This window comes from Momordica charantia (genome assembly GCF_013281855.1).
Source record: "Momordica charantia cultivar OHB3-1 chromosome 1 unlocalized genomic scaffold, Mcharantia_2.0 BLBB01000001.1, whole genome shotgun sequence".
NCBI classification, from domain to species: Eukaryota; Viridiplantae; Streptophyta; class Magnoliopsida; order Cucurbitales; family Cucurbitaceae; genus Momordica; species Momordica charantia.
Genome location: NW_028275157.1, coordinates 5362851 through 5507029, shown reverse-complemented (window position 1 = coordinate 5507029; position 144179 = coordinate 5362851). Strand labels below are relative to the sequence as shown.

At 37.9% G+C, this 144179-nt stretch overlaps 2 protein-coding genes, 4 long non-coding RNA genes, 1 other non-coding gene and 1 pseudogene across 8 annotated transcripts; 4 read left to right on the top strand and 4 right to left on the bottom strand.

Annotated features, from left to right (window-relative positions):
* Positions 1 to 7648: 7648 nt before the first annotated feature.
* LOC111020101 (nucleolar protein) lies at positions 7649 to 18187 on the bottom strand. Its single transcript, XM_022296666.2, is given in 27 exon segments — positions 7649 to 8005; positions 8090 to 8176; positions 8253 to 8395; positions 8512 to 8617; positions 8709 to 8801; positions 9422 to 9474; positions 9477 to 9546; positions 9630 to 9726; positions 11027 to 11164; positions 11239 to 11359; positions 11466 to 11590; positions 11669 to 11751; positions 11826 to 11950; positions 12651 to 12764; positions 13195 to 13341; positions 13457 to 13535; positions 13610 to 13720; positions 13804 to 13978; positions 14149 to 14264; positions 14930 to 15028; positions 15449 to 15516; positions 15884 to 16034; positions 16113 to 16246; positions 16364 to 16486; positions 16652 to 16817; positions 17501 to 17662; positions 17900 to 18187. Coding segments are annotated over 27 exon segments (3168 nt in total). The 5' UTR covers positions 18056 to 18187; the 3' UTR covers positions 7649 to 7879.
* Positions 18188 to 34032: 15845 nt separating this feature from the next.
* LOC111020100 (F-box protein At5g39450) lies at positions 34033 to 37717 on the top strand. Its single transcript, XM_022296664.2, is given in 4 exon segments — positions 34033 to 34941; positions 34943 to 35822; positions 35825 to 36416; positions 37350 to 37717. Coding segments are annotated over 4 exon segments (1878 nt in total). The 5' UTR covers positions 34033 to 34551; the 3' UTR covers positions 37366 to 37717.
* A 6808-nt stretch (positions 37718 to 44525) lies between these two features.
* Positions 44526 to 56293, bottom strand: LOC111020120 (uncharacterized). Of its 2 annotated transcripts, XR_015789350.1 has the most exons (5): positions 55960 to 56293; positions 55826 to 55884; positions 55627 to 55737; positions 45924 to 46100; positions 44526 to 45126 (listed from the first exon to the last, which is right to left on the bottom strand). It is a non-coding gene; the product is annotated as an uncharacterized LOC111020120 (long non-coding RNA). The 2 variants fall into 2 exon arrangements; XR_015789349.1 differs by lacking the exon at positions 45924 to 46100 and having other exon boundaries at positions 55960 to 56287.
* A 23812-nt stretch (positions 56294 to 80105) lies between these two features.
* LOC148213161 (small nucleolar RNA R71) lies at positions 80106 to 80212 on the bottom strand. Its single transcript, XR_015793070.1, has one exon. It is a non-coding gene; the product is annotated as a small nucleolar RNA R71 (small nucleolar RNA).
* Positions 80213 to 94800: 14588 nt separating this feature from the next.
* On the bottom strand, positions 94801 to 97744 carry LOC148213160 (uncharacterized). Its single transcript, XR_015791531.1, has 3 exons — positions 97389 to 97744; positions 95848 to 96781; positions 94801 to 95292 (listed from the first exon to the last, which is right to left on the bottom strand). It is a non-coding gene; the product is annotated as an uncharacterized LOC148213160 (long non-coding RNA).
* Positions 97745 to 102426: 4682 nt separating this feature from the next.
* LOC148213159 (uncharacterized) lies at positions 102427 to 105637 on the top strand. The gene is made up of 3 exons (XR_015791589.1): positions 102427 to 102638; positions 104479 to 105321; positions 105416 to 105637. It is a non-coding gene; the product is annotated as an uncharacterized LOC148213159 (long non-coding RNA).
* A 2122-nt stretch (positions 105638 to 107759) lies between these two features.
* On the top strand, positions 107760 to 108323 carry LOC148213158 (secreted RxLR effector protein 161 pseudogene; annotated as a pseudogene).
* Positions 108324 to 111259: 2936 nt separating this feature from the next.
* On the top strand, positions 111260 to 124096 carry LOC111020117 (uncharacterized). Its single transcript, XR_002602620.2, has 4 exons — positions 111260 to 112133; positions 118239 to 118300; positions 118995 to 119564; positions 119796 to 124096. It is a non-coding gene; the product is annotated as an uncharacterized LOC111020117 (long non-coding RNA).
* Positions 124097 to 144179: the final 20083 nt, after the last annotated feature.

Sequence of the window (144179 nt, the reverse complement as noted above, 5' to 3'; positions counted from 1 at the left end):
TCCTTGATCTGGTTCACAACCAGCTGGGAGTCACTGAAGACCTTAACACAAGAGGCCCCCAATGCTCGAGCGATTCGCAGGCCGGCAATAAATGCTTCATACTCAGCCTCGTTGTTAGAAGTCCGGAAGCTGAACCGCAAGGCATACTCAAATCGCTCGCCCCCTGGTCTGAGCAAGAGGACCCCGGCTCCGCACCCCTTCTCATTGGAGGATCTGTCGACATAGACTGTCCAAGGTAGGTCGGACTCGCTCAGCTCGGAAGGTGGTGTGAGCTCGGCTATGAAATCTGCCGCTGCTTGTCCTTTCAACGCAGTTCTGGGTTCGAACTGGATGTCGTACTCACTTAGCTCTATTGCCCACTTCATTAGGCGTCCAGAAGCTTCCGGCTTATGGAAGATGCTTTTTTAGGGGCAAGTTAGTGAGCACCACCACCGTATGGGCTTGGAAAGTATGGTCTGAGCCGTCGGGCCGAGGTGACCAAAGCGAGAGCCAACTTCTCCATCTGAGGGTACCTAGTCTCGGCTTCGGTCATAGCCTTGCTTGTGTAGTAGACCGAGTTTTGCCGCGCTTCCTCTTGCCTGATCAGGACCGAGCTGACGGCACTGTCAGACACTGCTAAGTACAATTGGAGTTTGTCCCCCGGCATGGGCTTGGCGAGCAAAGGTGCCGAACAGAGGTAGCTCTTCAATTGCTGAAACGCTTGCTCGCACTCCGCTGTCCATTCAAACGGCCCTTTCTTTCGTAGGATTTTGAAGAAAGGAAGGCACTTATCTGTCGCTCTTGAAACAAACCGGCTCAGAGCCGCAACTGCCATTGAGACACTGAAGCTGCCTCAGCGTCTTCGGTGCCTCCATCTCGGTCACGGCTTTAATCTTTTCGGGGTGGCCTCGATCCCCGGTTATTCACCATGAAGCCGAGGAATTTTCCCGAGGAGACTCCAAAGGCACACTTAGCAGGGTTGAGCTTCATTTGATATGCCCTCAGAACCTCGAAGGCTTCGGCCAGGTCGGAGAGATGCGACTTAGACTGTTTGCTCTTGACAAGCATGTCGTCCACATACACTTCAATATTCCGGCCGATCTGCTTGGCGAACATTTTGTTCACCATTCTCTGGTAGGTCGCTCCTGCGTTCTTTAACCCGAAGGGCATGACCTTGTAGCAGTACAGACCTTGGTCTGTTATGAAAGCGGTATGACCTTCATCTGGGACATGCATCTTGATTTGGTTGTACCCATAGTAGGCGTCCATGAAGGTGAGCAGTTCGTGCCCGGCTGTGGCGTCCACGAGCTGATCAATCCTCGGCAGTGGGAAGCAATCTTTCGGGCATGCCTTATTTAAGTTCGTAAAATCTACGCACATTCTCCCTTGCCGTTAGATTTTTTAACTAATACAACATGGGAGAGCCACTCGGGATACGAAATTTCTCTTATGTATTCAGCTTCAAAAGTTTGTTAACTTCCTCAACAATACATCACTCCCTCCTTGTTTATAGGTCTTCTCTTGTTTCACAGGTCGGAATGATGGATCTATGCTGAGGCATGCGTCATAATTCGGGGTCAATGCCAGGATGTCCTCATGGCGGCAAGTCCAAAAATGGACAAGTCCGATCGTCCTAATCTGAGGCAAGTGCGACTTGCTCCTCCTCACGGTGATAGTCCGAGTTGGATATGAAGTGGATTAGCTCTCTCTGTCGGTCAGCTTGGTTCCTATGGCTTACTGCTCTCGGGACTAAGCAGAGGAACAAGCTCGAGCTCTTAGTGGGTGCGGCAAACTCCTTACTCGGCAGGTCGGCCTCGAACTCGAGCGGCCCATCCCTACAGGCGAGAGTTCGAGGGCGCAGACCGAGAGCCTTTGAGTGCGGAGGCATAACACTCCCTCGAAGCGGCCTGTTCTCCTCGGACCGTGCCCACGCCATTGGGGGGGGGGATACTTCAAAAACTTGATGAAGTGTTGAGGGAATGGCCCGAAATGAGTGGATGATGGGTCCCCAAAGATGGCGTTATAGGCCGATCTACCGTCAATTACCACGAATCGACCATTTGAGTGACCCGAGTTTGGTCCTGCCCCAGCGTGACCGGCAAGTCGATGCAACCCTCTGGGATGACCGATTCTCCAGAGAACCCAACCAGGGGTGTCGGGCTCCTCTTCAATTGCGACCTCGTCCATCCCAAGGCGAGGTAGGTCGATAAAGGACAGGATGTTAGCAGATGCCCCGCCCCCTCTCTACCACCACATGATCTCACTAGACAATCAAGGGGAGCAATCACAAGTGCATCATTGTGGGGCAGGTGGACCTCCTCCAAGTCTGCACGTCGAAGGTGATTGGGCAGGTCGGCCCCTGCCCCCTGATGATGCACACCTCGCGCCTGGCTGCACGGGCTAACTTCTTTCTTTTATGTCCGGACTGACCCCGCTTGGCCCTCCAAAAATGGTATTGATGACCGCAGGTCGGTCGGTGCGTCGTGTGTGGGGGTGGCGTCCTTGAACGCTTTCGCTCTTCCTTTTTCTCTGCTGAGCTGGTCCTGGGCTTTCCCACAAACTTCTTGAATTAGCCGTCTTGAATTAGATCCTCAATTTGCGCTTCAACTCCCAGCAGTCCGACGTGTTGTGGCCGTGCTCCCGATGGAAGCGGCAATACTTGTCCTTGCTGCGCCTCTCCGGGGCTCCCCGAAGTTCTCAGGACGCTTGAGTAGTTTTTCCATTCCAGACTCCTCGATGTTCGTTAGGATCTCGGAAATTGGAATCGTGGTCGGGGGTGAAACGCTCGTAAGGTCGGCTCCTGGTAGGTCCGCTCTCCGCCCTTCGATACTCAGCTCGGCCGCTGGAAAAGGATCCCTTGTCCTTGGACTTGGGATCTGCCCTTTCTACATCTTTTCCACTTCTGCCCCGGCCGATCTTTCGCTCGGTCGGCCGGTTTTTGGTTCGGAGGAGCTCCTGTCCATCGATGACTTTCTTCGCTTCTGAAGCACCTCGGCGAAGATGGCCGGGGCCTTCTCTCCAAGTTTCACCGTGAGGGCTTCGTCGGCTAGACCGGTGAGGAAATAGCACATGGCCGAGTCATCGGAGCAGTGTGCAACCTTCAACTGCTCCTCCTGGAATCTGGTGACATACTCCCGCAGCGTCTCACCCTCCTTCTGCTGATGGTGCGAGATGGGTCGCTGTCTTTTTGTCATAGTGCCGAGAAGAGAACTGGGCGAGGAACTCCCTTCTCAGCTGAGAGTAGGTCGAGATCGACCTGGCTGGCAGTCTCCGATACCACAATCGCGCGCTGCCAGTAAGCGCGATCTGAAAGGCGCGGCATTTGATTGCGTCTGATGCCGCTTGGAAGTCCATGAGGCCTTCAAAGACCTCAACATAGTCCTTGGGGTCCTTCGTCCCATCATAAGGCTTCACGGTAGGAGCTTTGAACTTCGGAGGGATTGGTGCTTCCAAAACGTCCGAGGTGAAAGGCGATTCTCCCAAGTCGCCATCGTTCAGTGAATCGTCTTTCTGCTCACATTTGGCCTTTAAGGCCTCCACCTGAGCATCGAGCTCCCCTTCAGCTGGTCGAACTCCTCCCTTGTGATTATCCCTGCGGGATTGTGAAAGGATTCAGCCTGCTGGTTGGAGCTCCTGTGTGAGCGGGATGGTGACTGCCCTTTTCGGAGAGACGAGCCTCTCTTTCTGTTGAGATGCTCACGGAGGTCTCCCCCCTGGCGAGTGTACCCCTCGCTCTCGTTGTCTTCGGGACGTTCCTCCTCGGCTGGGCCGAGGTGGGAACCCCTTTGCTCGCGTACGTCCACGCGCGTCACTCGATTTTCAGATCGGGACCCTGCGCCTGCAGCTAGCATCATTTCGTTATACATTTCCTCCATGGAGCGCATTTGTGTGCGCATTGCCTCCATCTCTCTCTTGAGCGCATCAAAGTTCTCGCTTGTTGGAGCCGGGGCTGGATCCCGGGCGCCCTTCTTAGAGGTCCCACCTCGGCCACGGGTGGCCTTGGACGTCCTCGGGTGCGCAGGCGGTAGGGCAGGCGCGGTGATCCGTGCCGACCTGCGGAGGGGTTCCGTTGCTAGGCCGTCGTGACCTTGCCCCTCTACCGCTGCTGCTCCGACCTCCCTCTGGTGGGCATCGCTGGCAGCTAGAGTCCTTCGATCTGTCGTATTGGTCGAGTTCGCTGGTTGAACCATGTTCGCTCGCGTGTTGGTTTAAAAGAATTGGGATGACTTAGATTGTCGTCCCCACAGACGGCGCCAAATGTTTATGCAAAGATATGCACAACAGTGTGTTCCAGATTGCAGCTCGAACTTGGCCTCCGGACCAACCTGAACGCTTGGGCGGACCTGCACAAAAAGGTGAGCACTCCGACGATCAAGTCAGTATAGGTCGGATTCCCAGTTTAGTTCGAGGCCAGAAATCATCGTACCTGATCGGGGAGTGAGGTCCTCTACTTATGGGTGGTAGTCCCGCTAATCTCGCGACGGTTACATTCGGTAATCTCGGGACCGTCGGTTACACCCGGTAATCTCGGGATCGACGGTTACGCTCGATAATCACGCCGCAGACAGTTGCTCACATCGGCCCCTACCGAGCTCCCCGGTAGGTCAGACCTGGGCCAGGTTCACCTCGGCCCTCATACTTAGCATTTGTCGACGTTAGTGGCGGCCATCTCGGCTATCCGAGCTGGGCATGACTCATGAGCCATCTTGGAGCACCAATAGGGGTCCTCCACGTGTCCAGGGTATTCCCTTCCCCAAACACTTGGCAAGAACAAGATTGAAAATTTGCTTCAAATGAAGGCACCGCGATAAAGCGTGGACCACTAATTCTTCCTTCTTCAGGCAAATTGGGCAGAAATGTAATGTTGGATCAATATGATAACATTAGAGGAGGGTGCATAAGGTTTAATCACAATTTATAAATTTTTTAATACAGTGGACCCAATTTAAACAAATAAGTAAACTTTTTATGAACAAATAATGTTAACGTAAATTATACAATAAATTAGACATACATTTCAAGCACTCTAATTAGTTCTAAGGTAAAGATTCACAATAAACATAAAGAAAAAATTATAGCAATCAATTCATGCAACAAATAAAAATATAAAATTATTTGCATAACTTAAATAAGAGAGGGTTAGAGAAAATGACACCAAAAATTTATAGTGGTTTGACAACAACGAACTACTCCACTTTTCAAGTTCCACTTGAGTGCTCAATTGAAGAACTTGACTTTTTCCACGGCTTAAAGTCCAATCAATACAATATTCTTTTTCCGAGAGCAAGAACAAACCAGTTCGTTTCCACAGTTCAGGATCAAACATTACACTGCTCTTTTTCTAGCTAAAGAGCAGCCCTTACAATATTTGAAAATTTCTCACAAATTTGTAAAAAAAAATTGTTAGAGATAAAAGCCTTCAATTGGATAAGAGAAATAAAATTGTAAGGCACAAAAATCTATCAAAGTAAAATCTCTACAAAAAAAATTAAAACGAACAATTGAAAAATTGGGAGAGAGAATATTGTTTAATTTTTAGAGAAGAAAGGGTTTAGATAGAGGAAGAAATGTTGGAATGAAATTTAAATTCCAACTTGAATTTGGGCTTTTCTCTCTTTTCTTTTTTTTTTTTTTCAGACAACCTTATTTGACTTTTCCTTTTTCTTTTCTCTTTTCTTTCAAGTAACTTTTCTTTTTTCTTTTTCCTTTTTTCTTTTTTTATCTTTTTTCCCTCTTCTTCTTTTCTCTTTCCTTTTTCTTTCATTTCATTTCTTTCTTTCTATTTTTTTTATCGATACAAATTACACCTGTCACTTTCCCAATGACCCACTGCAATAACTCAGCTACCACGTCATTCACATTTTTTCTTCTAACTTGTTTTGTCCATAATTTCTTCGTTTGAACTCTGATTTGGGTAATTTGAAATTCGTTGGAATCGTCGTATTGAGCTTTACGTTGTAGTCACTTCAAACACTAAAATTATTTGTTAAACAAAATATCATCAATAAATCATATAATATGATTGAAACTCATAATAAATTTATGTTTTATAACAATAATTCTAACACACAAAAAATAATTAATACTAAATATGTTTGTTATCATCAAAACATTAATTAATTAATTAATTATCTGTCGATGATTGAGAGAGTAATTTATGTCCCATTGCCAGCTTATAACCGCTATTAGCTGAGTAAAAGTCGTTCTTATTATAATGTCAAACCCATTTATCAGTAGCACCATCCATGTCTGCTAATAGGAATTCTTTTAATGATCTCCACATCCGCGTCAACTATAACCTCCCTCAATTTCGGGACATCCCAAGAAAACCAAGGAGTTATAAAATCATTTACACCAGCTTCCAACAAAGAATAATCAGAATGATAAATACTTTTAATAACCCTGGTAACCCGCAAATGTAGGTTCGGAATGAAACGCCACATTGGTTTAGCTAGGAGAGCTTTGTTAAAGAGTTCCAAGCCTCGAAAATTAAAGCCCCTAAACTCTTTCAGCCAGCACATTGTTTCCAAACTTAGCCAATGGATGCGATTCTTCATTTCCATCGTCCCCCACCAAAACCTTGCCATTGCCCAGGATAAAATTAGCACAGAACGAGTGTGGGAGTCTGAAACAGATCATAACATAGTAGGGGTGCACATCGGTCGGTCACGTCGGTTTTTAGGCCAAAATCGACGCCAGTTGACACTTCGTCTGTTTTAAGAAATAGAAACTGACCGATCGAAATATGTGATTTTCCATCAACCGACGAAACAGGCGGATCGGTTGGTCGATTTTCGACAAACCAACATTTTTTTTTTGAAGAAGATGATGTAAAAGAGGCGGAAAAGATTAGAGTTTGAAGAAACAGAGCACAAACACGAACTCGAAGGCACGAACAATGAAAGAATCATAAAGAACACGAACACGATGGAGCTCGAAGCGACTATGAAAAACCAAGAGAACTGCCAAAAGAGAGAGAAAATAGGAGGGGAAGAGGATGAAATTTTATGGGAAAATGGGAGAAGCACCTCCAGAAAGGGGAGAGGTGCGAGAATAGGATTAAAAAATACTTTAAAAGAAAAAAAGAATTTTGAGTGGTTTTGAGAAAACCACAGGCACCTCTGGTTTTCTCAAAATCGCCTCAATTAATGAGGGGATGAATAGTTACGCCAATCAATATTCTATAGTTTTTCTTTTAAATTATCAAAATTCGGTCGGTTTTCCCTATTTTAAACGTCACGAAATGTTTGAAAACTACATCTATTTTGAAAGGCAAGGAAAAGATAGCTTGCAAGATTTTTTTGGCTTTTTATGATGTTTTTAAACATGAAAGAGTGGGGCGTGTTTTGTGGGAAGAAAATATTAGGACTTTGCAGTAATTTGGAACGTTTTGTAAAATGTCATGAAATTGCGAGTCATGTTTTTTTCAAGAAAATTCTCTCTATTTTTACTCATGTTTTTTTTTTTGGTCAATTTATAATATTTTTCAAATTCATTCTATTTAAAAAGTTATGTAAAATGGCCACCTCATATTTTTAGTGAAACAACATAGATCTGCCAATCGGGAATCTTGGCCTGGCCAAACAAATTTTAATTTTGCTATGGAAATATGTTGAGCACCAAAATTCTAACAATTCTACAGCTTTAAATAAGAATTATACACCCAAAATCTTCAATAATATCAATACAACAATAATAAAATATACATTTGAATAAGTATTCAGTTAGTAAGCACCCTTTGTACCATAGCTCATTTAACTACCCTACAAAATTTCCAACCTTAGGATGAGGGAAAACATCATCAGATGAATAATAAGACCTAAAACACTAAGCTCCCATCTAATCTATTACAACAATTGAAGACAACAGCACTGTAATTCCTTGCCATTAAAGCTTTAGATCATATGAGCTTTGGAGCCTTGAGTAGGTAGATGCTCCTCATTAAGCCCTTGCCAGTTTCACCAACAGCTTTTAGCACCTCAGCCGGTTCTTTTTCTGCCTCGACAGCTTCATCACGTCCACGCTTCTGCAAGAGAAAAGGATTTGGTTTGGTTGGGGTCAGTGATAGAATTTGCTCGCTTCGAATGACAAGGAACTATACTATATATACCTTCGAATTATGTTGCCCCCATGTTAGACCAATTGCGTCACCTCCCAAAGAGTCATACCATATGTTGAAAGTGCTGGAGAATTCTTTCTGCATTTTCATAAAGACGGGTAAGCAATACAACCAACGATAGGAACACAACATCAAAGAATACCGAGTCACTTGCCTGCAAATCTGCAATGTAACACCTTAATGGATCAAAATTTACCAAAAGCTTATTCTTTATGTCTTCAGAATTTGGTTTCAAGTTTCTAGGCAACAAGAATGGAGAGAATATCTTGCTAGGATCCCCTTTTGCGACATGAATTCCTGCAAAAATATGCATATGATCGACATTCAGAAATCAAAAACTTTGGCAATCAACAAAAGGGGAACACTACAATAAATGCAAGAAAGACTATCCTTGGACAATTCCGGAAGATTACCTTGGTTCAGTTCAGACGGGAAGAGAAGACGTTGTGGGTAAGGTAATTTGTCTCGGTGGAGAAGAATAACGGCATCGTAGTTGGTCAATGGAGTTCGGAAAATGCACTGGAAATCCGAATTACAATGTTTACGTTTCTCGGTAACAGTCGCATCAATTTGAAGGAAAACAATCAAATAATGGTTAAAGCATACTCACCTCCCACTGGTAAGAATCGACCTGTTGCTGCACTATTAGTCTTGTCAACAAATCTGCGCTGCTTCTAGCATAAGCAACCAGCCTTTTTAGCTCCTTTCAACAACAATAAAGCATAACGTCAGTAACAGAAGAATTACAAATCTCGAAAAATGTTGCTACACTAACTAAATGCAGATTACAAAGCTCTATATTTTCATGAGATGCCAAATGTATAGTTAAGGTCTCGGTTGACAGTAACTACCTTTTTTTTTCCGTCTAAATAAACAATTTCATTGATGTATGAAATTACAAAAGCCTCAAAAGAGGATTACATGAAGCACTTCCAATTAGTAAGACGGGAAGTGTAGCTATAGTGATGAAATATGGGGGAAGATTTACACCAAGTAATGACAGTAAAGACTATAGCATCAAAAAAATTATCAAAAGGGAGAGTTTTGTCGTTAAAGATGCGACGGTAACTACTTTTTCAGTTTTTAGAAACTAAGGAGCTATTTGGGTATAGTTTCTACAAATTATTTATTAATTGATCTTCGTTGATGGTAAATGAAATTATACAAAAGGATTAACCCTATTCAATGAAGTTACAAAAAATTCTCCAATTTGAAATAAGATAATTCTAGCTAATAAACGGGAGACATTTTACACTATGATAGTGCCAAAAAAAACATCGCAGGACTTGTACTTTGCGGATTTAAAAAAAAAAAATTACATACCAGTGGTTTTGGAAAGAACGTGGTCCAAGCCTCAGATGCCTTGTCATAAGCTGTGCTAAGAACATGGCAGGACTTGCAGTTTGTGGATTTTCTTGAAAGTCTTTTCGAGTCAGGTTAAATTTATCCTATAAAAATCCAATGAGAATAAATAGCTATTTAGAGATGCCCATAATTATCAAAGGAACTGTTTGCATATGTTAGAACTTACAGCTATTTCTTTCTCCTCGTTTGCACCCAAATCATTGTTTATGTCAATAACCAGTGGAGAAAAAGTCCAATCATACTCTGACAGTAATCTTAGGAACCTATAAAGAGGTCACCATGGAGAAACAGATGATTTGAGCTGCGATGTGAACAAACTAAGCAGTATAGGATGTCAAATGAAGAAGATGGAGAATTTAATGCTAAAACTTCAATTCTCGTGGTAAAGCAGCTATGGCAATCCTCATAAAGTATGATCTGATACTTTGTGAACGTGAGATTATATCAGAGTAAATATGAGCAACATGCTTCCGGATGAGATATGACTAAAGTAAATAAACACACTTTCAGGAACTTGCAGAAGGGTATTTCGATGGGCCTTCCTTGCATTTCAAAATTTTAATATTTTCCATTAGGGATGGATCCAAAGCGCGTTCTTCAAAGAACCAATGATTGGGTGACGTCCCGTTTATTTACTTTTCTCCCATCTCAATAATATCTCTTCCAAGATAGTTGAGTAAAATTGTTTGTCTCTCTTTGCTTGAAGGTTTTACTTCTTGTAACTTTCACTTCAAGGGGCCCAGTCTAATAGGGAGGCCTCTCAATATCTCCTCGCTACTATCTCTTCTACAAGGGTTTCAATTTCAGTGGGGTACAAGGATTGTCGTGCTTAGGCCCTCAAGTATTTGGAAGAATAATCTTCTAAATCTTCCCTCTCATTTGATTCTCTTTCTTTTCATCAAGCTTCCTTCTGCTTTCACACTTTTGAAGGTTAAAATTTTCAAAAAGATCAATTTATTTTCTTTTGCATGGTTGGTTGCTCACGTGAGGGTTGACACCATTGATTCATCCAAGACGTCCTCGTCTATGGTTTGAGGTCTTAGCAGAGTGCTCTTTGTAAGCGTCTGTAAGAGGATTTAAACCATATGTTATAGAGATGTCAGCATCCCACAGTTGTCTAGAATTGATCCTTGAATACCTTCGTTGTATGGTTGACCCAAAGTAGGAACTATCACTCTAATGCTAGAGGTGGTGCTCTTACATTCTCATTAATGGGATAAAGGGCTGTTTTGCAAGCCACTTTTTTTTGCTATTGAGTTAAGTATATGGCTAGAGAGAGAAGAGAACTTTCAAGGGTGTAAGGAAGAAGAGTGTGAGTTGGCTCATTCCAATGCCTCCCTTTTGGCCTCTACGTCCAAGCTTTCTTGCCTTTGTCGTTTACTTAGACTTATATCAACCGGATCAACTTTTTGTAAATGTTATTTTGTTTTATTTTTCACAGTCACTTTTGTTTTTTAATCTAACTCATCAGTTTCACTTTCCTTCTTCTATGGTAATTACTGAAAAATAAAAGGGTCCCTACAAAAGTGGTGATGTGCAAAGAAATATTAGATAAATATACACCTTAGAAAACCTGTGATTCGAGAAAGTGGTGCATGGAAGGGTAGAGGCTTCAGGAAAATTGATGCTACCAACAGTTCGACTGCTTCCTCTACCAAGCAAGCTGAAAAGAAATGTGAGGCTATCCATCTTTTTGCCAACCTTAAAATGCCAACAACAAAGTTAGGAGGAGTGTATTGTAGAAATCCCTAAGATACATAGCAACCAGTACATACCTAACAACCGGTCCATATATTGAGTGACGAGCCTGTAATCCACTAATCATGCTAGAATGCTGACTTTGAACAAAAAGTTTCTTATCTGTTGAGGAGATCCAATTTGATAAATCACTTCCAACTGCAAATTTAGTTGACTTGTAATTATTAAAATGGTTCGAAACCCACACCACACCACCACCAGACCCATGATTGCATAAACCTATGTCAGAGAGATGACACCTTACATTCCTTATTCAACAAACTCAGGCCTCTTTCGTGCCAAATTTTTAGATGAAAAGCATAACCAGAGACAAGTACGTTAACAGCATCTTCAGAAGCAATACACCTCATCCCCCAGACGTTCTGCAGACTGCCATATTGAGACCATCAGATAGACATCCAAAAGAGACTGGTTAATATTGTCATTACAAAATCAAATTCAGCTCACCTCTCTCCAATTTTAAGAAGGAAGGCCGTTTTGGTTTTTTCAATTGCAACCTCATCAGTTGGCCAGTTCCCAGAGCCTTCCAGCTGAAAATAAGAAAAATAATTGGGTCACAGGGAATTTCAAAATTCAAATAAATAGACATTAGATCACATCATACCTGAATCATAACGTCTAGTGGCCGGATGCAGGATGAGGCAACCTTCCGTTGTATTCGTGGATCACTTGCCTTCTCTTCTGCTAGTGGGTGAGGTTCAGAAGGATAGACAGATGTATACCTGAAAGCTGTAAATATGGATAAGCATACAGTCTGTTATGCCTATTGCTAACCCAAGTCTAGGAAAAACTTTACTCCTGTACTAAGCCATTAGTGGGATTCACAAGTAATCCCACTTATTATGATGTGAAATTCCGCACCCGTTTGATAACGTTCATGTTTCTTGTTTCTGTTTCTTTATTTTTAATGAAGAAAAATGTATTGCATGGTTCCAACATCCAAGAATTCAAGTATGATAAACAATTTTTTTATTTATGTTTTGAAACAAATTGAAAATGGAAACAAGAAAGGAGAAACTTGTTTTGATTGTTCCAAAATTTCGATACAATTGTGAGCATGTTCCCAAAAAAGTAAAAACAAGAAACAAAGTTGGTTGTAAAATGCTTAGATTTCTTAAGAAAGATGGAAACAAGAAACAAGTAACAAGAACGTTACAAACGGGTCCTTCATGAACAAGATAAATGTGAATGAAAGATGTGAAGAAGAGATATAGATGCCTAAATCATTGACATAAAAGAGGAAGATGCCCAATTTCCTGCGATCTAAATCTGGATAAAGCACTTATAATTAACGGGAACAATTAATTAATAGGCTTCAATGATTAGGAGTTGCTCTACTAGCCATAGAAAACAGCAGAAGAAAATAATCAGAAAATCACAAACAGAATAACACAACACAAAGGGAAGTATGTCCTCTTAAGTTTAATACCTGGGTCTAAAGGCTGTACAGCAGACACCTTCAAAGGAATGTCTTCAATTGAACGCAAGCGCTTTGATAAAACTTCAAAAGCCGCGAGCAAATTTCCAGAAAATGTTATAGGATCTGAAATAATTAAGAAACCCTTTATTTAAGAATTTTATTTTCTTAGCATTTCTGTTCCATACAACAGAAGTTATAAAACATTCCTTTTATACATACTAAGATAAATAAGCTTAGTTTATGTAATAAAAAGGTAAATGGACAAGTCATATTCCACTTTAAATTTAGAATAGCATTTTAGTTTGATTTAATACCAACTGTTAGGGGCTTGAAGCTGGAAGCATCATGTAAACACAGTTGCATGAAAAAGAAATTCATTTTAATAAATTCATTAAAATTGGATGGAAACCATCATACGTGATATGTGAAAGGAATTTAAGTAAAGGACGCATAAAGTAAGGAGAAAATTAAATACAAAAATAGCATTTTTGGGAATGAAGAAATCATTCTTGCTCATTTCAACCATGAGCTATAGATACAGGTCATAGAATACCTCCAGAACCATGGAGCAGGGAGAAATCAATCTGATCCACAGCATGCATAATATGGTCTTTTGATATTGGTGAAAGATGTCGAACAAGAACATATTCCGCAATTCTCTTTAAAACGAGATGCCTTGTCCATTGATCAGTTTCCCAAACTAAGAAATTCAGAAACAAGCATGTCAACATTCTGTGAGTGGTCTTAGATCAAGGCCACAATATTCGTATCGATTGACCAAGACAATCCACCAGAAGCACAAAATATTATATAACCTGTGCTTTCGGCAATTCTGCCATCTTTAAATCTCCTGAGCTCAGCCTTTTCACCCCAAAATCTACGAAATTTTAGGGCCTATCAAGAAATAAAAGCTTGATGAGTAAGTGTATTTGAAGAGGAAAAAAATAGTTCTAACTTGCACTATGTACCTCTTCTTTGTTTTCAGCATCAGGACCAATATCAACCACACGAAAAGCTTTTTCCACGGAGCTGATTGAAATTCCAACAAGCAATGGTTGCGTACCATATACTGATAAACCCTGACATCACAAGGCAAAATATAGTACTTAATTAAGAAATAATATATACCCAAAAACACTAGATTTTAATAACTGGCCCATACATTTTCAATATTACGTCCAGCTTCAGTGTTGCTCCAGGAAACACGAATGAATTTTGCTCTATCAGCCAGACCTTGACTTAAAAGTCCATGCACTTTCTGTTCATACAGTCTCCAACACTCATCATCCAAACAAAAGCCTGATGCGTATAACTTGTCTTGTCCCCTCAAATTCAATCTATAAAAATAAACATAGATAGCATGATGTTGCACAAAATGGAATCTTACTTTCAGTTATTGATTGAGACAAACTTAAATAGGAACAACGAGAATCCATAACCAAGTCCATCCATAATGTAACAGAAATACTCAAAAACATTAAGCAAATATAGAGGAGTTGAAACATACCTAATGCAATGGTCATATTTAACAGCAAAGTCAATTTTGGTCATAAAAATCTCCTCAAATCCACCATTTCTGCACTTCTCCAAACATGCAAGTGCCAGAGCAGCCTCATCTTGAAGCTACAAATTGGGAAAAGGAAAAAGGAAGGAGCTACTTATCAATATCCGCTGAGAGCATGGTATGCAAAAATGAATTACAAGTAAACAAAAAAATCAAACCTCCTCTGTTCGAAGGCAATGAATAGTAAATTCAAAGGAAATTATTCCAGAATGATGTCCAATTAGGGCTTTTTATAAACAATTGGTGTATGTTATGTAGAAATTAGAATGTAGAGGGAATATCAGGTGCGCCTCTTCTTTCAGCACTACATCAGTCTAACTTACGGGAAAACTCTTCTACTTTCAACTTAAGCTGGATTTTTCATAGAAGAATATGGAATAACTCCTTTCCAAAAACAGATTCAAAAAATTCAAAGTTACTCCAGTAAAAATTTAAATTCAGTAAAATCCATCTTATGGGAGATATGGCTAGAGAGAAACCAAAGAATATTTAGCAGGAAGAGCGATTGGGATGAGGTATTGGTGCTCTATAAATCTTTTTTGTAATTATACTACTGTTTGTAATTAACTCAAACTGGGGCTAATCTTTTGTAAGCTGCTAGGGGTTGGATTCTCTAAACTTCCTGTAATACTTTTCATCGTATCAATGAAATGGGATTGGTTATATTTCAAAATTATAAACGTTATTATAATTTGATGAGCACCGAAATTTGGCAATACAATACCTCAGCAAAACCTGATTGTGATATTCGAAATGCAATGTTAAAGTTGGCTGACGGATTGCATATAACCACAGGAAATAGATCTTTATATTGCTTCTTTTCCTGCAACCAAAGTCCATCCTAAATCGACTGAGTATATGGAGTTTTCAAGAAAAAAATAGAAATATATTGATTGCATGAGGAACCTCATCGATATCAGAACATCAGAAAGGACAGTAAATAATTATCTCATGGATCAGTGAGGAAAAAATGTGATTACTTCAAAGAATAGTCACTAAAATAGACCCAACATAAAAATTTTAAAAAAAATACTTAGATGATCATCTGGAAGACAAGTTCACGAAATAAATAACAAACTGTTCGGGCCCTCATTAGTAAGGGTATGCAACCCAAACTATCAAAATTTATTCTATCTTGACATTGAACCTTGTTCACACCTAAGAAGGATACATACCCGGCACATAAAGAAATACTCAAGCAAATAAATACATTTTAAAAGGAATTAAGAAACAATATTCAAACCTCCTTTGAAATAGTGCTCTGAGGTCCAAGCTTAAAATAGAGTCCACGATTCCATAAATTCGAAGTGGCTGCAAAAGGAGGAGAAATTTTTCAAATATTGAAATTTCTCTTTCTTAAACAGCAGAAAGATCACAACTTCCATATAACTCGAGTAAAACATCAATTGCAATATCAGTTTTCAGGCGATCGAACCACAATATGATCTAAAATTAGAATTTATCATAGCCTGTAAGCACGGAAGTCCCATCTCTAACTTATTACTTGTTACTAACAACTCTCGAGCATATAATATTTTACATAAAAATAAATCTTTAAAACTGGAAAAGGAATAATGATTAAAAAAAATTGTAATCCTATCTTCTGGATCATGTACATCATTGAATGCAATTTTGACTTGCAAGAGAGAAGATAGAGAGAAACATAAGAAAGACGTACCCATAAATTTTACTGCAACACGAAACATCTGGATCACAGTCATTGAATGAGTTATTATATTTTGGTTAACGAGGTATGATAATATTACAGCTATTAAGAATCCACTCAAGCAATCATGAACATATATTGGAGCCCTGTGCCGAGCCCAAACCTACGAGAATAAACCAAATGTTAAAATAACAAACATCGAAAACAATCAGGTCAACGTAAGTAAATTTCAGTATTATACCTTCAGTAGAATTAACGTCTCTACCAAATCTTTTGATTCAAGAAAAGGCGTCTTAACCATTTCTGCAGTATCCTCGAAGAACATATCTTCCAAAATGCTAGTGTTATACTTAGGTGTAGCTTGAAGTAAGCTCCCTTGAAACAAATAATAAAATCGAAAGGGAAAAACGTCGGTTGATATAGCAGCTTCATTAATAGATGATCAAAGTGCAGTGACCATAACATACTTAAAATGAAATATGAAGAGAGTACCTTGATTCAAGGCACGGATATTGTTTCGTTTGATATTCAACTTTGAAATGCTGAAAAAGGATCCTGCTATTGTTGGAATTATTCTGACAAAAAATCCAGGAGCTACCTTGAGTCCTTCCAAAGCTACAGATCAAAATTTTATTTCTCAAAGTTAACTCTTTCGTTGTAATTAATCTTATCAAAAATAAAATAAAATAAACTTTTCAGTGTAATTAAGTCCAATTATGCAATCCCTAACATTTATTTTCTCGGAAGAAGTGATTAATGTAAACTTCCCACATATCCAACCTGGATAGACAATTAAGATGGGTTTTCGAGCCTCATTCTGAAGTGTAGACCATTCAACCTTAGAAAGCACTAAAGATGAGTTCAAATATTTCTTGATTGTGCAAAGGTAAAGGAACCTTTTGGCATAGTACCGGTAATTCAGGTAGTCTTTCTCATGGAAACACTCCTGCCACAAAGAAAGAAGTTTAGCCTAAGAAATATCCAAGAACACTACCACATCATAATATATCAAAAAGTTTTCTCCTAACATACATCAAGTAGGTTAAATATTCAATTCCATATATTATATCTAAACATTAGTTTCTTTACGATAATCATAAGTCCTCAAACCTTTCTCAAGTCACTAGGTTAAAGCTAGGAATTTCAGATTCTAAAACATTTGATGGTTGGAAATAATAGTTGGGCAACATACCAGCCCCGAGGGGTTTTGAAACCATAAATAGATTTAGTACAAAGAATTACATTCAAACTCAGCAATTATATCTTAACTTTAGGTTACTCCTTGAATAAAGTAATTCAAACTAATACTATACAACACCTAGAAATACTCAACTACATTAAACAACTAACGACTGAGGGGAGAATTAACTAACCTGGATTGTATTGATTGTATAATTTTCGAAATAGTATTTTTTGCTTTGTGTGTGGGTGTGAGGGTGGGCGGGTGGAGGGGGTTGCAAAGCTAAGTTGAGATTCTGTGTATGTTACTTACTACCGAACTCAATTCCCACATACCCATCATTTATCCAATTCAATCAACATTCGCTCCCCAGTTATACAAGAAAAAGAGTACAATAGCAGCATTGCAGTGGTAAAAACGACAGTACCCAGAAAGTAGTCATGTAATACCTTTGGCAAGCCAACTAAAAGATCTACATTTACATCAGGTTTTGCAATGCCTCGAAAGGCATAGCTACCACCAATTTTAATTGAATTTGGCTTCCTAAATTTGAATTCCACTTTGTCCGCGCCAATATCGCTGATAAAACCCGGAGCTTCATCCGCAGTAACCTGCAAAGTTTCCAGCTTAGAAATTTAAACGCCTAATTCAATCCAGAAGCTAAAAATGCAAGAAAAATAAATGTGACATTCCAGCTTGGTTAAACACGAGAATAAGTCTCTGGAGTTTCAGTAATTTAGGAATACCATACGAGATTAACTAATGGCACAAAGTGAAGCAGTTTATCAAAAGAAAAACACAGAGGCCATTCGTTAAATGTTTTGGTAGAGAAGGGAGGGAAAAGCAACCTTCGAGTCATCGGGGATGAGCTTAATTGCGTTTTTGATAGCAGAAACTGTGTCCTCGACGCGCTTAACCAAAGCAGGGGAGTAGTCAAGCTGAAACTCCTTTAGAAGTTCTCTGACCTTCAATTCCATGGGACCCATAAGAGTGTTGGAATCCATGTTCTGCGTCGGGTTCACTGAGAAACCAGTGGCTTTCTGTACAAATGCCCCTACTGGTGATTAGGGTTTTTCAGGGTTTAACCAAAGAAGGTGGCGGGAATGTTAACTACAACGGAGAGGGGAGACGACGAGCAGAACTTACAAAAATTATTTTTAATTATAAACTTTTTTTATTTTTAATTATGATTTAAATAAAAAAATCATTTATTCATCAAATAAATTTTTAATATTATTTAAAACGTCAAAACGACATCGTTTTATTAAATTTAATATTGACGGTCTAAATGTGTCAACTATATCCATCAAATTTAACAGTTTTAGTCGACAGTTTATATGAATCTAGCTGACGATTATTGGATGTCGATTAAAATGTAGTATAATTGATAGATATTGACCGTCAATATTTCTCATTTTATTGACGCTTTTAAACCATCAACACAAAAAAAAACTATTGACAGTTATTAGATGTCTACAATGCGTCAATGTGTATTTTCATTAACGGCTACAATGCGTCAATATTTGTTGTTTCATTGACGGTTTTTAGCCGTCAATATAAAGGAAATATTGACATCTAAAGACCGTCAACTATGTGAAAAACATGGGAACTACGAAAATTTATGGAGAAGTACGTAATTGACGTCAACAAAAGTCTAAGAGCTGACACTCCATTGCGTCAACTTTAATATAGACGTAAGTTCACGTTTTATAACCATGAATATATGTATTTTTAAAAATAATTTATTTGAATGTCAAAATTGTTGGCTTTTTTGCCCTTAATCTCGGTTAATTAATTTGATTAATTAATGTTTTGATGATAACAAACACACTCACACGACTCGTCCTAAAACACCTACTAATCCTAGAACGAGTCGCGCTAACCACAGACTCCAACTAACTGTGGAGTCCATGATCAACTTCTTATTCTTATTTCAACTTTTGACTAACAAGCTCAGAATAGATGCACAATAAAACAATAATCTTAACAGAACAACCATTCTTACATCAATTCTAAACATTCTTTTCTATCAACATGGTGCAGATAAAAGATAAAGTTTCTTACAAACCAACTAAATTTACTCATAAAATGATATGAAACTCTTGAACTACTTTATGTGGTAGAAGTTGAACTACTATCTCCTCAAAACTCAAAAACTCAGGTACAGCCTCGAGAAAAATATAAACAATTGGAATCCAAGCTCTTAAAAACATTATAAAACTGAAGTGACACTATAAACTCCATAAAACCTTAGTGAACTTTCTCATAACAAACTTGTAACAACAATTCTTTTAGAACAACCAATAAGCAACGCTTTCAAGTCCAGGATCCAGACCAGGATTTGGAATCCGGATTTTGCCCTAATCGTCCCGACATTCCCCTGCGTCCCTTGCGACCTAGTTACACCAACTTTTCGATTTGCTCTAAAAGCACATTCTATAAAAAAATATAAAATATTCTTCTTCAAACATAAAACATGTTAGTGAAAACACAACACCGCACGTGTACCCATATTCTATTCTAGTCTAATGGCGTAGAACAATCTCAATACACACAGCAGAATAATTCTCTCAACGCGCAGAGTCAGATGGTCCCAAAGACGTTCTATTTCTAGGTATACTATAGAAACACATTCAGATGATGTACGAGTAATTACCTGGATATAATAATATGGTGGTTTGAAAATTTATTTCTGCATAAAATTCTCAATCTCATGAATAGTTCTAAAATTATTCTTTTCTTATTTCTAAGAATTTTTCTGACTTTCTCAGATCATTTCTATAATCTTACTTTCTAAAAACATTTCTTAAAATTCTAAAATCAATTTCTGAAATCTCTTTCTAAATATAATTTCATAGCTTTCTCAAACATTTCTCTAAATCATAACACATTTCTAAAATTCTCAAAGGAACACAATTACTTTCGTTCTAAATCATACATAATATATAATTTCTTAAAATTTTATAATAATAGATATCTTAAAAACATTTCATAAAATAACCACACAAAAATCCTTCAAATTGGGTCGTTCGCAGCTCTAATTTCTGTCTTACCTGAAATATCAATTCAATCCAAATTAATTCATACTTAATCTATTATAAACTCAACATATTCTTATTTCCAAACATAAACCATATTAGCCTCAAATTATCCCATATTTCAAATTCCATAATTTCATTCTCTCTCTTCATTAAAAATCACTTTCTGATGTGATCATATTTGACCCAACACTCTAAAATGTCACCTACACCAACAATGAAGAACCTACTAGGGTCAAAAGGAAGCATGGAGAGGAAGAGAAGCCAAGTGAGTGGCCCCACTTCAAGGACAAGCCTATCGAGAGGCCACCCGCACGTACACACAGCCAAACGCACGTCACCGCGCGCGTCATCACGCCGTGAGAACCTCACAGCTAGCCCCGTGTCGCGCGCGCCTTAGCCCTGCTAACCTCACAACGCACGGTCCTTGCGAGAGCTGCCGGCCCAAACGCCTATCACATGCTGCCCACGCTTGCACGTCCGCGTCTGCCCAACACCCATGTGCACCCCTGCTTGCCGCACATGCCCGTCCGTCCACGCCTACCCCAAGCGCCCACGCGCCTACGTCTTCCCCAACGCCCGCGAGTCCCCTGTCTGCCCAGCACTCATGCGTTCAGCCCTGTCTGTCCGCGCGCCCTATGCCCAAGCGTCTGCATGCCCTGCACGCCATCCGCGCCCACACTAACGCGCCACGCACGCCCTTCAGCGCCAGCGACCAACGCCCCACACGCCCCTCAGCGCACACGCCAACGCCCAACGCCCCTGTCCGCCGCCCATACACGCACTCTTCAGCGCCAGCCATGCCCCCGTGCACTCCAACAGCCCGCCCAGCCTTGCCTTGCCGCCACTCCATCCCACTTAATGAAAATATTTCCTTGATATTATGGTTTATTTGGTGGAATTTGATTTGATTTTGATTTTTGTTTTATTTCTTTCTGATTTTTACAATTTTAATTTCAACTTTACATAAGTTTAGCAACTTTTAGGAATTTATCAAATTATTGTAATATTTTTATTTTTGTTATTTTCCTTAAAAGGCCAAGGGCCTTAGCCTATATATAAGTGTGAACCCTCTCCATGTTGGAGCACCTTAGAACATTTGAATTTGAATAGAAATTGAGTGTTATTTCAACCCCTTTGTCGTGTGCAAAACCCCTCCCAAATATCGAATTCCTTTGTGTGGTTGAACTTAGGTTTTCAATATTTATCCCTAAGAGCATGCTTGTTTGATTGATCATCAAAATCATGGAGTGTTTCCGGCCTCGAGCATAGTGATTATTCTGTCTGCTCAAGGTAACGATTGTAAAGGCAATCCCTCTAACTCTTAGCCTTTCGGGTTGAACCAATTATATGATTGGATTCAAGTGGCTTGTGGCTCGAGTAGCTCAATACGCTTTGGTTGTCGCATATCACTTTCATTCTCTCTCATAATACTTACAGGTGGGTCCACAAAAAACCCATTCAATTTCTCTCTTATTTTCAACTTCTCACTTAACTACACATTTTATTTTTCCTTTTACACAATTTATTTTTCTTTTCTTACTTAATTTTAATCCAATAATTCTCTCTCTCTCTTTCCTTCAACACGCATCAAAAACTCTATTCTCTCTCCTCCTTTCTTCTTCACTTTCCTCTTCTTCTTCAAACCCACGAATTTTCTCCTTCCTCCCTCACATACCTTATTCTTTTCTGAAATTTCCTTCAGCCCACATGGTTTTTCTTAATCTGTACCAAGGAAACACAAATTAACTTCTTTTCACATTTTGCTTACAATTTACAGCCATTACAAAACCAACAGTTTCTTCATAAAATTTCTACCATAAAACCCAACGAAACTGTATGTTGGTGGTCAAAAATCAGGCCGACAAGTGTTAGTATAATCTCAGTTCGAGACAACCCTTTCACCGCAAATAAACCAACGGAGCTCAACGATCTGCTTTGGACCGAGCTGAGATGACATTTCATCCTAGTCGACCTGAGGAATCTGACCTTAGGTCAGACCACCGACCTGAGAGCCCAACAGCCATAACTGCATGTCGTACCAACTAAACGACCTTGTCCCCCTCCGCCTGCCTATAAAAGGAACACTCCCCTCACTCACCAGGTATGCAATTCTCTCTGAAAACAACCTAAGGCTTTTGAGCTCGCATTGACTTCGACATCGGAGTGTTTGTTCCTTGTGCAGGTTCACTTGGAGCACCTCGGCTAGTCGTCCATGTCAGCTCGTCATCGACGTGTGAGCTCAGTTGCAAAACAACATCAATATTTGGCGCCGTCTGTGGGAACCGACATAGTAAGCTCTTTTTACTCTAACAATGGTTGAAGGCAATGGTTTCCATTCAGGAAGCAATGAGAATGAAAATGGAGATCGTGACTTGCCCAACGACAGGCTAGGAAGGGAGTTGGAGTGCCCACCACTCTAGAGGAAGCCGAAGACCCGAGCAGGTGCTCGCAAGACCAAGTCTACACCAGTAGAAGTGCCGTCGTCCGAGCAGATGCAAGCAACTGAGGCATTGCTAAATGAGGTCCCGCTGCCCGAGATCCAGCACGACCCGAGGAAAGGGAAGGAGAAGGTGAGCGAGAACCCTCAGAAGAAACGAGCTGAAGTGCCAATTTTGAAGTTGGTCCTGAGAGGCAATGACCTACCAATACCAGATGATCTCCGACCTGAACTCTCCTTGCAACCCCCTAAGGTTGTCGGTCAAAGCAAAACCCGAGGTCCAAAACTTGGGGGCCTTGAGAAGAAGCATTTAGAGGAGTCTGTAGGTAACATAAGCTTAAAAGTGCAGTTTGACCAGCTGAAGAGAGAGCTGGAAAGCGAGTTAAAGGGACCTGAAGAAAGCTGGGAAATTCACAGAAGATGATGAGTCGGATGAGCCGCCCTTTGTTCAGGACATCCTGGATGCCCTTATTTTGCAGAAGAGCAGGCTACCGACCTTTGACAAGTACGATGGGATGAAAGATCCGGTCGACCATGTCGAAACATACGAGTCCATCATGGACTTCCGTACGTACTAAAACGCAATGAAGTGCAAAGCTTTCTCTATAACTCTGCAGGGACCAGCAAGGAAGTGGTTCAGACTGCTGGCCTCTACTCAATCTCGAATTGGAAGAAGCTGAGAAAGGCATTCATAGCTCAGTTCACAGCCCACAAGAACGCGAAGCATTTCGATACATACATCTTCTCAATCAGGCAGAAGTTAAAGGAACCGATTAGGGACTACATCAAATTAAGGTCGAGAACTGTACCGACCTGCTAGCTCGGTCTGCCTTTTGCAACGACGTAACTCATAAAAAGTTGAGCTGGTCGCTAGGAAAGTAGCCCGAGCTGACCTTGAAAGGTTGCTTGGATAAAGCAACAAAATTCATTGAAGCCGAAGATATTATGATGTCCAAGGAGGATAAATATTCAAGGAAGGGTTCACCTTCCAAGTCCGAGAAGAAGAAGGATGAGAAGAAGAATGGCAATGGAAGAAATAGCGGTGGAAACACTTTTCGTCGACCTGACTATGGTCGCCGAGATGATCAGAAGAGCAACAAGCCTCAAAGGTTTAGTACCTTCACGCAACTTTGGGTTTCTTTGTCTGAAATCTTGGCCAATATCCAGGATTCAAACCTGTATTTGCTAGGAGAGCCGAGGAAAATGCAAAAGGATCTCGAGCAACCCGACAAGTCGAAGTATTGCAAATTCCACCGAGATTATGGCCACTACAACTCAAATTGTTATGACCTGAGGTAACAAATTCAAGGGCCGATACAACAGGCTACTTCAAGAAGTATATCGGTAAACGAGACCGAGAAGAAAGTTATAATCCCTCCAATAGTAGGAAAGAGCAGATAAGGGAAAGGTCGAAAACCCCTCCCAAACGTGAAGGCCGACCTTCTGTGATCAACACGATTCACGGGGGGCCAAGCGGTGGCCAGTCAGGTCACAAACGCAAGGAGCTTGCCAGGGAGGCAGGGCATGAGGTTTGCATGCTGCAACCAAAGCAACATGCCTGCTCGATCACCTTCTCGGATGCCGACTTGTAGAATGTGCATCTCCTTCATAATGACGTGTTGGTCATTCCCCTTTGATTGATCACATCACTGTGCACAGTGTCCTCATAGATGGTGGTGCTTCAGCAAACATACTGACACTGTCCACCTACAAGGCGCTCGGATAGGGCCAAGCTCAACTGAAGAAGAGTCCAATATCGCTGGTCAGGTTCTCTAGAGAAAGTGTAACTCTAGAAGGTTGCATCGAACTCCCCATCTCGCTTGGGGATGGAGAAACTCAGGTTAGCCTGGTAGCTGAATTCGTTAAAATCGACGGCAAGTCGGCTTACAACACCATCTTTGGCCGCCCCATTCTACATGCCCTGAAGCTGTGCCATTGACGTATGATCAAATGATGAAGTATTCCACTCCCAAGGGAGTTGGGATTGTCCGAGGTGAGCAGAAGACCTCAGAGAATGCTACATTGCTGCCCTAAAAGGGTCAAACACTTGCGCTGCCATCATGAATCAGGAAGAGCTGGCACCAGGAAAACCCGGTCTGAGCAGAGGAACGCCTGCGGAAGAATTAGAGTTGGTTCCATTACTCAATTCCGACAAGCAAGTGAGCATCAGAACCATGCTAGGGGCCAAGGATCGAGCCGAGCTGATCGACTTTTTGAGGACCAATGCAGACGTGTTCGTCTGGTCACATGAAGATATGCCTGGTATCGACCCGAAGATCATGGTTCACCGACTTAACATTGACCCCTCCCATCGACCTGTAAAGCAAAAATGTAGCCCTGTAAATAGTGAGAGAAGTGTTGTAATTGTAGAAGAGGTGAGCAAATTATTACGAGCTGAATATATAAGAGAAATTATGTATCTCGACTGGCTTTCTAATATTGTCTTAGTTAAAAAATCAAACGGTAAATGGAGCATTTGTGTAGATTTCACTAACTTAAATAAGGTATGTCCTAAAGATAGCTTCCCATTATCGAGAATAGATCAATTGGTCGACGCAATAGCCAGGCATGAGCTGCCGACTTTCATGGATGTGTATTTAGGCTACAATCAGATTAAGATGTATGAACCTGACCAGCGACATACTGCGTTCATTACCGACTAGGGTCTTTATTGCTACAAGGTCATGCCATTCAGCCTCAAGAACGCGGGTGTGACATATCATCACATGCTCAACAAGATGTTCGCCAAGCAAGTTGGTCGCAATATCGAAGTCTACGTTGATGACATGATAGTTAAAAGCAAGAAGGCCAGCTCGCACCTTACCGACCTGAAAGAAGCTTTTGAAGTTCTACGACAATATCGCATGAAGCTAAATCCAGCTAAGTGCACCTTTGGAGTCTTTTTAGGTAAATTCCTTGGCTTCATGGTGAACCAAAGAGGAATTGAGGCGAATCCAGAGAAAATCCGAGCTGTGCTGGACATCCCTAGGCAACCACCTAAGCTGCTAACGCCGATCACAAGCCCTTAGCCTTTCGCTTAGTGGGGAATCGACCTAGTAGGTCCCTTGCCCACAGCTCGAGGTTAGGCCAAGTATGCGGTGGTGCCAGTAGACTGCTTCACTAAGTGGGTAGAAGCAGGTCTCTATCGACCATCTCAGCGGCGAAACTTACCAGTTTTGTATGGACCAACATCGTGTGCCGATTTGGCATACCTTATGCCATTGTCACGGACAATAGCAAATAGTTCAACAATGCTAAGTTCAAAAATTTTTATCCCCAGCTCGGTATCAAGTATCTCAGTTCCTCGCCAGCTCATGCACAAGTGAATGGTCAGGTCGAAGCTATAAACAAGATCATCAAGCGAGGACTTAAGCTCAAATTGGAAGAGCGCAAGGGTAGGTGGGCTGATGACCTGCCCGAGGTGTTGTGGTCGTATCGCACCACACCTTAGGGCTCTACAAATGAAATGCCTTTTTCATTAGCTTTCGGTTCAGAGGCAGTTGTTCCAGTTGAGGTCGATATGTCGTCAGCAAGAGTACAAGACTTCAAAGAAACAGCAAATGACGAAGCAATTCAACTCAGTTTAGACCTCGTGGAAGAAAGGCGCATCACTGCATAATTGCAGCTCGCTGAGTACCAGAACAGAGTAGCTCGGTATTACAACTTACGAGTAAAGCCATGACGGTTCAAAGAAGACGACTTGGTGTTGCACAAAGTGTAGAAAGCAGTAGAAGCTTTCGAGCAAACCTGGGAAGGACCATATCAAGTAAAGGGGGTGGTGCGACTTGGAACCTACATGCTCGCCGACCTGAATGGGAAACTCATGCCCCATCCTTGGAACGTCGAGCACTTGAAGATGTATTATTAGTAGCCCCCCTCCGAGATAAGAGCTACTTGTAATGACAAATTCCTACATTAATAAAGAACACCACTTATTTGAGTACCAGCACTGGGCATCTATTGTCAGACTAAACTTAAATGGAGCCAGGGTGCATTTCTACTACTTTCTACAATTTGAACAACATTCTACTTAGTCATAGGCTCTTGATGTGATCATAATTGGCCTCAAGACCATGGAACCACATCATGAGAAGAGGAGGGCACCACCGCACATGCACGCTACCAAGTGCGTGCCAATCTCGAATGGACACACCCCATGCGCGCACGAAAGCGCCCTCCGCGCGCGCGCCTATGCCACCAACGGCGGGTTAACCAAACAAGACGTTGCCTCGCATGCGCCCCCCAGCGTCTAGCTCGTGCACGTCTATGCCCGCGCCCCCACCTGCCGACAGCGCCCACGCGCACTTTAGCCATGCCAGCGCCTGCGCGCCCCTGTCGTGCTAACCTCATAAGACGCAAGCACCCCCGCCAGCACGCGCGTTCGCCTGATGACAATGCTGCCTGCCGCCCAAGCCGAATGTGCTTCCGTGTGCCCACGCTCACTATCGCACAAGCCCCGCGCGCGCCATTCGTCGCACAAGCCACCAGAACCCATACCTGCGCACGCCGCACGCTCACCAGCGCCCCTACCGCTCATGCCACCCGCCAAGCATCCATGCCACCCACCAAGCGCCAGCGCACCCTTGCCCAGCGCCCACGTGTGCGCCCTCGTGCCAGCGCTTGTCCCAGCGCCCCTGTTACCCGCCAGCACACCCTGCCCAGCGCCCATATGCGCGCCCCCCGTGCCAGCGCCTGCCCTAGTGCCCAGCCATCCGCCAGCGCGCCCCCGCCCCAGTGCCCAAACGCACGCGCCCGTCATGTCAGCCTTGCCCTCCAGCGCGCGCCCAGCCAGTTGTGCCGCCCACTCTTCCCACAATAAGGAAAAGATCTCCTTATTATTTTTTATTATTTGATGATATTTGATCTTTGTTTTATTTCTTTTTATTTAACAAATTTAAATTTCATCTTAGGCATGTTTTATATATTCAGGGAATTTATCATTTTTAATTTTGTTATTTTCTTTAAAAGGTTAAGGGTCTTGGCCTATAAATAGGCATGTACCCCTCTCTTGTTAGGCAACTTAGAATTTTCAAATTGAATCAAATTGAGTGAGTGTTTCTCTCATTGCCTTGTACAAACCTCTCACCCTCAAATTTCGAATCCCTTTGTGCGGTTGAACTTAGGCCTTCGTATTTGAACCCCTCGGAATATGCTTATTTGATTGGGTCATCAAACTTGTTGAGTGTTTTCGGCCTCGAGCATAATAAGTAATATGTCTGCTCAAGGTAACGACTGCAAAGGTAATCCCTCTAACCTTGGCCTTTCGGGTTGAACCATCTATACGATTGGATTCAAGTGGCTTGTGGCTCGAGTAGCTTAATAAGCTTGGGTTGTCGCGTATTAACTCTCCATCCTAACTAATCGAGGGACGACCTCATTAGGCTTAGTTAGTTGTTTTATCTTACACAGTTCAACGAGGTGATCTGAAATAAGATGTAAAAATAAAACGAAGGCACGTAAAACTCCCACTAGGGTAAGTGTTCAACGCCCGACCTTATTTAACTGATAAGGGCAAGGAAAATATGCGAATAACTACTATGATCGAGCTGGAATCAAAAGCAAAATTTCATTCATAAATGGTTAAGTATAAAAGGACCAAGGTCCAATTTGACAAAAAAAAAATAGAACTACAAAAAAAAAAAGACAAAAGCGAAAGCGAGAAGGAGCTGGAGCCTAGGCTTGAGGTGGGTCTTCTTGATTCTCCTGCGAGCTCGTTCCAATGATGTCTACATCCTCTTCATCTGGGAAGAGCTCTTTCATGTATTTAGCGATGACATCCTCTAGGGTCTTGGACTTGTCAGGCAGTGTAGTCCATTCTCCCACATAAGTCCACTTCAGCTCAGAGAAGTCCAGCTCAGATGCGAACTCGCCAGCCCGCTCAGAGCAAATTTCAGCCTACTATCCATGAAATCATTGGCAAAATTTGTGTAGGTCGAAGTCGTTTTGAATATGTTCTCGACGAACTTGCCATCCTTCAGATTGGTCTTCAGTGTGATGAGGTCCTTTTGCAAGGCTTCCTTCTCAGCTCGCACAGCGTCCAGGTCCTGCTAAAGGGTAAGAGTCTTGGCTTCCAAATCCTCATAATTGTGGAGCCGTTCGATGACCTCCTTCATTGTGACCTCGCACTTGGCCACCTGTTCACTCATCTCAGTCATGTGTCGTGCCAGCTTTAAGATCGGTCTTGAGTTTTAGGTTCTCATCCCTCCTCGCCTTCGCGTCTAGGAGGGCCATTTTGCAAGACAATTTCTCTCCCCGTAGCAACTCGTCGCGTCAGTCTAGCTCGAGCTTAGTCTGAGTGGTAGTTTGGCCCTCATCATGAGGGCCTGCGAGGTAGAAATTGTCAGATCAAGTCACGAAGCTACAATGTATATAGGGAAAGTCAAGAGCTCACATCAGCTGCGGTGCCATAGCCTACTGAATGTTCCCTGCTACAGGCATCATGGCGAGGTGTTGTCTTTGGGCCGCCTTGGGTAGGCACCCCTCCGCGACCTCCTGGACGACCAACTTGATTCCATCGCTCATGGTGTTGGCACAGAAATGGAGCCTGAAGTCTTCGTGAGCCTCGAGCTTAGCACTTCTGATATGAGGCTCACCCTTGTCCGCTGAGACGACCTCACGACCCCTCTTCTCGGATTTTTCCTTCTTCTCTTTCTTGTCCTTCTTGTCCTTCTTTTGGAGATGGTTGGACCTTTAGAGCAGCATGAGTAGTGTCATTACCGTCCAACATTATGGTCTCTAGAGTCGCCTTCTCGACTGGCTCATGAGCTGAAGCAGCCTTTGAAGACCCAGCTCGAGTTGAGCTGGAACCCTTTTCCCCAGTTCTCTTCACACGGTTAAAGATCTGAGGAAGCATCTCGGACATTGCAACAAAGTGTTAGTAAAAAAAAACAAAGAAAAAAGGGATTGTGCCAAAGGGCTTGAGGAGAAGGTTAACAGTGAGAGTTGATTGGGCTTTATAGTTTGAGAGCTCGTCAAAGAAGTCGTACAAACCGCACTCGATAAGAGTTGCATCAGTGAGCAGGGGCTTGGTCGTACGCTTATTCACGTCAATTTGCTGTATAGCGTTCAGGTACGACCTCGTCAAGTTAGTAATCTTGGGAAGAGGCTTAGAAGCCACTGCACGAGAAGACGAAAGTAAGAATATATGCTAAGTATAAAAGAATGAGCTTCAGGTTGGAGCTTTTACCTAAATTACCAATGCTACAAGGCACTGTGTGAAAGAGCTCTCCATACTCATCAGTCACCAACCACTCACCATACATATAGAACCACTGGCCCTTCTAGTCCTTTATCGAGGAAGGACCTTTTATCACTACCCCTGTTCCAGGTCGAGTGCAGAAGTAGTGCCTAGAATCGACCTTGGGCACGCTTTTAATAAGGTGTGTACTCAGCATTTGGTCAACCGTGAGGAGCTCAGATGGTGACTGACCCTCACGTTCACGTCATTCACTCTCCTTCCACCACAGATAGTAGCAGCCATAAAGCGTGCCTCGTCCATTAGGAGCGAGCTGAGCTGGCGCAGGTTCACCACTGGCGAACACCAAACTCGAACATCCTCAGGTAAAACCCGACGTGTTCAGCAGGTGGCTCTTCCAAAGTCTCACCTCGATCAGGATACCTGATTTCTATGCAGTTCGGGATCTCGTATTGCGCTTTAATATAGTCCAACTAGCCCCTACCGAGCTTAGATGCATAGCCAGCACTCCTACGGATGTTCTCCTGACCCTCAAGGATAATTGCCGAGTCTAAGCTAGAATAGCTCGACGACGAGCTACTATACCTACCGTCCCCGGAGCTACGCTTACTACTATCTACCCTAGACATTCCTAAACAACGACAGAAGAAACGGAAGAACACTAACCTCTAAAAACGGGAAGCGGTCTGCTGCTCAGCTCGGCACGAGAGCAAAAATTCTGAAAGGTATGAGAAATGCAGATCTCAGAAGATGTCTTATATATAGGAATCAGGAAATAATCCCAGCCATCCAAGTATGCACCAACGAATGGCCCATATCCAACCTTAAAACATGGAAAATGCATGCACGCGTAAGACCTGTCAGAGTGGTGCTTCGTATTCTGTCAGAATAACGAGGGAGATCAACCCAGCTCGCGCTTCGTCAAGACATTTGAAAAAAAAAAAATTCTTCAATAGTTTATTTAACTCATTCTTCTCTTCTCTGCAAAAACCACAGCTCGGTTATGCCATAGAGGGGGCCAATGTTGGTGGTAAAAAACAGGCCGACACGTGTTAGTATAATCTTAGTTCGCGACAACCCTTTCACCGCAAATAAACCAACAGAGCTCAACGATCTGCTTTGGACTGAGCTGAGATGACATTTTATCCTAGCTGACTTGAGGAATCCGACCTCAGGTCTGACCACCGACCTAGGGGGCCCGACAGCTGTAACTGCATGTCATAACAACTTAACGACCTTGTCCGCCCCCTGCCTATAAAAGGAACACTCCCTTGGCTCACCAGGTATGCAATTCTCTCTGAGAACGACCTAAGACTTTTGAGCTCGCATTGACTTGGATGTCAGAGTGCTTGTTCCTTGTGCAGGTTCACTTGGAGCACCTCGGCTAGTCGTCCACGTCAGCTTGTCATCGACGTGTGAGCTCGGTTGGAAAACAACATCAACACAAATTAACTTCTTTTCACATTTTGCTTCCAATTTACAACCATTACAAAACCAACAGTTTCTTCATAAAATTTCTACCATAAAACCCAACGAAATTGTACATCCCCTGTAAAATCGAACCCCATCAATTCATCTTTCATTCTTAGCTAAGAATAACAAGAGTTTTTTCCCGTTCTTTGAATACCCATAAAACTCAAACTCTTCAAAGACACTTATTTCATAAAACCCCACAAATACAAATCTTTAAAAGCTGCATATTTCCATAGATTCTTCCTATTTGATCTCTAGAAACTTACCAAATTTCAAATTTGAGTTTCAAAACTCTCTGATTTAGAGATTCTTCTCCCAATTTCAAAATTTGAGTTTCAAAACTCTCTGATTTAGAGATTCTTCTCCCAATTTCAACAACGTGAAAACTCCTAACTTCAACTCTCTCTCTATTTCTCCAAAACCCTTCATTTCGTGCTTCTTTCTTTATTTTCTTCCTTTTCACTTATTTCCTTCTTTTTCTTTAACCACATGTCACACATGTGTCACATACTAAAAACAATTCCCCAAATTTTGTTTCCTTTTTCTTTTGTTTTTTTAAGTCAAAAGACAAATGTGCTCTTATACAACCAACTCCCAACAATCCAAATTTTCTTTTTCGCTTTTTTTCCCTTTTCTTTTTTCTTTCAAAAAAAATCAATGATCAATGTGTCCTTACACACACTTAGTATTAATTATTTTTGGTGTATAATAAATATTGTTATAAAGCATAAATTTATTATCAGTTTCAATCATATTATATGATTTATTGATAATATATATTTTGTTCATTGATAATTTTAGTGTTTTAAAATATCCATAGCATAGAGCTCAATATGAGGATTCCAACATATTTTGAATTATTCAAATTGAAACTCAAACGAAAAAATTATAGTTAGAAGGAAAAATACCCGAGATGGATGACATGACGGCTTCATCTATTTAGATCAATAAAAAATGGACATGTGGAAATTTTTATTATTAAAAAAAAGGAAGAGAGAAAGAAAAAGAAAAGATAAAATAAGAAGAAAAGAAAAGAAAAGAAAAAACAAAGAAAGAATACAAAGTTTGTTCTCAAATTTCTATATTCTTTGTAAGGGTTGCTATTGAATCCGATAAAAATAGCATTTGTAACGGTTTGATTCTAAATTGTGGAAAGGATCGGTAAGGGTTGCTATTGAATCCGAAAAAAGAGCATTTGTAACGGTTTGATTCTAAATTGTAGAAAGGATCGGGTTTGTTCTTGCTCCCGAAAAAATAACATTGTACCGACTGGACTCTAAGCCGTGGAAAGAGTCAAGTTCTTCAATTGAACACTTAAGAGGAGCTTGGGAAGTGGAGTAGACCGGTGTAGTCGAACCACTATAAAAATTTCCGATGTCATTTTCTCTAACCCTCTCCTATTTAATTTTTGCAATTAATTTTCTTTATCATCAATGGCATGAAATTAATTGCCAAAATTTGTTTTTCAAGTTTATTCTGTTTTGTCGATTTTTGTGTGCACCCCCAATTTTAAATGTTGTGCTTGGCTCTAACCGATTCTGAAGGCTTGTGAGGATTCTCAATGTCCTCTAATAGAAGTGACATTCTTTATTTGCAGTGTCAGTGGGTCTTATATAACCCTTCTTATGATAACTTACATGGGTTTAAATCCAATCCCCTTGTGAACTGATCTAGTTAGCCAATATATTTGTTATAATAATAATAAAAAAACATGTGGCATAATTAGATTGCCACTTTTAAAATTAATTTGAGAGCACGTGTAAATTTGTGATTTGCCTAAAATATAATTTTGTCATTCTAAAATAATAACATGACACTCGATAATTGGCCAAAATTTATTATTCGTTTTCTTTCCTACTTAGATCCTTAGTTTTGATGGTTCTTTAATAGTATGATTTTTATTCTAGAATAATCATGAATTAAATTTTCATTCATTTTTAATACAAATATATAAACCCAAACAATATTTAAAACTTAATTTTTATCGGAAACTTGCAGTGCATAGTAAAAATCTTTTATGCATTTCAAAATATGTCACCTATTTTTTAAAATTTTTAAATATAGCACAAAACTAGAATTTTGATTTTGGAATATTTCATTATTCCAATCTTACCTTTTTTATTTTCCAGATCTCGTGCATAAAATTTTGCCTTGTTTCTCCTTCATTCGTATATTAGACACTCATATTAGTAATATATCAAACATATATCACATACATATTGCACAAAAACTTATATCAATAGTATATCACATACATATATATCAAATACTCATAACCAATGGTATATCGAACGTATATCACACACATATATCAATAGTCAGATATATTATAAATATTTTACAGATATATTACAAATGTATATCACACATATATTACAGATATAACATATTACAGATATATATCACATATCTTCCTCCGTTATTGATTTTCTCCATATTTTAAGCTTACAGGGTAAATTCGACATTTTCCAAATTGGGTTTCCGTTTTTTTGAAAAATTGCTATATTTGAAAATACCTAAATATTAGTGTTAAATTTATTATTTTTAATTTTTTGTCATTTTTTGCAAGAGTCCGATTTTTATTTGTACTGCACATTTTAAATTTCTAAACTCAGTACTTTTAGTGGTCCAAAATCACTATAGAAGTTGATCCAAAACACACTCTAAACTCTTAACTCTACTGTAGAATATATGGAAAGGAAAGTTAAAGTTGGGGAAATTTCCATTGGCTGATTTCAAATGGAAAGGCAGCATGGCCCACTTCACATGTAAGAAAACAACGACAATATTCCCAAACAGTAATTTCAAAGACTCTTTGAAGAATCATTTGACTATCAACAGTCCCAAATGGCGTGATGGTTTTGGATTTTCCTCCCTCACGCAAATTCACAGAATCCATTGCCGGGGTCCCATGAATTGCGAGGCACGGCCATAATAATCAAGCTTCGAGAGTTGAATTTCGTCTATTTCTCCTCCTTCCTTCATGCAAATCAGGTTCGGTTCGTTCTGTTCTAGATTTTCTCATTTGATTTCCTATTATTCCCTTCACCAGATGGTGAATCGGCGATGAACCCTATCTTCGTTTTGGGATTTAGGGCAAATCAGCTGCTGTGTTCATTTTTTGGTCGGAACATTTTGGATTTGGTGTCTCCTTCTGTACGGATTCAAGAAATTAATTTACAGTTTCCAGGAATAATCTGATAGAGAAACAGGGCAGTCTCGGCTTTCGTTGGCTGCTCTGAATTTTTGCTCCATTCATGGTGTTATCTGCTGGATTTAGAATCCTCTGATTGGAATGAGCTGTGTTGTAACTTAATTTGAAGCATTTCTGGTTTATATTTTGACTGATTGCATATGTTGACTGAAGTCTGTGGATCGAGCTTGCTCCTTTCCCTCCCAGATGATGTGTTTTCGATTGTGTCGCGGTCCCTTGCTCCGAGGGACCTGTGTAATTTAAGCCTATGCTGTAGGAGTCTTCACGCTACAGTAACATCTGAAAAGGTCTGGCTTACGCAATGTGAGATGGTTGGAATTTTGGCGGCCAAAGACCTTATCGAATGGCGAACGGGTATGGCGTCATTTAAGGCACTTTGCCGCTTTCTTAGCAGTGTTGAGCCATTGATTGGAATATGGGTTCATCAGAATCCGGAGCTTGGGAATGTAGTCTATGTGATGCCGGGTTTTGTTTCGGTTGTTGGTTGTCGGATTATCCCTCAAGAACTTGGTCCGTTAGGCATTGAAGATGGGCCCAATTCTCTGGGCACCTGTTTTCGAAATCCTGGGAGATGTTGATGGGTCCACTGCATTTTTTCTACATGGAAGGGAGAAGGGGAGTGACTATTTTTATCCGGGTTTGGTGAAGGCTGTCGATAAGAGTTGCAACGTGCTTCTTCTTGAGGTTGACACTAGATTGCATAAGCACGAGTGTAGTTGTAACTTGTTACATAGTAAAAGCTTTGTTAACCATTCAAATCAAGAGTCTAGAAAGGTTTGTAGGTCTAACAGTGAAATTTCTAAATCCCGGAGGGGTTTTGGACAGCCCGAGGCAAAGGTGCTGTTTGGCCGGTTGGCTTTTAGTGATAGAAGAAAGTTGCTCGAAACTGTAATGAGTCAAGTTCGTGTCAAGGCACCCGACCTTGTTACTGGGCCGCTATTTCCTAGGTTGAGGGATGATGAAGTCAACTTCGAGAAAGATATGGTGGAGTTATCAGAAAGGAGATCAGTACTTATGCAGATTCATAAAGTTGGTGGAAGTCAAATGTCTTGGAAGGGTAGTTCTGAACTGTTACCAGATCCTACTCAATTGGAACTAAGTGAGTTCAGAAAGTCTCTTGATGGTTCGAGTGGTCTTCACAAGTCGATTAATGGGGAGGATGATCAGGAAAGATGCACGAAAAGGAAAACTCTTGGCAGGTATTTGAGGCAAAGCCTTAATCAGATACTGGGGAAATCTGGCTTATTTAATGATAGCAAAGGAATGTCAAAGAATAGTTGTTCAAGTAGTGTCAATAAATATGTGCAACTTGAAGAGTTTCTTAAATCGGGTGATACGGTCGGATTGGCATTGCACGCATCAACCATGAAGCTATCCTCTTATCGAGGATGGCCTAATATGCACGACAGCCGGTTGCACTGTATAAATTGCCAATGCGAGTGCCAACTGCCGAGCAAGAGTATGCTGGTTTATGGGGAGGAACATTCGGCTGGCCTCCGGGCAAGCCTACAGAAGACAAGCCTGGAAAAGCCCTTTTCTTTCTTTTGCTTTCGTACGAGAAATCCCAGGGACAATTGTTTCTCATTGCAACGAAAATATTGGAAGGTACTCACTATGTTTTACATCCGAATGGTTCTGCAATGTTCAGAGTGAATATTAACGAACCTTCAGCGGATCCATTTCCTTGGGAGTCTGATGGGGATCTACTACCTGTGAATGTTCAGCATACGTTTACAGGAGAGGGCATTGCCAACGGGTATGGTTTTAGATACCCTGGTTCGAAGCCCGGTTCTCTCTTTGTATTTCAGAATGGCCAACTGGCTTTCATTTGGAAGGAGTCTAGATCTGTCCTGACCTTGCAGAGATTGAACTTACAAGATCTTTTAAAGAAAGGTGAAAGGGTACCTCCTCTACCACCAACCATCAACTTTTCCTATCTAACCAAGTCATACTCGAACGTCTTCGCTGGCTTCCCGAACGCTCCGACGTGTTTCTCCTCATCAAGGTTTGCATTATTGTGGCTTCATTTAGTTTCTACGTTCATTCCTTCTTCAAACCAAATCCCCTGCTACAGCTTACGTTTATAGTATAACTTTGGGAAAAAAAATCAATTTTAACCCCGAACTTGACAAAGTGGACATTTTCAATTTCATTAAATTATACCTTAATCTTAGATAAGTGTTGCAAACTTCACAAATTTTGTGAGCAATTGTTAAAAAAATAATTTTAACTTCCAGTTGTCTCTATGTATTTCACAAGTTTTCGTTTGTTAGAAAAAGTAATCTCAAGTGCGTTCAATGGATTAGAAATATATGTTTACTGTTTAGTATGAAATTGATAGGATTTCAGAGGAACTAAACACTAACGCTGGTTCTTTTTTTACTTTTAATTTATGTGTTTGGACAAAATTATTCGTGGATCAATTTTGTGTGATGAAACTTAATTTCATTCAAAAATTTGATTTCACTGAAATTGTTGATATAGGTAAAAATTGCAACACTTTTCTAAGTTTATGGTCTATAATTTGGATTGAAATTTTACGGTTAAAATTAATAAAACTTGCTTTGTTAGAGGTCAAAAATTGATTTTTTTTTTCTTTTAAACATTTTTATTTCTTATCTGGACGTAGTGTTGATATCGGCGAAAATGTGCCTCTCTGTTCACCTGATGCAATGCTAGCTAATGCCTAGTTATGTCATGACTCGTGTTCACGTTTGATATCGATGCTTCTTTCGAACCCGAGTATAATAGTTGCTTTATTGGTTCAACTATAGTAGTGCCCAACGAGCTCAACAAAATTTTGTGTTGATTAAGCTCTGAATCTTTACTTAGGAGAGGGCATGGAGGATGATCTCTTGTGTATTCTACTGTCCTAATAATGCATCATTGTTCATAGATTCTCTAAAATTTGTTGAAGCTTCTCATTTGTCTTTCACAGAGAAACGTGTCCATAGGAAATTTACGGGGTACAATATTTGTCGAAGAGATATGTTATGGGCGTCACGGTTGAGGGTGCAATTTCCGAATTCGTTGCGTCGGGAGCGGTTTGTGATGTTCATAAGTTCAGAAGAACCCCTCAACTTAGGGGAGGTATTTTGTTGTATTAGTATTACTATGCCAATTTACAGTACTTAGATCCTGGAATATTTCTTATGATGTCTTATTTATGGTAAAAAATAAAAATAAAAAAAAATAAAGAAAGAGAAAAATAATGTCTATTTATATAAAGATTGTGGCTTATGGTTTTGTTTCATAGAGTTGCAGTGAATCCAAATAAAGTTTTCCATATCCAATTTTGCTTCAAAATATTCTTGTTGAGAGAGGTATTTTATTATATTACCATGCCAATTTTACAGTGCTTAGATGGTGGAATCTTTCTTTATTTTTTATTTTTGGTGTTTGTAAAATCATATTAAAATAAGAAATTGTATTGATCTTGAGTATATATATAAAAAAAATTATAGATTAAATAAATAAAAATAGAAATGGATAACTATTTATTTGTTTATTTATTTTTATTTTCTTTAAGCGTGATTTTATTAAGTTTGTGTTCGGTTGGTGTAGGAAATAAGTTTATTAGGTGTGACCTTATTAAGCCTATGTTTGGTTGGTGTTAAGTTGGACGTGCTAAGTATGTGTTTTGTATTTCGTTAAACTGATTTTATTAAACTTGGGTTCGGTTGGTTGAGTTTTAATTTTCTTTTAACAAAAATATAATTTATAAACTAATTATTTTACAAAAACCAATTTTCTTATGAAATTAGAAAATACTATTTGAAGGGTATATAAAAGATGTTTAATACATTTGTCCATCCAATTTTTATTCCAATGGTTAATTTTTAAAATAAATATTCAATTCTATATGAAAATACATTTCACGAATTTATCAAATCTAAACAAGAGTATCCAAATTCATTTGACATAAATTTTACCGTAGAGAAAATGTTATCAACAATTTGTTTAATTTTTTACTATTTACTATCTTAAGTAAATTTGATGAATTCAGAAGCAAGAGAAGCAAGAAAATTTTAGCTACTAGAGTTGGATGAATTCAGAAAAGAAGCCTACGAGAACGCAAAGGTTTACAAAGAAAAAATCAAAGTTTAGCATGACAGAAGAATAAAGCCAATAACATTTGAGGAGGGACAGAAGGTGTGTTATTCAATTCAAGGCCAAAGTTGTTTCTTGGAAAGTTAAAATCAAGGTGGTTAGGACCATTCACAGTGGTGAAGGTATATCTTTATGGAGCTATAACCGTCAAAGAAGATGACACAGGAAGGGAATTCGCAGTGAATTGGCAAAGATTGAAACACTACTGGGAGGAGAAGTGGTGAGGAAGATGAATTCCCACCAGCTAAGGTCGACATAAGGGGTTACCAAGACAGAATAAAAGGGAAAGAATCCTTTATTTCTTCTCTCTCTGTACTTTAATTCTTGTTAATTCAGTTTAAATTTCTTAGTGTTAGTAGGAAGATTTTAGTAAGAAGCGTTATTTTTTGTTTTGTTTGATTTTTGTTTCAGGCAAGGGAAAGACTCTACTAGTTCGTTGCTATAATTACTAGAGTAGAGTTGGGGGAAGTTGAGAAAGTGTGGTCAACCATGTCGATGCTGGCGCATAAATCAGGGATACGAAAAATAAAGTTGAAAATTTAAAAAGGGAAAAATAGTTAAGGAGAGAGAAAAACAATTAGTGCATGCAAGAGAAATCTGTCAGAAAAGAAATCGTGGATCAGAAGTTTTAAAACCGAATTATTTTGGACATTCTTCTCCCACGTTTTTAAAGAAAAGCAAGGCACTTTTCTAGGAAAGGTAAAAAGGGAGGGAATTTTTTAATTCGAAATTTTTAAAAGAAAAAGGAGAAAAGGTAATTAGGGGGGTAGTTGCCCTTTTTCTGAGCTTTAATGAGGATAAGGCTGCTAAGTCTATTTAAGAAAAGATGAAGAAAGAGATTATTATCAGAAAAGCTCGGAGCCCTAATTTTGCGCTAGCACCCTTCCCTTCCCCTCCTCTTCCTTCGTCATTCTCTATTTAGTCGCTTTCCCTTAACCCTAAGCCCCCTGTAGCATCGACAAACCGTCAACCTTGTCATCCCAACATACCTCGAGTTAAAGCGAAAGCAAGGAAAGGTAAGAAAACCATCCCCCCTTAAGAACTGACACCATCTTCTTCGTCGGAAAAGTCACCAGAGCCAGTTCTAGCGAAAACCCCACCCTAACCAGACCCGTTACCCGAAAACACTGCCTCAGAAAGAGAAATTTCGTCCCCGCCTAAAAAGTATCCTGCTGCCAAGAGAGGAAGGAAAGCTGCAAAGGGAAAGAAGCAGTCGCCTGCTCCAGCAGAAGAGGAAGAGCAGCTGGTTCAGGACAGCCAAACAGAAGCAGCCGGTCAGAATGCTGAGCATGAAGAAGTGCAGCCTGCAGAGACAGAGGCAGAAAGACAACCAAAACTTTCGCCTGAAGCCAGACGTAGAGTGACTGAATTTATGCAAAACCTATTCCAAGAAAACAGTCGCCGTGAGCAAGAGGGCAGTGATGAGGATAATGTGGGAGAAGGCGGTGCAACCAAGGAAACAGATGGAGAAGGAGAACAACTAGTTGAAGAAGAGCCAGACCAAAGAGAAGACGGGGAAGAAACAGTTCCTGTGCTTGCAAGAAAATCGCAAAGAAAAAGGAAGCCCTCCCCAGTTGCTGAGCTTGAAAAAGGGAAGAGGCCAAAGCAGAAGGTCGACATGCAAGCTAAGAAAAAGGGAAAAGAAAAGGTTGCTGAAGGACCCTCAGACTTTTTGCGATTTGTTGATGCTGCAGCATAAGAGCAATTTGAAAGCCTCAAGGAGCGCAATCTGCTAGGAGAAAGGGGCTTTCCATCTGACTCATCCATGCCCCTGTTTGTCTCTACCACCATCAACAAGTATGAGTGGCAAACCTTCTGCGCACACCCCAAGCCCGCGGTCATCCAAATTGTCCAAGAATTTTATGCCAATCTCAACCCTAGTGACCCTTCCGATGTAATGGTAAAGGGTAAGAAAGTCTGCTGGAACCCAGAAGCTATCAACGAGGTATATAATATCCCCAACTAGTCTCATGCTACTTTTAATGAGATGATGGTTGCTCCATATGAGGAGCAACTAAACAAGGCTATCAAATGCATTGGAGTAGAAGGGTCAAGGTGGCAGCTATCAGCCAGAGGAGCGCGGACTTTCCTCCCAGCATACCTTAGGCCCGAAGCAAATGTCTGGTATCATCTGGTGAAAAGTAAGTTCATGCCCACAACACATGACACCTTCATCACGAACGAAAGGGTTGTCCTCCTACTCTGCATTATGGAAGGGCTTAGCATTGATGTGGGGTGGCTCATTGAAAGAGAGATTGCAGGTGTTGAGAAAAGGAAGCAGGGCAACCTTTATTTCCCCAATCTAATTACAGAGCTCTATATCCTTTCAAGAGTCAAGATGGAAGATACAGACCAAACGCTGAAGGATAAGGGGGTGATCAATGAGATAGCAATTGAGAGGTTGAATGTCGTTGATCACAGTAAGCGTGACAGAAATCTTGTTTTTGCACTCAAAGAAGTCTCACAAACACAGGCTAGCTTGATGCAGCAGCTCAGCTCCATTGCAGAAGTAGTAGAGGCTATGGAAAAAAAGGCAACATAACGAAATTATTATTATTATTTTTTAGTACAACCTGTGGGGATGGGGGATCGAACTCACAAACTTTTGATTGGAGATATATGCCAATTATCGCTAAGCTATGCTCGCTTTGGCCATAAGGAAATTATTATTAATCGATTGTTTTAAAAGTATGGCATGGAAAACTTAGTGAGAAAAAGAAGAATATTATTACAAAAAATTAAAACGTGAGCAATAAATTCAAACCTACGCGGGCAAAGCCCACATGATTTCTAGTCATGTCCGATAACAACTTCGGCACGCCCACGGGATGTTAAAATTCTAAAATTGTTTATTAATTAAAAATTATATTATTTATTTATTTATATCAGAATAATTTTATTTTCTTTTTCACAGACATGATTATTTTTCTTAGTTTTGGAAGTGCCATATCTCTGAGATGAAAATATTCAATCCATATAATGCTAACCTTATTCATTAGAAACTTTTTATGAGATTCTCTTCAGGGTCGGATTAAGCTATAGGCGAGTAAGGCAGTCGCTTAAGGCTGCCAGTTGTAGAAAGGTCTCGTCAAACGCTATGAAAATAATATGTTGGAATGTTTGAGGGTTGAAGGACCCTCGAGCATTCTGTGTCCTAAGTGATTTCTTGTATCACAAAAAACTTCTTGTTCTTTTTCTTATGGAAACCAAATGTAATGAGCATTTAACTAATAAATTGAAACTCACGCTCAATTTTCACGGATGTTTGGTAGTTAAAAGTTTGGGTATTAGCAGCGGGGTTTGTTTTCTTTGGAAGGATAATATCAATATTTCATTTGTTCCTTCTTTTCGCATCATATCAATTGCTCAATTTTGTTGGATAATATTTCATGGCCCTTTATGGGTTTCTATGGTCACTCAACAGCCCACAAGCGTCATATCATTTGGGAAGTTCTTCGTCGAATTTATAATATAGATGATTCTCCATGGCTGATTAGGGGAGATTTCAAACTAATCTTTGGAGTCATGAGGCCTCCCAAATCTCCCGTTATGATACTTCTTATATTTCTGGCTTAAGAAGTTTTATGGATCATTGCTCTCTTACGGATATGGGGATTCATTGGAGAAAATTTACTTGGTGTACTGATAATTTGCAGAATCTGAGCTCAGCTATGTTGTTTTTGTAGAATCTAGAATTATTGGAAGCAGGAGAAACCAAAGGAATTGTTAGGGCTTTTAGATGCTAGAGCTCCTGATGCTGGAGCATCACTTGCCGTAGAAATTTCTAGGTAGCAAATCTGTAACAAGTTTTATGCGAGATTTTACTGAAGTTCGTACCATGTGCATTTTATTGGGTTTTTCTCTAATTTGGGGAGCTATAAAAGCAACAAGATGGTGGTTGTCTCATTATCAATCCCCAAGGGGGAATAGATACCAAGCAAGAAATTATTCAAAATCTGGTGCTGAAGGCAAGGAGAGCATAACCCATTTTTGAAAAGGAAGTTGATGATAGGAAGTTGGAACTGTTGGTTTCTTCATTGAGCTGGAGGTTTCGACGGGTTTAAAAGCATTCTTTCACGAAATAGGTTGTTTCTTTTATTTACCCATTGTATTTTCCCCATTCCCCATGAACTAAACTCCATTTTCGGGGGGGATCCATTGCTATAATTTGTGAATAGAGGACTTTTAGCATGTTTTTCCTGCTGTTAAATACAGTTGTTATAATATTTCCATCTTACTGATCTTTATCGGCCGCATCTATCAGTTTGTTTGCTCTTGTATGACTCGGAAGGGTACATAGGCAGCGTGTTTGACTCTCTTTGTGGTTAGCTACTCTTTTCTAGTAGATTTATGATGCTTAGGGATAATGTCTGCCTAACCATGCTTATAAACTGTTCTTTATGCTTGGGTATTTAGCAACAGAAGTTGTAGATATTTATTTTTTGGTGTCTCAGAAGGGAACCCAGTCGATTTGAGCATTAGCTGCGATTTTATGCTAGAGCGTCTTCAGTGAGCGAGTGAAGGTATATAGTAATCTCCCTCGTTATCATCTCATCATTTGTTTCTCCTTTCTGTTATTTTTGTCAAAGCATTTCCCTGCCTCAAAAATCTTTGATTTACAGCATTTTCTTTCTTGGAATTTCTTTATGTGTTTTATAATATTTTACTTAGTTCTACTTATACAACATTGATTATCTTTTATTTGCATTTTGTTGTATTCCTTAGTCCCTGTGGATTTCGACCTTGTTTATATTACAATCGACTAGAATAGTGTATACTTGCACTTGCATTCACATTAATTGTGGACATGCAACATGTAACAACCGCTTTGCAATTTCCCAACTTTGGAAGCTGTTAGGGTTGACTTTTTACTACTGAAATGTGTGTCGGTAGGCCTTGTTGACCATACAAATGAACCATTTCCCATCATTATTAGCTAAAAAGGTTTACATATTCTTAAAATTAAACATGCATAGAACATTTTTGGATAATTTGCAATATATGGTACTTTAGAAAAATGTGAGAAAAATACGGTCAAAGTTTGAAGAAAATCACAAAAAAACTTTTTCCAGGAATTGCACTTGGCACATTTTTTAGGTCAACTTGGTCAAAACGTGTGTTTCACTTAATGAAGAGCAAGAGAGTCATTTCCAACCTGTTTGAATCAACCCAAAACCGTGAGTCCAAGTCAATGAAGGGTTGTTGAGATAATCTCAACCCATTTCCACCTAAAATGGATGGTAGTTCAACCAACTTGAAGGCCTATAAAAGGAAGCGACTCCCCCAGCTGCAAATCATCCATTCTCATCTCGTTTTCATCTTCCTTTCTCTCCTTATTAGCTAGAGAATTTGTTCATAAGCTTTAGATTTACCTTTTAGTTGTTCTTGTATTTTCACTCTTTTACTTATCGTAATGCCTTTAATTGGTGTTTGTACTTTCATTCTTCATCTATTCTGTTCTTTTAAAGTTCTTAAGTGAGTTTACACGCCCCTCACACTCGAAGTAGAATAAGGCCACGCTAGAATGCCTTGTACATTATTATTTTTCATTTAAATTCAATGGAAATTAGTTCTTTCATGTTCTTGTGCGTTTTGTTTTCTTTAATTATGCACTAAGTTACTTATCAACCTCTCTATGGAATGCCTTAGTCAAATGATTTGATTTTCGAACATGCTCGGGATTTGACCAGATTACGTCTAGCCCAATCTTGGGTTGGTTTCTAAAAAATTGTCTTTACGTCTTTTTTCTATTTGGCCAATGGGAAATAGATTTATGCACTAAATGATAAGCGCTAAGGTTGCTCGTGTTTACAAAGCTAGAGGTCCTTCTAGGATCCTTGCAAACATTCACAAAAACGACTAACTTACCGAATGATTCCAACCAACAGTAAGGTTAGAAGATGAATCACTCTTAGATCGGACTTAGAATCTATGATAGACACTCCTAGATCCTAAGACGACTCACTCCAGAATTAGCTTGATCGAGACTAATCCAATGAATCGGTTTAAGGAACAAAAGTTCTTGAATTTCAATATGTTTAATCTTAAGTTCTCCCCATAACAAGAGCATTCCAAGCCTTTAAATAGGCCAAATGGTCGTTCAACATAAGAACACCAAAAGTTTTTCAAAATACTACTTAATGCAAATTGTAGAAAATAAGACATGCAAATTAAAACTTGATTGCACATCATTCTAGACACTTAAATGCGGATCAGAAAACGTAGTCATGCTTAAAATGGTCTTATCTATGTGCTGTAGGAGGCGCTTCACATTTGGATGACATTTGACAAGTTTTGACTTCACAAACTCCCAAGGGGTGCAATCTGCCAAGGCACCTGTTCACAATTATGCACACATTTTTTGTCCTCCGTGCCATCTCTCAAAATAGACAACTTTTCCCGTGCCATCTTTGCTCCATTCTCTTCTTGACTCATTGAAGTAACATTACGAACAAATTTGGGCTCAAAACTCTTTGTTGATTATTGTGCATGAACAAGCTTTTGAAGGTGCAGTGTGAAAGCCTCTTGAATCTTCTTGTCTTGCTTCTTGTAATTGCTCCTTTGGTACATGTAATTGGTCACAAATGGATTCGTATCACTAAAGCCTGAAAAGGGTGTGTTAGGTAAAATAATAGGAAACCAATATAGGAAGTGACTTAGACATAAGCACATAAAACACAATCCTAGACATAAGCCCTCGGACCCATAAATGAAAATGAGTTGATAATCATTTTCTAGGATTATAATCACACATAGAAATATGATTGCAGATTACCCTACCCTCTACAGCAACAGAAAGCGGTTCTGAAAGAGTCAAACTCATATTTCCAAGATTTAGCCAAGTTGTGGCTGGTGCATTTTCTCCAAAGTGTGTATGTTCCATATTTTTCATCAAAACTAAGGTAGGAAACAGAGAGGTTGAGTTTTATTGAATTGCTTGCAATTTGAATCCCCAAACAACAACATTTTATCTTTATTTTCTTCATAAACCACAATTGCATTTTGAATAATTCACTTCTGTAAAACCGTTTTCAGAAGCACAAGTCCTTGAGGATTCGATCTTGGATAACTCCCAAGTATTACTTGTGACTGTGTACACTTGCACATGTCTCTTATCTTTTGAAGGTAGAGAAAGCCCCAACAAGTTTTTGGCGCAGTTGCCGGAGACTAATTAATTTTCAAATTCATTTTCTTTTGAAGCGAATTGTTTCATATTGTGATTGTTGCATATCTCTTATTCCTTGAGATCATTTGTTATATCTAACCTTAAAAGGGTAATTTTTTTTAGCACTAAGACTTTGTTGCAGGAGTCCCTAAGGAGGTTAAGGTGAGAACAGAGATCAAGAAAACAAAAGAAAATTCGAAAGAAAAAAAAAGAATGAAAAAAGGTAAGAGACGTTACTTGTATTGAACTAAGAAACCAGCAGGAGTGTTTGAAATGGATGTGCAAATGATGTATAACCTTGACGTGGGAAGTAGCATGCCGATAGCTCCTCTGAATGAATTTTGTTGTGTATGTTGTGGTGATAGTCATCATTCATTTGAATTTTGTCCATCTAATCCTTCATCTTTTTATCATCTAGGTCAACAAGGGAACCAACAAGAATTAAACTCTTATTCAAAACCACACTACAACCATAATGTAGATGATCAAATTTGAATTCTCTTGGTCTGCACACACTGCACACATCAACCAACATTCATCACAAGCACATTTCCTAAGAATTCCTGACACAACCTCAACAAGAGTATGAACAACCATGAATGCTAGAACAAATGTAATCATTGGAAATTTCTAGCCTTGAAGAAACGATGATAGATTTTATGGCAAGAAATGATCAAGCATTATGTAGGCTGCAGATCCAAATGGAGCTGGTCGATGAGTTGGGGAATATTCCACTAGAAGCGTTTCTTAACAATGAGTAAGGTGAGGCAATCAATGTATGGAGCAAGCTTGAATATGGCAAACCTGAGCTCCTAGTGGACAACAATGATCCACCAGTCCCTGAAGTGATAAACGTGGTATGGAAGAATAAGGAAGCTGAACCCGAGAAACCGGTAGAGGTAATTGAGCATGAGGTTACAATGGACCTAAACTCGTCACCTCTCAATATTGGACCACTTTTCCCTTTCTCTCGACAATCTTTGGAGACAAATCAAGATATAAAGAAGGGAGAGCTGACCTAACCTTGCAAGGATCAAGTAAATGAAGAACTAGAAGAAGGTGAGATAGATTCGGACGAAGGATTCTAAGTTAAAGTTTCACCCAAAAGTCCAATTTTCAAAAACTAATGCATACATGTAATATTGTGCTTTGAAGAAGCGAAATTGCAGCATGGTAGTAGAAGAAGAGAGATCAAATGAGCTTGAGGAAATGAGTGAAAGTTGAAAACCTGCAACGTTCTTTAAAGTAAAATATGTAGGAGGGAAGTTTGTACATTACTATCATGCTTCTTTACTTTTAAGTATTTTTTTTATCCTGAACCTTTTAATAATTTGATTTTCTTTGTACAGGATTGAAGTTCTCAATAACATAAGCAAGACAAAGAGCAACGGGCATTCTCCCATAAGAAGGAACAGAACAAGACTTAAATATGCAAGGCCCATAAAAAAAAAAAAGCCACTTGGTGGCCATTATTATTATTTTGTTTTTACTCATTAGTTGAATCGAGGTAGTTTTATAACTCTTGGTTTGTTGTTAACAGCATGTTATTTTGTTCACTTGTGCTTAGTCACGATCTTTTCTATGTAGAAGTATTTGCATTAGTTGGACAGTATGTTGAGATGTTTTGTGGATAATATATATCATACATAGTATTACATGTTAGGGTCATTGGCATTCCATGGACCCTGTGCTCCTCATCTTACTTCATACCTTGTTTGCTGCTGTTTAATATACTCTTTTGTTATGCTTGCTAAGGGAATCACTAGTCTTGATTACCTTGTTGAGGGAATTTTTATGTAAAATATTTTTTGTCTAATTTTTGCAAAATTTTTATACCTTTTGTTATGTTTCTTTGTTTAGATTTCAAATATAATTTTTGTTTTTGCATTTGAATTTTGCATGATCAAGATTTTGGCTATTTCAAAATTGTGCCAGACAATTTAAGAAAAACAAAACTTTGGAGATTTCTGAATTTCAATTAAGGATTTTCATGGGCGTATCTTGGGTTTGTTTTAAATGGGCTTTGGGCTATTTAAAAACATAAAGGCCCCATTGTTAAAACCCAAGATGTTTTAAATGAAAAAAAAGCATTAATCTTTCGTCCTCATTTGTGTTTTTCATCTCCAAAATCCCCAACTTGTTTTCAAATTTTTCTCATCAAATCATCAAGAATCCCAAAAATCTCTCATACCCCTCTCATTTTCGGCCAAGTTAGGTTAAGTTGAGGAAGTTTTTTTTTTCGTTTTCAAGCAAAATGCCGAGAATCCATGGAAGGCTTCTCCTCCTCCAAGCCATGCGACAAAGAGAAGGGGAAGAAAAAAGTGATGCTACCACCACCTACTCCACCGGGTATGATCCCTCTTGAACCCCCTCATATCACTCATGAAAGGATAATTTTTTATCCTAGGGTAAAAAGAAAGAAATTAGAGGAAGCTTTAAGAATAAACCCTAGAAAGAACCTATAAATAATTCGTGAAAGTTCTTAAAAAATGACTTTAGAAACCCATGTTCCTAGGGTTAATGAAGGAGGCCATAGTGACAAAAAGATTAGAAGAATTAACAAGGTCTACCTTAGAAAAACCCATTCTGTGGGTGATAAAGGTTCTGATTTAGAAGAAATAATTACTAGGATTAATGAGAGAATTGACATTGAGAATAAGAAATGGGAGATTAGGGATAATGATAATGAAGATATTTGTGCTAAGATAGCAGAACTAAATGAAAAATCACAAAGATTTATGGATAATTCAAAGAGATTGAGTGGAGAAATTCAATTAGCATTAGATGATATGAATAATAGCCGTAGGTTGGATTTCTCTCAAAATAACATCGTTTCTGAATCTTTAGAGTTATGTATCCCTCACCCTCCTTCCATTAATGTTGCTACGGATGTAGAAGTCAATAACATGTTAGTGGTGATTCTGAGCGCAACACAGAGCCATTGGAGCATTCAGATTTGGTCACGGTCGAAATTTTGGAGAGTACTCCACCGACCACTCTACAACGTATTTCGTCTCCCACTTTTCCAAATTTTATTTTGACTAAAGAGCCTTTAGTTTTTTATGATTTAGAACAGGAAGGGACGACGTCAAAAAATCGACGAAATTTTGGTGGTTTTGAATGAAGCAACGGGGGAAAATCAATTAGGGGATGATGGAAATAGTAGAGAAGCTCAAGAGAGGCTGAATGTTGATGGAGAAGATGAGGATCTTGGAAATTTACCCCAAGAAGTCCGTGGAGATGAGTGTGAGGAAGAAGAAGAAAACAACGATATCTCCCAATATGAAGTTCGAATCCGTACTCCGGTGCATGAGTCGCAGCAAGATAAAGAGGAGGCCCTATCAAGTGCAAGAAGGAGTATTTGGTCCTATGGATGTCCAAAATAAGGCCACAAAGGAATCATCTTCCTTTTATTCAAAAGTTATGACCCCTTCTTTTTCGAGTTTGAATGTTTATGACCCAAACTTTATTGCTACAGTAGAGAACCTAGAGGAAGAAGTGTGTTTGGCCAAAGTGGTGATGAAAGCAAAGAAAAAGAAAAGTATTTTCTCCGACTCAAATTGCGCCTGGCACAATTTTGAGACCTTGCACCTAAGCCGCTGTAGTGCGTTTGGCCGTCCAAAAAAAATTGAGGCTGATCCATCTTAAAAAGACAAGAGGCCTAGGCCACTTGGAGAGGCAGAAGAGCAATTTGAAGAGACCAATGAAGAGGAGCTCACTACTACCAAACAACAACCATCAAAAGCCAAAATGGTGAGGTTGGAAGTGAAAAAGCCGGACTTCACAACCTGTGGTATCTTGGTTGAAAAGGGTTTTGACGAGGAACAATAACTTGTGCCAGAATATGTCAAGCGACGATTTGTGTAGAATGGTTGTGGGACTTTGTTTGCTCCACCCAACACGTGTGTCAGAGGCTTTAGGAAAAGAATTCTACGTTGCCACTCACCCAAACCGAGGAGATGCCGTGAGAGTAATGGGTAAAGTGGTAAGATTTTCTCCTTCGATTATTAACACTCATTATGGGTTGAATATGTTATGAGATGTTGGTGCATCCAACGGACGAACAAGTGGATCGCGTAAACTCTTATGTAGACCACACAAGTCATGTACCGTCTCGACAACAGAGAAGCTTTCGTTAAAACCCCTTGATATCAATGAACAAGGCACCATGTGGAGTTATGTGGTGAAGAATCGGTTGATCCCTACTTCACATGATGCCTCCATCAAACGTAGTGGGTGATGATGGTGAATATTATAATGAGGGGCATTGAGTTCAACTTTGGCAAACTCATAAGGAAAGAGATTCGGAGTTGCTCGGAGAAAATGGTAGGTCCACTTGTTTCTCCTAGACTACTAATAGAATTATGTTTGCAAGCAAGTGTATAGGCTGATGATGAGGATGTAATCACACCTAAGAAGCCGGCCACGTCCATAAGTAGAGTTTGGGGTTACTCGATCATTCGCGAGGAGGATTCTCCCACTACTGCCTCATATCCCGAGACCCGAGGTGTGGTTACGAGATAACAATACGATGAGTTAAGGCGCAAATATGATCTTCGCTTGGCTACTCATCATGCTACATATGAGTTTCTCAAGGAGCTTTATGGAGATGATGCACCTTTACTCCCCAACGAACTCAGGCTGATTTGCCATCTTCTTCACGACATACCATCTCTTCCACTGACGATGATTCTTCAGATGATGATGATTAGGGGAGTATCTCTCTCTTTTTGCTTGAATATTGGATATTTTTTTGTTTTGATAGTGTATGTTTTTATTTTTTTAGTTTGCTTGATAGGTTTTTTAGGTTAGTTTTGGTTTTAGGATAGTTTTGTGAGATTTTATGCTGTTAGTAAGAAATATTTGTTGTGTTTCGGGATGTTGCTTTAAGTTCAAACTTTCCATACTTCCTTGTTCTAGCTACAAGTTGATCCTCAGCCTCTTGAATAACATCTTTTCAAAACTTTCAGCATTCTCTTCTTTTTAATGAACAACTTTCCTTAGTTCTTTATTTTTGTATCATGTCAATGACGATATTTTAAGGGCATGAATAGGTTAGATTTTCTAGTTTTATGATCAAGCCAAAAGTCATTTTCCACTTTTTGTTTTGATTATAAACATGTGTTCTGTTTCTTTTTGTTTTAAAACTTAAACTTTTTTGTGCGTGTGTGGAAGGGGAGGGTAGTGTGTGTGTCTTTTTGTTTTAAAAAGAAAATGCTTTTTACATTTCAAAAAAAAGTTAAAAATAAAATACAAGCAATAAAAAATAATCTTATGCAAAAAAGAGTCATATGCAAGAAAATATTTCGAACAAAAATATGAAAACAAGAGTCGAAAAGAAAAAAAAAATCAGGTTCAAAAAAGAGTCTTGAGAGAAAATAAGAGTGGAGGAAAGAAAAGAAAAATAAAGTGAGAGAAAGACAAAAGTGGTATGAAACATGAGCGACAAGAAAACACACTTACTTTTTCGCGAGTCACCACTGTACACATTAATTTATCTTTAAACGGGTGGTATTAGCATCTTGGAAGGTAGTAGCCTACATATTAAAGTGACTTCTTGAAATCCATTGTCGACATCATTTTATGTCGGGTTGCTACTTATAAAGTTTTTATGAGTGGCTGTGGTTGGAAACCAATGTTAGTGTGTGGAAAACCTCAAGGGCTAGTAGTCAATCCATGTGTCTTCTTGATGTAAAACTTTTTGAATCAAAACGGAAGTGTGCACATTCCTTGGTTTTGTAAAAAGTTGTGTGTTTTTGAAAAGAAGAGGATTTAGAATAATTTTTATTTTCAAAACAAGAATGGTTTATGACATGTTGGCTTGAGATTAAATTTACGAGGTTTCGCTTATGGAGTCCTTCCTGAGACGAATATGATCCGATAACTTAGAATCTTTTAGATTGTTGATCATTCATCTTTCTAGCATGTTGATTGTAATGGATTTGTTGTTGTTGTTTTTGTTTAAGGAAAAATGGCTAAGTTTGAGAGTGTGTTAGGATTGACTTTTTATTGCATAAATGTGTGTCGGTAGGTCTGTTTGACCATAAAAATGAACCATTTCCCATCATTACTAGCTAAAACGATTTACATATTCTTAAAGTATAACATGCATAGAATATTTCGGGATAATTTACAACATATGGTAGTTTAGAAAAAATATGAGAAAAATGTGGTTAAAGTTCGAAGAAAATCACAGAAAAACCTTTTTCGAGGAATTGCGCCTGGCGCATTTTTTAGGTCAACTTGGTCAAAACGTTTTCACTTAATGAAGGGCAAGCGAGTCATTTTCAACCTATTTGAACCAACCCAAAACCGTGAGTCCATGTCAAGGAAGGTTTGTTGAGAGAATCTCAACTTATTTCCGTTAAAAATTGAGGGTAGTTCAACCAACTTGAGGGCCTATAAAAGGAAGCCACTCCCCCAATAGCAAAATCATCCATTCTCATCTCGTTTTCATCTTCCTTTCTCTCGTTTTTAGGTAGAGAAATTGTTCATAAGCTTTAGATTTACATTTTAGTCGTTCGTTTCTTGTATTTTCATTATTTTACTTATCGTAGTGCCTTTAATTCGAGTTTGTACTTCCGTCTTCATCTAATCCGTTCCTTAAAGTTATTAAGCAAGTTTACACTCCCCTCACGCTCGAAAGAGAAGAGGGTCAAGCTAGAACGCCTTGTATGCCGTTATTTTTCATTTAAATTCAATGGAAATTCCTTCTTTTATGTTCTTGTTGGTTTTCTTTCCTTTAATTATGCACTAAGTTATTTATCGACCTCTTTGTGAAATGCCTTAGTCAAATGATTTGATTTTCGAACATTCTCGAGATTTGACAAGATTGCGCCAGGCGCAATCTTGGGTTAGTTTTTTAAAAAATGTCTTTACGTCATTTTTCCATTTGGCCATTGGAAAATTGATTTATGCACTAAAGCCCAACTCAGAGAAGGGTGGGTTGGGTAAAGTAATAGGAAACGAATATGGGATGTGACTTAGACATAAGTGCATAAAAAAGGTCTTAGACATAAGCCCTATGACCCATAAATGAAAATGAGTTGATAATCACTTTTTAGGATTGTAATCACACATATAAATATGATGGTAGGTTACCCTAGCCTCTACAGCAACCAAAAGTGGCTGGTGCATTTTCCCCAACCAATTGCATTTTGAATCATTCACTTATTTAAAACCATTTTAAAAAGCACATGTCCCTGAGGATTCAACCTTGGATTACTCCCAAGTATTACTTGTGACTCTGCACATATCTCTTATCTTTTGAAGGTAGAGGAAGTCCCAATAGAAGCGCTTGGATCAGTTTCAGTGTAATGACTCTTTCTATTCTATTTTTCCATATGCAAACGTTTTCATCTCCAATGGTCCAAGTCCGATCATCGTGCTATTGCTCTGCATCTCTATGATTCGTCCAGAGCCCACAATAGGAGTATTTTAAAACCCTTTTGGTTTGAGGAATACTCGTCTCGGAATTCAGATTGTGAGTAGGTCGTTATATAAAGGGATGCCCATTTGTCTGTTACAGAGACCTCTTTCTCTTTCTCGGACAGTATTCATGCCTCCTCCTCAACTCTGGGCTGATTGGGTCATTCAAACATCCGGTAGCTTTTTAAACATATCAAAACACAAAAAAACAGCCCTTGCATATGCTTACAACTAGCTTCTACCCCTTGATTCCACTCTTATTCATTTATTGGAGAATGATTTTTCTGGCCTTTTAGAGCTTCTTAAAACATTGACTCAAATGGGAAGATTGCAACACTAAGTAGTTTCACAAAAATGGTTCTATGAGGAAAACATGTAACACTATTCGGGGCATCGCAAAAATGATAATGGTTGCTAGATGGAAGACTTGGATGCGATTGAAAATACTTTCATTACCAAATTTTCAATCTATTTTCACTTATTCTAATCCTTCAACTTCAGATCTTGAAGCCATTATAAACCTCATTCAACCAAGTGTATCTCCATAGATGAATTCTCACCTTTTTGCTTCCTATGGTCTAGAGGAAATTGAGGCTGCCATTAAACAAATGTTCCGACGAAATCTCCTAGTCCATATGGCTTTCCATCTCTTTTTTATCAGAATTATTGGAATAGTGGGGCCTAAAATGGTGGAAGCTTGTCGTCCTAAACAACAATATGGAGGTCTGGCCCTGGAATAACACCTACATTACCCTTATTCCAAAGGTGAAGCAGCCAATGTTGGTTTATGATTATAGACCCATCAGCTTGTGTAATGTCTCTTATAATATTATCTCTAAATCGATTATGAATCGTTTGAAGAATGTCATTGGCCTAGTTATTTTTGAAGCGCACTCAGTCTTTATCCCTCATCGGGCTATCACCAATAATCTCATTATTGCCTTAAGTGTCTTCTTTATATTAAAACCTATAAATTTGGTATGAATGGTATGATAGCTCTTAAACTAGATCTTAACAAAGTTGTTGATCAAGTTGAATGGATTTATCTTGAGTATTTAATGAGGAAGATGGGTTTAAATGAAAGATGGATTTTGCAAATTATGCATTCCCTCTCCACAATCAATTTCTCTATTCTTATAAATGGCTCTCAAAGGGGTTTTCATTTTCCCACTCCAGAGGAATTAGGCAGGGAGACCCCATCTCCCCTTGTTTCTCCTTTGTGTCGATGGTCTCTCATTGTTGATGAATAATGCTAATAGAATGGGCCATCTTACAGGTATCAAGTTTGATGTTCATAGTCCATGCATTTCTCACCTCCTCTTTGCAATTGACTACCTCATATTTCTTAAATCTTCGTAATCGAAATGCCTAAATCTTAAACGACTTTTGGAGTGTTATGGTCTAGATTTAAGGCAATGTATTATCTTTTCAAAATCTGCCATGCTTTTCTCTCCTAATGTCAATCCTGAAAGCCATAACTATCTCCAAACCATTCTTAATGTAAAATTGGTAAATGACTTTGGCTCTTATCTTAGGTTGCCTTCATCTTTCTCTAGATGGAAAGGTTTGGATTAGGCATTCCTAAAGGACAAAATTTGGAAATCTATGCAAGGCTTGAAACGTTTTTTCTTTTTAGTTGGAGGAAAAGTAGTTCTTATCAAGAGTATTGGTCAAGCTATTCTATTTTATGCCATGAATGTCTTTCGTCTCCTTAAAAGGATTTTGCAAGGATATCTCTCGAATTTTCGCTCGTTTTTGGTGGGGATCAACTAATGACACTTAGAAAATTCGCTGGATTTTATGGGACAAAAGTGTACTTTCCTAAACAGCTGGGTGGTCTAAACTTTAGAGACCTTAAAGGCTTTAACCAAGCCTTCGTAGCTAAGATGGTTTGGCGAGTTCTCTATAATCCCAACCTCCTGGTCTCCAAAGTCTTAAAAGTCAAGTACTTCCAAAATACTTATGTGATTTCTGCTTCTAATTCCAATAATTCTTCTTATTTTTGGAAAATATTTTTATGGGGAGAGATCCTCTTGTCAAAGGGTTGTGTCCCGTGTTGGAAATGACTCTACTATAAGAGTTTTTTTCAGATACATAGGTGCCACAAACCCTTACCTTCGCCCCATTACTATCACAAATGGAAATGCAGAAATCCATGTGGCTGAGTTTATTGACCAAGAAGGGAATCAGGATGTAAATTCTGTTGCCAATTTCTATTATGGCGAGGATAGAGATTGGATTCTAGCTTTGCTTATAAGTTCATGTAATTTTCAAGACACTTGGCTATGACACTATGACAAACGAGGGACCTATAACGCAAAGAGTGGGTACAAGCTTTTTATCCACCTTAAGTGCAATGAGGTGTCTACCAGCAATGAACATTAAGGTGAAAAGTGGAAAGTTATATGGAGCTTATCTTTTCCTCCTAGAATAAAATTATTTTTATGGAAAGCAGTACATGAGCATCTCCCAACTACACTTAATCTACATAAAAGAGGAATGAATGTGTTACCTCTTTGCTTGTTATGTTCCTCTAGGCTGGAGCGTACGTTCCACGCCATTTTTCTTTGCAAATGAGCTCAAAAGATATAGGATCTGCTCTTCCCCTTTCTGCCTCTATACGCTGCTAACACGAATCTCAATTACATGGATTTGTGGCTGGATCTCATTATCAAAATAAAATTAGATGAAAGGGATTTAGCAGCAATTACCTGTTGGGCTATTTGGAGCGACCGAAACAATGTGATTCATGGGAAACCTATTTCTCTTCCTAAAATAAAATGTGATTGGATTAGCTCTTATATTCAAAATTTCTCACATGCCCAAGTTGGAATCTCTTGGTTACCTAAGGTGACTCGTCAATTTCTTCGAATTTCCCAATGTTAGACGCCTCCACCAGACAATCACTAGAAGCTTAATACTGATGCTTCATGTTATCGCATTTCTTCAGGACTTGGATTTGTTCTTCGCAAGTTGGATGGGGATTTGGTGGCCGCAAAATTAATGAACATTGCCCATCCTTTAACATCTTTGCTTGCTGAAATCAGAGGGATTCTGGAAGGCCTGAAGTTCGCCCCTTCGTTAAATTGCTCGCACGCTCAGTTGGAATCTGATTATTTCATGGTGATCCGCTTGATTCGTGCCAATATTAAATATTTAGGAGATGAGATGAATTTTTTGATGGAGGTGAAAGACTTAGCCCTATTTTCCAAGTGTAAATCAATTCATTGAAACCAACACAAAGTTGGGTAAAAACCTTTTTACTGTAAAGACCATTATGTTAAAAGGGTTGTGATGTGGACCAAGAAAGCACCATTGTCATTCCTCAAAGTCCCATAACGAGATCAAGAGCCAAGAAGCTACAACAAGCTTTACTTTCTCATGTTCAATACTTGGTGAGCTCGGTTAGGGATGATCAAGAGAGGGATGAAGCTTTTCAAGTCAATATCTTCCAAATAGAGCTTAAGGGAGGCGTTGCGTTAAATGAACTCTAATTTTATTTAAAGGAACTGAAGTTGAAGTGGAGTTTAACTCAAGTTGCATTAATGTGTTTAAAATAACATTTTAGTTAGTCGGTGTTATGGCCAACTTAAGTTCCATTAATGTGTTTTAAATTACATTAGGTTTGTTTTGGAGGCTATAAATAGCCTAGCATGTTCCTTTTGAAAACAAAATTTGATGAGTAAATGAAAATAGCCATTGAGCTTCAAAAGCCTACAGCTTGTTATTCTTTGCAATTCTTGAGTGTTAGATTTGCATGCTAGAATAATTCAAGTAGCCTTGACCAAGCTATCTTGTGGAGTTGTTCGAATTTTGAGTTTTGAAACAAGTTTTCTCTACTCTTGATCTTAATCATCAAGGTAAATCCGTTCTAACTTCTTCCTTGGGTTGAAATCATCTTGATTTGGGGGTTTTAGCATTTGTGATCTAGGGGTTTGTATAACCATAAGGGTTCTTAGATCCAATTGGCTATTGTTTTCATATCAGGTTGTAGAAGTAATCCCAAAAGAGATTGAGAAAAGTATGACAAAAACTCATCTTTTGTAAAATTTCTAGATTATTGAAAAGCCCTCTGGCATTAAAATGGATGTAGGCCAAAGTGCTGAACCACTATAATGTTTTGCGTATCTTCCTCTATCTTCATCTTCTTCATTTGTACAGTTAGTGTGTGAATAAAACTAAATGTTTGCTGAACCTAAGTAAAAATCCCTAACAAAACTGGTATTAGAGCAACGTTAGAGGAAATCATCAACAACTTAAAGCAAGATTCACAACATGGCATTAACAAGATTTGAAAAGGAAAATTTTGATGGAAAGGGTGACTTCAAGCTTTGGAAAGCCAAGATCAAAGTTGTTCTTGGACAACAGAGAGCATCAAAGGAAATTCTTGAACCAGAAAAATTGCATCATACCCTTATAGGTGAAGAAAAAGAAACTATGGAGGAAATAGTGTACGACACTATCATTTTGAATCTGAGTGATAGTGTATTAAGGCATGTAAGCCCTAAATCTTCCTCCCCATTTGCGTTTTTCATCTCCCAAAATCCCGAACTTATTTTCAAATTTCTCTCATCAAATCTTCAAGAATTTCAAAAATCTTTCCCACCCCTCTTATTTTCGGCAAGGTCGCGTTGAGTTTGTGGGTGTTTTTCGTTTCGTTTTGAGCAAAGTGCAAAGATTCCATGGAAGGTTCCTCATCCTCTAAGCCATGCGATAAAGAGAAGGGCAAGAAAAAGGTGATGCTACCACACCACCTACTTCACCAGGTTTGGTTCCTCTTGAACCCTCTCTTATCTCTAATGAAAGGATAGTTTTTTATCCTATGGCATAAAGAAAGGAACTAAAGGAAGCTTTGAGAATGAACCCTAGAAAGAACCTATGAATAAGTAGTGAAAGTTATGAAAGAAGAACTTTAGAAGCTCATGTTGTTGGGGTTAATGAAGAAAGCCATGATGAAAAGAAATTAGAATAGTAGTTTAGCAAGGTCTACCTTAAAAAATCAATCTGTGGGTGGTAAATGCTATGATTTAAGAGATAAAATTGTTAGGATTAATGAAAGAATTGTATTGAAAATATAAAAAAAAAGGGAGGTGAGGGTTAAGGAGAATGAGGATATTTGTGCCAAGATAGTGGAACTAAATGAAAAATGGCAAAGATTTATGGAAATTCAAGAAAATTGAGTGGAGAAATTCAAATAGCATAGATGATATGAACAATCGCCATAGGTTGGATTTCCCTCAAAATAATTTCTTATCCGAATCTTTAAAGTTGTCTATCCCTCCCCCTCTTTCCATTATTGTTGCTATGGATGTAGAAAGCCAATAAGAGGTCAGTAGTGATTTCGAACATGACACAGAGCCATTGGAGCATTTGGATTCAGCCACGGTCGAAATTCATTGCGAAATTGCACCTGGTGCAATTTTTTAGAGCATTCCACCGCCCACTCCATGAGGTATTTCGTCTCCTAATTTTCCAGATCTTATTTTGACTAAAAAGACTTTAGGTTTTTATGATTTAGAACCATCGCCATAGGTTGAATTTCCCTCAAAACAACTCCTTATCCGAATCTTTAAAGTTGACTGTTGGGACTTTCTCTACCTTTAAAAAAACTAGAGACTCATGCAAGCGCACACAGTCACAGTAATACTCGGAAGTAATCCAAGGTCAAATCCTCGGGGACTTGTGATTTAGGAATGATTCAAAATCAAGTAATGTCGTGAAATGATTCAAATATGCAATTGTGATTTAGGAAGAAAAATGTAATGAAATGTTGTTGTTTGAGGTTTTAACTAACAAGAAATTTAATAAAACTCAACATATTTGCTTCTTACCTTAGTTTTGATGCAAAACATGGAAAACACACTTTGTTGGAAAAATGCACCAGAGTTCTACTATTTCACTATCGCTTTTGGTTGCTGCAGAGGCTAGGGTAACCTACAATCATATGTCTACGTGTGATTACAATCCTAGGGAATATTTATCAACTCATTCGCTTTATGGGTCAGAGGACCTATGTCTAGGACCATGTTTTATGTGCTTATGCCTAAGTCACATCCCAAATTGGTTTCCTATTATTTTACCTAACTCACATTTCTCAATGTTGTGCTTTAGTGTATAAATCAAGTTCCCACCGGCCGAATGGAAAAAAGATGTAAAGAGAAGTTTTTAGAAACCAACCCAAAAAAGTGTCGGGCATAATATGGCCAAAATCCCGAGTGTGTTCAAAATCAAATAATTTTGACTAAGGTATTCCACAAAGAGGTTGATTACTAATTTTGAACATAATTAAAGGAAAGTAAATGCACGAGAACATAAAGGAAGTATTTTTCATTGAATTTAAATGAATAAATAAGCCGTACAATGAGTTGTAGCTTGACTCTCTTCTCTCTCGAGCGTGAGGGGAGTTGAAACTCGCTAAATAATTTTAAAAGAATAGAATGAACAAAGAATGGAAGTAAGAACTTGAATTAAAAGCAATACAAAAGGTAAAAGCCTAAAAACAAAGAAACGAACAACTAGAACATAAACATAAACCCTAAAAACGTGTCCTACAACTAGAGAGCAACTAAACAAAGATGAAATGAAGCTTGGAAGGAATGAAATTCTGCTGGAGGAATGACTTCCTTTCATAGCACCATAGGTTGGTTGAAACTCCCCAAAATTTTAGGTGGAAATGGGTTGAGATTCACTTTACATACCTCACTTGGACTTGGACTCACGGTTTGAGATGTGTTTGAACATGTAAAAAATGTCCTCATTGCCATTCATTAATCAAAACGTGCCTTTTGCCATTTTGTTCTCCAAAAATGCACCGAGGGCAATTCTGCACAAAACATATTTCTGTTATTTTTTTCCAACTTTGACCGCAGTTTTCTCATATTTTTTCTAAAGTACCATAGTTTGTCTTCTATGAAGAAATTTTCTGTGTATGTTCTACTTTAAGAATATGTGGTTCTTTTTGGTAAATAATGATGGGAAATGGATCAAAATCGTGGTCAAACAGACCTCCCGACACATGTTTCTGTAGAAAAAAGTCAACCCTAACATTGTCTATCCCTTCCTCTCCTTCCATTACTTGTGTTATGGATGTAGAAAGCCAATAACAGGTTAGCAGTGATTTCGAGCATGACAAATAGCTATTGGAGCATTTGGATTCAGCCACGATCGAAATTCACTGCGAAATTGCACCTAGCGTAATTTTGTAGAGCACTCCACCGGCCACTCTACGAGGTATTTCGTTTCCTAACTTTTCAGATCTTATTTTTACTAAAAATCCTTTAGTTTTTTATGATTTAGAACAGAAAAAGACGACGTAAAAAATCTTCGAAATTTTGGTGGCCTGTAATGAAGCAATGGGAGAAGATTCATTGCAGGATGATGGAAACAGTAGGGAAGCTTAAGAGAGACTGAATTTTGATGGAGAATATGAGGATCTTGGAAATTTATCCCAAGAAGTCCATGGAGAAAAGTGTGAGGATGAAGAAGGAAACGACGATATCTTCTAGTTTGAAGTGCGTATGCACACTCCGATGCATGAGTCATAGTAAGATGAGGAGGAGGCCCCTATTCAAGTGCAAGAAGGAACATCCGGTCCTGTGGATATCTCAAATGAAGCCATGGAGGAATCATCTCCCTATTCTTCAAAAGGTATGTCCTCTTCTATTTCAAGTATGAATGTTTCTGACGAAAAATTCATTGCGACTGCAGAGAACTCAGAAGAAGAGGTGTTTTCACCAAAGTGGTGACAAAAGCAAAGAAGAATAAAATTTCAGCCCAAATTGCTCTAGGCACAATTTCGAGACCTCGCACCCGGGCAGCTGTAGCACATTTGGCCACACCAAAAGAAGCTGAGGTTGGTCGATCTAAAAAAGCCAAGAGGCCTAGCGTGCTTAAAGAGGCAGAAGAGCATCTTAAAGGGTTAATGAAGAGGAGCCCAGTTCTACCGAACAACAACCATCAAAAGCAAAAAGGGTGAGGATATAAGTGAAACAACTTGACTTTACAACCTGTGGACTCTTGATTAAGAAGGGCTTTCATGAAGAATAAGAGCCTATGCTAGAATATGTCAAGCGACAACTTGTGGAGAATGGTTGGGAGACATTGTTTTCCCCACATATACGTGTGTCAAAGGCCATGGTAAAAGAATTATATGCTACCATTCACCAATACCGAAGAAATACTGTGAGAGTAAAAAGTAAAGTGGTAAGATTCTCTCCTTCAATAATTAACACTCATTATGGGTTGCCGGATGTGTTTGATGCAGTAGCGAATGAAACTTTGTGCATCCGACGGACGAAAAATTGGAGGAGGCACGTAAGCTCATTTGTAGGCCACACAAGTCTTGGATCGTCTCGACAACGGAGAAGCTTTCCTTAAAACCCTAGCTATCAATAAGCAAGTCACGATCTAAACGTATGTGGTGAAGAATCAGTTGATCCCCACTTCCCATGATGTCTCCATCGAGCGTAATATGGTGATGATGGTCTACATTTTTATCAAGGGCATTGAGTTCAACTTTGGCGAACTCATAAGAAACAAGATTCGGAGTTGCTCGGAGAAAATGGTAGGTCTGCTTGTTTTTCCTAGTCTTATATAAGAGTTATGTTTGAAAGCAGGTGTGGAGGCTGATGATGAGGATGTAGTGACGCCTAAGAAGCTGGTTACATCCATAAGGAGAGTTTGGGGATACTCGATCGTTCGTGAAGATGATTCTCCCACTACCACCGCGGATCCTAAGACCCGAGCTATGGTTACGAGAGAACAATAAGATGAGTTAAGGCGCAAATATAATTTTGGCTACTCAACATGCCGCATGTGAGTTTCTCAAGGAGTTGTATGGAGATGGCGCACATTCTCTCCTCAATGAGCTCAAGGCCAGCTTGGCTTCTTCTTCACGACCTACCACCAGTTCTACCAGCGATGATTCTTCAGACGATGATTAGGGGAGTATATCTCTCTCTTTGCTTTGATACTTGATGTTTCAGATCTTGATCTTGTATGTTATTTCTGCTTTTAGGTTGCATGTTAGTTGGTTTAGGTTATTTTTAGTTTTAGGATAGTTTCTGTGAGATGTGCTGTTAGTGAAGAAATATTGGTTGCATTTCTTCATATCGCTTTCAGTTCAAACTTTGCATGCTTCTTTGTTCGATCTACAAGTTTGTCCTTACCTATTGGATATCATCTTTTCTAAAACTCTCAGCGTGCTCATCTTTTTGATGAAAAGTTTTCTTTTAGTTCTTTGTTTTTGTATCTTGTCAATGAGGACATTTGAGGGCATGAATAGGTTAGATTTCCTAGTTTTATGATCAAGCCATAAATCATTTCCCCATGTTTTGTTTTGGTTATAAACATGTGTTCTGCTTCTTTTTGTTTTAAAGATTAAACTTTTTCATTGCTTTGGAAGTCCTTGTCCTTTTTGTACCAAATTTTGCATCTTTCAAAATTTGTTTCCCCAGCGAGGACACTATTTTCCTTAATGTGTGTGTGTGTGGGGGGGGGGGACAGAAGTTTGTGTCGTTTTGTTTTAGAAAGAACATGCTTTTTACGTCTTGAAAAAAAGTCAGAAAGAAAATTCAAGCAATAAAAAAAAGTCTTATTAAAAAAAAAAGAGTCATATGCAAAAAAAAAAATTGAGAAAAGAGTCCAAAAGAAGAAAAATCAAGTAAAAAAAGAGTCTTGAGAGAAAATAAGAGTGGGGGAAAGAAAAAAAAAAGTGATAGAAAGACAAGAGTGGTAAAAAACAAGATGGCAAGAAAATGCACTTACTTTTCGTGAGTCCCATTGTAGACGCCCATTTATCTTTTAAATGGGCGACATTGGCATTTGGAAGGTAGTAGCCTACATATTAAGGTGACTTCGTGAAAACCATTGCCGACATCATTTGATGCCGAGTTGCTACCTAAAAAGGTTCCATAGTGGTTGTGGCTGGAAACTGATGTTAGTGAGTGGAAAACCTCAAGGGCTAGTAGCCGGTCCACATGTCTTCTTGATGTAAAACTTTTGAATAAAAACGGAAATGTGCATATTCCTTAGTTTTGTAAAAAAAAATTTTGTGTTTTAGAAAGGAAGGAGATTAGAATAATCTTTATTTTCAAAACAATAATGGTTTATAGAATGTTGGCTTGAAATTAAAGTTAGGAGGTTTAGCTTGTGGAGTCCTTCCTGAGACGGATATGATTCATTTACTTAGAATCTTTGGATTATTGCTCATTCATCATCTAGCATGTTGATTGCTTTGGATTTGTTGCTGTTGTTTTTGCTTGAGGACAAGCAAATGGCTAAGTTTGGGGGTATGTTAGGGTTGACTTTTTACTGCAAAAATGTGACTTGGTAGGCTTGTTTGACCATTTCCCATCATTATTAGCTAAAACGGCTTACATATTCTTAAAGTAGAACATGCATAGAATATTTCTGGATAATTTTCAATAAATAGTACTTTGAAAAAAATGTGAGAAAAACGTGGTCAAACTTTGAAGAAAATCACAGTTTTCTATTTTGCAGGAATTGCACCTGGTGCAATTTGGGCAGTCAATACCTCCAAAATACGTGTTTTACTTAATGAAGCAAAAATCGTGAGTCCAAGTCAATGAAAGGTTGTTGGGAGAATCTTAACACATTTCCTCCTAAACTGGTGGGAAGTTCAACCTATTTGGAGACCTATATAAGGGAGTCTCTCCCTCAGCACTTCATCATAATTTTTCCATCTCAAGTTGGGTCTCATATAGCTTTAGTTTTCGTTTTCCAGCTTTGGAGTTCATAGGAGTTAGGTTTTAGTTGTTTTTTCTTTGTATTTTCAAACTTCTACCTGTGGTTTCTCTTTTATTTCAAGTTCTTACTTTCAATCTTCATCTATTATGTTATTTTAAAGTTTTAAATTAAGTTTATGCTCCCTTCACGCTCCAAAGTGAAGAATGTCAAGCTAGAAATCCTTGTACGCCGTTATTATTCATTTAAATTGAATGAAAATTACTTTTCTTATGTTTTCGTGCGTTTTATTTCCTTTAATATTCACAAATTTAGTTTTCAACTTCTCTTATGTCTTTTTTCCATTTGGCCTTTGGGAAATTGATTTATGCATTAAAACCCAACTCTGAGAAGGGTTGGTTAGGTAAAAAAATAGCAAACCAATATAGGTTGTAACTTAGACATAAACACATAAAACAAGGTGCTAGACATGGGCCCTCTGACCCATAAATGCAAATGAGTTGATAAATACATTCTAGGATTGTAATCATACATAGAAATATGATTGTAGGTTACACTAGGCTCTGCAGCAACCAAAAGTGGTTCGTGAAAGAGTAGAACGAAAATTCCCAAGTATAGCCAGATTTTGGCTAGCCCATTTCCAGTGTGTATCTTTCATATTTTCAATCAAAGCTAAGGTAGGAAGCAGAGAGGTTGTGTTTTATAAAACTACTTGATATTTGAAACCCCAAACAATAACATTTGCCACTGTTTTTCTTCATAAACCACAATTGCATTTTTTAACCATTTCACTTTACTACTTTATTTTGAAAGCACAAGTCTCCGAGGATTCGACCTTGGATTACTCCCAAGTATTACTTGTGACCGTGTACGCTTGCACGTGTCTCTTACCTTTTTAAGGTAGCTAGAGACAGTCCCAACACCTACCTCCTTACTGTAAAACAAGAATCAACGGAGAGTCTCAAAGAATATGTGGCTCGCTTCAACGAGAAAAAATTACAAGTAAAAGATCTTACCGATAGAATATCATTACTCACTTTCATATCTGGTGTAAGAAATAAAGAGTTGTTATTCTCTTTTAGAAAAAGGGCCCCAACAACTTTCTCAGAAGCATTGAATCGAGCCCAAAAATATATGAGCGTAGAATAACTACTCCATTCAAAGCGGGGTCTTGACATAACTCAAGACCGATCAGATCAACTAGACGCTTTGAACAAATATACCTCTATGACGGTCTCACTCGAACAAGAATCGAATAAGAGCAACGAGTGACGTAGAAATTATACTACACCACCTTAAAAGGTCATAGGACTGTTGGGTTTGATGCCCTAAACTTGTGGTTTGTAAACATAAAACAAATATTTATTCAATGAAGTTATTATTGATGTTTCTCTTAAGATTGCATTAACCCAAATCCAGTAAACTAACATCCGAGGTTATGTCATGTAACTAGAACAGTATATAATATAGATATATATATAATATATATTTGATATACAATGTATATATATACAGGTGGATAATGTTAAAGTAGTAACCCAAAGGGTCTATAGTATATGGATAAGGTTAGGTACCTTATCCTGGTAACACTATGAATACGACCCACTTTGTAATAATTATAAATGACTTGATACAAGTCGTTAGTTTGGAGACATGCGAGTGGAGTTATCATATACAATGAGTTTTTATAAGATCGGACTGAGAAATAATTAATCTTTAGCTTTAACACCGTTATCTAATAGATTAATATTTCAATAGGATGACTAGGTAACTTAATCTCAATCTTTAGTGAGTTATGGACTCCTGCCTGTTATGGCTCGTCCTTTGATTTTTATGGGTGAGAGTGGCCCGAGTTACTAACTCAATATTCCTACCATTTTGGGGACGAGACCAAATGGGGAGCTGGGAACATAACTAGCTACACAAGATGCAATTCACTTCTTTCCGACTTTAGGGTAAGTAGATGAGTGTTCTCTTAAGTGCTAACCTCAGGACTTGAACAAGGGGCCCCACCCTCTCACTGATCCGAGAGGGACTTCCGATTATTGGTCGGACCATAACCGGGTTGTTCATTAGAGGATCAGTAGTACTTAAGGTTAAGATGTAACACATGGGTAAAATTGTAATTTGACCCAACTGTGGTTACAAATACTCGTGAAGGATTGACTTACTGTTAATAGTCAAAATCCATGAACGCAAAATATTCTACAATGTGAATAGTGCAACTGTGGGTCTTTATTAGAGTGACTGACAGTTAATGAATGTTGATTAATATGGTTAATGAGTTTAATCAATTAATCTCGTATCGTTGGAGCTTCTGATCTATAGGTCCATTAGGTCCCTTTGTTAGCTCGTAAAGGATAGTTAAGAACATTTAGTCTTGAAAAGATTTGGAATTGTTCAAATTTGCTAAATTGTATTAAAGTTAATTGTATGAGATACAATTAATACAATGTATGTTGATACATTAAGCTAATTTTGAATTGGATTCAAATTATGAAAGAGATGGATATTAAAATTTGATTCTAATATGGTTGATTAATTTAGTTTAATATTTAATTAAATTAAGGGATATATTAATTTGGTTAAATTAAATTAGATTTATTTAAATTAATAATTGTTTTTGTAATTAATTAAATTAGATTTAATTAATTTTTATTTAATTTAAACTTTTTATTTAAATAAAAGAAACAAAAGGAAAATGGTGGGAAGTAGGGAGGTAGTGACTTCCCCATCACTCCTCCATCGATATAAAAAAGAGTTCTCCCATTTCTTGAATAGGTTGAATGAGTTTCGGAAACTCTAATGAAAAACCTCTCTCTTAATCTCTTGATTTTCCAATCAATTTTAAGACGATGCCCACAAACTGAGTTCTTAACGTCTAGAGGATAGCGAGGAAGGCTTTTTGGTGACGTTGGTGTCTACATTGAAGAAGTGTCTTCAAAAGTATGTTTCACTGGTTCCTTTTTAATAATGCTTATGTCTTTTCTTTGTTCTATTTCCAAAACAAGATTGAACCACACACGTTCACACGCTTCCGCTGCGGAATTCGATCCCTTCAATTGGTTTCTGATCCTAGGTTCTGCTTTCGATCTTGTTTTGAATAACAAAGAAAAGTATCGTGGGTATTTTGCTTTACATTTGATTTATGTGGTTTGCAAATAAATGTTTTCGGTTTTTGGCATCAGATTTACAGTTTTTCATTTATTTGATCATTGTATGGGCCCGTTATTTTAGGCGTTTAAGTTTGTAAATCGAGTCTGTAAGTCTGTGTCGTTCGTGGCAATGAGTTGTTGTGCAAGAATACTAGAGAAGTGAAGAAAACTGGAAAGTTCCACGTGCAAATTGGGCGGATAGTGCCTCGGCGCTAAGCAACGCTTAGGCTCTGGGCACGAGCGCCTACGCACCGAGAAATTATTTTTTTTTTTTTGTGTTTTGTTTCATTTCTTGTAGGATGTAAAAAATTTGTCTATTTTGTTATTTAATTATTGTGCATTGTGAATGTATAGTTAATTAAATATATGTTGCACAAGAGTACGTCATATAGTTTAAAATCCCACCATACGTTAAGCATGTTCATGCATCATATGTATATAATAGTTATAATGTATAATAGCATGATTTATTTTCATAATTCATTAATATAAGTGTTGTATTAATTAGATGAAAATAAAGTTGCATTGAGTATGACATTACTTTAGTAAATATAAATATTATATTTATGTATGTCATTGATGCATGATTATAGTTTCAATTTCTTTAAATTTATAAGTGTTATAAGTTTGGTGAATAGAAATTAAAGTCTATAATCAAGACTTGCATGCAAAGTCTAGGTCTTTAATAATTAATTTTAAAGCGGTTTGAAATTGATTTGACCTTAGATTATATACTTTTATTTTTGGTTTAAATATGTTTAAAATAACGAAATAAAATGTCGATATAAAATATTGCCTATAAGGGAACCCTGTCTAAGGAAGGTTCTATCTAGGTTAAGGTACTTAAGCTTACCGTAAGGGAACACCTCTACATGAGAACCGACCTGGGAGTTGCATTAGTCAATATTTTATAGCATACAATAATGTGATTAGTTCGTTAAAGTGTTTATTGAACTAAAACATTAGTGTTAAACAAATCCAGTATAAAAGTTATATTGGGCAAACTAATAAACTTAGATAATATCATTTAGCCGGAGTTTAACTAAGTAATAAACCCTAGTTTAAAATACTAAGTGGGAGGCTTAATTGTATATATAAAATATTCCAAGTATATAAGATATATGTGGTATATATATAGAATTTTCCCCTCACGTTCTCTGTATAAGTTCACAACGTGTGTTCCATGATCGGTCGCGTGTCGCATTGGGCATGGGCATCCCTACAGAAAGTGTTTGCATGGTTCAATACCAAGGTTAATGGAAAAAGTATTGGAGAAGGACGTGTGACAACACATCCTACCATCTCCTCCATTGGTGTGCAATGTGAGGTTTCATACACGACCTGCGTGTCGTCCTGGAGCGGACCATCCCTATGGAGGGTCTGTTGTATGAAATCAAATTCAGGGTGAACTCCATAATGTTGGATCGATATGACAACACTAGGGGGGGTGAATAGTGTTGAAGATCAATTTACTAAAAATTTTCAAATTTAAGCATAAATCAAATAACCAAGTAAACTTTTTAAACAAAAACAATTTATGCAATATTTAAAGCAACTCAAAATATCATGAAACAAATATTCAAGATAAGCACAATATATATTTGCAATAAAAGAAAATATACTTAAAAGATAAATTGCAATAAATAAAAATAAGGGATAGAGAAAATGTCACGCAAAAGATTTATAGTGGTTCGACAAACCCTCGGCCTACTCCACTCCCGGAGCACCTCTCAAGATTTTCCACTAAGCACGATCCTTTTACGGGTTCAAGATCGGAAACCCGGTCCTTTTGCGGGATCAAGACCAAACCTTACAAACCGCTCTTTTTACGGGATCTAGAACTAAACCCAACATTTTTCTTGGGACAAAGATTAAAACCCACACTCCATTCCTTTTACGGGGCTCAAGAACAAAACCCAAATAAGTGTGGAAATAAGATTTTTCACACACTAAAACTCTCAAATAGAGTAGATTTACAAATTTAAGCTCACAAATACATTAATCCTCACAACAAGGAAATCTCTCACAAGAATAAAAATGAAAGTAGAATTGAGAACTTAGAGAGAGCAACAATAGATTATAGAAGATTTGAATAGTAAGAAAATTGGTATGTATAAAATGGGACAGGAGAGAGGTTTAAATAGGAGAGGAAAGTGGGTAAAATTGATTTGAAACTAAAATCATCTTGAGTCATTGGATCTTAATGATTGAAGATGAAAGGTGGATATTGAATTCTAAAAAGTAATGATTACATTATATTATAATATAATACATAATAATAATATAGTTATAATATAATATATATATGTGTAACGGTGAGTAGGATTTTTTTTTTCAAATGGTAACTTCTTTCTTTTTCTTTTTTTTTTCAAACATCTACTTTCTTTTTTTGTCTTTTCTCTTTTTTTTTTACTTCATTTTTTTAATCTCTTTTCATTTTCTTTCTTTTTTTTTTAATAATTCAGCTCGTGTGTCAGCATATGATTCGCCCATGTCATCTTCTCGGGTATTTTTCGTTCGACTTGTTTCGATCATAACTTCTTCATTTAAACTCCGATTTGAGCCATTCAAATTGCGTTGGATTTGTCTTGTTATGCTCTATGCTATGGACACTTTGAAACACAAAAATCATCTGTTGATTAAGTTTGTTATTATCAAAACATATGGTATTATTGAAGCTTGAAAAGCCAACAATCTCCCCCTTTTTGATGATGACAAACAACTTAAGAAAAATATATTCAAAGTGGCATAAGAAACATATTCAATAATGTAATTTTATTTTTCTCCTACTTTCTCCCCCTTTTGGAATCAATCAAAAAGGATAAATGAATATTTTCATATCATTTTAATACGAATTGTAACAAGCACAAATCATCAAAACATGTAAATTCAAAAGTTCACTTTTCATAAAAATGTACATTAACATAAATCAATAAGTATTTCATTACCAAAAGGTAAAACATGAGACTCCCCCTAAATAAATGAATCATGCAATAAATTCACAAGGGCGATAGAATAAATTTTCATACAATTTAGCACCAAAGTTTCTATAGAAAGCTTCAAATTTCCTTTCAAAAAAAAAAAATAATAAATAAGGAGACTAACAATCAAACCTTCATATTTTTCAAAAGACATTACTCCCCCTAAAATTAAGCATACTCCAAAATATATCAAGATGGTTTCAAGATTTTAATAATAATGCTAAAATGCACATATCATTCAATAAATCAAATAAATATGACATTAACCCAAAGATACCAACTTCAATAGATAAAATTTAAACAAATTTAAGCTCTTCGTACCAAAATAAAAATTTCCAAGGACATACCAAATGATAGAAACTCAAGACAATATCCTAAACAAGATACCAAAATGTTTCAATCAAAGATATATCAATTTCAATCCAATTATACCAATTGTTAAAAAAATACCAATTGTTCTAAAAATAAACAAATATGTTGAGATAAAGCATCAATTTTGAGCAAGGAAAGCAACAATTTCACCAATCAACTAATAAGGTTTCAAGAAATTAAACAAATAAACTATTAGAACTTCCCCTATAAAGAAGAATTCAACCCTTAATTCCAAGTATCAAATAATTTCTTCAAGATCATACATTGTTATAAATACAAAAATAATCATTCCACAAAAAAAAAAATCAAATTTTCAAATAATCAATACCAAACAAACTCTTCAAATTAACCAAACAAATTTATTTTCAAAATTTAACTTATGCTCTAAAAAATAACGTTCTCCTGTGCTTCCAGACATGCCGAGCTCCACATATTCTTGTGGGGATTGATTGTCAATGTATGTTATGCTATCTCTGCAGAAGCTCAACTACATCCATTCCCTTTGGATATAGTTTCACTAACGAAACAAAAAAAAAAAAGAAGAACACTCGTTCTTGAAACTTGTTAATGGAGAATAATATTTCTGCCTGAATACTAAATTTAGGGGCCACTAACTATGTTTGTTCTTCATTTCAGGGAATTAATTCCTAGAGGCAGCTTAATGATAGGGAAATGACTCTCAAAGTCGGAACGGGAGATGTCATCTCAGCAGTTGTAGTGGGGGACCTAAAGTTGTTTTTAGTAAAGAATACATATATATTATTAGATAATGTGTATGTAGTTCCCAAAAATAAAGAGGAACTTAATTTCAGTTTCTTGTCTACTAAAACAATGTTATGCTATTTCTTTTTCATTAAATGAAATGTTCATTTCACGAAATGGTGTTAATATTTGTTCTGCAAAACTTGAAAACAACTTTTATGTGTTAAGACCAAACATAACTACAACAATTTTAACTACAGAGTTGTTTAAAAATGCTAAAACTCAACATAAAAGGCAAAGAACTTCTCTTAAAGAAAATACCTATCTTTGACACCAAAGATTATGTCACATAAATCTCAATAGGATTGGGAGATTGATTCAGATAGGACTTCAAAGCGAGATAGAAGATAACTCCTTACCTCTATGTGAATCTTGTCTTGAAGGCAAGATGACTAAAAGACCTTTTACTGGAAAAGTTACAGAGCCAAGAAATCGTTGGAGCTTATACATTCAGATCTTTGTGGTCCGATGAATGTTAAAGTCAGGGAGGGTATGAGTATTTTATCTATTTTATAGATGATTATTCAAGGTATGGATATCTGTACCTAATGTAACATAATTCTGAAGCCCTTGAAAACATCAAGGAGTACAACACTAAAGTTTAGAACCAATTAGGTAGGATGATAAAGACACTTCGATCTGGTCGTGGTGGAGAGTATATAGACTTAAGATTCCAGAACTATATGATAGAACATGGAATTACAATCCAACTCTCAACACCTGGTCCACCACAATAGAACGATGTATCAGAAAGGAGAAATAAAACCCCGTTAGACATGGTTCGAACTATGATGATCTATGTTCAATTGCTTGCCTCATTTTGGGGTTATGCAATAGAGACTACAATATACATTTTGAACATAGTTCCATCAAAAAGTGTTTCTGAAATTCCTTTTGAACTATGAAGAGGACGTAAATCTAGTTTATGTCACTTTAGAATTTTAGGATGTTCAACACATGTGTTAGTGACAAACCAAAAGAAACTGTAATCTCATTATAAAGTGTGCCTATTCGTAGGTTACCCCAAGGAAACAAGAGGTGGACTATTCTTCGAGCCACAAGAAAACAGAGTGTTTGTATTGACAAACACTACATTCTTACAAGAAGACCACATGAGATATCATAAACCACAAAGCAAGGTTTTGTTAAATGATATTTTCGATGAAGCAACAAATACATCAACAAGAGTTGTTGATAAAGCTAGCACTTCAACAAGAGTTGTTGATGGCACTAGTACATCAAGTCAATCACATCTTTCTCAAGAGTTAAGAATGCGTCAACGTAGTGGGATGATTGTGTCACAACCTAATCGTTACGTGAGTTGAACAGAAATCCAGGTCGTCATACCTGATGATGGCATTGAGGATCAGTTGACCTACAAAAAGGCAATAGAAGATGTTGATAAAGATAAATGGGAGATGTGATCATATTCAGGTAAGATATCCAAGAATCAACATACGATAGTGAAGAGGAAGATAAATATGGGAAGCTCTCTAAAAAGAGGATAGATTTCATGGAGAACAAGCCCACCGCACGCACATTGACTACTCAGCGCAACCCACCATCACGGGCTAACCTCACAAGGCGACGCCCCGCGCGCGCACCTGCATACGCCAGCGCGCACAGCCGCACGCAAACCTGCTTGTGCGCCCACCAGCCGCTTACCATGCCAACACTAGCATGCTCATGCCCATGCTAACCTCATAAGAGGCTAGCACTTGCCCTAGTACGCTTGCCCGCCGGACCGATACCAGTACCCTCGCCAGCACGCACGTCCGTCTGATGCTGACACTGCCTGTCGCCCACACCGAATGCCCTTGTCGCGCGCCCACGCTTACTACCACACATGCCTAACGCGCATCTACCGTGCCAGCACGTTACCCATCCGCACGCCGCTTCCCTCTAGTATTCCAACGCATCTACCTTGCGAGAGCGTCACATCCGCGTGCCTATGCGATGCCACCTGCACGCTTGCCTGCCGTGTCAGCGCCTCTACACGCCTCACCTGCCCATGCCCCTACGCGCCTCACCTACCAACGCCACGCGCGCGCCCTGCGCCGCCTCTCATGCCCACGCACAACGTCGTCAGCTTCCTTGTACGCACGCCACAACCCTTATGGGCACCTCCACCATTTGATTTTTCCACTCCCATGGGTGTCCCCTACTTGCCTTGCCACCCACTCCATTCATTTAAGGAATAAATTTCCTTTGATTTTGGATTATTTTGGTGGGATTTGTTTTGGATTTTAACCTTGATTTAGTTGTTTTATTTATCATTTTTAAAATTAAACTTTAGGCAAGTTCTTTACATTTTAGGAATTTATCATTTATCATTTATCATTTTCTTTTAAATTTTGTTATTTTTATTAAAAGGCCATGGGCCTTAGCCTATAAATAGGGGTATATCCCTCATTGTTGAGACATCTTAAATCTTGAAAAATTCGAATAAAATTGAGTGTGTTTTTATCCCTTGCCGTGTGCAAACCCCTTCTCAAATTTTGAATCCCTTTCTGTGGTTGAACCCCTCGGAGCATGCTTGTTTGATTGGTCATCAAACTCGTGGAGTGTTTTCAGCCTCGAGCATAGTGAGTATTCTATCTACTCAAGGTAACGACTGGAAAGGTAATTCTTCTAACTTTTACCCTTTCGAGTCGAACCATCTCTATGATTGGATTCAAGCGGCTTGTGGCTCGAGTAGCTCAACACGCTTGGGTTGTCGCGTATCAATGGGTCAAAGTTATGGACCTTAAAATGGAGTCTATCTACTTCAATTTCGTCTGAGACATTGTAGATTAACCTTGTGGATCAAAGTTATAGGTTGTAACTTGATATACAAGAGAAAACAAGATGTCGAAGGAAAGCTACAAACTTTTAAGGCTTGACTCGTGTCAAAGGATTACACCCAAAGGGAAGGGGTGGACTATGAGGAAACCTTCTTCGCAGTTGTCATGCTAAAGTCTATAAGAATACTCTTGTCCATTGCCACGTTTTATGATTGTGAAATTTGGAAAATGGATGTCAAGACTGCTTTTCTGAATGTCGATCTTGAAGAGAGTATTTATATGTGTCAACCAGAAGGGTTCATTAAGTAAGGTTAAGACCAAAATCTTTGCAAGCTTAAACGATCTATTTATGGATTAAAACAAGCATCTTGATCTTGGAATATAAGATTTGATACTGCAATCAAGTCTTATAGTTTTGACAAAAATGTTGACGAGCCTTGTGTATACAAGAAGATCATCAACAAAACTGTAGCTTTCTTGGTGTTGTATATCCTATTCATTGGTAATGATGTAGGTTTCCTAGGTGACCTTAAGAAGTGGCTAGCAACTAAATTCCAAATAGAAGATTTGGAAGACACTTAGTTTGTTCTAGGGATTGGAATCATAAGGAATTGAACGAACAAAACGCTAGTTGTGTCTCAGGCAACTTATATCGACAAAATGTTTGTTGGATATTCGATGCATAATTCCAAGAAAGGTTTACTACCTTTCAAACACGAAATCTCTCTATCTAAAGAACAATGTCCTACGACACCTCAAAAGGTTGAGGATATGAGACACATTCCCTACGCTTCAGCAGTGGACAGCCTAATGTATGTCATGTTGTTTACTAGGCCTGACATTTGCTACGCAGTAAGAACTGTCAATATTTATCAATCCAATCCAGGATATGATCATTGGAATGCCGTTAAGGGAATCCTCAAGTATCTTAGGAAAACAAGGAACTATATGCTTCTGTATGGCCCTAAGGATTTGATCCTTACAGGATACACTGACTATAACTTCCAAAGTGATAAGGATTCAAGGAAATCCACTTCGGGATCAGTGTTCACTCTTAATGCAGGAGTTGTAGTCTTATAGAGCATCGAACAATGATGCATTGCAGACTCCACAATGGAGGCCGAGTATGTTGCTGCTTATGAAGCAGCAAAAGAGGTAGTGTCGCTTAGGAAGTTTTTAACTGTTTTGGAAGTTGTTCTAAACATTACTTTGCCCATCACGCTTTATTGTAATAATAATAGTGTTTTGGCAAATTCTAAAGAACCCCGAAGTCACAAAAGAGGCAAGCACATCGAGAGGAAGTATCACTTGATACGAGAAATAGTGCAATGAGACGACGTGATCGTCACGAAGATCGCTTCGGAACATAACATTGCTGATCCTTTTACAAAGGCTCTTACGGGTAAAGTGTTCGACGACCATCTAGAAAGTCTAGGCCTACGAGATATGCATAGTCTAGGGCAAGTGGGAGACTTGTACAGGGTGTAGTGTATGCCCTAGTTTATTGTATTTGTACTTTATTATATTGTACAACCCACTATTGCTTTTAGATTTTGTAAACCCCACCAGAGTTTAGTTCAAGTGGGAGCTTGTTGTATTTTATTCAATAAAGTTGTTATTGATATTTCCCTTAGATTACATTTTAACCCAAATCCAATAAACTAAACATCTGAGGTTATGTCATATAGCTGGAACAATATATAATAGATATACAATATATATATTTAATATACATCGTATATATTTGATGTACAGTGTATATATATTCATGTGGATAATATTCCAGTAGTAACCTAAACGGTCTATAGTATATGGATAAGATTAGGTACCTTATCCTGGTAACACTATGGATGCGGGGGTATCCTATACAATGAGTTTGTATAAGATCGGACCGTGAAATAATTAATCTTCAGCTATAACACCGTTAGCTAATTGATTAATATTTCAATAGGATGACCAGGTAACTAAATCTCAATGCTGAGTGAGTTATGGACTCCTGAGGGCTCATCCTTTGATTTGTATGGGTGAAAGTGACCCAAGTTGCCAACTCACTATTTATAGGCAATTTTTACAACTATGAGGTGTTACAATTGGACACTAATAATAGATAGAAAGTAGACACATGGGATATTGAGAATTAAGCACATGGATATGGGTCAACGATACTTGGAACAACAAGTAAATGAGAGAAATTGACACATGAGGTTAGAGTTATTTAAACATCTTTCTTTTTTACACTTATGGTTGGGCATCTATTTTATATAATAATGTTCATAATACTCCCCCTTAGATTTCCATTGTTCATATGAAATATGCCTCATTAAAACCTTACTAGGAAAAAACCCAATGGGAAAATATCCTAGTGAAGGAAAAATAGTACATATTTCATATAATCAAACAAACCCAAAAGAATACAATATATCTTGCTCCCCTATGGAAACATCATTTAACATCTCTGAGTCGTCGTATTCGAATGTCGCGCAACAATTTTTCAATGGTTGCTGTAGGTAATGCCTTTGTGAATAGATATGCTAGGTCATCCTTCGAACAAATTTGTTGAATATTGATGTTGTCATTTTCTTCAAGATCACGAGTGTAAAAGAGCTTAGGCGAGATATCTTTTGTTCTATCCCCTTTAATATATCCTCTTTTGATTTGGGCTATACATGTTGTGTTATCTTCGTATAATATCGTTGGAAGATTATTGGAGAAATGTGTCGAGTCATTGATCTTATCCATACAAATTCTCGAGTAGCCTCGTGAATTGAAAGAATTTCAGCATGATTTGAGGAGGTAGCTGTTATGGTTTGTTTCACTTATCGCCATGATACAGTAGTCCCTCCACATGTGAACAAATAACTTGTTTGAGATCTAGCTTTGTATGGATCAGATAAATATCTGGCATCTTCATAACCAACTAGATTAAAATTTGATTTGTTTGAATATAACAAGTCCATATGAGTCGTTTCTCGAAGATAACGAAATATACGCTTAACTACATTCCAATGTCTTTTTGTTGGAGAATAATTATATCTAGCCAATAAATTAACTGAAAATGCTATATCTGGTCTTGTATTATTAGCAAGATACATAAGTGCACCAATTGCACTAAGATATGGTACTTCAGAACCAATAAGTTCTTCATTATCTTCTTGAGGTCGAAATATATATTTCTTCACATCAAGTGAACGAACTTTCATTGTAATGTTTAATCGATGTACTTTCTCCATATATTTTTAAAATTTTTTATGTATAAGTTGATTGATGCACAAATATCTCATCTGTTAAATGTTTGATTTGCAAGCAAATGCAAAATTTTGTTTTTCCGAGATCCTTCATTTCAAATTTTTCTTAGGATAATCTATTGCCTTTGAAAGCTCTTCAGGAGTTGCAATTATATTCAAGTCATCGACGTACACAGTTATAATAGGAAATGATGACTATGATTTCTTTATAAAAACATGTAGACAAAGTGGATTATTTTGATATCCCTCCTTCAACAAATATCCACTCAGGCGATTGTACCACATTCCCCCTGGTTGTTTTAATCCATATAATAATCTCTATAACTTTATTGAATACAGTTCTCGAGAACTTTGATTATATGTTTCAAGTACCTTAAATCCTTCATGGATTTTCATATATATCATTATCAAGAGATCCATATAAATATTCTATGACTACATCCATAAGATTCATGCCAAGACTTTCAAACATAGTCAGGCCAATTAAGTATTTTAGTGTAATCGCATCCACCACCAAATAATATGTATCCTCATAATCAATGTTCGGTCTTTGTGAAAAACCTTGTGCAACTAATCTTGCTTTATATTTTGTGACCTCATTGTTTTCATTTCTTTTTCTTACAAATACCCATTTGTATCCATAGGCTTAACACCTTCTGGTGTTCGAACTACTGGTCCAAAGACTTGACGTTTTGAAAGTGAGTTTAATTATGCTGGATTGCTTCTTTCCATTTAAGCTAATTCTTTCTTTGTTGACATTATTTGATAGATTTTGGTTCAGAATCTTCACTTTCAGATATAATGTCAAGAGCTACTGTTAGGGTTGACTTTTCACTGTAGAAATATGTGTCGGTAAGCCTATTTGACCAAGATTTTGAACCCTTTCCCATTATTATTTGCCAAAAAGGATTACATATTCTTAAAGTAGAACATACGTAGAAATTTTTTGGATAAATTGCAATATATGATACTTTAGGAAAAATATGAGAAAAATATGGTTAAAGTTCAAAGAAAATAACAGTTTTCCAATTCTGCAAGAAATTGCATCTGGCGCAATTTGGGAACTTTTTTTCCAACTTTGCCAAAACGTGCATTTTGATTAATGAAGGGCAAGGAGGTCATATTCTATGTGTTTAAATCAACCTACAACCATGAGTCCAAGTAAAAAATGGGTTGTTAAGTCAATCACAACCGATTTCCACCTAAAAAGATGGGGAGTTCAACCAACTCAAGCACCTATAAAAGGAAACCTCTCCTTCAGCTTCAAATCATCCCTTCCAAGCTCGTTTTTAGCTTCATTTCATTCCTTCTTCATTGTATAACTCGTTCATATGCTTTAGATTTAAGTTTTAGTTGTCATTTTCTTGTATTTTCATACTTTTGCTTACCGTATTGCCGTTAATTCAAGATCTACCTTTTGTTCTTCATTTATTATGTTTTTCTGAAGTTCTTTAGTGAGTTTACACTCCCCTCACGCTCGAAAGAGAAGAGGGTCAAGTTAGAACTCCTTGTACGGCTCATTTATGCGTTTTAATTCAATGAAAAATTGTTCCTTTATGTCTTCGTGTGTTTTCTTTCCTTGCACTAAATTAGTTATCAATCTCTTTGAGGAATGTCTTAGTCAAATGATTTGATTTTCAACACGCTTGAGATTTTGCCAAGAATTGCGCCTGGCACATTTTTGGATTCGATTCTAAAAACTTCTCTTTACGTCTTTTTTTTTCATTTAGATAGTGGGGACTTGATTTATACACTAAAGCCCAACCCTCAGAAGGGTGGGTTAAGTAAAATAATAGGAAACCAATATGGTATGTGACATAAGCTCATAAAACATGGTCCTAGACATAAGCCCTCTGACTAATAATGCAAATAAGTTTATAAGTATTCTCTAGGATTGTAATCACACATAGACATATGATTGTAGGTTACCCTAGCCTCTGCAGCAACCAAAAGCAGTAGTGAAAGAGTAGAACTCAGTTTCCGAAGAAAAGCCAGAATTGCGCCTAGCGCAATTTCCCAACAAAGTGTGTTTTCCATGTTTGGCGTCAAAACTAAGGTAGGAAGCAAAGAGGTTTAGTTTTATTATATTGTTCGATAGTTAAACCCCAAACAACAACATTTCATCACTATTTTCTGCATAAACCACAATTGCATATTTGAACCATTCACTTCTTAAAAACTATTTTAAAAACAACAAGTCCCTGAGGATTCGACCTACTACTCTCAAGTAGTACTTGTGACCGTGTGCGCTTGCAAGAGTTTCTAAATCTTTTCAAAGGTAGAGAAAATCCTAACATGTTTTTGACGCAGTTGCCAGGGACTTAAGTTTTCGAATCATATTTTTTTTTGTGATTTTTTTCATGTGTGATTGTTGCATACCTCTGTCATTGGACTCGATTGTTATATCTAACATTTAAGGGAGTTATGTATGAGCACAGGGTCTAGTTGGTTGACCTTTGATCCAGAGATTGAAATAACCCTTAAAAGGAGAAGGTGTGAACAGAGGTTTAGAAAAGAAAGAGAAAATCATAAAGAGAAAGAAGTTGAAGATATGGCAAGTGAAGGAGCAGCAAAAGGAGCTGGAGAAGTGCCTAATCCGATCCTACTAGCAGATAACCGAGATGTAGCCATGCGGAACTATGTCACTCATGCGTACCACATTTTAAATTCAGGGATAAGTAATCCATTACCCCAAGCCACACAGTTCGAGCTTAAGCTAGTCATGTTCCAGATGTTGCAGATGATGAGACAATTCGGAGGATTGCTTAATGAAGATCCTTACTCACATCTCAAATCTTTTATTGAAATAGCTAATGCATTTCAACTTCCTAGTGTCTTTGAGGATGCACTAAGACTAAAAATGTTTCCTTTTTCTTTCAGGGACGGTGTAAGGACTTGGCTAAACGCGATAAAACCAAGTTCTATCACCACATGGACGGTACTGACAGAGAAATTCTTGGCAAAGTACCATACTTTGACAATTAATGCACACCTTCGAGAATAGATTGTGTCTTTTCGACAAAAGAAGAATGAAGTAGTTCAGGAAGCTTGGGAGCGTTTCAAGGAGCAAGCCACGGATTGCCCGTATGTGTGCAGATCGAGTAATTTTATAGAGGATTGGATCGTACATCGAGAATGATGTTCAACACCGCAGCTAACGGCTCATTGTTAGAAAAGTCGGTTAATGAGATCGTTGATATTTTAAACAAGTTGACAGACATTAATGACCAAGGAGAAATAGGAAAGTTGTTGCTAAAGAAGCAAGCATCAGCCAAAATCTTTGAGTTAGACATAGTACCCTCAATGCAAGCCTAAATGGCGGTTATGAATCATATGTTGAAGCAACTGACAATGGAGAAGGAAACCAAAACCGCCATTTCGGCGGCAATTCCTGAACCCTCACTTGTTTTACAAATTTTAGATATATCTTGTATTTATTGTGGTGATAACCACTTGTATGAGAACTGTCCAGCTAATCCAGCGTCTGTTTTATATGTAGGCCAAGGTGTCCAGTGGACTTCAATCCATATTCAAACACATACAACCCTAGATGGAGGCACCATCTAAACTTCTCTTGGAGTAACCAAGGAGGAGCTAGTAGTATGCACAAGCACCCGCTCAACAATTCAAACAAAACTACACCTCTCCTGGTTTTCCATGCAACTTGTGTTGCCGCCATAACAATACAATCAACAAAGAGCTCAAAATACCACTCAGTAAAGTGGTAACAATGCAAGTTTGGAGGCCATGATGAAAGAATACATGCAAGGAATGACGTTGCGATGAGAAGCTTGGAGATGCAAGTGGGGCAGCTAGCGAATGACCTAAAATCTAGACCACAAGGTAGACTTCTAGGACACACGGAGAATCTGAAGCGAGATCGTGAAGGTAAGGAACAGTGTAAGGCGGTCATCACAAGAAGCGGACTAAGTTATGATGGACCCTCACTTCCAAATGGAGGAACCGATGCAGTTACACTTGTTCCCGCATCCACCTCCACTCCACAACAAGAAGAGAAAGTAGAACCTGTAAGTTCAGAAGAGAAAGGTAAGAAGGCCGACAAAGGTAAGCAAGTAGTGCCATGCACTACTTTGCATGTAGGTAATATTAAGATTCCTCCACCTTTCCCCAAAAGATTAGTTAAAAAAAATCAGGATAGTCATTTTAAAAAGTTCTTTGAGATTCTAAAACAGTTGCGTATAAATATACCACTCATAGATGCCTTAGAGCAAATACCTAACTACACCATGTTTTTAAAAGATATTATTTCGAGGCGTAAAAAGTTAGAAGAACATGAGACGGTAGCCCTAACAAAGTGCAGTAGTGATGCTCTAGGAAATCCATTGCCTGTTAAGTGTAAGGATCCAAGTAGTTTTACTATCCCTTGCTCGATAGGTGGTAAGAATCTAGGGAGAGCATTGTGTGACTTAGGGGCAAACATTAATGTTATGCCTCTTTTTGTCTTTAAAGAGTTAAATATAGGAGAAGCTCGTCCCACTACTTTCACTTTGCAACTAATGGATGGGTCCATTAAGAAATCGGAAGGGAAAATAGAAGATGTGCTTGTTAAGGTTGATAAATTTATTTTTCCCGCCGATTTCCTACTTTTGGATTGTGAAGCAGATCTTGAGGTGTTGATCATTCTTGGGAGGTCGTTTTTAGGAACTGGAGACACGATATTCAAGAAAGGCAACTTTGGAGGAACTCTAGCAAATCGCCTTCAACGTCATTGATGCCTTGGAGAAGAAAGGTCAATGATGAGTAAGTCGCCTTCAATGTCGTTGATGCGATGCATCTCCCTGATGAAGTCGATGAGTGCTCTGAAATAAGGGCAACTTTGGAGGAGTTCTAGCAAATGATTGTGGAACACTTAGAAGCAGATTTGGAAGCCGCAAAATAAAAAGCAAAAATTGCGCTTGGCGCAATTTTGACACAATTTAAACATTTTGAGTTTCTGCAGCCAACGGTAGCTTATTTGAAAGCCTTGCAACCTTCCATCATTGAACCTATAAAATTGGAGAAGAAACCCTTACCCTCTCATTTAAAATATGCATATTTGGGTTTAAACGATACTTTGCCGGTTATCATTTCTTCGTATTTGACTGATGAACATGAATCTTTACTTTTGCATGTTTTATCTAAGTATAAGAGGGTTAGTGGATGGATCATATCAGACATAAGAGGAATTAGCCCAACTTTTTGCATGCACAAAATCATCTTGGAAGAAGGAGCCACCAATTCTATCGAGAGCCAATGAAAGCTCAACCCCAAAATGAAAGAGGTGGTCAAGAAAGAGATAATAAAATGGTTAGAAACGGGGTGATCTACCCAATTTCATATAGCAGCTGGGTTAGCTCGGTCCAATTCGTTCCCAAGAAGTGTGGTATGACGATAATAACTAACTATGATAACAATTTGATCCCGACAAGGACAGTGACTAGTTGGAGAGTGTGCATAGACTACCATCACCTAAACAAGGTAACTAGAAAATACCATTTTCCACTTCCCTTTATTGACCAAATGCTTGGTCGTCTTGTAGAGAAGGAGTGCTATTGCTTTCTAGATGGGTATTTTGGGTACAACAAGATTACAATAGCTCCAAAGGATCAAGAAAAGACCACTTTCACGTGTCCCTGTGGGACATTTGTGTTCCGAAGGATGACGTTTTGTCTTTCTAACGCTCCCGCCACCTTCCAAAGATGCATGACTACTATTTTCTCTGACATGGTATAAATCATGGTAGAAATATTTATGGGTGCTTTTTCTGTGTTTGGAGAGTCGTTTCAAGTTTGTTTGGGAAATTTAGAGAATGTTTTAAAAAGGTGTGAAGAGACTAACCTTGTTCTTAATTGGGAAAAGTGTCATTTTATGGTACGGGAAGGTATAGTCATATGTCGCAAAATTTCAGGAAAAGAAACTGAGGTCGATAGAGCTAAGATAGACTTGATTGCCAAATTACCCCCTCCTACTACTGTAAGAGGTGTTAGAAGTTTCTTAGGACACGCAGGTTTTTACCGTCATTTTATAAAAGATTTTGCCAGAATTTCGAAACCTTTGTGTTAGTTGTTAGAAGTAGATCGACCTTTTGATTTTGATGAAAATTGTTTGAAAGCTTTTGAGACACTAAAAGATGCACTTACCATTTGAAAATTGTTTGGAACTTACCATTTTAACTAATGTGTTATGCAAGTGATTTTATTGTAGGTGCGATGTTAGGTCAGCCAAAAGGTAAAGTTTTTCATCCTATTCATTATGCAAGTAAGACTTTGAACAGCAATCAATTAAACTACATTGTGACCGAGAAAGAGCTTTTAGCTGTTGTTTTCGCATCTGACAAATTTCGTTCATATTTTATTGGGACTAAGGTGGTAGTTTTTATGGATCATTCTATATTCAAACACTTGTTTGCTAAAAAAGAAGCTAAGCCTAGGTTGATTAGAGGGATATTATTGCTACAAGAGTTTGATTTAGAGATAAGAGATAGAAAAGGAACAGAAAACCAAGTAGCATATCATTTGTCTAGGCTAGAGTCTTCTTTGCAACATGATAACTCGAAAATTAGAGAAAATTTTGCTAATGAGCATCTTTTAGCTATTTCAGAAGTCCCTTGGTATGCTGATTATGCGACCTATCTGGTTAGCAACATAATTTCTAATGACTTAACTAATTAAAAAGTTCTTTCATGATGTTAGGTTTTATAGATGAGATGAACCTTTTTTGTTTAAACTGAGACCTGACAATATTCTTCGCAAGTGTGTTGCTGAGCATGAACAGAATAAGATTCTAAAGGCATGCCACAAATCACCATATGGTGGATATTTTGTTGGACGTAAAACTTCAGCTTCAAATCATCCCTTCCAAGCTCGTTTTCAGCTTCATTTCATTCCTTCTTCGTTGTAGAACTCGTTCATATGCTTTAGATTTAAGTTTTAGTTGTCATTTCCTTGTATTTTCATACTTTTGCTTACCGTATTGCCTTAATTCAAGTTCTACCTCTTGTTCTTCTTCAATTCTTTAGCAAGTTTACACTCTTCTCACACTCGAAAGAGAAGAGAGTCAAGCTAGAACTTCTTGTACGACTCATTTATACATTTTAATTCAATGAAAATCCTTCCTCTATGTTTTTGTGTGTTTTCTTTACTTTAATTATGCACTAAATTAGCTATCGACCTTTTTGTGGAATGCCTTAGTCAAAGTGATTTGATTTTCAACATGCTCGTGATTTTGCCCATAATTGCACCTAGCACTTTTTTGTGTTGGTTTCTAAAAACTTTTCTTTATATCTTTTTTTCATTTGGCCAGTGGGAACTTGATTTATACACTAAAGCCCAATATTGGGAAGGGTGGGTTATGTAAAATAATAGGAAATCAATATAGGATGTGACTTAGACATAAGTGTATAAAACATGGTCCAAGACATAGGCCCTCTCACCCATAATGCAAATGAGTTGATAAATCTCTCTAAGATTGTAATCACACATAGACATATGATTGTAGGTTACCCTAGCCTCTGTAGCAACCAAACACGATAGTAAAAGAGTAGAACTCAGTTTCTCAAGAAAAGCCAGAATTACGCCTGGCACAATTTCCAACAAAGTGTGTTTTCCATGTTTTGCGTCAAAATTAAGGTAGGAAGCAAAGAGGTTGAGTTTTATTAAATTGCTTGATACTTAAAACCCCAAACAATGACATTTCATCACTATTTTCTACATAAACCACAATTGCATATTTTAACCATTCACTTCTTAAAAACTATTTTGAAAGCAAAATGTTCCTGAGGATTCGACCTTGGATTACTCCCAAATATTACTTCTGACCACGTGCGCTTGCACAAGTCGCTAAATCTTTTCAAAGGTGGAGAAAGTTCTAACAGCTACATTATAAGCAAAAATGTTGTTAGTAACTATATTTGTAAGGCCCCACGTTCTCTAGCTAGTTTATTTTAAGATTTGGATTGTGCCTTTGGACTTCTCTCTTTTGGATAAATTGAATTCTTGGATTTTTTTATTGTTTCAGAATTCAGGAATTAAATTAGAATTTAAGTTTAATTTCGCTGGACAAAGATAAATTAAGTTTTCAATTTTTACAAAGAGATTTTGAATTAAGTCCTAATTCAAAGTTTTAGAAATTTAATTTTCCCCATTTTGATTTGATTCTTGGGTTTTAAAAAAAATTTAGTTAATCATTAAAATAAATTTCTCAAAACTTTCTTTTAATTAGTTTCCTTTCTGAAAAAGATTAAGAAAACTCTATATTTTGTTTTTATGAGGGCTTAGAATATAGTTTTATTTGGGCCCATTACTTTTTCATAAAAAGAAAATAAAACAGAAACAAAATTAAAACAAAAATTAAGAAACCCAAAGTCTCTTCTCCCTCTCCCCCTTTTCGTGATGCCCTAGCCGCTCACCCCTCCATTGTCTTATTTTTTAGCCACCGCCGCCTCAGCCTCCCTTTTCCCACAGCCTCCAGCGACGACGTCGTCCACGGCAGCTCAGGTTCTTCTCTAACGATACATTCCCAGCCTGTTACAGCGGCTTCGACGGCATTGCACGGTTGGACGAGCAACAAGTTTTTGCTAGTAGATTCGGCGGCCCGTTCCTTCCCCGACGAAATCTGGAGCATCGACGTCCAAGACACACTGTAGCAAAGTAGACCACGCCGGCATTCCTCGAGCTGCAGTAGTGTCGATCTTCGACGACGGTGCATCCTCGACCAGGTGGGTTTCCAGCGTTGCCTCTCCTCCACGCGTCGATTTGTGGAGTCTTCAGGTACACTCGGAGTTTTCGTCACCGAATCCGTTACCCATAAGCAGTTGCATCGGTTTGGGGCGATTTGCAGCAGGTATCGTGGTGGTTCGTAGTGTTTTTCGGTGGCAGCAACGTCCTCGTCCCCTAGACGCGCACAGTAGTGTCCGTATCGCGTATCCTCTGCTGATTTTCGTGGATAGTGGCATTCCGGTGGTTCGATGCTTACCCACCCTTATACGAAGCTGATTTACGATACCCACTACCTCCCGATGTCGGCGTAACTCTCTCCACGGCAAGCACACCTTCGACGAACAAGAAACACCCAAGACACAGCTTTCCAGCGACCCCAAGCCTAGATTTACGATGCCCAGCGGGTTTGGTGATGTTTCCCTACCTACCGGCAACATTCGGTATTGACCCACACCGTTCGAAGCTTGATTATTGATACCCACTTGCGTTCGAAGCCAAATCCATGATACCCAACCCCTTCGGCATCCTTTCGACACTTACCGACACTCAAATGAAGGTTGATTTGAGTTACCCATTCCTTTTCGGTGTAGGACCAGCAAGCTCGAGGCTTTTCGAACTCAGTTTTGAAGTGCTGAGCTCATTCGACATCGACCCACTTCTAACCCAAGAGATTATAGTGTGAGTTAGTAGCAAACAAATCACCTCAAGCGTGGTTTCAATTAATTAAAGTGTTTCCAATGGATTTCTAATGCAAATGTAATCTCATTTATTTTAGGGAATACTTCGGCGAGCTTAGTAGTGTTATGGCCATTGTTGTAAGTAGTTTCTTACTGAGGGGATTTTTTGTTGTGTGTTGATATGAACGAAATGTTTGTTTGTTGCCTATGAATGTTGTTGCATGTTTGCTTGCGGTTGTTGTGGATTGTTGCCTACGTATCTTTTGTGAATTATATATGTTGTGGTATGTAAAGCATGTTGAATGTTGAGAGAAAGGTGTTTTTGTGATGTTGGATGACCATGTTTGGATGATAGTGGCATATGTTTCGTGTATAACGCATGTTGCACTGTTGTATGACTCAGAAGAATGTAGGACTATGGTGAAAGTTTCAAGATACAATGAAGTGTGTGTATGAGTAACAGGGCCAGAGGGCTGGCACGTCACTAGTTGAGTATCGAGACTCCAGGTGCAAAGGTAAGAGATCGATACCACAACTTGGTAGAGATGAGTGTCGAGGCTCCGGGTACAAAGGTCGGGGGTTGGCACGGTGATTCTAATTGTTGAATTAGTATTGGGTCTTGATGTGGTGGCGGTCAAGGACCAATACGTTGAGTAGTCGTCAGTACCTTAGGGATAAATGTCAAGGGTCGATGCACAGTTCAAAGCCTTGGGGGTAAATGGCAAGTGCGAATGCTAAGCTTCTGTAGATGAGTGTCGAGCCTTAGGGATAAATGGCAAAGGTCGAATCGTATCGTATCGATCCTTGCCATTTACCCCTAAGGCTTTGAACTGTGCATCGACCCTTGACATTTATCCCTAAGGTACTGACGACTACTCAACGTATTGGTCCTTGATCGCCACCACATCAAGACCTAATACTAATTCAACAATTAGAATCACCGTGCCGACCCCCGACCTTTGTACCGAGAGCCTCGACACTCATCTCTACCAAGTTGTGGTATCGATCTCTGACCTTTGCACCTGGAGTCTCGATACTCAACTAGTGACGTGCAAGCCCTCTGGCCCTGTTACTCATACACACACTTCATTATATCCTGAAACTTTCACCACAGTCCTACATTCTTCTGAGTCATAACCCATGCAGAATTTATCTCACAACAATGCAACATGCGTTATACACGAAACATATGCCACTATCATCCAGACATGGCTATCCAACATCACTAGAACACCTTAAAGAAAATTATAGTCACTACCTATATCAACAAGGTGCGCTCTTATAAGTGGCTTAGAACTTGACGGTGGTGAAGCCAGGTCGTAGGGGAATGCCGGGGCAAAGAGGTGTCGAATCCTGGGCCTGGGCCGTTACAATATTAGTTCGGTTCCATCTTTTCCTTGTCATGACGTAATTTATTGAAATCTCATTATTATCTTCAAGTACTTGATATTCCTCGGTATTTTCATGAGTAGTCATGTTTAGGTTTTCTTCTGTAATATCCACAGTCTCAATCGAGTGATTTTGATTATTGACTACTTTTCTTTTTCAATGATTTTTATCTTTGGAACTCATTGGTTTCTCATGCTTCTGGCGTGTCGTAGACTGATTAATGACAACTTATTGTATTTGGATATCAATTTTCGATAGAGCATTTGCAGCCGGAATATATTACTTAGTCACTTTCTTAGCATCTATAAATTCATCTGGTAATTGATTTGGTATATTTTGAAAATAGATTATCTTCTGAACTTCAAGTTCACTTTGATCTGTACAGGGATCTAAATGAGACAAAAAAATATGCATTCCATGTAATTTCTTTTTCCAACTTCTTAATTCCTCCCTCTAATGTTGGAAAATTTGTCTCATTAAAATGACAATCAACAAATTGTGCAGTAAATACATCACCTGTCAGGGGCTCAAGATATTTAACGATTGATGGGGAATCAAAACCAACATATATTCCCAACCTCCTTTGTGAGTCCATCTTAGTACGTTGTGGTGGAGCAATGGGAACGTATACTGCACATCCAAAAATTCGCAAATGGAAAATATTCAACTCTTGGCCATAAGCTAATTGTAATGGAAAATTTTATGATAGGTTGTTGGCCTAATACGTTCAAGTGATGCTACAAGCAAAGTAACATGTCCCCATATAGATGTAGGAAGCTTAACTCTCATAAGTAATGATCTAGCAATTAATTGCAGTCATTTTATAAATGATTCGACTAAACCATTTTGTTTATGAACATGAGGTATATGATGTTTAACACTTATCCCAATTGTCATACAAAAAGTATTAAATGATTGGGATGTAAATTCACCAGGATTATCAAGACAAATGCTCTTAATTGTATAATCAGGAAATTGTGCTCGTAACTTAATTATCTGACCAAGTAACCTTGCAAATGCAAGGTTTCGACTTGATAATAAGTATATGTGTGACCACCTACTCGATGCATTTATTAACACCTTAAAATATCTAAAGGGTCCACTTGATGGATTAATAGGTCCACATATATCACCATGAATTCGTTCTAAAAATGTAGGTGATTTTGTCAACATTTTAGTTGGTGATGGTCTAATGATTAATTTGCCTTGAGAGCACGCATCACGTAACAATTCATTAGATTGAAGAAACTTCTGGGCTTTTAATGGATGTCCATGTGAATTCTCAATAATTCTTCTCATCATTATGAACCCTAGATGACCCAATCGATCATGCCAAATAGTAAATATATATGGATTCATGAACTTCGGATTCATTGTTGCATATGTTTCAATTACTCGTATATGAGTATAATATAACCCAAAAGATAAAGCAAGTAGCTTTTCCAGTATATATTTGTCATTTGAGACATTAGATTTAATATAGTGATATTCTATATTATTTTTGTTATCAATCTCAATATGATAATCATTGCAACGTAAATGTTTAAAACTCAATAGGTTTCTCTTTGATTGACTAGAGAAAAATGCATTGTCAATTGTAAACTTTGTTCCTCTAGGTAAAATAATATCTGCTTTTCCAAAACCTTCAATCAAGTTTGCAAAACAAGATATTGTATTGACTTTTGCTTCCAGCATTGTCAATTTGGACAAATATTTTACACTTTTCAGTATTGTGTACGTAGTTGCACTATATGCCAAACATAGGTCTTCATTGCTAATTTTTAAGTCATCCAATATATGACATTTGTCCATGCTTCTTCATTAAACAAAATAATTATAATAAGAAGAAGAGAAGAAAAAAATTTGAAATACAAAAAACCAACAAAATTTGAAATACAAAAAACGAACATTAGCTCAAGAAAACATGAAAGAGATGAAAGAAAAAAAAATATTAATTCTGAATGTTTTCAAAATAAAATGAAGCACTTGCTATTCCATCCGTTCTGCGAATTTGTTCTCCAGGAGTTCCAAGAAAATCTGCCACATCCAAATTTCTTATGTTGGCAGGATCAAATATATCACCATCCTGATATGCAAAATTCGTGTAGCAACCCGTATTTTCCAATACGGTCATTCTGACAAAATGCGGAAACGTAAACAACTAAACACTAAATTAACAGAGAGACTTCTTTATTTAATACGATACTATGACAAAAGATAATGACAAGTCCAACTTTGAAACAAAAAAAAAAACTACACTATAATAAAGCCAAAGAATAACTACCAGAACTAAGTTCTCATAAGCTAAAAACAACGGAAAATACTAAAGATTTCAACTCCTCATGCCAGAACGCTATTCCTCAATCACTATCTGAGCAGTCACTTCAACCTTCATCTGAAAACATTTAGAAAACAGAAAAAAATGAGTACAAAAATACTCAATAAGCAATTTCCATATCGAATTTTGAAATTCATTTTTCTTTCAAAACATTCGTAAACAAAAATACGAACAAATAAAAAATTTTAAAGTCCTTTAAAATGTTTAATACAATTTTCAAAACTTTAAAAATAAACTAGATTTTCGGAAACAAAGTCTTTAAATAAGATAAAATTTCCAGTCAATCAAAACAAACTTTCATTCATTCAAAACAAACTTTCATTCATTCAAAACAAACTTTCATTCGATCAAACTTCAAATCCTTCAAAACAAACTTTCTTTCAATCAAAACTTTCAAAGTTCATTCTAAAACACTTGGTACAACTTTCAAACTTTTGAATAACTAAATCATTCAAACATTCAAAACAATCTTACATTCATTCGTACTTTCAAAATCAGAGTGGAAGGTTGCATTATTTGGGTAGCCTACAGAACATATGTGGTTACCCGTCGGTAACACCAATCAATCAAAAGCTTCTATTAGAGTTGTCGAAATAATATCGACCAGAACAGAGTTGTCGAAATAATATCGACCAGAACAGAGTTGTCGAAATAATATCGACCAGAACAGAGTTACTTAAGTGTGAGGCCATGTGAGTGAATAACACACTATGAATCTTGATTCCCAAGGAATGCCAAACCACAAAAGTGTCTTCCCACAAATAAGCCAGAACATAAATCCATCAATTCAAAATTAGGCTACTATCCCAAATAAGCAAAACATTCCTCAAAACAAAATCATGGCATATTCGGATAGCCCTATCAAATTAATCAAAATATCTTTCAAATAAAATTCAAAACAAATACCTACTTTCAATATTAAATTAATTCAAAACATTGAAATAATTTAAAACAAACTTTATCAATCCTCCAAAACATGATTTCAAATATTTCACCAATAAACAAAATATCAATTTCAAACCTTTAAATAAATTTAAACAAAACTTTATCAAATCATTTAAGAATACTTCAAAGACTTTGCAAATAAACATAATTTCAATTGCCAAATTAGTTTTCAAATCCATAATAAAACTTCAATTTCATATGCAAGATATCAATTTCAAATCTTCCTATCAAATCCAAAATACATTTTAGTTTTTGAAATATGACAAATCACTTACAACACTTTTCGAAGGGATACGGTAAATTACTTACAATACTTTTTCGAAGGGATATGACAAATTACTTACCTCTTTCAGAAATCCTACGAATCTAATATACTTCTTCCTTGGTAGTTGTCAACTTAGAGGCCTAGAAACAACGAATATCCAAAATCAATTCTTAAATCCTATCCAAGGATTTAAAATTCAATCAATTACTAACCCAAATCTTATCTACCCAATTTTCCCATTCAAAACACTTTTTATGCAAAATAATTAGGAAAGTATGGATTTGAGACTACAAAACCAGATCTGAAAACTAGGTTAAAAAGCCTCTAAATTCAACAATAACAAATTTTAAAATTAGAAGAATCGATATAAATCAATACGAACTAAATTTATAAAAAGTTTCTCAATAAAACCCGCTTAAAAACCTTCTAAACAATTGAAAATTTGGGGATTTTAAATCTGAAAAATTTTCTGTTTTATAAAATAAAACTTCCAAGAATTTTTCATAAAACAATTAACAATTTACTAATTTTTATAGAAAAATCAGATCTGAAAACCATATATAAAACCTTTAAAACTTGGTAAAAACATATAATTTTTCATGTAAAAATCATAATAACAAACTATAATTTATAGAATACAAATAGGTAAACTTTTTATGCAAAAAGAGTCTCAAAATAGCCCAAAAACAATCTCATAAACAAAAAGATTCAAACCAAAAATTCTGGAAAATTTTTAGGGCAAAAGTTGTTAAAATCTTTTATTCTAAAAAACAAAGACCTCAAAACTTTTCCCAATAAACTGAATTAAAGAACTACAAATCAAGAAAAATAAAACTAAAATAATGAGGAAGAAAATCTTACCGATCTTTGAGAGAAATACAAAAACTCTTCTTCTTTTCTTTTCTTTTTCTCTTTGAGAGAAAACTAGGTCTAACAGTTTAAGAAAATAAAACCTAGAGTTTAAGGGCTTTTATAACAAACCCTAATCAATCCTTATTTAAAAAGGATAATAAAAAGATAAAGATTTAATAAAACTCTTTCTTTTTATTTTTTTCAAATTCAAACAACAAATTATTTTTTAAAACAAAAATTTATATTTTTTTTTTGAGAAAATATAGAAAACAACTAAATAAAAATAATAATTTAAATATATATATATATATTTTTGATTGTTACATTCGCCTCCACAGTTTTTCTCTTTTCTTTTAGGGAAGCCTGATAGAGATCTACCAAGTGTTTCGATATACGAAAAATACATGCCCAATGCCCAGTCATTCTACATCGAAAATATTTATGTTCAACATTTATGATCATTATTTCTTGTGGTTCTTTTCATATTTGGATGATTATAACGACCACCACGAAAAGAATGATTATTTCTTCCTCTACCGCGATCACGCGCTCGACCTCGGCCTCGATTATTAAAATTCACAACATTTGTTTCAAGGAATCGTGTTGTTCCCATTGGTCGAGATTCATGATTTTTCATCAACAGCTCATTATTTTGCTCAGCAACATGAAGACATGATCAAGCTCATAATATTTCTTAAAACTTTTCTCTCGATATTGTTATTGCAAGATCATATTCTAGACATGAAAGGTAGAGAATTTCCTCTCTGTTGGGACGTTAATCCCGCAAGGGAAACGAAGATCTTGTTCCTGAATTTTTTAAGAACAAAAAACAACACTTTTAAATAAAAATACAGGGGAAGAAAAAAATTCTTTACCTTTGAAGAACCGTTCTTCAAGGAATCACGAACGAACACAACCACCGATCTTTCCACAATCCTCTAGGAACGACGATCTTGCTTGTGGCAGCAACTGGAGGAAATTTGAGAGAGTAATTATTTTCAGGAGAAATGCGTGGAGAGAGCAACTTGGGATGCATTGTTCTGTTTTTGCAGAACTCTTCTGCAAAAAGCTAAAAACCAACTGAAGTGGGGAGTTACCTCCATGTAACTCCCTCACTCCCCTGTAATTTTGTACAGGAGCTTTTTTTTAGTTTAAATTAAATGAATATTAATAATTAATATAATCCTATTAATTAATTAATTAATTATTAATATATATATATGTGGATCAAATAAATAATTAATTAACATTTAATTATTTATTACCAAAACATAATCATATTTTAAAGTATTTCTCTCGTATAACATATAATTGTAATGTACCTCTTATGCACATTATTTTTAACCCATAGTTTTAATATGAATACTATTCGTATTAATTTTGATTTGAATCTGATTCAAATCATTTCTCTCATAATATATAGTATTAATTTTATATCGTTATCCAAAAGTAATATATATATTTATATATAATGTATCAAAATACATTATATACATTCCGTTATCTAATTTGAACACTTGTGAGCTAGCAACAGGATCTAATGAACTTACAGATCAGAAGCTTCAACGATACGAGATTAATCAGTCAAACTCATTAACCGAGTTAATCAACATTCGTCAACTTCGGGTCACTCCACTAACGACCCATAGTTGCACTCTTATCACTGCACAATATTTTCGTGTCCACGGATATTCAACCATTAATGGCAAGTCAATCATTCACGAGTGCTCGTAACTCAAGCAGGGTCAAATTACCGTTTTAACCGTGAGTTACATCTTACTCCTTAAATATCACTGCTCCTCTAATGATCAACCCAATTATGATCCAACCAATAACCGGAAGTCCCTCTCAAGCCAGTGAGAGGGTGGGGCCCCTTGTTCGAGTCCTAGAGTCAGCATTTAAGAGAACACTCATCTACTCTCCAAAAGTCAGGGATGACTGAATTCCGTCTCGTGAAGTTATTTTCTCAGCTCCCCACTTAGTCTCGTCCAAAAAATGGTAGGAATGTTGAGTCGGTGACTCGGGCCACTTTCATCCATTCAGATCAAAGGACGAGCTCTCACGGGCAGGAGTCCATAACTCACTCAGGATTGAAGATGAGTTGTCTGGTCATCCTATGAAATAACAATCTGTTAGTCAACAGTGTTACATCTAAAGATTGGCTATTTCACGGCTGGTATTATACAAACTCATTGTATAGGATACCCCCACTCGGATGTCTCCACACGAACGACCTGGATCGGGTCGTCTGTAACATTTACAAAGCGAGTCGTATCCATAGTGTTTTCAAGATAAGATACCCAGCTTATCCATATACTATAGACCTTTAGGTTATTCCCGGAACATTATCCACTTGTACATCGATGACATATCAAATATATACACAGTATATATATTGTCCCGATTACATGATAATAACCTTGGATGTTTAGTTTTTTGGATTTAGACAATGCTATGTTATAAACTCAACAAGAAACTTATTGAATATAAAACCACAACTTTATTGAATATAAATCTATTTTTACATAATTACAAACTACGAGTTTAGGGCAACACACCCAACATTCTCCAGCATAACTCCATCAATCATTTTTTCTCCACATAACTTCAATTCCGAACTGATTTTAAATAATGCGGAATTATAATCACTTACTTATTTGAAATCTTGGAGCCTCAAATGCATTTATTCATATCGAGCTTGAGGAAGAATAACTATTTTCTGATGATCATATCTCTCTTTCAAATTTTGCCATAAAACACGAAGATCTTTTATTGTCAGATATTCCATCTTCAATCCCTCGTGGAGATGGTGACGAAGGAAAATCATGGCTTCTACCTTATCTTAACTCGTCGTTGTATTTTCTTCTTTGATGGTTTCTCCCATATTCATAGCATCAAGATGAATCTCGACATCCAGTACCCATGACAAATAATTATTGTCATTGTTGTCAAGGGTAATAAACTCTAATTTGGTGATATTTGTCATGGTAACACTATCACAAAGAAAATGTCTGTATATTAGAAATTTGATATATACTAAGCATGAAAAATAAAAGGAAAATCAAATAACCTACCTTTAGAGGGAAAAATGGCAAAGAGTCATGCTAATTACGCCTTGTAAAATTATGGAGCAAAATGAGGCATCACGAATCACAAACAACGAGAAAATACGAGATTTGACAAAATATAAAATTAAAATATAAATTTAGAAATTTGAAAATCAAACATAAATTTCCTTTAGAAATTCAACATAGATTTTCCACCAAAATCCATTAAAATTTTCATTAAAATTCTGACACGACCCGTCCCAAAACACCTACTAGTTCTAGAACAAACCGCGCCGACCATAAACCCCAACCTACTACAGAGTCTATAGTCAAATTTCTTTCTAAATTTCTAAAACTAATTTAGGTTATTCTTTAATATATAAAACATAAAGTGTAACATAATTCAATTCAGAAATAACTATTCGGTCACGACTTCTAAACATGTTGTACAATCACAAAAGGTACAACTACTCCATTACAAGTCATTCTAAATATACATACAAAATGATATGAAAGTTCTGAGACGATGAGTGGTAGACAGCTATCTCTTTGAAACTCAGGTGCAGCCTGCTGGAGAAAACAACGATAAACAATGAGCTAGGAAGCTCAGTGAGTGGCAATTTAATAAGAAAATAGTTTCGTAAAACTTCTTTCATAAACAACTAAAATTTCAATTCTTAAAACAATCTTCTTAAAGTTAAAATAATAAGCTTCTTCAGTAAAACTTCACATAGGAGCAACTAAAATTCACTAATTTTCTAAACATAACTTGTAACAACATATACTTTCTGAAAACACTTTCTAAATACATATCAAATGCCTTCTTTCAAACTTGAAACAGGTTAAGAAAACTCAGTACCACATATGTATCCACATTCTATTCTGGTCTACAGGCGCAGAGTAATCTCAATACGCACAGCAGAATAATTCTATTTCTGGTCCACTGGCATAGAGTAATCTCAATATACACAGCATAATATTTCTCTCAATGCACGGAGTAAAATGGTCATAAAGACCTTCTATTTCTGGGTATACTATAGAAACACATTCTTATAGCATACGGGTAATCACCTAGATACAATAATATGATGGTTTGAAAACTTATTTATGCATAAAATTCTCAATCTCATATACAGTTCTAAAATTCTTCTTTTCTTCTTTCTAAGAACATTTTTTTTCTCAAATCACTTCTAAATATATTTCTTTCTAATCATATTCAGTAAACACAACAGTTTTTCAGAAAATCATAAAACATTTATAAGTTTTCATAAAAATTTATAATTTCTCAAAAACATTTCTAAATTCTTAGCAAATCCAATTTCTCAGTAGAAATTATCAAATATACGTAATATATATTTTCTTGAAATTCCAATTTCTCACAAATCCTATGAACGAGGTGAATTTGGTTGGTACGCTGCTCCAATTTCTGTTCGTCCTGAAATAATAACCAACCAAAATTCAATTCACACTCAAATTTCCGATTAAACACCACAAAATTCAATCAATAACTCAATTCTCTCCCTACAATCCAATTATACTTCTTTCTCTCATTTTCTTCACAAGTGGGACCCACAATTACACAAATTCACAACTTGGTTATTAACCATTGGTTTATACCCCAACCTATTTCCAACCAAAAACCCGCCTCCCGTTTTTTTGCTTCAATTTCCAATCATTTTCTTTTTTTCTTTCATGTTTAATTTTCAACAAATAGTCTTTCTCTCTCCTCTACACTCTTCACCTTCTTATTCCCTCAACCACAACCAAACCGTGGCTTCTTCCACAAACAAACCGTGGCTTCTTCCCTTTCCATTTCTTTCCTTTTTTTTTTTCTGTAAATTCCACCAACCCACACACTCTATGATCTGTAACCAAAATACATAAGCAGAAACTAAGCCATCAATACATATATGTTCATAGAAATCAGAAACCCTCAATGTCTTCATCTAATTCAAGAGACTTCCTTAACTTAAAATCAAACCTACAAGTCATTCTTCAACTTCTATTTCCTCATAATTCCTCAAAGAAAAAAGTTTAATTACCACTTTTCATTAACTATTGTTGTTGGTTCTTCAATTCTCGCTCCAACATGACCATCAACTTCTGATTTCAGCCTCTGTTCCTTCAACCATCAAAACCCTTTTTTTTTGTAGCTCTCTCTCTCTTCGATTTCACAACCCAGAAAATGTCCCCTTTTTTTCCATTTCCTTTCTTTTCTTTCCCTTTCTTTCTCTTTCCTTTTTCTTTTCTTTTCTTTTCTATTCTTTCCTTTCCACGTGTTCCCTTCCCCATCTCACACACAAGCACATTTTTTTTCAATTTCCCATTTTTTAAAACACAAAATTTAAAATTCCTTTCCTTCTTTTTTCTTTTTTTTCCTCACTCAAAATTATGAAAATACCCTTACAAATTCACATCTCTAATCAACCATGAATTGCCACTATTTATAGGCAATTTGTACAACCATGAGGTGTTACAATTGGATACTCATAATAGGTAGAAAATAGACACATGAGATATTGATAATTAAGCACATGGATATAGGTCAACTTGACACTCGGAGACACTAAGCAAATGGGAGAAATTGACACATGGATTAGGGTTATTTAGAGATCTTTCTATTTGACACCTAAGGTTGGACATCTATTTTATACGATAATGTTCATAATAGGTCTCAATTTATGGTATAAAAATAATAATAATAAAAGACAGGTCTCTATTTTAATTTTGTTATGTTCAATTTTGTTCCTATTCTCTTCTAAACAAAAAAAAAAAAAAAAATCATAAGAAATTCCACTTGAGTTATCCAATCAGATTTCAAAATAATTTTCTTTTTAATGGAATAATCCAAAACATTACTATTACAGAATACTTGATGAATGACTCGACTCATGTTAATTTCATTTTTTATAATGAAAACTCGTAATTTAAATAATTAAAAATAATAAGAAATTGTGTGATCGGTCAAATTTAGAAAAATATAGTTTTCCATCTCTAGTAAACATAAAATATTTACATATTTATGGAACGGAGACCGTTATTTGAGGGGGACGTTGACTTTGACTTGCATGGCTAATGCTTTTAATCTTACCATTGAAATACTTTATTACCAAATTACCAATTATAGAATTAATATAGTTTAGCCAATGAATGATAACATTTTAGAAAATAAGTATAAAATAAGTATAAAGTTGAAACTAGCACCATGTTCTTAACTAATAATTGGAACCTGTCTCTGACTAAGAGGTCATGATTTGGAATCCTCTCGCTCGCACTTATTGTACTATATATATATAGAAAGTTGGAACTTACAAAATCAAGATGATCATCAAGATTACCTAGAAATTGATTCAATTGAAGTAGAAAGGAGCCAATATGAGCTTAGCTGAGCGGTAATTGACATATATTTTTTTACCAAAAAGTCATGAGTTCGAATTCTCTCATACCCACTTGTTGTACTAAAAAAAAATTTTGGCACCTTTCAAAAGAAGACAATCCGATGGTGTGGGGGACTGGTTTCTTTTCGATTCTTGTGTGGATTCAGGAGAAAGCAATTTCAGATTTTGTTTATCTTCCTTTCGTTTAGAAAAAAAAGTATAAAGTTTAAACATAAAATTATGTATTTAAGAAGAACTTTATTTTCATACGTTCTATTTAGATTGGAGTTAATGTCTTCGAGGGCTGCTTTAGAAACTTATTTTCACATATGTCTAAAGTTTTCCAATTGTACACTTTTAGATTTCTGCACATAGAATTTTTTTATAATACCGATTTTACCCTTATTTATTGCATTTTTATTTATTATAGTTGTTTTTTTCTTTTTCGAATCTAAAATATTTCAATTCCTAAATGGTAAACATAATCCGTGGGTCCCATACCAATTTCCAACACTAATCCCTTAATTCACTCCTAAATTTTTTTCTCAGGATTTATCAATATTACTTCTATAATATAAACCTACATAAAACAATGGAAAATATTGATAAATGAAGTATAACATCAAAAGTTTTCAGCTGCAACAAAAAGCAATAGAATTTGGAGTGTATTTTGCAATTTGGTACTTAATGATATATATAAAATATATCCGAATATAATCTTATAACTAAAGTAGAAGCAGACGGATATAAACGATATGTATTGACGGATCACATAAAATTATATAACATACCATATTGTTTCTTATTTATAGATATAAAACACAACGCATCAACTACTAACATTGTACTTATTCATAGATGTAACATACATCCCATTAACTACACTTTTGGTTGTTAATTATAGATATAAAATACATCAGGATATAATCAATATAAAATGTATCAAACCATAATTAACACATGAAGCTTGATTATTATGAATTACTCCTTATACCATTAACGGCAAACACAATCAAAAACCATTACAAGATAACCTATATGATAAATATAAAATATATCAAGGGATTGATTGCGACAAAGAAGAAGCTGGAACGGTTTGCTCCGGAATGCTATTGCTAGCTATGGTCTGCTATGGCCTTCCGATCGGCGACGAAACAAAGCTCGGGATAAAAGGAGTGCTCGAACGATCGACGTGCAGTCGGGGACGAAGAAGAAGCTCTAACGGACATAAAAATGGTGTCTATGGAAGGAGAGGGAAAAAAATGGTAGAAGGAGGAGGTTTTTTCGAAACAGCGGCAGAATGAGGATTTTGGGGATTTGGTAATTGGTATTTTTGGAAAGTGTAATTAGGCATAAATTAAGGGATTTAAATTCTAACCTCCCAAATAATGAATTTTGAATTTTTAAAAAATACTTGATATTTAGGTATAAATACAAAAGGATATACTGGTAAATTGTGTGTTGGGTATCATCTTAAATTGGGGTTATTGCATGCCAAAACTGTAAATTTTGTACATTAAATCCTTTTATGTAATTATAGTCTCTAAATAGCCTATCAATGTACTAATCCCTTTAGATTGTGGAATGGCATCATAAAGAGATTTTTTTTTAAATAATGGTATTTCTAAAACTTATTCCAAATATATGCCACTATCCAAATTATTTCCAATAATAATGTTTGAAAAATAGATGGTCTCTTGACGACCGAAACACATCAACACTTGGTCGTCTCTTCAAAAGACGACCAAAGACGTGACACTCCATTGGTGCCACGTCTAATTTTAAAAAAATTAAATAATGGTGGTCTCATCAAGAGACGACCAACTTGGCGCGCATGCAAGTAGATTGTCTCTAGCTGCCACGTAGGTCTTAAAAATGAAAAGAAACGATTAATAATAAAAGTAGCAGCTAATTAATGAAATAGTTTGTTGGCGGAGAGATTCGAGCCCACTTTGTTAGTAGCACGCCTAGGTTTGAGTTAGCCTTTGGCTTTTTTTCTTCGTTAATTAAGTTTTTTGACTTTTTTTTCTTCGTTAATTAATTTTTTTTTGAAAGCAAATTAACTTTTTAATTAATGAATTATTATTATTATTATTTATTCTTTTTTAATTAATTTTTTTTGAAGACTATTATTATTATTATTTAATCAACTTCCATCTCTTTTTTAATTATTTTAATTATTTTTTAATTTTTATTCATTTAAAATATAAATTATTATTATTATTATTATTATTATTATTATTATTATATATAATTGAAAATTATAATGATTATGTTGGGTTTTATGTCCTAAAACTCATAGTTTGTAAATGACAGATGTATTTTTATCATTCAATAAAGTTGTTATTGAATTTTATAATCAATAAGTAGTTATTATATATTGATCAAATAAAATGTTCTTACTAGATCAAAATCCAAAAAACTAATGATCCTAGACTGTTACATGAGACTAAAACTTTATGTAGAGACATAATTGTGGATCAATTTTAAGTTAATAGTATAAATATTCTACAGTATAGGAATACAGTTTGGCGCACTATGGATGCGGCCCACTTTGTAGCTAGTACAAACGATGTGATCCTAATTCGTTCATGTGGAGACATGCGAGTGGAGGTGTCCCGTGCAAAGAGTTTGCATAAGACCGACCATGAGATAGTCACTTTTACTATTTAACATCATTTACGGTCTAAAATTGACTATCTCGACTTTGATGGCCTAGGTAACTCGATCTTAATCCTGAGCTAACTATGAATTTCTGTTTACTCGGGATTATCCTTAGATTTACATGGGTGAGAGGAGATCAACAGTGCTGGCTCCATAAACCTCTCATTTCAGGAGTAAGACCAGGTAGATAGTTAGGGACATAAGGTGCCAGAAGAAATTCACTCCTACCCACTTCTGGGATAGTAGAAAGGTTGTTCTCTTAAGGGCTGAATCCAGGTTTTGAACAATTGGCGCCATCCTCATCAAAAGGTTTGACCCATCTGTAATTACGAATAACCTGTGAATGGCCGACTTATCGATCATGGTTATATCAAATGGACATAATATATCCACAGTGAGGAGAGTGCAGCTACGAGCTTTAGTGGAGTGAACCGGTAGTTAACAAGTGTTGGTTAACTAGGTTAAGGAATTTAACCGGTAATTATTGGATCGTTGGAGCTCATGATCTGTAGGTTCATAAGATCTCCTGGCTAGCTCATATAAGAATAAACTTGCAATAATTTGAAGGAATAATTCGAATAGTTCAAATTAGGTTAATCATATGAGATATGATTAAGTAATTGATATATGATATCAATTGAGAAAATTGGTCAAAATATAGGATTTAAATATTAAAATTATGAATTCGGATTCATAATCGGAGGCATGGATTTAGTCAAACAGTCAGATTTCGGAAAAAGTCAAATGGTTGACTTTGACCTGAGAAAGTCAAATGTTGACTAAGAAGATTAAAATAATGTTTTTAACCAAATTGGTAGAATATTCCACTAACTTGTTGAGTGAAACATTTAAATAATCTCAAAAATCCATATTTTGACACTTTACCATGTCATGCATGATTGAAGTGTGTGTTGTAAGCTTTTGGTGAACTTAGACATGCATTTTGACACTTAGTCATGTCATGCATGAGTGAAATATGTGTTGTAAGCTTTTGGTGAATTTAGACATGCAATAGTTGCATGTAATTTTGCCTATTTAAGAATGTCTTTGTTCAAACATTTTATTTTCTTGGAACCTTTTGCCATTTTGATGGTTTTGAAAAGCTTACATAACTCTTTTTAGCTCCATATTTCTCTCAGATTTTCCTTCTCTAAAAGAGTCCACCACTCTAACACAAGCCTCGAGAATAGCTAGGAAGACCTCTGGTAGTCCTCATTGGAGCTATTTGAAAAAGTTTGAAAAACTACAAAGGTATGTAATTTTCTCTCCCTTTCTCTAAGCATTATAATGTATGATTATGCATATTTAATCCTAGGTTGGAATATGCATCTAGATTGTTATTTCGATCCTTGCTCGCTTCTGCTGCGCATGTATGTATTTTATTCCATGATGTGGTATCAAAGCATCTAGAATAACATTAATTTGCATATGGTGGGTACAAATTCATTTGATGAATGTTGTGGTTGAATTAAATTAGATATATTATGGTTTTGTCTCTCTTAATTTTGGCCTGTAATTATGTCATTTTATTTGTATTTTTTTTTCAAAGAGTTGAAATTATGATGTAATTTAGTTAAATTGGGAGAGAGACAAAAGCTGAAAATTGGTTCCAGACCCGATTCCGTTTTCCTCCATTTCAGTCTGGTTTTGGTTCTTTGAGGTTCGGTTCGAGTCTTTGTAAGACATTTTTGGTCCGGTTTGAAGAGTTTGAGCCAGTTCAAGACTCTACATTTTTTTTGTAATAATTTAGCTTAAATTAGCAGTAAGGATGCCAAAATTGGTCCAATTTAATTATTGATTTAATTATGTATTATGAATGTATGAATTAAATGTTTTATCTTGAATGTGCATAATGTATGTCATTTAGATTTAAAATCTCACCATAGGATTAAGCATGTATCATGCATTAGATATGTTATAAGTAGTTATAATGTATAGTATGCATGATAAGTTCAAATTATGATTTGAATGTATGGTTATGGAGCATGCCTATAGTTTATAAGTGCTATAAAAGAGATAGACATTAAAATCTATAACAAAGATAATATACATGCTCACTTAGGGTTAAATGACCAATGCAAAGTTTTCATAGGCAAAACTAGGTCGTCAACTCATAAATTGGTAAAACAAGAACACTCACCCGATAAAATCTTGTCTAAGGCTGGGGATATTTAAGTTGAGGGTTTACGAAACACCCCCTACCTGGAGATTGAGTCGGTTCTTGAGTTATATTAACCAATTTCATGAGCATGCATGAGTGGTCTGAGGTAATAAAAACTAGTTTATCACCTAGACATCGTAGGTTTAAATCTAATATAAGAGTTATATTTGGATCAATCACTTAGTCTTAGGATATGTTTATTTAGCCTAAATATATGCCTAACTTGAAAGTATACCATAAACTGTCTAGAACACTTCAACTGGAAATTAGTAACGTACTATTAGCTCTAGCGTCCCTAAGAGTTCACAACGTGAGATCCATGCTTGGCTTCGTACTGCCCTGGGAGCGGCCTCACTTCGGGAGTGTTTGCATGAGTTATGAACAGGGTGAATAGGGGAAGTAGTTCATAGTAAATGGGTGAAGGATTAGTGTCAACAAAATCCTACGGTCTCTTCCATTAGATCGCACCATGAGAGTCCTATAATTCGCCTGCATGTTTGCCCTGGAGCGACCTTACCAATCGGAGGGTGGTATTATAGGATTTGGAACACCGTGAACTCCTAAAAGGATAGGACTTCTTAGATTTGTTTTCAATCTTGACTTTCCAATTTCGGAAGTATATTGATCATAATCTTAGAAGTATGAAAGTGGAAGGTCACACTTACAAGAATTATTAAGAGTTAGTATATTCTTGACCAAACCAAATGATAACTAAAGGCTATAGGAATAAGAGTTATTCTAGTATTAGCATTTAGTTAAGATTGTCTTGATTCAATGGAGGAATGGTCGACTGCCCCTCGGTGGAGGTTGTTCTAAACCATTGAAGTATCGTTGCAAATATAAATAAAAGTTGGGTACTTTATTAGAATTTGCTAAACTTAAAATTAGATTTAGAACTTATATCTAATCTAAAGTATGTTTGTTTTTCAGCATGAATAGCTCAATAGTTCAACTCTTAGCTTCGGAAAAATTGAACGGAGATAATTATTCAACGTAGAAAAATAATCTCAATACAATACTAGTCGTCGATGACCTACGATTTGTCTTAACTGAGGAATGTCTTCAAACCTATGCCGCAAATGTCAACCGAAATGTTCGGGAAGCATTTGATTGATAGGTCAATGCCAACGATAAGGCCTTTGTCTACATTCTTGCCAGCATGACTGATGTATTGGCAAAGAAACATGAACCCTTGATGACTGCAAAGGAAATCATGGATTCATTAAAGGCGATGTTCGGGCAACCTTCATAGACCTTGAGGTACTAAAATACGTTTACAACTTAGCATATGAAGGAGGGGACCTCTGTTAGAGAACATGTCTTGGACATGATGGTCCACTTCAATACTACTGAAGTGAACGGGGCCACCATTTATGAGGCAAGTCAAGTAAGTTTTATTATGGAGTCTCTTCCGAAGAGCTTCATACCATTTCAGACCAATGCTACTCTAAATAAATTAGAATTCAACTTGACAACTCTTCTAACTGAGCTCCAGCTTTTCCAGAACCTTACTAAGGCTAAGGGGAAGGAAGTGGAGGCAAACGTTGCCACCATAAGGAAAATACCAATGAGATTCGACCTCTAAAACAAAAGCTAGACCTTCAAAGAACAAAAATGTTCAAATGAATAAGAAGGAAAAGACGAAGGCTCCCGTAGTTGACAAGGGAAAGAATGTTGCAAAGGAAATCTGTTTCCATTGCAACCAAGACAGGCATTGGAAGAGAAATTGCCCGAAATACCTTGCTGAGGAGAAGGCAGAGAAAGCAACAACAAGTAAATACAATTTACTAGTTGTTGAAACATGTTTAGTGGAAGAAGCTGGATATTAGATTTATGAGCCACTAACCATATTTGTTTCTCATTTCAGGAAACTAGTTCTTGGAAGAAGCTGGAAGAAAGCGAGATAAGTATCAAACTTGAAACTGGAGAGGTTGTGTCGCCCAAATCACTGGGGGATTTAAGGTTGTTTTTTGAAGATAGATTCATTTTAATAGAAAATGTTTTGTATGTTCCTCTTATGAAAAGGAACTTAATATCTATCTCATGTTTATTAAAACAAATGTATATAATAATCTTTGAAATAAATGAAGCGTTCATATTCATAAAAGGTATTCAAATTTGTTCTGCTATACTCGAAAACAACTTATACAAGTTAAGATCAACTACAACAAATTTTGTCTTTAATACTAAGATGTTTAGAACAGTCGAAACTTATAATAAAAGACAAAAGGTTTCTTCTAACGCCTATTTATGGCACTTAAGACTTGGACATATAAATCTCAATAGGATTGGAAGGCTGGTTAAGAGTGGACTTCTAAATAGGTTAAAAGATGACTCCTTACCACCGTGTGAATCCTATCTTGAGGGAAAGATGACTAAAAGATCTTTTACTGGAAAATATCTTAGAGCCACGATACCCTTAGAGCTTGTTCACTCAAACCTCTGTGGACCGATGAACGTAAGAGCTCGAGGTAGGTATGAATATTTCATCAGCTTCATTGATGATTATTCTAGGTATGGTCATATTTACCTAATGCATCACAAGTCTGAAACCCTTGAAAACTTCAAGGAATATAAGGCAGAAGTTGAAAACCAATTAGGTAAATGAATAAAGACACTTCGATCAGATCAAGGTAGAGAGTACACGGACTTGAAATTCCAATACTATTTGATAGAACATGGAATTCAGTCACAACTCTCTGCATCTAGTACGCCTCAACAGAATGGTGTATCTGAAAGAAGAAACTTAACCTTGTTAGACATGGTTCGCTCTATGATGAGCTATGCTCAGTTACCCAATTCCTTTCGTAAACATGCGTTAGAGACTACTGTTTACATTTTGAACAATGTTCCCTGTAAGAGTGTTTCTGAAACACCTTATGAGCTATGGAAATGGCATAAAGGTAGTTTGCGTCACTTTAGGATTTAGGACTGCCCCGCACACGTGTTAGTGCAAAACCCTTAGAAATTGGAACGACGTTCAAAATTATGCCTATTTGTAGGTTACCCGAAAGAATCAAAAGGTGGTTTGTTTTATAATCCTCAATAGAATAAGGTATTTATGTCGACAAATGCCACATTCTAAGAGGAAGACCACATTAGGAGTCATCAACCTCGCAGTAGGCTAGTATTGAATGAGATGTCCAATAACACTATAGCAAGACCTAGTTCATCAACTAAAGTAGTTGATGGAACTAGCATTTCTGGTCAGTCACATCCTTCTCAAGAGTTGAGAATGCCTTGACGTAGTGGGAGGGTTGTTCATTAGCCTGACCGTTACTTGGGTTTAACTGAAACTCAAGTCGTCATACCGAATGACGACATAGAGGATCCATCAACCTATAAACAGGCGATGAATGATGTGGACCGAGACTAATGGATAAAAGCCATGGACCTCGAAATGGAATTAATGTATTTCAATTCGGTCTGGGTTCTTGTAGATCAGCCAAATGACGTAAACCCAATTAGTTGTAAATGGATCTACAAGAGAAAACGAGACCATGCCGGTAAAGTAGAGACTTTCAAGTCTCGACTTGTGGCAAAGGGTTACACCTAGAGAGAGGGAGTTGACTATGAGGAAACTTTCTCTCCCGTTGCCATGCTAAAGTCGATTAGGATACTCTTATCCATCGCCACTTTTTATGATTATGAAATTTGGCAGATGGATGTCAAGAAAACATTCCTAAATGGAAGTCTTGAAGAGAGTATCTATATGGTCCAACCAGAGGGGTTCATTGAACAGGGCCAAGAACAAAAGATTTGTAAGCTTCAGAGATCCATTTATGGATTGAAGCAAGCATCTCAGTCCTGGAATATAAGATTTGATACTACAATCAAATCTTATGGCTTTGAGCAAAATGTTGATGAACCTTGTGTATACAAGAAAATCGTCAATTTCACTGTAGCATTTCTAGTTTTGTACGTTGATGACATCCTACTCATTTGGAATGATGTAGGTTTTCTGTTTGACGTTAAGAATGGCTAGATAAACAATTCCAAATGAAAGCTTTGGGAAATGTACAACATGTTCTAGGGATCCAAATAGCCGAAACCGAAAGAACAAGACACTAGTCATGTCTCAAGCAACTTATATCGACAAAATGTTGTCTAGATATAAGATACAGAATTTCAAAAGAGGTTTATTACCTTTTAGACATGAAATTCACCTGTCTCAGGAATAGTGTCCTAAAACACCTCAAGAAAATGAGGGGATGAGACATATTCCCTACGCTTCAGCTGTTGGAAGCTTAATGTATGTTATGTTATGTACTAGACCTGACATAAGCTATGCAGTAGGGATAGTCAGTAAATTTCAGTCCAATCCAGGATATGATCATTGGACTGCCGTTAAGAATATCCTCAAATATCATAGGAGAACGAGGAACTATATGCTCGTGTATGGTGGTAAGGATCTAATCCTTACTGGATACATTGACTATGATTTTCAGACTGATAAAGATGCTAGAAAATCTACATCGGGATCAGTGTTCACTCTGAATGAAGGAGCATTAGTGTGGAGAAGTGTAAAGCAAACTTGCATTGCGGACTCGACAATGGAAGCTGAATACTTAGCTGCTTGTGAAGCAGTAAAGGAAGCAGTGTGGCTGAGGAAATTTTTGGCTGATCTGGAAGTCGTTCCAAACATGCATCTACCTATCACTATCTTTTGTGATAATAGTGGAGCAGTTGCAAATTCCAAGGAACCTAGAAGCCATAAGTGCGCAAATCATATTGAGCAGAAATATCATCTCATCAGGGAGATAGTACATCGATGAGATGTGGTTGTCACTCAGATAACCTCGGAAGAGAATCTTGTTGATCCATTTACTAAGGCCCTCTCGGCTAAAGGGTGTGAGGGTCACCTAGAGATTCTAGGACTACAATTTTTGTAAACTAAGACAAGTGAGAGAATAATTAGATGTGTAACTGATGTATGACCGATCTTTTTGTATTTTCTCACTTAAACTCAATAATATGTGCCATTGGAGTTTTAGTCCAAGTTGGAGTTTGTTGGGTTTTATGTCCTAAAACTCATAGTTTGTAAATGCCAGATATACTTTTATCATTCAATAAAGTTGTTATTGAATTTTATAATTAATAAGTAGTTATTGATCCAATAAAATGTTCTTACTAGATCCAAATCCAATAAACTAAGGATCCTAGACTGTTACGTAAGATTAAAACTTTATGTAAAGACATAAATGTGGATCAAGGTTAATAGTCTAAATGGTCCATAGTATAGGAATAAAGTTGCGCGCCTTATTCTGGGGACACTATGGATGCGACCTACTTTGTAGCTAGTACAAACGATGTGATCCTTATTCGTTCATGTGGAAACATGCAAGTGGGGGTGTCCCGTGCAAAGATTTTGCATAAGACCGACCATGAGATAGTCACTTTTACTTTTTAACACCATTTACTGTCTAAAACTAATTATCTCGACTTTGATGGCCTAGGTAACTCAATCTTAATCCTAAGCTAACTATGAACTTCTGTTTACTCGAGATTATCCTTAGATCAGCATGGGTGAGAGCAGCTCAGCAGCGCCGGCTCAATAAGCCTCAAATTTCAGGGGTAAGACCAAGTAGATAGTTAGGGACATAGGGTGCAAGAAGAAATTCACTCCTACCCTCTTCTAGGATAGTAGAAAGGTTGTTCTCTTAGGGGCTGAATCCAAGTCTTGAACAATTGGCGTCACCCTCATCAAAAAGTTTGAGAGGATTTTTTTTATTTGATAGTTGGACTACAAATCATTGTTCATTAGAGGATCAGTGTGACTTAAGGAACAAGAGGTAATTACAGGGTAAAACGGTATTTTAACCCAGCTATAATTACGAACAACTTGTGAAGGGTCGACTTACCGATCATGGTTATATCAAATAGACATAATATTATTGGGATCGGATCCCGCAGCGGAAGCGCTCGAATGCGTGTGCTTCGATCTTGTTTTAGAATTACAACAAAGAAAAGACACGTAAGCATGAATAACAAAAAGTTAGTGATACATACCTTTCAAGACACCTCTTCAATGTAGACACCAACACCACCACAAAGTCTTCCTCGCTATCCTCTGGATATTAAGAACTCGGTTTGTGGGGACCGTCTTATTATTGAAACGAAATTGAGAAATTGAGAGAGAGAAATTTCTCGTTGGAGTTACGGAAACTCAACAACCGAGAACCTTGTGTTCTTCTTGTTGTAGGAAATGAAGGAGAGAATCTCCCTTTTTACAAGGGAGGAAGAATGGTGGGGAAGTCACAACTACCCCACCACCTACCACATTAATGGTGGAATGCGGTAGGTTTTCCTCCCACTTTTCCTTTCTTTTTCTTTTCTTTTGAAATGGGAAAACCTCCCCCACTTTCCACCATTAATGGTGGAATGTGGTAGTTTTTTCTCCCACTTTTCTTTTTTTTTATTTTCTTTTATTTTAACTAAAAAAATTTTAATTAAAATAATTAATTAATTAAAAAAAGAATTATTAATTTAATTTAATTAAATCTAATTTAATTTAACCAAATCAATATATCACATTAATTTAATTAAATCATATTTAATTAAATTAAACTTAAATTAATTAACTATATTATAATCAAATTCTAATTTCAATCTGTCTGAATCAAATTCAAAATTAACTTTATATTATAATGTATCAACATACATTATAATTGCATCTCATGCAATTAACCTTAATTCTCTTTAACTAATTTGAACAATTCAAATTCTTTTCAAGACTAACTGTTCTTAATTATCCTTTACGAGCTAGCAAGGGGACCTAATGGACCTACAGATCGGAAGCTCCAACGAGACGAAATTAATTGATTAAACTCATTAACCATATTAATCAACATTCGGTAACTGTTGGTCACTCCACTAAAGACCCACAGTTGCACTCTTCTCACTGTAGAATATTTTGCGTCTATGGATTTTGACCATTAACAGTAAGTCAATCCTTCACGAGTGTTCGTAATCACAGTTGGGTCAAATTACCGTTCTACCCCTGAGTTACATCTTATGCCTTAAGTACCACTGACCTTTAATGAACAACCCGGTTATGGTTCAACCAATAACCAGAAGTCCCTCTCGGGCTAGTGAGAGGGTGGGGCCCCTTGTTGAAGTTCCGGAGTCAGCACTTAAGAGAACACTCATCTACTTACCCTAAAGTTGGGAAGGAATGAATTTCATCTTGTGTAGTTATGTTCCCAGCTCTCCACTCGGTGTCGTCCTCAAAATGGTAGGCATATTGAGTCGGCGACTCGGGCCACTCTCACCCATACAAATCAAGGGACGAGCCCTAACAGGCAAGAGTCATAACTCACTTAGGATTGAGATTTAGTTACCTGGTCATCCTATTGAAATATTAATCTTTTAGCTAACGGTGTTACAACTAAAGATTGTATATTTCGTGGTCCGGTCTTATACAAACTCATTGTATAGGATACCCCCACTCGTATGTCTCCACACGAACGACTTGGATCAAGTCATTTGTAACTATTACAAAGTGGGCTGTATCCATAGTGTTACCAGGATAAGGTTCCCAACCTTATCCATATACTATAAACCTTTTAGGTTACTACTTGAACATTATCCACTTGTATATCGAATATATACTGTATATATATACTGTATATTAAATATATACTGTATATATATACTGTATATTAAATATATACTGTATATCTGTTATATACTGTTCCAGTTACATCACATAACCTACGATGTTAGTTTATTGGATTTGGGTTAATGCAATTCTATCAATAACAACTTTGTTGAATGAATATTTATTTTATGTTTACAAACCACGAGTTTAGGGCATAAATCCCAACAAATATATCTACAGTGAGGAGAGTGCAACTACGAGCTTTAGTGGAGTGACTCGGTAGTTAACGAATATTGGTTAACTAGGTTAAAGAGTTTAACCGGTAAATCTCGGATCGTTGAAGTTCATGATATGTAGGTCCATTAGGTCCCCTGGCTAGCTCATATAGGAATAAACTTGGAATAATCTGAAGGAATAATTCGAATCATTCGAATTAGGTTAATCATGGTTAATCATATGAGATATGATTAAGTAATTGATATATGATATCAATTGAGAAAATTGGTCAAAATATTTAAATAAGATTTAAATATTGAAATTATGAATGCAGATTCATAATCAGAGGCATGGAGTGGAACATTTAAATAATTTCAAAAATCCACATTTTGACACTTAACCATGACATGCATGAGTGGAGTGTGTGTTGTAAGCTTTTGGTAAACTTAGACATGCATTTTGACACTTAGTCATGCCATGCATGAGTGAAATATGTGTTTTAAGCTTTTAGTGAACTTAGATATACAAGAGTTGCATGTAATTTTGCCTATTTAAGAAGACCTTTGTTCAAACATTTTTTTTTCTTGGAACCTTTTGTCATTTTGATGGTTTTGAAAAGCTTACATAGCTTCATTTATCTCCATATGTCTCTCAAAATTCCCTTCCCTAAAAGTGTCCCACCATTCTATTCCAAGACTTGAGAATAGCTAGAAAGATCTCTTGGTGGTGATCATTGTAGCTATTTGAAGAAGTTTGAAAAGCTACAAAGGTATGTAATTGTCTCTCCCTTTCTCTAATCATCATAATGTATGATCATGGATATTTAAATCTAGGCTGGAATATGCATCTAGATTCTTATTTCGATCTTTGCTCGTTTCCGCTGCGCATGTATGTATTTTATTCCATCACATTACTATTTCAACTCCTAAAATGAGTGGAGTGGTAAGTATTAAAATAAAATAAAAATAAACTCCTAATTTGTAATGAGTAAATCTACAAATGAAAGGTGAGCAAGCTATACAAACCCAACATCATAAAACCCCTGTTTAGTATTAAGAATATTGAACTAAAAAATAGATTTTAAGAGCTAAACTTAAAAAGACAAAATTTTGAAATGTGGAGAATAGAGGGAAATTGATGACCAAGTTAATGAAAATAATTAACACTACAGGAGTCAGAAAAAATTCTTTATTATTAAAAATGATAAAAATAGAGACATATGCAAAACCGTATGCATTTATTTATTTTATTTACAAACCCAATGAATGATGTGTACACCTTGAACTTTGAAGAAATCAACTTTGAGGACAAATAAAATGTTTTATTTTATATTATTCTAAAATGAATTCATGTTTGACTTGAATATAATACTTTGATTATTTAGTGTCTGTTGTAAAATTGACGATTGAAATGAGGCAAAGTCGGGGAAATAAAATAAACAAAACAATTAAAATAATAAAAGAAATTCAAAATGGCATTTCCAGGAGCACCTTTCAAATAACATAGAATATGTTCCAATGCGGCCCAATGGTCAGTCGTAGGAGAACTCGTAAACTGACTCATAATACTGACTGGATAAGCTATGTCAGGCCTAGTAACTGTAAGGTAATTCAGCTTCCTTACTAATCTCCTATACTTCTGAGGATCTTTCAACAACTCCCATTCTTTTGTAAGTTGTAAATTAGACATTATTGGAGTACTACGTGGCTTAGCAGCTGAGGGCTCATTTGGTAACGATCTCGTTTCCTGTTTCTCGTTTCTCGTTTCTTGTTTCTTGTTTCTATTTTTTTTAAATTAGAATAGGAATATGTTTGGTAATCATTTATGTTTCTATTTTCTTGAAAAGAAAGAAATAGAAACAAAAATTTGTTTGATAACTATTTCCTGTTTCTTGTTTCTATTTTTTTTTTTTTACAACAACTTGTAGGGGTGGAATTTGAACCTACTACAATCTATTGACCGAGATTTTATACCTTACTCAGGTTAGCTAATTTTCATTTTTAGTTAAATAAAATTTAGTAAATATAATATAAAAAGATATAACATAGACTCGAAGAATAATATTTATTAAAGAAAATATAATTTAGAATATAAATTTATTTGATATAAACGTATCCATTATTAGCTTAAATAAAGAATAAAGTTTCAAAATATTTATAATTTAAAAAATAGAAATTTTTTTGTTTAATAAAATATAATTGCTTTTAATAAAGAATAAATTATCAAAATATTTTAAGTAAAAATATAAAACAAAAATAAAAAGCAAATTTATAGTTTATTAAAAAATATAATTTACAATATAAACTGAAATAAAAGTATAAATTATTAGTTTAAATAAAGAATAAAATTTTAAAATATTTTAATTTTAAAAATATAATTTGTTTTGTTTAACAAAATACAATAGTTTTCCATCAAAATAAAATTTGAAAACATTTGAGATTAAAAAAATATAAAATATAAAAAAAGAAACAAAAAAAAAAGTATTTTGCATCCAATCGAGTTCAAACCCTATTGCTCTTATTCAATTAAGGTCATATGCACCACCAAACCATTGATGGTTTTATTAAAATTTGTGACAAATATATTATTTAATCTCAAATAGCACCTTGACACAAAATAAAGAAACAAAAATGGCAAAAAGGAAACTACTTTTCATAGTTTCCAAAAATTGGTCCCCTTTTCGGAAACGTTTCTCAAAATTTAGAAACGGGATTGGTTACCAAACATGTCTGTTTCTCAGAAACAGGAAACGAGAACGTTACCAAATGAGACCTAATTTTCCTGTTTCAATTAACAAGTCAAGTACATACTTTCTTTGTGGTAAAAGGATCCCCTTCTTGCTCCTTATTACCTCAATTCCTAAGAAGTATTTCAACATTCCCAAATATTTAGTATGAAATTAACTATTTAGAAAAGATTTGAGTGATAGGATGTCTGATGTATCATTACCAGTAATCATATTATCATCAACATATACAACTAATAAGATAATACCAGACTCAGATCTTTTATAAAAAATAGAATGATTTGACTTGCTCTTCTTCATTCCAAAATTCTCAATCACCTAACTGAATTTTTCATACCCTGCTCGCGGACTTTGTTTCAACCTATATAAAAGGATTTACGAAGGCGACATACCTTTCCATTCTCCCCTTGAGCAACAAAACCTAGTGGTTGCTCTATATACACTTCTTCTTGAAGATAACCATGGAGGAATGCATTTTTAATATCAAGCTGATGCAAGGGCCAATGATGAATAGATGCCAAGGAAATGAATAACCTGACAGAAGCCAATTTAGCAACCGGAGAAAAAGTATCAGAATAATCAATGTCGTAAGTCTGCGCATATCCTTTAGCAACAAGGCGAGCTTCCAAACAGACAATTGATCCATCCGGATGAACTTTAACAGCAAACACCCATTTACAACCGATTGGTTTCTTTTCTGTAGGAAGAGACACTAAATATCAAGTACCATTGTCATCTAAGGCAGTCATCTTCTCCAACATAGCAGCCCGCCAACCAAGATGAGACAAAGTTTCATGTACAGTTTTATGAATAGATACAGACTCAAGGGATGCAATAAACGAACAAGTAGGTGATGATAAATGATTATATGAAACAAAAAAAGAAACAGGATAAGTACCTTATGCTTACCTTTTCGAAGGGCAATAGAAGGTCATCACTCGTTCTTGGATCCACAGGCAAAGAAGCTGCTGGTATAGGGCATGAGTCTGTAGGATGTTGCCGACGAGAATAAACTTGAGTAATAGTGGGGAGAGAAGGATCAGGTGCAGAGGGAGATGTATTGCTAGGAAGCTCTTCAGTAGAAGTAGAGACTATAGAATAGACAAGAAAGTTATCATCTTCCTGTGACTGCTCCCCCTGACTGGTACTCAAGGACGATGAAAAATGAGTATCTTCAAAGAACGTAACGTCAGGAGAGACAAGATATCTATTGAGATCAGGACAATAACATCGATACCCTTTTGAACACGAGTGTAACTAATGAAAATGCATTTCAATGACTTAGAATCTAATTTGGTGAGCTGGGGGCGAACATCTGGAACGAAACAAGTGCAACTAAATATTTTAGGTTTAATAGGAAATAAAGTTTGTGTAAGACACAAAGTACGATAAGGTATTTCACCCTTAAAGACTGATGAAGACATGCGATTAATCAAGAAGCAAGTCGTCGAAACAGCATCAGCTAAAAAGTATTTTGGAACATGCATTTGAAACATTAAGGCCCTTGCTGTTTCGAGAAGATGTCTATTTTTCCTTTATGCAACTCCATTTTGAGACGGAGTATCAACACACGAGGATTGATGAATAATACCATGTTCACTTAAATAGGAGCCAAGAGCACCAGAAAAATAGTCTTTAGCATTATCACTCCGTAGGACTTTAAGAGAGCCACCAAACTGAGTTCGAATTTCAGCATGAAAGTTACGAAAATGAGAAAGTAACTCAAAACGATGTTTCATCAAATATAACCAAGTTACACGAGAGAAATCATCGACAAAAGTAACAAAATACCGAAATCCATTTTTGGACTCAATAGGACAAGGACCCCAAACATCAGAATGCACTAATTCAAAGAGAGCATTAACTTGTGTATTAACTTTAGGATACGAACTGAGACGATGAAACTTAGCAAATTGACATGACTCATAGTCTAAAGAATGCAAACTATGAAATTGAGGACTAAGACTCTTTAACACGGAGAGAGATGGATGACCCAAACGACAATGTTCTTCAAAAGGAGTTGGCACTCGAGTGCAAACAGTGGCTGTAGGTATTTTTGTATCAAACGTGTAGAGACCTTAGATTCACGCCCTTTACCAATAGTCTTCTTTATTGTAAGATCCTGAAATAAGTAATAACCAGGAAATAATAAGACACAACAATTGAGATCACGAGTAAGTTTACTGACAGAGATCAAATTAAAATAAAATTGTGGAAAATTTAAAACAAAGGTCAATGAAAGAGTTTTGGAGAGATGAACTGTGCAAATTGGGGTTACCTGACATATCATTTGTAGCACTAGAGTCAATGACCCATTTCGACGCGGAGGAAATAAGACATTTATTGGTATTACCTGAATCAGCAATAACAGTAATTGGATTATAAGATGATGCCATCAATGACTCTTGATACTGTTGGAATTTAGCAAACTCTTCCGCAGAATTCGTTACCATTAATTTCTTCTCGATCATAACTTCAACAATATGGACACAAACAAAAAACTGCAGTGAAACAGACTAAACCAAATCTGAAAGAGGAAAGGGAATCGAACAAAACCAATTGAATAGAGCCAAGTGAACCAAACCAATTGAATCGAAACAAACCGGTATAAATCAGACCAAACTGAATCGGAATGTGATGAACAAGACCGAACCAAACCTGAACTGGATGAACCAAATCGAACCGGCCTAACCAATTGTTGCACAATTACAACCCTAGCAAAATAAAGGTTGCGAGGAAGACACCACGACAAATCCACAACGCACGGCAACTAATGGCAGACGACGGCGGCTGACGGTGAGGCATGATGGCGGACGGTGAAGCGCAGTGAAAGACGGCAATGGACGACGATGGGCGGCGACGAATACCCACGAACCAAGAATCTGAGAATGCGTTCGTCGGAGGCGGCGACAACGACGAGCGGCGTTGATAGTGACGATCGGTGACGACGACAGTAGCAGTGGCGACGACAGCGACAGATGAGGATACTAATGAACAGTTGCAAGAAAGTGCTCCAAACTTCAAACCCTAATGGGCACAAAACACCCTAATGGGTGAAAAAAAGAATGTAGAGAAAATCTAGGTCTCTGATACGATGTAGAAACTAAGGTATGAGAGAACCAGATAGATCTTATTCTCATTACTGAAGTCTATATATAGACAAATATACAAGGTTGACCTAATCCTAGAAGGGAAAGGTAAAGGACAAATGAATACGTATTATTGACAAGAATGTAAAATATACTAATATATATTCTAATAATAAGCATGCTAAGCTGTAATAATTTGCTTCTTGTGTTAAACTAACATGTTTTTATTTCCTTCTTTTCAATTACTTTCATGATTGTTTAGTTGTATTTTGTAATCTAGATAGGGATTACTTAACAAAATAAAACAAGCGCAAACATAGCATTTCTGTAAAAATTGTGCAAGATCATGTAGCCCATCCGATGGTAATTCCAATGTCCATGGACCAACAGAAGAGGAACCAAACATCTAAATTGCCCCACGGCGAAATTCGATGGCATGACAGCTTGCTGACCCTTCCCACCATTGATACCAACGTCTGAGATTTTTCGAAAAATTGAAGGGATTTTCAAGAGACGCATTTAGCGCTAAGGCTAGATGCGTCTCTTAACAAGCATCTAACTTTTTTTTTTTAATTTTATTTTTAGTTCCTTCACATCTCAACCTAATTTTTATTAAACACCCTAATTAAGATGTTTCTATTAATAAACCTCACTCACATCTCATCTTAGAGATGCATCTAGTCCCATCACGGACGGAATAACGGGTGTCGTAACTCCGTCCGTAAGTCCGTCCGTTGCGCGCTGAATGCGTCTCTTGAAGAGCTTATTTAATAAATTGAAAAAAAAAAACATTTAGCCCATACCATATTTCTCTTCTTTTTTTCCACTATTCATCTTTTCATGCGTTTGTTAAATTCTGTTTCTCTCATATGGTCAAAAAGGAGGAGAAATGGTCATAGGATAGAACGAAAAATGGTCGAAGGAAAATCACTCTCTTGTCTCTCTCAAATTTCGATCTCACCTTTCTGTCTCTCGTAATCTTACCTATCAATCTCGATCTCACCATCTCTCACACTCTTACGATTTATTTCTGTTGCAGTTGTCCATCTACCATCGCTGCTGTTCTTCCACCATGATCGCCCTTCCCTTTCACATCTGACGGTGAGTGAATTTTTCTTTTTTTGGAATTTTGCAATATAGTTAAAAAAAAAACAACCCAACCCAACCTCAGCATGTTTTGTTTCAAATCTGCCCAACATCTCTTGTTTCTGGATCATTTTCGTATTTCTTTGTCTTCATCTAATTAGAAAATTTTCAATATGGGGAATTTTTATTTTATTTTTTGTTTTCTGCTGACTTTTGTGTTTTATTGCTTAGTATTTCTTATAGCAGCCAATCAAAATTATATTGTAAATTTATGAGAGAATTCGTAAACACAAAGACAGACAGACAAAAAAAAAAAGAGAGAAGCAACCCGGTGACCCAACCCAACCCCAACCTGAAAATATAAGGGTTGGGTTGGGTTGTCCAATAAATTTGGTTCTACTGGGTCACTGAAGCAACCAACCCAAAAATTCGGGTTGGTCCAAAAAATCATTCAACCCGACCCAATCCAACTCGTGTACACCCTAGTTTCTCATCAACTATTCTTCATTTCATTTTGTTTCATATATTTGAAGATCATTACGATGTCTTCAAATGACTTACTAGTGTCATGTCTTGTAGAAGATCGATGAGAGGCTGATTCTAATAAAATTTGAAGAGTTTGATAGTGTCATTTTGTATATTTGAATGAGGTCAAATCAAGCTTATCAAAACTTACCGTCGGCATATGTATTTACCTTTTTCATTGTAGATTAATGGTTCCAAATATGCTAGGATTCTATCTGTTTATGGAAGGATATGCACAACAGTGTGTTCTCGATTGTAGCTCGAACTCCGCCTCCGGACCGACCTGAACACTTGGGCGGACCTGCACAAAAAGGTGAGCACTCCGACGATCAAGTCAGTATAGGTCGGATTCCAAGTTTAGTTCGAGGCCAGAAATCGTCGTACCTGATCGGGGAGTGAGGTCCTCTACTTATGGGTGGTAGTCCCGCTAATCTCGTGACGGTTACACCCGGTAACCTCGGGACCGACGGTTACGCCCGATAATCACGCCGCAGACAGTTGCTCACATCAGCCTCTACCGAGCTCCCCGGTAGGTCAGACCTGGGCCAGGTTCACCTCGGCCCTCATACTTAGCATTTGTCGACGTTAGTGGCGGCCATCTCGGCTATCCGAGCTGGGCATGACTCATGAGCAATCTTGGAGCACCAATAGGGGTCCTCCACGCGTCCAGGGTATTCCCTTCCCCAAACACTATCAACGTCAAATTCTCCTAGTTGAGCGTACTGGCTCACAAGATAGAGGAGAAAAGCACACGGTAATTTTCAGTTAGTTTGATGTTTGAATATGGTGTTTGTTACCTTTTCCATTTGAATTTTATCCATTAATAATCTTTTACAAATTACTCCAGTCCTTTGACCATATTTGTGTCAAATAGAGTATTTGTGAATCTAAGAATTTTACTTAAAGCTTGTTAATATCACTAGAAATGGAACTTGTTTTTTGTTGAATCAATTAAACATTTTTAAAATGGATGTGTACGTGGCAGGATTGATGCAACGACAGGTGAGGCTCGCATCCATCCATCTTATTCAGGCTTGTGACCAAGGGGACCAGAATATGTTAGTTGAAAAAAAGTCATAGACGACTAACCTTCTTCCTATAGATGTATTTTTGATCACCACAAATTTTACACGCTATGGAAACACTTCAATACAACATACAAAATGTGAGTTTGTTTAGGAAATATAACCGTTAGCTTAGGAGATGTTGTTTAATTTAGATTTTATAAACAGATGAGTTATAAAAACTTTCATTAATTCGTTTTTTTTGGTTTATGATTTATAAAAGCCAATCTGTAGTTGAAAATGTGAGTTTCATACGTTTGAGTTGTTTATATACTTCAAGATTTCTGTAGCAAATTTTTTATAATGTTTGACAAGAGGTCAATTTCGGCAAGAAGTGTTTTTTCTAGATTTAAGTTTTGCAGATGAAATGGTAGTTAAGGACGGAAGTTCAGCAATTGACTGAGATTGATTGCATGTATTGTGCCCAATTAAGCATTAGTTGAAAATGTATTACTCTTGCATCCGTCTAGTCCTGGAATTCTTGAATTTAGACCACCCCGAATTCTTCGAGTGTGTTTGGGGGTAAAAATACCTGGGACACGTGGAGGACGCTCATTGGTGTTCAAGGAATAAAGTATCCCAGGTCCACCTCGAACCTGCTGAGGAGACTGGGTTCGCCCATCAACAAGGCTAAGTGTAAAAAGCCCCGGTCCGACCTGGAACGGTTTGATCTGCTCAAACCCGACAGGTTTGACGTGAAAAAGGACAAAGGTAAACGTCGGTCGTGAGTACTGTCGGACCCACCACCTATAAATAGAGGGCCTCATTTCCCGCTCAGGTATCGAATCTCACCTCGAACTTAATATTGAGTCCGACCTATACTGACTTGAGCGTCGAAGAATTTGCCCTATTGTGCAGGTTCATTCTTGAGTTCAGGTCAAGCCGGGGACCGGGTTCGAGCTTGGTTCGTTTAACAGCATTGTGCAATTCTTTGCATAAACATTTGACGCCGTCTGTGGGAAGGACAATCTAAGTCATCACGGTCTAAAAAGTGTGAAGAAAGATGGTTCAACCAGCAAACTCAACTAACACGGCCGACCGAAGAGCTCTGGCTGCCAATGATGGCCACCGAGGGAGGTCGAGGCAGAAGTGGTAGAGGGACAGATTCATGAAGGCCTTGGGATCAAGCCTCTCCGCAGTTCGGCACGCATCACCACGCTCGTCCTGCCACCGGCACATCCAAAACCGTCTAAGGCCAATCGCAGCCGAGGTGGTGTCTCGATGAGAACCACTCGAGGACCAGCCCCAGCTCCTACTAAGGAGAATTTCGATGCACTCCAGAAAGAAATGGAGGCAATGCGCACTCAGATGCGCACTATGGAAGAGATGTACAACGAGATGGTGCAAGCCGCAGGTGCTGGGTCTCGATCTGAAGACTGGGCGGCACGCGACGAGGTGTGCGAGCAAAGAGGTCTTCACCTCGGACCAGTCGAGGAAGAGCGCCCTGGAGGAGATGAAGATGAAGAGTACACTCATCAGAGACGATCTCCGCGAGCATCTCAACAGAAAGAGAAGCTCGTCCCTCCGAAAGGGACGGTCTCCGTCCTGCTCGCACAAGAATTCCAACCAGCAAGCCGAGTCCTCTTACAATCCGACAACTCTCGAGGGAGTGATCACAAGGGAGGAGTTCGACCAGCTTAAGAGCAAGTTCGATGCTCAGGTTGAAGCCTTAAAGGCTCGGTGCGAGAAAAAAGAAAGTCCGTTCGATGATGGCGACCTGGGAGAATCACCATTCACCTCGAACATCTTGGAGGTTCCATTCCCTCCGAAGTTCAAAACTCCCACCATGAAGCCTTATGATGGGTCTAAGGACCCAAAAGACTATGTTGAGGTCTTCGAAGGCCTCATGGATTTTCAGGCGGCAACAGATGCAATCAAGTGTCGCGCCTGTGGTATCGAAGACTACCGGCCAGGTCGATCTCGACCTACTCCCAGCTGAGGAAAGAGTTCATCAGTCAATTCTCTTCCCGGCACTATGACGAAAGACAGCAACTCACCTCGCCGCCATCAGACAGAAGGAGGGTGAGACGCTTAGAGAGTACATCACAAGGTTCAAGGAGGAGCAGCTGAAGGTCGCGCATTGCTCCGATGATTCAGCCATGTGTTACTTCCTCACCGGCCTGGCGAATGAGACCTTAACTGTGAAGCTCAGAGAAGAAGCCCCAGCCACTTTTTCCGAGGTCCTGCAAAAGGTGAAGAAGGTTATTGATGGGCAAAGAGCTCCTCCGAACCAAAACTGGCCGACCAGAAAAGAAGATCGACCAGGGGAGGACTGGCAAGGACAAAGGAAAGGCCTATTCCAAATCCAAAGACAAGGGACCATCTTCCTCTAGCAGCCAAGCTGATTATCGAAGGTCAGATAGCAGTCACAACCGAAGCCGATCTTATGAGCATTACACTCCGACCACCATCCCAATCTTTGAAATACTTACAAACATTGAAGAGACTGGGATGGAAAAGCTCCTAAAGCGACCTGAGAAGCTCCGAGGAGACCCAGAGAAGCGCAATAAAGATAAATATTATCGTTTTTATCGTGATCACGGCCATAATACGCCAAACTGCTGGGAACTTAAGCGCCAGATTGAAGACCTCATTCAAGATGGCTACTTCAAAGAAAGAAGAGAGGAAGCGTTCCAGGACGCCACCTCGCATGGCCAACCAGCGGTCATCAATACCATTTTCGGAGGCCCAAGTGGGGGACAATCTGGAAATAAAAGAAAGGAGCTAGACGCGAGGTGTGCATCATCAAGGAGCAGAGACCGACCTCCTCCATTACTTTCAACGATGCCGACCTAGAGGGGGTCCATTTGCCCCGTAATGATGTGCTTGTGATCGCTCCTCTCATCGATCACGTCCTGGTCCGAAGAGTACTGGTAGATGGAGGCGCATCTGCCAACATCTTGTCCCTTCCAACATATCTTGCCTTGGGATAGACCAGGTCACAACTGAAGAAGAGTCTAACACCCTTGGTTAGATTCTCTGGAGAATCGATCTCTCCAGAAGGGTGTATTGACTTACCGGTCACGATTGGGCAAGATGATACACAAGTAACACAGATGGCCGAGTTCGCCGTGATCGACGGCAGGTCGGCCTACAACGCCATCTTCGGGAGACCCATCATCCATTCGTTCCGGGCCGTTCCCTCAATACTTCATCAAGTCCTGAAGTACTGAACTCCTAATGGAGTGGGCACGGTCCGAGGAGAGCAGAAAACTTCAAGGGAGTGATATGCCTCCGCGCTTAAAGCGTCATCAGTATGCGCCCTAGAAGGACAAGCCAACTCGGACGAGTTGCTAAAATCCGAGGCCGACCTACCAAAAGTGGGTAAAAGGGAGTCTCAGCACCGATAGAGGAGCTCGACTTTGTTCCTTTGCTTAGCCGCGAAAGACAAGTAAGTATAGGAACCAAGTTGGGGGCCACTGATAGGGAGGAGCTGATCAACTTCCTCAGATCCAACTCGGACGTCTTCGCGTGGTCCCACGAGGATATGCATCGCCTCAACATAGACCCATCATTCCAACCTGTAAAGCAGAAGAGAAGACCCGTAAATAGGGAGAGGAGTTGTTAGGGTTGACTTTTTACTACAGAAACATGTGTCGGTAGCCCTGTTTGACCACATTTTTGACCAATTTCCCATTATTATTTGCCAAAAAGGACCACATATTCTTAAAGTAGAACATACATAGATTATTTATGCATAAAAGTCAAACTATAGTACTTTAGGAAAAATATGAGATAAATGCGGTCAAAGTTGGAAGAAAATAACAGAATTCTGTCTTTTGCAGAATTGCGTCTGGCGCATTTTTGGAGGGCAATTTGTCAAAACGCACATTTTTATTAATGACGGGCAAGGAGGACATTTCCCACATGTTCAAAACCGTGAGGTGGTTAGGTGAATCTCAACCCTTTTCCACCTAAAATGGAGGGGAGTTTCAATAAACCTATGGTGCTATAAAAGAAAGCCATCCATCCCTCAACAAATCATCCCTTCCAAGCTTCATTTCATCTTCTTTTAGATGCTCTCTAGTCGTAGAACACGTTTTTAGGGTTTATGTTCATGTTCTAGTTGTTCATTTCTTTGTTTTTCACGCTTTTACCTTTCGTAGAGCTTTTAATTCAGTTTCTTACTTCCGTTATTTGTTCATTCTGTTATTTTAAAGTTCTTTAGCGAGTTTCAACTCCCCTCACGCTCGCGAGAGAAGAGGGTCAAGCTAGAACTTCTTGTACGGCTTATTTATTCATTTAAATTCAATGAAAAATACTTTCTTTATGTTTTCGTGCATTTACTTTCATTTAATCATGTTCTAAATTAGTTATCAACCTCCTTGTGGAATGCCTTAGTCAAATAATCTGATTTTCAACACGCTCGGGATATTGGCCAGATTGCGCCTGACACTTTTTTGGGTCGGTTTCTAAAAACTTTTCTTTACGTCTTTTTTCCATTTGGCCAGTGGGAACTTGATTTATACACCGAAGCCCAACCTTGGGAATGGTGCGTTAGGTAAAATAATAGGAAACCAATATGGGATGTGACTTAGGAATAAGCGCATAAAATATGGTTCTAGGCATAGGTCCTCTGACCCATAATGCAAATGAGTTGGTAGATATTCTCTAGGATTTTAATCACACATAGGAATATGATTGTAGGTTACCCTAGCCTCTACAGCAACCAAAAGCGGTAGTGAAAGAGTAGAACTCAAATCCCAAGAAAAGTCAGGAATTGCGCCTGGTGCATTTTCCCAACATACTGTGTTTTCCATGTTTTGCATCAAAACTAAGGTAGGAGACAAGGAGGTTGAGTTTCATTAAATTGCTTGATAGTTAAAACCCAAGACAACAACATTTCACCACTATTTTCTTCCTAAATCACAATTGCATATTTGAACCATTTCACTGCATTACTTGATTTTGAAAAGCAACAAGTCCCTGAGGATTCGACGTTTGATTACTTCCGAGTATTACTTGTGCGCTTGCACAAGTCTCTAATCTTTTTAAAGGTAGAGAAAATCCCAACATGTTTTTTGGCGCCGTTGCCGGGGACTTATTTTTCAAAATCATATTCTTTTTAAGTGAATTGTTTCATATTGTGATTGTTGCATGCCTCTGTTCCTTGAGATTAATTGTTATATCTAACCTTAAAGGGAAATTATTTTGTTTAAAGGTTTTTTTTTTTTTTTGCAGGAGTCCCTAAGGAGGTTAAAGCGAGAATAGAAGTTAAGAAACAAAAGAAAAACTAAAAAAAAAAAAAGAAGAGAGAAATGAAAAAAAAAAAAGAAGATCTTACTTGTATTGAGCCAACAACCAACAAGAGTGTTTGAAATGGAGTCCCAAATTATGTATAATCTTCCAATGGGAAATAACATGCCCATAGCTCATGTTAATCAATTTTGTTTATATTGTGGTGATATTCGTCATTCATTGGAATATTGTCCATCTAATCCTTCATCTTTTTATTATCCAGGTCGACAAGGGAACCAACAAGAATTCAACCATTATTCAAATCCATACAACCAAGATTTGAGGGATCATTCGAATTTCCCGTGGGGAGAGCTTCAACCTGAAAGCATATTCCATCCATTTGAGCATGCATTCCCACTAGAATTCCCGTCACAACCTCAACAGGACTACAATCAACCATGGATGCCAGAACAAATGCAATTATTGGAAAGTTTTACCCTTGAACAAACTATGATAAATTTTATGGCAAGAACTGATGAGGCGTTACGTAGGCTGCAGAACCAAATTGAGCAAGTGGCCGATGAGTTGAGGAATAGTCCACCAGAAGCATTTCCTAACAATGAGCAAGGTGAGGCAATTAATGTATGAAGCGAGCTTGAAGATGACGAACTTGAGCTCCCAATAGACAATGATGGTCCGCCAATCCCTGAAGTGATAAACGAGGTATGGAAGAATAAGGAAGTTGAACCCGAGAAACCGATAGAGGAAATGGAGCATGAGGTAACAATGGACATAAACCCATCACCTCTAAATATTGGACCGCTTTCCCTTCCCTCGATGCTCTTTAGAGATAACCCAATACATACAGATAAAGAACTAGGAGAAGATGTGAGGTTCAGATGAAGGGTTCTATGTTAAAGTTTCATCCCAAATTCCAATTTTCAAAAATCAATGCATACAAGTAAGTCACCTACCCCTCGAGCTAGACCTTAAAGCATATTGTGCTCTGAAGGAGCGAAACTGTGACATGATAGTGGAAGAAGAGAGATCAAATGAGCTTGAGGAAACGAGTGAAAGTTGAAAGCCTCCAACGTTCTTGAAAGTAAAATCAATAGGAGGGAAGTTTTGTACATTAGTGTCGTGTTTACTTTTCAGTTTTTTTTTAATTATGTCCTGAACGTTTTAATAATTTCATTTTCTAAGTACAGGATTGGAGTTCCCAAGAAAATAATCAAGGCATAAGGCAAAGAGCAGTGAAAATTATTCCATAAGAAGGAACAAAACAAGACTTAAATATGAAATGCTTAGAAAAGGTGCCACTTGGTGGCCTTTTTTTTGTGTTTTACTCATCGGATTAATCGAGGGAGTTTTCTAACCCTTGTTTTGTTGTTGATATAATGTTGTTTTGTTCATGTGTGCTTAGTCATGATATTTTATAGGTAGAAATATTTGCATAAGCTGGACAGCATGCTGAGATGTTTTGTGGATAACATATATCATGTTTAGTCTTACAAGTTAGGGTCATATAAGCATTAAAATTCTATGCACCCCAGGCTCCTTATCATACTTCATGCCTTGTGTGCTGCTGCTAAAACTACTGTCTATTTGTTAAGCATGCCTAATCATAAAAAAAAAAAAACAGTGAAAACAGTCCATTGGTCGTGTTGAGGGCGTTTTTGTGTAAAATATTTTTTTGTCTTCTTCTTGCGAAATTTTTACACTTTCTTTAAGGCTTTTTTGTGTAGATTCCAAATCTAATTTTTGTTTTTGCATTTGAATTTTGCAGGATCAAGATCCCACCCTCGTCAAAATTGCGCCAGGCGCAATTTAAGAGAAAAAATTCGATTTTTGAGTTATGGATTAGGGCTTTCGTGGGCTTTATGTGGGTTATGTTTAAATGAGCTTTGGGTTGTTTTTAAATCAAAAGGAGGCCGAGTTTTAAACCCAATTATGTTTTTAACATGTTTTAAAACATAAAACAAAAAGCCCTAGAATTTGAAAACACCCCATTCACGATTTTTCATGAAGATTTTCTCACTTGTTTTCAAATCTTCTCTCAAGAAATCTCAAAGAATCTCAAAGTCTCTCTCATCTCTCTCTTTTTCGGCACATTTAGGGTTTATTGGAGGGATTTTCGTTGTTGATTGTGAAGCAAGATCAATAACCATGGAAGGTTCATCTTCCTCCAAGCCACACGACAAAGAGAATGAGAAGAAGAGAGTGTTGTTGCCTCCACCAACCAAACCGGGTATGATTCCTCTTGATCCTCCTAGGATTTCTCGTGAAAAATTAGTTTTTGATCCTAGGGAACAAAGAAGAAAATATGAGGAAGCTACAAAAATGAACCCTAGGAGAAATCTATCCATAGGTGGTACAAATTCTGAAAAAATTAATATGGAATCTAATGATGCTAGGGTTAATAAAGAAGGTTCTAGTGAGAATAAATTAGGAGGAGTTAATAAAGTCTATCTTCGAAAAAATCAATCTTTAGAGGAAAAAGGTGCTGCCTTAGATGAAGAAATAGCTAGACTTCAAAAGAGAGCGGAGATGTTCAGTAAAAATAACGAAATTAGGGATAAAGATAATGAGAGAGTTTATGCGAAAATTGAGGAACTAAACATAAAATGACAAGAATTCATGGAAAACTCAAAGAAAGTGAGTGAGGAGATTCAACTTGAGTTAAATAGCATGAGTATACGTCGTAGGATGAATCTTTCTCAAGAAACCCTGTTTCCGAATCTTTAGAACTATCTATCCTTCCCCCTCTTTCCACTACTGCTGCTGTGCATATCGAAGGTCAAGAACAGGTTAGTGGGGACTCAAAACACGACACAGAGCCCTTGGAGCATTCAGATTCAGCCACGGTCGAAATTCAATGCCAAATTGCGTCTGGTGCAATTATGGATGAAACTCTACTGGCCACTCTACAAGGTATTTTTTGTCTCCATCTTTTCCAGATCCTATCTTGACTAAAAAGCCCCTAGTTTTTGATGATTTAGAACAGGAAAGGACAACGTCGAAAATTGTCGAAATTTTGGTGGTGTTGAATGAAGCAAGTGGAGAAGATCCATTGGAGGATGATGGAAACAGTGGGGTAGCAAAAGGACAATTGAATGTTGATGGAGAGGATGAAAATTTTGGAGAATTACCCCAAAAAGTGCATGGAGATGAGTTTGAAGAGGAAGAAGAAAATGACGATATCTCTCAATATGAAGTGAGAGTACGAACTCCGGTGCACGAATCTCAGCAAATTGATGAGGAGCCCCCTGCACAAGAGCAAGAAGGAACATCTGGTCCTGTGGATGTCCTTAGTGAGGCCATGGATGAATCATCTTCCTCTTCTTCACAAGGTAAGACCCATTCTTTGTCGAGATTGAATATTTCTGACCTAAACTTTATTTCTAATGCAGAGACTTCAGATGAGGAGGTGAGTTTGGCCGAAGAGGTGTAGAAAACAAAAAAGAAGAAAAAAGTGGCAGAAATTGCGCCTGGCGCAATTTCTAGGCCTATGACCCCGAGCCGCTGTAGCACGTTTGGCTGCCCAAAAAGAAGCCAAGGCTGGTCCATCTAAAAAAGCCAAGAGGGCTAGGGTGCAAAGAGGGGCAGAAGAGCCACTTGAGGAGGCCAACGAAGAGGAGCCCGATTCTACCGAACAAACACCATCAAGAGTAAAAAGGGTAAGACCCAAACCGAGGGGATGTAGCGAGAGTACGGGGTAAAGTGGTAAAATTCTCGCCTTCCATTATTAATACTCACTATGGTTTGTTCGATGTTTTTAATGCCATAGGTAATGAAATTTTGGTGCATCCATCAGACGAGCAAGTGGAGGAGGCGCGTAGACTTATTTGTAGACCACACAAGACATGGACTGTCTCAACCACGGGAAAGCTTTCTTTAAAGCCCCTTGACATCAATGAGCAAGCAACGATTTGGATGTATGTGGTGAAGAACTGGTTGATACCCACTTCTCACGATTCCTCCTTAGGCGCAATAGGACGATGATGGTGTACATTCTCATGAAGGGCGTTGAGTTAAACTTTGGGGAACTCATAAGAAACGAGATACGGAGTTGCTCCGAGAAAATGGTAGGTCCTCTTGTTTTTCCTGGACTAATAACTGAGTTATGCTTGCAGGCGAGAGTGGCGGCCGATGATGCCAATTTTGTGTCATGCAAGAAGCCGTTCACATCCCTTAGGAGAGTTCGGGGGTATTCGATTGTTCAAGAGGAAGATTCTCCCATTACCGCCGCTGATCCCGAGACCCGAGGGGTGGTGACTAGGGAGCAGTATGACGAGCTTAGGCACAGGTACGAGCTTCTTTTGGTTACTCAACGTGCCACATGTGCTTTCCTCAAGAAGATATACGGTGATGAAGCACCTTCTTTCCCCGATTAGCTTGCGGCCGATTTACCATCCTCTTCCCGTCTTCCTACCAATTCCACCGACGATGAGTCTTCCGATGATGAATAGGGGAGTATCTCCCTCTTTTTGTTTTGATATATGGATCTTGATTTTGTATGTTAGATTGTTTAGTTTAGTCTGCATGTTAGGTTGTGTAGGTTGTTTTTGTTCTTTTAGTTTGCATGATAGGTTGTTTAGTTTGGTTTTTGTTTTAGCTTAGTGTTGGGATGTTGTGCTATTAGGAATGTTTTTAAAGTGTGTTTTTGTATATGTTTAAAGTTCAAGCTTGCATGCTTCCTTGTTCTAGCTACTAGCTTGTCTTTAGCTTCTTCAATGCATCTTTTCTAAGCTATCAACATGTTCATCTTTTTAATGAAATGCTTTCCTTTGTCCTTTGTTTTTGTATCATGTCGATGAGGATTCTTAAGGGCATGAATAGGTTAGATTTCCTAGTTTTATGATCAAGCTATAAGTCATTTTCCATTCTTTTTGTTTTGGTTATAAAACTGTGTTCTGCTTCTTTTTGAATTGAAACCTTAACTTTTTCATTGCTTTGGAAGTTCTTGTCCTTTTTGTGCCAAAATTTTGCATCTCTCAAAATTTCTTTCCCCAGTGAGGACACTGTTTCCCTTAAGTTTAGGGGGGACAGTATGTGTCTTTTTATTCAAGAAATAAAATGCAAGCAATAAAAGAGTCATATGCAAGAAATGTTTTTTCGAAAGAAAGAGTATGAAAAAAAGAGTCCAAAAGAAGAAAAGCAAGTCAAAAAAGTGTCGTGAATGAAAATAAGAGTGGGGGAAAGAAAAATAAAAGTGAGAGTAAGAAAAGAGTGGTAAGAAACATGAGAGGAAAGAACATCCACTTACTTTTTCACAAGTCCCACTATAGACATTCATTTTCTTTAAATGGGTGGCGTTAGCATCTTGGAGGGTGGTAGCCTACATATTAAGGTGACTTCGTGAAAACCACTGTCGTCATCATTTTATGTCGGGTTGCTACCTAACAAGTTTCTATGAATGGCTGTGGTTTGAAACCGATGTTAGTGTGTTGAAAACCTCAGGGGCTAGGAGCCGGTTCAGTTGATGTTAACATTTTTTAATCAAAACGGAAGTGTGCATATTCCATGGTTTTGTAAAAGAGTTTTGTGTTTTAGAAAAGAAGAAGATTTAGAATCGTTTTTATTTTCAAAACAAAGGATGGTTTATGGTTGTTGGCTTGAGAGTAAAGTTAGGACGTTTAGCTTGTGGAGCCTTTCCTGAGACTTATATGATTCAGTTACTTAGAAAATTTGGATTGCTGATCATTCATATTTCTAGCATGTTGATTGTTTTAGATTTGTTGTTGTTGTTTTTGCTTCAGGACAAGCAAATGGCTAAGTTTGGGAGTGTGTTAGGGTTGACTTTTTACTGTAGAAACATGTGTCGGTAGCCCTGTTTGACCACAGTTTTGACCCATTTCCCATTATTATTTGCCAAAAAGGACCACATATTCTTAAAGTAGAACATACATAGATTACTTATGCATAAATGTCAAACTATGGTACTTTAGGAAAAATATGAGATAAATGCGGTCAAAGTTGGAAGAAAATAACAGAATTCTTTCTTTTGCATAATTGTGCCTGGCGCATTTTTGGAGGGCACTTTGTCAAAACACACGTTTTGATTAATGAAAGGCAAGGAGGACATTTCCCACATGTTCAAAACCGTGAGTCCAAGTCCAAGTGAGGTGGTTAGGTGAATCTCAACCCTTTTCCACCTAAAATGGAGGGGAGTACAACCAACCTATGGTGCTATAAAAGGAAGCCATCCATCCCTCAACAAATCATCCCTTCCAAGCTTCATTTCATCTTCTTTTAGATGCTCTCTAGTTGTAGAACACGTTTTTAGGGATTATGTTCATGTTCTAGTTGTTTATTTCTTTGTTTTTCACACTTTTACCTTTCGTAGTGCTTTTAATTCAGTTTCTTACTTCCGTTATTTGTTCATTCTGTTATTTTAAAGTTCTTTAGCGAGTTTCAACTCCCTTCACGCTCGAGAGAGAAGAGGGTCAAGCTAGAACTCCTTGTACGGCTTATTTATTCATTTAAATTCAATGAAAAATACTTTCTTTATGTTTTCGTGCATTTAATTTCATTTAATCATGTTCTAAATTAGTTATCAACCTCCTTGTGGAATGCCTTAGTCAAATGATCTGATTTTCAACACGCTCAGGATTTTGGCCAAATTGCGCCTAACACTTTTTTGGGTTGGTTTCTAAAAACTTCTCTTTACGTCTTTTTTCCATTTGGCTAGTGGGAACTTGATTTATACACGAAAGCCCAACCTCGGGAAAGGTGAGCTGGGTAAAATAATAGGAAACCAATATGGGATGTGACTTAGGAATAAGCGCATAAAAATATGGTCCTAGGCATAGGCCCTCTGACCCATAATGCAAATGAGTTGGTAGATATTCTCTAGGATTGTAATCACACATAGGAATATGATTATAGGTCACCCTAGCCTCTGCAGCAACCAAAAGCGGTAGTGAAAGAGTAGAACTCAAATCCCAAGAAAAGTCAGGAATTGTGCCTGGTGCATTTTCCCAACATACTGTGTTTTCCATGTTTTGCATCAAAACTAAGGTAGGACACAAGGGGGTTGAGTTTTATTAAATTGCTTGATAGTTAAATCCCAAAACAACAACATTTAACCACTATTTCCTTCCTAAATCACAATTGCATATTTGAACCATTTCACTGCATTACTTGATTTTGAAAAGCAACAAGTCCTTGAGGATTCGACCTTTGATTACTTCCGAGTATTACTTGTGACCGTGTGCGCTTGCACGAGTCTTTAATCTTTTTAAAGGTAGAGAAAATCCCAACAGGAGTGATGTAATTGTTGAGGAAGTAAACAAACTTTTGAAAGCTGAATATATAAAAGAAATTATGTATCCTGAGTGTCTCTCTAATGTTGTATTAGTTAAAAAAGCTAACGGGAAGTGGATGATGTGTGTAGATTTTACGAATTAAATAAGGCATGCCCAAAAGACTGCTTCCCACTACCAAGGATCGACCAGCTCGTGGACGCAACAGCAGGGCACGAGCTGCTCACCTTCATGGATGCCTACTCCAGATACAACCAAATCAAAATGCATGTCCCAGATCAAGATCATACCGCTTTCATAACAGACCAAGGTCTGTATTGCTATAAGGTTATGCCCTTCAGCCTAAAAAATGCGGGGGCGACCTACCAAAGAATGGTCAACAAAATGTTCGCCAAGCAGATCGGCCGGAATATGGAAGTGTATGTGGACGACATGCTTGTCAAGAGTAAGCAGTCAAAGTCGCATCTTTCCGATCTGACCGAAGCATTTGAAGTTCTCCGGAAGTATCAAATGAAGCTCAATCCAGCCAAGTGTGCCATTGGAGTCTCCTCGGGGAAGTTCCTTGGTTTTATGGTAAACAACCGGACGATTGAATCCAACCCAGAGAAGATAAAGGTCGTGCCCGAATTGGAGGCACCCAAGACTCTGAAGCAGCTTTAGTGCCTCAATGGCAGGATTGCAGCCTTGAATAGATTTGTTTCGAGGTCAACAGATAAGTGCCTTCCTTTCTTCAAAGTCCTAAGAAAGAAGGGACCGTTTGAATGGACGGCAGAGTGCGAGCAAGCACTGGAGCAGTTGAAAAACTATCTTTGCTCGGCACCTCTACTCGCCAAGCCATTGCCAGGAGACAAGCTTCACTTGTACCTGGCAATGTCCGACAGCGCTGTCAGCTCGGCCCTAATCAAGCAAGAGGGAGTACGCCAAAGTCCCATTTATTACACGAGTAAGGCCATGACCGAGGCCGAGACCAGATATCCCCAAATGGAGAAGCTGGCTCTCGCCCTAGTCACCTCGGCCCGAAGACTTAGGTCGTACTTCCAAGTGCATACCGTCGTAGTACTTACCAACTTGCTTCTGAAGAATATCTTCCACAGGCCGGAAACATGAGGGCACCTGATGAAATGGGCAATATAGTTGAGCGAATACAACATCCAGTTTGAACCCAGAACTGCATTGAAAGGGCAAGCAGTGGCAGATTTCATCACGGAGCTCACCCCACAGTCTCAATCGGTCAAGTCCGACCTCCCGTGGACGATCTACGTTGACGGATCTTCCAATGAGAGAGAGTGCGGAGCATGAATCCTCTTGCTCGCACCAGGTGGAATGTGGTTTGAGTATGCTCTGCAGTTTAATTTTCGAACTTTAAATAATGAGGCCGAATACGAAGCCCTTCTGGCAGGCCTACGCGTTGCCAAAGGGCTGGGGGTCATCCATATCAAGGTCTTCAGTGACTCCCAGCTTGTCGTAAATCAGATTAAGGAGGAGTATCAAGCAAAAGATTGTCGGATGGAAAAATATCTAGGCAAAGTCAGATCGCACCTCGCCCAGTTCAAGACTTACGAGGTGAATCAAGTTCCAAGATCAGAAAATTCCAACGCAGATGCCTTAGCCAATTTGGCATCAGCGTATGAGACCGACCTGGCCAGATCGGTCCCTGTCGAGATTCTGGATAATCCTTCAATCTTGGAGCCAGATTTGATGGAGGTTGTCACTCCAGCACCCTCGTGGATGGATCCAATCGTGGAGTTCATTAAAGGGAATCCACCGCAAGATCCAAAGGAGCACAAGAAGATAGCGTGAAAGGCAACTCGGTTCATACTCCGAGATAGAGCGTTGTACCGACATGGCTTCTCATTGGCTCTCCTTAAGTGTGTAACTCCAGAAGATGGGAATTACATCATCAGAGAAATTCACAAAGGAGTATGCGGCAACCATTCAGGAGCCAGGTCGTTATCGGCCAAGGTGGTCCGACAAGGGTATTACTGGCCCACCGTTGATCAGGATGCCAAGCAGTTTGTGAAAGCCTGCGATAACTGCCAACGCTTTGCAAACATTATCCATCAGCCTCCTGAGCTGCTCACCCCCATCTTGGCCCTGTGGCCATTCACACAATGGGGAGTAGATATCATAGGTCCTTTTCCTCTGGGCAAAGGGCAAACCAAGTTCGCCGTTGTCGCTGTGGATTACTTCACCAAGTGTGCCGAGGCCGAGGTGCTCTCTCACATCACGAGTCCAGAGTCACATCTTTCATATAGACGAACATTGTATGTTGTTTCGGTATACCAAACGCTATTGTGACGGACAATGGAAAGCAGTTCGACAATGCAAAGTTCAAGGACTTTTGCAGGAAGCTGGGCATAAGCCATCTCAGTTCGTCCCCTGCACATCCGAAAGCAAATGGGCAGGTTGAAGCGATAAATAAAATAATAAAATGAGGGCTCAAGATGAGATTGGACTCCAAGAAGGGGAGATGGGCCGAAGAGCTACCCGAGGTATTATGGTCATATCGGACCACCCCAAAAGAATCAACTGGCGAAAGCCCATTCTCACTAACGTTTGGCTCTGAAGCTGTCGTCCCAGTCGAGATCGACATGCCAACGGACAGGGTAGAGCAGTACGAGCCAACAAGGAACGAGGAAGAGCTACTCCTTAACCTTGATTTATTATAAGAAAAAAGGGAAATGGCTCAGCTACAATTAGCAGAGTATCAAAACAGAATGGCCAGAAATTACAATGCCCGAGTTCGACCTCGAAGCTTTCAAGTTGGACATTTGGTCCTCACGAAGATTCAGAGTCATGTGGGCACCCTTGACCCAAGTTGGGAGGGACCATTCGAAGTCAAAGGCATAGTCCGACCTGGAACGTACATGCTGGCCGACCTGAAAGGAAACGTACTTGTGCATCCATGGAACGCAGAACACCTAAAGCACTATTACCCTTGAAATGTCAAATGGTCCTAAAATGGACTTGTAAAAATTTTCAAGGGGAGGAACTGTTAATAAACAGAGTTATTTAATTTCATGACTCTAAGTTCGATCAGAAATTAAATGGGGGCCACGAACTCCCATAAGACTTAAAACTGGCAAGGTAAATGTAAAAATTGATTAAATTCAAACCTCAAAACCCACGGGTTCGAGGTGCGATGTCAAAATCAATTATGAACCAAAATTCAATCCTTTGAAGGCTTAAGTTAAAGGTGCGATGTGAAAGGTTCAAGAAATTCAATCCTCTCAAGCCACGGGTTCGAGGTGCGATGTGAATATTAATTATGGACTCAAAATTCAACCCTTTGAACGTTTAAGTTAAAGGTGTGATGTAGAAAGTTCAAACTGTTTAATATTCTTTTGGACTTCCGAGTTCGAGGAGGAACATTAAAGACCAGTAAAAGAAACTCTCAAATTCGAACCTTTTAAATAAGCATAAGTAAAAGGTGCGATGTGAAAAGAGTTCATCCCACACTCAAAAGTTTAAATCTATGAGTTAGAGGTGCGGGATGAAATTATTCATTTATGAGTTCAAATTTACAAAAGCAAGTTCAAAAGCTTAAGGAAAAAGCAATAAAGAACAGACAGAGCTCGATGTGCGGAAGTGAAGAAACGAAGATTTCATTGATTAAAGAACGGAGCCAAGGCTTATATACCTTGCAGCTCTGCCCAAAGACATACAAAAAAAAAGAGCAAACAACAAACAAAATAAGACAAGCCTCAGCTACTCCCAAGGTGAGAGGACAGCTCGCCCTAGGAGCCCAGAAGGTTCATCTCCTGGAATCCACCCTGCTGCGAAGGGACCTCCTCTTGGGTAGTGCCGACTTCGACCTGCTCCTGGCAAGCAGCTTCTTCCCCTTCAAGGTCGGAGTAGTCAGAGTCCAGCTCCCTAACGTACTTCTCCACCAGCGACTGAGGGCCTGGGGTATTATTAGGCCTAGAAGCCCATTTCTCAACATACCTCTTCTTCAGACCGTCGAGGTCGACAGCAATGCCTTTCATCAGAAACTTGAAGGCCGCATCGCTGAAATCCTTGGTAAACCCATCAAAGTCTGGGTGCTGCCTGAATGCTTCCTCCAAGAGAGCTCCGTTGGTGAGGCGTTCTTTCACCTTCTTGAGCTTGGTAGCAAGGCGCCCTATCGAAGTGTCCTTCTCCTTAAGGAGCTGGAACTTTTTCTTCTCCAGCCCCTTGGTGATGGCATGAGCAGCTCGGAGGTCGGCCTTGTGCTTTTCTTCCTCTTTCTTTAGCAGCAGAGCCTTGGCCTCCACCTCGACCTTCAGAATCTCCACTTCGGATGAGAAAGCTCGCCCTTCATTGTGGTTGCAGCTTCCAGGGCAGCAGAGGAATTCTCCTTCTCCCTAGCGGCTAAGATTTCTCTTCCATCCAGCTCGGCCTTCATTACCACGGCCGAGTGAATGGAAGCGATGAACGCCTGCGAATACAAAGCACACAAAGGTCAGACCAAGCCACAAGTTAGGAAAACAAAAGTAGTGAAGGAAGCAGGTCTTACCTCAGCGGTGTGGTCAATGGTCTTTTGCAGCATGGACCTAGGATCGCTTACAAGCTGAGGTCGAGCACGACTTACCGAGCTTGGAGTTCGGCCTTAAGGCTTCAATTGGACGAACTAAAGGGTTGTAATCCAACAACCCATAGTTGAATAGTAGCTTGTCGGTCACTAGAGTTCCAATCTTCCTGCCCTTCTGAAAGCGATCCTTGTAATACTTAAGTGTATCAAAGGATGCTTGAGTGAGTTCGAGGATTGGCCTAATTGACACTGCATAAGACAAAGGAGAATTCAAGTTAGATATGAAAAAGTTGGAACAAAAAAATTTAAAGATGCAAGAAGTAATCATAATGACCTCATACCTAGGTTCCCAAACCTAACAGACACGTCAAAGAAAGGACGACCTGATTCGTTCTTTGCCAGCCATTCCCCAGAGACAAAGAACCACTTCCCTACCCATCCTTTGATGGAGGTCGGCCCTTTGACTATACCACCTGCGCCTTTCCTTGCGCATATATAGTACCGACCCGGCTTCTTAGCTATCCTCTTGGCCTCGAAGCACCCAAGGAGCTGGTCAACATTCAACAGCTCGGCCTCGTCCTCGTCCCGAGCTCTCAACCAGGAAAGGATGACCAAAGCAAAAATGACACCCCATCCGTTGGGGGCCACTTGAGCAGGAGCCAGTCCAGTTTGGTTGAGGAACTCCTGGGCAAAAGGGTGAAGGGGAAGTCTGAGGCCGTACTCAAATATTTTTAAATAAAGAATGGCCCATCCCTATGGAGGATTGTCAGCTCTTTCCCCTTCCTCCGAAATCCTAAAGAGGATATCGTTTGGAATTTTAAACCCCCTACGGAAGGGTCCGAGATAGTGCTCGGGCATTTTCGAAGGGTATTCCAAACCCTGGCCCGAGGCGGAAGCATCACTATCTTCCCCATCATCAGAAAACCTAAAATTCTCTATCTCCTCCAGCTCGTACTCTAACCTATGAGCTAAGTCCTCCCTAGAGTCACTTGGTTTGGGGGGCGAACTGCTTATAGTCCGACCTGCACTACCTAAACTATCACTACTGGAGGGGGAAGACATAAAGACCACCATATTCGAAATAAAGATAAAAACAGGGAGAGTGACTGACCTACGAAGGGTTCGAGCTGGTTTCAGATCGAACTCCAAGAATTCAGGGAACGTAAGGTTCGACCTGAAGTCTCGAAACTATTTATAGTTAATCGGAAAAACCTCTACGCCGTACACGTGTAAAGAACGAGCGGCCAGGATCATCTCGAAATTCGTAACGACGGAATACTCAAGTACTCCGACAGCTTGGTAGGTCGAAACACCTTCCACAACGGTCATATTTTCCCTACGAATTAGAAGTCTCCACATGTCTAAAATTGAGTCGGATAACTTCTCTGCCAGATCGAGATCGGACCTGACAGAGAGGGGGCCAATGTTTGGGGGTAAAAATACCTGGGATACGTGGAGGACGCTCATTGGTGTTCAATGAATAAAGTATCTCAGATCCACCTCGAACCTGCCAAGGAGACTGGGTTCGCCCATCAACAAGGCTAAGTGTAAAAATCTCTCGTCCGACCTAGAAGGGTTTGATCTGCTCAAACCCGACAGGTTCGACGTGAAAAAGGACAAAGGTATCCGCCACCTATAAATAGAGGACCTCATTTCCCGCTCAGGTATCGAATCTCACCTCGAACTTAATATTGAGTCCGACCTATACTGACTTGAGCGTCGGAGAATTTGCCTTCTTGTGCATGTTCATTCTTGAGTTCAGGTCAAGCCGGGGACCGGGTTCGAGCTTGGTTCGTTTAACAGCGTTGTGCAATTCTTTGCATAAACAGAGTGTGTTCTCCTATTAATCCTTCTTGTCTCAATTGAATTCCATTGTTTCTTCGAATTCCTCCTTTCTTTTCTTCTCATTGGAACTCAAAATTCAAATCCTAAAACCACCATTATTAAGCCTTTAAGTTAGAATTTCTTTATGAAAAATTAAATTGATCTTATGTTGCACTGAAGATGCTTAAGAGTACCATCTGTTTTAACAGGAGGACACTGGTTACTTATAATTAGAAAGCTGTCACTTATAAATGATATCAACATGGTTTCATTTCTGTTCAAAACCTAAATTGTTTTGTTCACTTTTTAAAGATTGATATTGGATAGGCTATGGTCTTTACATTCTGAAGATTTGTGTGGTGCCTCAAAGATCTAAATCTCTTATTAACGAGGAAGTTTGGAATGACTAAATCTAGCACAATAGTTTATCCAAACAAAAAATTGGTAATAGTGTTTAGGTAAAAATTTCAATTTTACTAGTGGCATGTAATCTTCTTTCCAGGATTCCTTAGGTTTATGTTTATCTTTTTCTTTGTGAAAAATTAACTTAGGAACTTCAGTTTGTATTTTTCTATTTTTGAGCATATTAGTGTAGCTTATTTCCCTAAAATATGTTTATGTTCTTTTCTCTTAAGATTCATGTCGTTCGGATTGTCGAGCATGGTCGGATCAATTATGAAGCTGTTGAAAAGCTTGCAGAGGTAACAGAGAACAAGGAAACACACTCTGCCAGTTAACGGATTGGTATCAGTTAGGCGATACCTAACTGAAATTCCTGGTCCTAGAACGACCTCGATCCATCCCATCCCCCCTTACTTCCTTCATATGGTGGTTGGATTAAAATTCTCGATCTTTGGGATAAAAAAACTCTGAGTTATATAGGGGATTCTTGCGGAGGCTACTTGGAAACAGCCGAGAAAACTCTATCGATACTTGATTTGCTTGAGGCGACAATTAGGATAAAATCCAATTCTTTTGGTTGTATCCCTGGATAAATATGGATTACAAACCGCCTCTTCCACACAACTGAAGGTGATTATCGAACCTTTCCATAAGGCTGAACAATACCTGGGATTTTCAGCCGGAATCCATGGAGCTTTGCTGATCGGAATGTCCTCCAAACAACCTTTTGGGATGGGCTCCGAGGTGTTGGATCGGTATGACAACCCTAGAGGGGGTGAATAGAGTTTAATAAAACTTTATAAACTTTTTAATACGGTGGGCCCAATTTAAACAAATAAGTAAACGTTTTATGAACAAGTGATTTTAACACAAAATTAAACAACAAATTAAAATACAAACATCCTAATTAATTTCACCACCCAAATAATTCAAATATAAATATTGACCATAAACATGAATAACAAATTCGAACAGTTAATTTCATGCAATTAGTAATAAAGAAAAATAATTGCAAAAATTAAATAGAGTAAGATTAGAGAAAATGACACCGGAAATTTATAGTGGTTCGGCAACAATCGGCCTACTCCACTCCCCAAGCTCCTCTTCGGTGTTCAATTGAAGAACTTTGACTCTTTCCACGGCTTAGAGTCCAACTGGTACAAGGTTCTTTTTATGGGAGCAAGAACGAACCTGATCTTTTCCACAGTTCAAGATCAAACCGTTACAAATGCTCTTTTTCGGACTCAAGAGCAACCTTTACAAAGGATATGAAAATTTAAATGCACAAGCTTACAAACTCTCTAATACTACACAAATTTTCGCTCACAATTTTGTAAGAAATATTCTTACAAAATAAAGCCCACAAATGGTTTAGAGAAATAAAATTGGAAGCACAAATATCTCTCAGATAAAATCCTTCCCAACAAATTTAAAGAAACATTGAAGTTTTTGGAGAGATGAACAATGGATGAAATTGGAGAGAAAATTGGGAGAGAATGAGTATTTAAATTTAGGAGAAGAATGATGTTTAAATAGAAGGGAGGAGAGGTTTAAAATTGGTTTGAAATCCAATTTAATTTGGACCATTGGATTGAAAAAGAAATTGAATCAAAGGCTCAGATTTGATTTGAAAATAAATAGTTATAAAATAATAATAATAAAATATTATAATATATACATATATGAACTTTCAACGGCTACTTTCCATTTCCCTTTTCTTTTTTTTTAACAAGTTACCTAACGGTAACTTTGTTTCTCTCTTTTTTTTTCTTAACTTTTCATTTTCTTTTCTTTTTCTTTCCCCATTCTTTTTAAGTAAATACATCTCGCCACGTGTCACTATTTTACTAGTCCGCTGAGTTGATTCAGCTGCCACGTCATCTACCTCAGGTAATTTTTCTTCCAACTTTTTTCGATCATAATTTCTTCGTTTGAGCTCCGATTTGGGTAATTCAAAATTCGTTGGAATCATCGTATCGAGCTCTACGCCGTGGACACTTTAAAACACTAAAATTATCAATAAACAAAAATATGTATTATCAGTAAATCATATACTACTATTGAAGCTCATAATAAGTTTATGTTTTATAACAATAATTCTTACACACAAAAAACAATTAATACTAAGTGTGTTTGTTATCATCAAAATACTAATTAATTAAATTAATTAACCGAGATTAAGGGCCAAAAAGCCAACACGAGGGCCTTCTGGGACCGTGCCCAAAGCTTTCCATTTTGGAGAAAGACAATAGAACTACCTCAAAAGGCTCTCTGTTCTTTCCTCACCTCGTGCAAGCCCTGACACGCACTGACCCCAAAGTCCATCTATATCATCTTTTGACAGCAATCCCTCGAGCCCAGTGCCGTTGATGATGGGATTTGAATCCCGGAGCGGAAGCGAATCTTTGTTCATCAATTTTGATAAACAAAATCAAAAGGGTAAAGATGAAAATATAGGGGAAAGATTGTTTCTTTACCTTTGAAGAACCGTTCTTCAAGTTAATCACCACCCGAACACCACCACCAAATCTTTCATGCTATCTTCTTGGGTCTAAAGAACACGTTTGTGGGAGCGTTTGTTTAGAATGAAAGGGAGTTTTGAAAGAGATTGAGATGGTGAGAGAATTTTGATCAATCGAAGTTCTGTTTTTGGCTTACCAGTTTTCTGCAAAAAGCAAACCAAAAACCAGTGACGTCGGGAGTTACCCCACGTCACTTAACTCCCCACTCCCCTGCATTTTTGCAGGGGAGTTATATATATTAATTATAACATTATTTATTAATATTATTAATAAATAATAATAATTAATATATATGTTTATATATTTAATTAATTAATCATATTAATTAATAAATAAGAATTAATATATACATATATAAATCAAATAAATAATTAACACTTAATTATTTATTACAAAAATAGAATCATATTCTATAGCATTTCTCTCATATAACCTATAGTTCTAATGTACATCTTATGCACATTATTTTTAACCTATAGTTTTAATATGAATCATATTCATATTAATTTTATTTGAATCTCATATAAACAATTTCTCTCATAATATATAGTTTTAATTTAGAATTAACTATATATTATGATGTATCAATATATATATATTCCCTTGTGCAATTTGAACAGTTCAAATTCTTCCAAAAACTTGATCCTCGTTTTACCCGTTATGAGCTAGCAAGGGGACCTAATGGACCTACAGATCAGAAGCTCCAACGATACGAGATTAATCGATCAAACTCATTGACCGAGTTAATCAACATTCGTTAACTACGGGTCACTCCACTAAAGACCCGCAGTTGCACTCTTCTCACTACATAATGTTTTCATGTCCACGGATATACAACCATTAATGACAAGCAATCCTTCACGAGTGCTCGTAACTCAAGCTGGGTCAAATTACCGTTTTATCCCAAAGTTACATCTTGCTCCTTAAATATCACTGCTCCTCTAATGAACAACCCGGTTATGGTCCGACTAATAACCGAAAGTCCCTCTCGGGCCAGTGAGAGGGTGGGGCCCCTTGTTCAAGTCCTAGAGTCAGTAATTAAGAGAACACTCATCTACTCCCCTAAAGTCGGGGAGGAGTGAATTCCATCTTGTGAAGTTATGTTTCCAACTCCCCACTCGGTCTCGTCCACAAAATGGTAGGAATGTTGAGTCGTCGACTCGAGCCACTCTCACCCATACAGATCAAAGGACGAGCCCTCACGGGCAGGAGTCCATAACTCACTCAGGATTGAGAATGAGTTGCCTGGTCATCCTAAGAAATAGCAATCTGGTAGTTAACGGTGTTACATCTAAAGATTGACTATTTCGCGGTCCGGTCTTATACAAACTCATTGTATAGGATACCCCCGCTCGCATGTCTCCACAAGAACGACCTGGATCGAGTCGTCTGTAACATTTACACAGTGGGCCATATTCATATGTTGCCAACCTTATCCATATACTAAAACCCTTTAGGTTATTCACGGGACATTATCCACTCGTATATCAGGGGTATATCAAATATATACCTCGTATATCAGGGGTATATCAAATATATACCCAATATATATACTGTCCCGGTTACATGATAATAACCTTGGATGTTTGTTTATTGGATTTTGGACAATGCAATGCTATGAATTCAACAACAAATTTATTGAATAAAACTTTATTGAATATACATTTGTTTTTACATAAATACAAACTACGAGTTTAGGGCAACATACCCAACAGTTGACTGACACCCTACATCTTTTTTCTTTTGCTTTTCATCCCCCTGACATAGGACATCCACAAAGCCGCATCACTTCTGTACCTCTGCATATCACAAGCTCCTCTTCTTCCTCGACTGCCACCCCTGCTCTACACATTCAACGTCCCCCTGGTTACACTTTACCCCCACCCAACACCTACTTTGACCCCCCTCCCCCCAAGTCCTCTCTCTCATCCTACCTTCCTCCTCGAGGGCCCAAAATTAGTCGTTAATATCACTAAAAAGGAAACCTACTTTGCTTTGGGCTCAAAACACTCCATCAACCCCCTTGAATTTCTCTCAGACTTCGACCAAGCTTGAAGTAGTCGATCGTCTTATTATAAAATAGCTTTGAAGCTCCTGGGACATTGGCTGGACAACCTTAAATGCATCATGAACATCAGGGGGTATCCTTATTATGTGGAATGATCCTTCTTTTCATGTATCTGATGTAACTTTGAGGCTCTATACATTAACCATTATTCTCACCCTTCTTGATGGTTCCAAGTTCTGGCTAATAAGTGTGTATGGCCCATCTAACTCCGAGGATAAGCCAGCTTTCTGGAAAGGGTTGACCGACCTCTCCTTTCTCTGCACTGATTTCTGGCTTCTAGGGATGGTCACATGAGAAATCTTCTTACCATAGACTAACCAGAAATATGCACCAATTCAACTCCTTCATTAATCAAGTTGGTCTACAGAACCTCCATCTTACAAACGGTCTTTATACTTGGTTGGATTTTAGGGACCCCCCTACTCCCACATTGATTGACAGGTTTTTAGCTACTAATGTTTTTCTTTTGAAATTCAAGAATGCAACTGTCAAAAGGCTCAACTGACCAACTTCAAATCACTATCCTCTTCACCTTT